The 144,179-nt window shown below is 43.2% G+C and overlaps 4 protein-coding genes, 1 long non-coding RNA gene and 1 other non-coding gene across 7 annotated transcripts; 2 read left to right on the forward strand and 4 right to left on the reverse strand.

Moving 5' to 3' along the window:
• Positions 1-12,021: 12,021 nt before the first annotated feature.
• Positions 12,022-47,081, forward strand: CD244 (CD244 molecule). Its single transcript, XM_007976465.3, has 9 exons — positions 12,022-12,255; positions 35,105-35,422; positions 35,520-35,795; positions 37,886-37,996; positions 38,418-38,485; positions 40,646-40,717; positions 42,816-42,881; positions 44,333-44,389; positions 45,802-47,081. The coding sequence occupies exons 1-9, from the start codon at positions 12,195-12,197 to the stop codon at positions 45,880-45,882; spliced, it is 1,110 nt and encodes a 369-aa protein (XP_007974656.3). The 5' UTR covers positions 12,022-12,194; the 3' UTR covers positions 45,883-47,081.
• LOC119624535 (U6 spliceosomal RNA) lies at positions 32,535-32,641 on the reverse strand. The gene has a single exon (XR_005240701.2). It is a non-coding gene; the product is annotated as a U6 spliceosomal RNA (small nuclear RNA).
• A 103-nt stretch (positions 47,082-47,184) lies between the features above and the next one.
• Positions 47,185-77,934, reverse strand: LY9 (lymphocyte antigen 9). The gene is given in 9 exon segments (XM_037999718.2): positions 47,185-49,295; positions 52,810-52,881; positions 53,268-53,777; positions 57,115-57,455; positions 59,312-59,653; positions 60,161-60,436; positions 73,868-73,998; positions 74,000-74,195; positions 77,638-77,934. Coding segments are annotated over 9 exon segments (2,061 nt in total). The 5' UTR covers positions 77,762-77,934; the 3' UTR covers positions 47,185-49,226.
• Positions 77,935-80,734: 2,800 nt separating this feature from the next.
• LOC140709448 (uncharacterized) lies at positions 80,735-91,909 on the forward strand. The gene is made up of 2 exons (XR_012089907.1): positions 80,735-90,198; positions 90,519-91,909. It is a non-coding gene; the product is annotated as an uncharacterized lncRNA (long non-coding RNA).
• Positions 91,910-111,864: 19,955 nt separating this feature from the next.
• Positions 111,865-128,096, reverse strand: SLAMF7 (SLAM family member 7). Of its 2 annotated transcripts, XM_007976468.3 has the most exons (7): positions 127,819-128,090; positions 119,128-119,448; positions 117,551-117,823; positions 117,217-117,336; positions 116,174-116,277; positions 114,627-114,689; positions 111,865-113,777 (listed from the first exon to the last, which is right to left on the reverse strand). In XM_007976468.3, exons 1-7 carry the CDS (start codon positions 127,871-127,873, stop codon positions 113,706-113,708), a joined length of 1,008 nt encoding a protein of 335 aa, XP_007974659.1. In that variant the 5' UTR covers positions 127,874-128,090; the 3' UTR covers positions 111,865-113,705. The 2 variants fall into 2 exon arrangements, with proteins under 2 accessions (XP_007974659.1, XP_007974661.1); XM_007976470.3 differs by lacking the exon at positions 116,174-116,277 and having other exon boundaries at positions 127,819-128,096.
• A 6,925-nt stretch (positions 128,097-135,021) lies between these two features.
• On the reverse strand, positions 135,022-135,440 carry LOC103223711 (large ribosomal subunit protein eL36-like). Its single transcript, XM_037997547.2, has one exon. It carries the CDS (start codon positions 135,405-135,407, stop codon positions 135,090-135,092), a length of 318 nt encoding a protein of 105 aa, XP_037853475.2. The 5' UTR covers positions 135,408-135,440; the 3' UTR covers positions 135,022-135,089.
• Between the last annotated feature and the right edge of the window lie 8,739 nt (positions 135,441-144,179).

A 144,179-nucleotide genomic window follows, 5' to 3' on the forward strand; every position in this document is an offset into this window, starting at 1 on the left:
TAATCAAAAATCTCTTGATAAAGAAAAGCTCTGGACCTGATGGTTCACTGGTGAATTCTATCAGTGAAGAAACATTTAAAGAAGAACTAACATCAATTCTTCTCAAACGTTTCCAAAAAACTGAGGAGAAGGCTAAACTCCCCAATTCTGTGAGTCCAGCTTTACCCTGATAACAGCCAGGTGAAGGCACTACAAGAAAAGAAAAATACAGATCAGTATCCATTGTGAACACTGATGCAAAAACCTTTGACAAAATACTAGCAAATCAAATTCAGCAACATATATATATGTGTGTGTGTGTATATACGTATATGTACATACATATATGTGTGTGTATACATACATATATACACGAATGTATACACACACGTATATATACGTACATATGTATACATATATACATACATACGTACGTATATATACATATATAAGGAAGTATATATAAAATAGATAAATATATATAAATAGTGATATGTATATATCCATATATACATACATATATATGTGTGTATATATATATATATACACACATATCACTTTTTAAAAAATTTTTTTAATAGAGACAGGGTTTCACCATGTTGGCCAGGCTGGTCTTGAACTCCTGACCTCAAGCAATCTGCCTACCTTGGCCTCCCAAAGTGGTGGGATTAAAGGCATGAGCCATCACGCTCTGCACCTTGTCACATATTAAAATGATTTTACATCATGACCAAGTGGGATTTATTTCTGAAAAGCAAGGATGTTTCAATAAATGAGACTTGATCAACGTAACACATCACATTAACAGAATAAAGGAAAATAGCTGTACGATCATCTCAATGGATGCAGAAAAAGTATTTGACAAAACTCAGCACTCTTTCATGTAAAACACTCAACAAACTAGGAAGAGAAGAAAATAACCGCAATGCAATGAAATAAAAGACATATACAAAAAACCCACAGCAAACATCATACTTAATGGTGAAAGCTTTTCTTTTATGTCAGGAACAAGGCAAGAATACCCACTTTGGCTACTTCTATTCAACATAGTACTGGAAGTTCTAGCCAGAGGAATAAGTCAAGAAAAACAAATAAAAGGCATCTGAATTGAAAAGAATAAGTAAAATTATCTCTGTTAACGGAGGACATGATTTTATATGTAAAAAAACCCTAAAGATTCCACAAAATATTGTTAGAACTAATAAATAAATTCACTAATGTAGCAAAATACAGAGTCTACAAACAAAATCATTTGCATTTCTATACAGCAACAATGAACAATATGAAAAGTAAAATTAATAATTCCAGTTGCAATAGCACCAAAAAGAATAACACACTAGAGAATTAACTTAGTCAAGGAGATGAAAGACTCCTTGCAAAACATTTCTGAAAGACATTAAACAAGACTTAAATAAATGGAAAGACATCTCATGTTTATGGATTGAAAGACTTAATATTGTTAAGATGTCAATACCACCCAAAGTGATTTATAGATTCAATGCAATATCTATGAAAATCTCAATGATATTTATTTGCAGAAATAGAAAAATCCATCTTAAAATTCATATGGAATCTCAAGAGACTCCAAATAGCCAAAACCACCATGAAAAATAACTAAGCTTGAAGACTCACATATCCGGATTTCAAGACTTGCTACAAAGTTACAGTATTCAAAGTAGTGTGCTACTGGCATAATATCGGACATACAAACTAATACAATAGAATAGAGAGCCCAGAAAGAAACCCTAGCATATATGGCCAAATGATTTTTGACACGGTTGCCAAGACCATTCAATGGGGAAAGGGCAGTGTTTTCAAGAAATGATACTCAGAAGCCTGAATATCCACTTGTAAAAAGAATAAAATTTGGGCTGACTGTGGTGGCTCATGCCCGTAATCCCAGCAGTTTGGGAGGCTGAGGTAGGTAGATTATGAGATCAGGAGTTCGAGACCAGTCTGACCAACATGGTGAAACCCTGTCTCTACTAAAAATACAAAAATTAGCCGGGCGTGGTCGTGCATGCCTATAATCCCAGCTACTCGGGAGGCTGAGGCAGGAAAATCACCTGAACCCAGGAGGCAGAGCTTGCAATGACCTGAGATTGTGCCACTGTACTCTAGACTGGGCGACAGAGCGAGACTCTGTATAAAAAAAAAAAAGAAAATTAACTCCAAACAGACCCATGACTTAAATGTAAGACCTAAACTATGAAACTCTCAGATAAAAATGGGACAGAAGCATCACAGCATCGCATTTGGCAATAATTTCTCGACTATGACAACAAAGCATAGGCAGCAAAAGAAAAAAATTAACAAATTGTGCTTTATGAAAATTTAAAAATGTTGTGCACCTAAAGACACTATCAACAAAGCAAAAACCCACAGAATGGGAGAAAATACTTTCAAATCATGTATCTTATAAAGAATTAATATCCAGACTATGCAGAGAACTCCCAAAATTCAACAACAAAATACCAAACAACCCAGTTCAAAAATGGTCAAAGGACTTAAATAGATCTTTCTCAAAACAAGATATACAAATGCCTAATATGCATATGAAAAAATGCTCAGCATCGCGAATCATTAGAGAAATGCAAACCAAAATCCCAATGAGATACCACCTTAAACCCATTAGGATGGCTACTATAAACAAAACAAAACAGAAAATAATAAGTGTTAGTGAGGATGTGGAGAAATGGAAACTCTTATGCACTGACAGTGGGAATGTGTTTTAGTCTGTTCTCACATTGCTATAAAGAAATATTTAAAACCAGTAATTTATAAGGAAAAGAGGTTTAATTGGCTCAACGTTCCACAGGCTTTACAGGAAGCATAGCGGCTTCTGAGAGGCCTCAAAAAACTTACAATCACGGCGGAAGGCGAAGGAGCAGCAGGCACATCTTACATAGTGGGTGCAGGAGGAAGGGAAAGAGAGGGGGGAGGCACTACACACTTTTAAACAATCAGATCTTGTGAGAACTCTATCATGAGAGCAGCACCAAAGGGAGCAATTCATCCCCATGATCCAATCACCTCCCACCAGACCCCACATCCAACATTGGGGATTACAAATGGACATGAGATTTGGGCAGGGACACAGATCCAAACCATATCAGAATGTAAAATGGTATAGCATCTGTGGAAGACAGTATTAGGTTCCTCAAAAGATTAAACATAGGCCGGGCACGGTGCTTCACGTCTATGATCCCAGCACTTTGGGAGGCTGAGGCGGGAGGATCATCTGAGGTTGGGAGTTTGAGACCAGCCTGACCAACATAGTGAAACGCTGTATCTGCTAAAAATACAAAAATTAGCTGGGTGTGGTGGCATATACCTGTAATCCCAGCTACTTGGGAGGCTGAGGCAGGAGAATCACTTGAATCCAGGAGGTGGAGGTTGCAGTGGGCTGAGATCATGCCATTGCACTCCAGCTTGGGGGACAGAGCGAGACTGTCTCAAAAAAAAAAAAAAAGATTAAACATAGAATTACCATATGATTCAGCAAGTCCACTTCTGGGTGTATACCCAAAAGAATTGAAAGCAGGGTCTTGAAGAGATGTTTGTTCATAGCAGCATTATTCACAATAACTAAAATGTGGAAGCAACCCAAGTGCCCACTGACAGACGAAGCAAAAAGTGGTACATATGTACATATATACACATAGATATACAAATATATGTACACACACACATATACACACACACATATATATACACATAGACAGGGATATTATTCAACCTTAAAAAGGAATAAAATTCTGACTGAAGCTACAACATGGATGAATCTTGAGAGCATTATGCTAAGTGAAATAAGCCAGTCAGAAAAAGACAAATCTTGTATGATTTCACTTTATGAGTACCTATAGTCAAATTTATATATAGAGAAAAATGGAATGATTGTTTCCTGGGGCTGTGGGGAAAGGGGTACGGGTCATGATTGTTTAACAGATACAGAGTTTCAGTTTTACAAGAGGAAGAGTTCTGCAGACGGATGATGGTGATGGTTGTACAACAGTATGAACGCACTTAATATTTTCTCTTGACTGAGGTGGACGGAAAGATTTTTATACCGTGCGTGTGCGTGTGTGTGTGTGTGTGTGTGTATGTGTATTTTCTTTTTTTGAGACAGAATCTCACTCTGTTGCCCAGGCTGGAGTGCAGTGGCATGATCACAGCTCACTGAAGCATTGACCTCCCTGACTCAAGAGATCCTCCTACCTCAGCCTCCCAAAGAGCTGAGACCACAGGGACGCCACCATACCTGGCTAATTAATTGTTTTTTTTTTTTGTAGAGTTGTGGTCTCACTACATTGCCTAGGCTTGTCTCGAACTCCTAAACTCAAGCAATCCGCCTGATTCAGCCTCCCAAAGTGCTGGGATTACATGGGTGAGCCTCCACACCCAGCCACATGTATGTATTTGTGTGTGTCTTTATTGAAGATCGTTTATCAATGAAAGCTTTCTTTACCATTTACCTGTTGAAGACACTGAATCAGTTAGTTCTTTCATTCCTGCTTGCAAAACAGACCATCTGATTTTCCTTTGGGCCTCTGTTTTATAATATATTACCAAAGGCAGCTGACACACAGTGTTACATTCTGTTTCCCTGATGTCTTCCCTTAGAGCTCAAGGGCACTAGGTATATGACACACTTCTTGAGTGACCACAGGCAATGCTCTTAACGTTTTCACTTCTTACATAACATGGAGTGCCATCTTTCCAACCTTCAATATTAATTTCTTCATCACCAGTAAGCCCATTACCAAGTCAATGCTGCGTGTTTTAGGTATTAACTGAAGCTGGAGAAAGGAGTATGTTGACTGGTGCCTTGCTTCTCCTAAAGGCTTCAGCCTGAAAGTGATACTTTCTACTTACATTTCTTGGCCAGAGCAAGTCACATGGTCCTGTTTAACTTCGAAGAGAAGTGCAGCCTTCCATGTCCCCACCCTGCCCCAAAAGAGGAGAATTGTATCAGAGTGAACAACACTAATGGTTACCTGAAAGGTTTCATGATGAGGTGGTATTAGTGGTCTGTCTTTGTGGTTATAATAAGCAGCAGAGATGCATGGCAGCTAGGTCAGCTCCCTCTCTCTCTCTCCTTCTACCCCCTGTCCACCTCTCTCCCACCTTCCTTTCTTTCACAATGCAGTGGACACTTATCATGACACAACCCAACAACTAGAATGTTATTAATAATCTACACCTACCTCTGTGTTCCTCTATGTCACGCCATCCCTCCCTTCTTCCTTAGTTGTTGCCATGATCTCAATTTGTGGTTAAGGTCCTATTGCTTAAACTACTTTTTAACAATCATGCACATGCCTAAATAATATGTTGTTTAATTTTTGTTTTTAAACTATATAAAAATACTATTATATTGTATATTGTTTTCTGGTGCTTATTTTTTTCCTATGACTTTATGTAACTACTATTCTCCTATGCTGTCCCCCATTCATTTTCAATGCTATTGAGTTCACATTGTATTAATAGATCACATCTTGTTTTTCCACCCTCCCATTGTCATTTGTTTTGTTTCCAGTTTTTTTCCCAATAAAAAACAGTGCTGCTATGCACATTATCATATGTGTCTCCAGGTATGTATGTGCTAAATTTTCTCTTATATGTAGGTATATAACTAGATGTCATATTGCTGGATCATTAGAGTTTATAAATATTTTACTTTACAAGATAACACCAATTTATTTCCACAAAATTTTACCAATTTACACTCCCATCAACTGTATATAATTGATCCAATTGTTCCCTATGCCCTCAAATACTTGGTGTTACCAGACTTCTTTATTTTTGCCCATTAAATTCTTGAACTCAGCCTCCCCAAATGTTGAGATTACAGGTGTGTCACTGCACCTGGCCAGAGGCAACTTCTTAGCAGGAGAGGGTATGCCAGAAAAACCCAGAGAACTTCACATGAAAATCATGTAGAGGCCGGGCGTGGTGGCTCAAGCCTGTAATCCTAGCACTTTGGGAGGCCGAGACAGGTGGATCACGAGGTCAGGAGATCGAGACCATCCTGGCTAACATGGTGAAACCCCGTCTCTACTGAAAAAAAATACAAAAAACTAGCCGGGCGAGGTGGCAGGCGCCTGTAGTCCTAGCTACTCGGGAGGCTGAGGCAGGAGAATGGCCTAAACCGGAAGGCGGAGCTTGCATAGCTGAGATCCGGCCACTACACTCCAGCCTGGGTGAGAGAGCAAGACTCCATCTCAAAAAAAAAAAAAAAAAATCATGTAGGGAGGTCGGATAGGGTACGGATAGGGGAAGAAGAAGAGGAACTCTTAGAGGAACAGGAAGTCAGTTTTAGGTTCTTCATCTTCTATAATCTCATATGTGAATGTGTGAGCCCATGCAACCTGTGTGGTAGATTCGATGACACATAGAATCAGGGAAACTGTCAGCACTGATAAGGATTCTACATGAGGGATAAAGAGCAAGGTGAAATAGAATAAAACAGCAACATGATGTAGAATAAAATACTCCACAGTAAAGTTTTGTCATTTCAAAACAATTTCATTGTCAATTATGGATATTCAAATTATTAAAATAACAACTTGGTTGTAAGTTGTATTGGTCTGTTTTCACACTGCTGATAAAGACATACCCAAGACTGGGAAGAAAAAGAAGTTTAATTGGACTTCCAGTTCCACATGGCTGGGGAGGCCTCAGAATCATGTTGGGATGTGAAAGGAACTTTTTACGTGGTGGCAGCAAGAGAAAATGAGGAAGAAGCAAAGCGGAAACCCTGATAAACCCATTAGATCTCGTGAGACTTATTCACTATCACGAGAATAGCACAGGAAAGACCCTCCCTTATGATTCAATTACCTCCCCCTGGGTCCCTCCCACAGCACGTGGGAATTCTGGGAGATACAATTCTAGTTGAGATTTTAGTGGGGACACAGCCAATCCATTTCATGAGTTTATCTGATTACACCACTAAACTTTGATCACATTCATTTCTTTTTAGGTGTCAAAGTAGCACAAAAAAATTAAAAGAGAATATTGGTTTGCACAAATGACTTTATCATTATAACCCCAATTTTGATTATCTATATTTGTAATTCACAAACTAGATAAAATTCACAAACTAGATGGCAGGGTACTTAGAAGTCATTATGTTCTTTTTTTTAATTGCAAAACACTTGATCTACTAATATGTCAAACATAAAAATCTCAGAATATAATTTCATACTAAATCAGATTCTGATTTATACAATGTAATAAAAGATAGAAAAGTATAAGACAAATTTATATTTAGTTATCTTTAAATAGGAGACTATTCTATGGTGCATTTCCCTTGCAATTTAGGAAAACCCTTTCGTTCCTTTTTCGTGTAGAAACATTTTGTTTCAACACAGGGAAGTAGAGATTGATTCCATTTCCCCCACCATATTGCTAGTGTCAGAGAGAGATAGCCTGCGGTTCTCTGCATCATCAGAGCTGTTTCTCACACTGAATCTGGAAACGACAAATTTCTTGTTATGTTGAAATTCTGAGAGGAGTTAAGACATGTATTGCACTCTTTAGCCTTTGCTCCTGGGGATGTGGGTTCTCTGGGTTATTTGATGTCCCATAAATTGTTTTGAGAGGCTCTATCTTCCATCTGCTTTGTGAGACTATTGCATCTCTTACCTTTAACCTGAACCTGAAAGTTATCACAACCAATAAATAAACAATAACTGGCTACTTCTCTTCCAACAAGTGAAAGCCCACAGAAGATAAATATACATAGAAGGGAAAGTGATTTTCTAGCCCTTCTGAGAAGAAGAGACAGAAAAAGATAGGTTGTGCTTGTTAAAAGCATCATTATGGTTTAATCCAAATAGGAACACAGAGAATATTCAGATGGTTAGAAATAAAGGCAATGAGTTCTCATTTAGTGTCTGGTGTTACAGAAGTTATTTGTTGAATTCTTGCAAGATTGGTTAACTATACCTATAAGATCAGTTGGCCTCTTTGTGAACGGTTCATCTTTGACAACTTTAACAACCTCTTTCCAGTGGTGCAGTAAAGGATAAACCTTCTCCAAAGAGAGGCCCAACATTTGCTCTTGGCTCCTGGGAGTAATCTCTAAGTTTTGAAATGTCCTGTTTGATAAGAGTATCTTCATTACTGGGGACCTTGTTAGCATTGTCAATGTGATTTATGGTGGGAGCTTTGGCCACATAGCATCAACTCAATTTCTGGAGGGCCCAGAGACTATGGTCAGCCACATGGGTGGTCAGCCATGTCTATGTGACCAAAACCCAATAAAAATTCTGGACATCAAGACTTGGAAGAGCTTCCCTGCTTAACAATACTCTGTGCATATTGTTACACTTAGTTTCTGGGAGAAGTAGGCCCTGTCTGCACAGCTCCACTGGGAGAGGAGACTGGAAGTGCTGTGACTGGTTCCTTTGTTTGGGACTCTCCTGGACCTTGCCTTAGTACCTCTTTCCTTGATTCTTTTTTTTTTTTTGAGACAGAGTCTTGCTCTGTCGCCCAGGCTGGAGTGCAGTGGCCGGATCTCAGCTCACAGCAAGCTCCGCCTCCCGGGTTTACGCCATTCTCCTGCCTCAGCCTCCCGAGTAGCTGGGACTACAGGCGCCCGCCACCTCGCCCGGCTAGTTTTTTGTATTTTTTAGTAGAGATGGGGTTTCACCGTGTTAGCCAGGATGGTCTCGATCTCCTGACCTCGTGATCCGCCCGTCTCGGCCTCCCAAAGTGCTGGGATTACAGGCTTGAGCCACCGCGCCCGGCCCCTTGACTCATTTTCATCTGTATTTTTGGCTTTAATAAACTCTAATATTACAGAAGTTATTTGTTGAATTCTTACAAGATTGGTTGACTATACCTATAAGATCAGTTGGGTTCTTTGTGAAGGCTAGAATAAAACATGAGTAAAACAGCTTCCAGTGAGTTTTGTGAGTCATTCTAGTTAATTATCAAAACTGAAGGTGGTCTTGGGAACCTCAAACTTGCAATTTGTCTCAGAAATGCGTGGTCTTGGGGACCCATGAAATTTGTAATTGGCATCAGAAGTGGGATTTACTGGAATGACCTTGACTCACCGAAACTTGATGAAAGCATGGTTTGGGAAAAGGAAAGATGAAAGGGCAGGGGTTTATGAACCTTTGATGTCCGCTAACCTTTAAATGCACTGTCTGAGTCCTCTGTCCCAGACTTATAGAGACCGGGTCAATATGTATGGGAAATGTAGCTAAGGGAGTCTCTGGTTCATATTGATTTTGTAGGTCTTGGGTCCTCGTGCTAAAGGGGCTGAGTTGCACAGAAGTGTTCTCTGCACAAAAATTCAGCAGGGCAAGATACAAACTCCATGAAGGCAGGGTCTATGGTGACTTAGCTAACCAGTCTATCTCAGGGGAAATAGAAATGTTTTCCTTAGGGAATTCATTCATTCTTTCAGCACTTGACAATCTACTAATCAACTCTGAAGAACCAGGCACTGGGTGAGGCTTGGAAACACTAAGCTAAGGAGAGCATAGACTTTGTGTTGAAGAGCTCAGGGCTGGGGAGGTCAGTGTGTAGAACAAATAGCAGGGTTTTTTGTTGTTGTTGTTATTGTTGTTCATTTGTTTGTTTGTTTTTGCTCTTGTTGCCCAAGCTGGAATGCAATGGCGCGATTTCAGCTCACTGCAACCTCCTCCTCCTGGGTTCAAGTGATTCTCCTGCCTCAGCCTCCCATATAGCTGGGATTACAGGTGTGCACCACCACACCTGGCTCATTTTTTTGTATTTTTAATAGAAACGGGGTTTCACCATGTTAGTCAGGCTGGTCTCAAACTCCTAACCTCAGGTAGTCCACCCACCTTGGCCCCCAAAGTGCTGGGGTTACAGGCATGAGTCACTGCACCCAGCCTTTTTTTTTTTTTTTTTTTTTTTTTTGAGACAGAGTCTTGCTCTGTCTCCCAGGCTGGAGTGCAGAGGCACGATCTCGGCTCACTGTAATCTCTGCCTCCGAGGTTCAAGGGATTCTCCTGCCTCAGCCTCCTGAGTATCTGGGATTGCAGGCATGCACCACCACCACACCCAGCTAATTTTTGTATTTTTAGTAGAGATGAGGTTTCACCATGTTGGCCAGGCTGATATCAAACTCCTGACCTCAAGTGATCTGCCTGCCTTGGCCTCCCAAGGTGCTGGGATTACAGGCATGAGCCACTGCGATCAGCCTACAAATAGCAGACATTGTGTGATAGAATTTGTCGGGGACTACAAGACAGGCACACACTAAGTAGTACAGCTGCTCCGAGTTCAGTTTCCAGGGGATGATAGGTCATCCACATGCCTGGTGGGAAGGATGGAGCTGGTGTTGGGGTCAGGATTAGAGAGGCTGATTCCTAAGTCACATTCATTAGTGGGTTCCAACAGTTGGATCTTGTTTTCTACCTAGCATGTGAGGAAGTTTACCCTTCTTTGTTATATCGTGCCTTGTGAACCACTTCTCAAGGTTAAGGACATGGCCCGATCAACTCTGAGGAAATTCCCCAGGGTTGAGGGATGCGACTTGGGAGGAGACAAAGGAGAGAAGAGATGACAACCACTAGACCAGCTGGAAAAAGCAATTCAGAGCTTCAAAAAATGAAAACAAAACCACAAAAGCCTCATCTATGTACAGTGTTTTTTTTGTATGCATATTCTCGAGTATCATTTTTAATTTGATCCTGAAAACTACCTTGTGAAGGCAGGGAGGATGTATTGATGACCCTACAGGCTCAGACAGCAACATGGCCAGAATCACCATAGGTTGTAAGTTGCTGAATGGGAGCTCAAAGTCCAAGTCTTTGACTCTAAATCCAGGGCTCTGTCCAGAGCACCACTGTTGCCTCTTTTGGCAGCTGAAGCTGTCAGTCTGCTGACCCCTGCCCAGTTCAGACAGGATGGCCAGAAATGGACCAAAGGATGGAAAAAGAGAAGAGTGGACTTGAAGGGAACCGAAAGCATTTATTAAGGGGAAAGCAGAAGGAAGTAAGAAAGAGGCGTTAACCCTGGGGCCTGACCTTGAAGCACAGTGTTCCAGGGGATGGGGGATGCCACTGTCCCCACCCCTCCATGGGGGCCTGAGCAGATCCAAAGCTGCCTGGCCTTCCTGGAGGGTGGCATCCAAGCATGCATGTGAAGGCAGCAAAAGTAGGCCCATGTCACTTCTGGGAGAAGGCAAAAGAGGGAAGAGAGGACTACTATGGAAAAGTAGAAAAAGAGGAAGGGAGGGAATCTAGACATACAGATTGGAAATGTGGAACAAAACACATTCTTTTTTTTTTTTTTTTTTTGAGACAAAGTCTGGCTCTGTCACCTAGGCTGGAGTGCAGTGGCGTGATCTCGGCTTACTGCAACCTCCACCTCCTGGGCTCAAGTGATTCTCCTGCCTCAGTCTCCCAAGTGACTGGAATTACAGGTGCATGCCACCCAGCCTGAATAATTTCTTTATTTTTAGTAGAGACAGGGATCCACCATTTTGGCCAGGCTAGTCTTGATCTCCTGACCTCAAGTGATCTGCCTGCCTCAGCCTCCCAAAGTGTTGGGATTACAGGCGTGAGCCACCGTGCCCCATGTGAAACAAATTCTTATGAAACAAATTTAATTTACATGTGCTTAAACTTTGGTGTCAACTTGCATGGGATCCCCAGGTTTATTAGATTTTTCTAGTGCTTCCAGCCCTTAAGTCTCTTCCTATGTTCTCTCAGCTACTCCTCCTCTCCTTCAACACTGTTAGCCGCTTTATCCAGGGCCCTATTTCTCAGCCCACTCCTTCTCCAGCCCTTCTTCACTCCACTTCCACAAAGTCTGTTGGAAAGGAACAGCCAAGGATACTGGCTGTTTGGCCCCCACGTGGGTCTCTCCACATAGGATTCAGAGAATTGGAACATTTCTTGGGCTGAAGCAGAGAAAGGGATGCAGTTTTGAAACTGGCTTTGTGAGTCACTGTGAACTTCAAGCACCCTCCCATTTGAGGTAAGCTTCACCAGCTTGGCTTGTGGGAACTGTCAGACCAGCTCCAGGCGCTGGGGCTTTCTCAGTGGCCTTGTCAGCTCACAACAGGTGTTAACAGCCTCTAATTGAGGAAACTGTGGCTGGACAGGCTGCAAGGCAGTTCTGCTCTGCATCGTCCTCTTGCTGACTGGAGACTGCTGAGCCAGTGCACGGCACAGCGTCTGGTGGGGGTGGAGGGGCTGGCTTGGCCCCTCTGTTCTGTGGAAATGTTGGGGCTAGTGGTCACCTTCACACTCCTCCTACTCCTCAAGGGGTATCAGGGCAAAGGTAAGGAGGTCCTACCTGGTGTGGGGCGGGGGACTCACATGATGGACTAGGAGCTGTGCCCCTCAGGGAGATCAGAGCCATATCTCCCTGATTGTGCCACATACACATTCATCTGGAACTTGACTCCGAGCAGCTCCTGACAGGTCTGACAGTCGAAATCAGACAGGACAGGCTGGCAGTGCACTGGGGGGTCTGTGAGAGGGGCATCTGGCTCTGCTGCCAGCAATCCAGGAAGCCTTGGGTGAGGAGATTCCTTCCCACTGGCTTCAATTTATCTTTCCATGTCGTGGAGAGAGAAGCCTCCTTCCAGCTGCCTGTAAAGATGAAGAAAATTGCATCCTCCAATTGTGGCGTGAGAGAAGAGAAGCAGTCCCAAGGAAGTGGTTGGTTCTGGAGCTCAGAGACAGAAGGACGGACCCCTGAGGCAGGAAAACTGAGCCCGAGGAGGGGAGGGCAAGGCCAGCAGCCAGGAAGAGCCTGGATGGCATGGCTCTTCATCTCCCTGGCTTCTTCAGCCACCCAGATGCCACAGGAGCCTGGAAATTATTAGGGACATGTTGGGCTGGGGCAGAAGAAGGAAACAATATGAGGAAGCTCCACAGCAAACCTAAAGCTGTCAGCCAGGCATGGAGCCATCTAACATTTACTCCCGGGGATCCCGGTTGAGGGCTGCTCCCCTCTTTCTCCAGTCCTGGGGTCCAGGATGCTCTGAAACCTGGATCCCACGTATAATTTAATTTAATTAATTTATTTCATTTTTTATTTTTATTTATTTATTTATTTTTTGAGACGGAGTTTCCTTCTGTCACCCAGGCTGGAGTGCAGTGGTGTGATCTCAGCTCACTGCAACCTCTGCGTCCTGGGTCCAAGCGATTCTCATGCCTCAGCCTCCCAAATAGCTGAAATTACAGACGCGTGCCACCACACTTGGCTAATTTTTGTATTTTTATTAGAGACCAGGTTTCACCATGTTGGCCAGGCTGGTCTTGAACTTATGACCTCAGGTGACCTGCCCACCTTGGTCTCACCCAACCAAAGTGCTGGGATTACAGGTGTGAACCACTGTGCCTCACCAGGGTTCTGCATTTTAGATCAGTGACTCTGCAGGGGCTTCACAGGGGTGAAGAGCGTGGAGTTAGAGGAGGGTACACTCTGGGCACAAAGAGGGGAAACTGAGGCATAGCGTTGCGTGGGTTCAGGGCCGGGTAGAAGCCCCATATGCAATAAAGTCCCATGCCCAGGTACTCAATTCAGTTACTGAGTCCCTGAGCATTCTTGTGTCCTTCAGGAAGACACAGTCAAAGCTCAGGTGGACTCAACATTTGTAAGGATGCAGGCAGCCTAGGGCAGAGTATGATGAGGAACAGGGAGCAGGGAGGGAGGTGTGGAGCCTGCGGCTCTTGTGGGTGGGTTGGGAGGCCCAGTGACCCAGGATTCTGGTCAGGAGAGCTAGGCTGGAACCTGGTCTAAGGCTCCTTGAAAGCAGCTCAGACAGCTGAAGGAGGACTGATGGGATTGGTGCCTGGCTGTGGGGATGAGAGTAACAGAGAAGCTGAGGTTATGACCCTGAGGTCATGAGCCTGTGTGACAGAGGGTGATGCTCCCTCCACTCCCATTCCCAGGGTTTCAGCGCCATAGCTGGGCTTGGCTATGCTGGCCCTTGCAGGGTGAAGCTGGTGAGTGACTCGTTAGGCACAGGGAGGGATGGACTTGGGTCTTCCTGAGCTGCTTCCTTCTCCAACCTGGGTCTGTGGGGCTGGCCTGGCGTAAGTTGACTGAAGCTGCTCTGTTTATGTAATTTTTAAACTTTTTAGTTTGAAATAATTGTGAAGTTCCAGGGAAGTTGCAAGAATAGTTCAAAGGATTCTTGAATTTCTTTCATCTAGATTCACCAGTTAATATTTTATCATATTTACTTTATTTCTCTTTCTCTAGCTGTATGTATATGTGTGTATAAATGTATAATAATTTTTGCTGAACCACTTGAGAACAAGCTGTGACATTATGTCCCTTTACTCCTAAATATTTTAGCACTTATATCCTATGAACAAAGACATTCTCATGTTAGTACAGCACAATTATCAAATTTAGTAAATTTCACATTAATACCATCAAATATGCTGTCCATATTCACATATTACCAATTGTCCCAAGAATATGCTTTAGTTGTTTATTTTTTGCTGACCCAAGATGCAATCAAGATCATGTATTACATTCAGTTTTTATGTTTCTCATGTTCAGTTTATGACCATACTTTAGCCTTTCTTCATCGTTCATGATATTGCATTCTTGAAGAGGACAAGCCAGTTGTTTTGTGGAGGGTTCCTTAATCTGGGTTTGTCTGATGTTCCCTCATATGATTCAGGTTATCATATGCATTTTTATTTATTTTATATCATCATTATTATTATTTTTTAGAGATGAAATCTCGCTGTGTTGCCCAGGCTGGAGTACAGTGGTCCTCGCTGTATGTATATGTGTGCATAAATGTATAATAATTTTTGCTGAACCACTGCAACCACTCGGCTCACTGCAACTTCTGCCTCCCCAGGTTCAAGTGATTCTCCTGCCTCAGCCTCCTGAGTAGCTGGGACTACAGGTCCATGCCACCATGCCTGGCTAATTTTTGTATTTTTAGTGGAGACAGTGTTTCACCATGTTGGCCAGGCTGGTCTTAAACTCCTGACCTCAAGTGATCTGTCTATCTCCGCCTCTCAAAGTGCTGGGATTCCAGGCGCGTGCCACTGTGTCCAGCCTATTATTTTTTTAAGAGAAGATCTTCTTCTGTCGCCCAGACTGGAATGCAGTGGCATGCTCACGGCTCACTGTAGCCTCGACCTCTCAGGCTCAAGCCATCCTCCCACCTCAGCCTCCCTAGTAGCCGGAACTACAGGTTTGAGCCACCATGCCTGGCTATTTTTTTTTTTTTTTTTTTGTAGAGACAGGGTTTCCCCATGTTGCCCAGGGTGGTCTTGAACCTGATTCTCCCAGCCAACTGCTGCCTGCTGCCTCCTTGAGGCTGGAGCCAACCCCAACCAATCAGACCAGGCAGGGTGCACACCCCTTCATGCTGCTATGGCTGCTGATGTTCGGGAGGTCTGCCAGGTTAGCACACACTGAGGTCCCTACAGGGAATGGGGCGAGCTTACAAGTAAATGTCCATTCCTCAGAATGGACAACTGAAATCTGAATTTAGGGTCCAAAATGAACTTTAGGGCCCAGGCCTATTCTGCCCCTCTTTCAAACAGAGGGGCAGAATCATGGGGTATGTGTACGTAACTCTAGCAGATGCTGTCAAACTGTTTTCCAAAGTGGTTGGACGAAATAGTGCATGAGAGTTCCATGCTGCTTCAGGGCCACTGGCTTTTGGTTCTGAAGGTCTGCAGATGGAAAATGAAATTGCGGGAATGTGGAGCTTGGCAAGAGGCCAAAGGCAAGGGAATTACAGCTCTGTGATTTCTCTGGTATCCTGCGTGAAATTCTGACAATGGAGTCATTTTTAGGAGTTATGTGAGATGCATTGTCGAATTAATTAATTTAAATGAATTCATGAAGCCCTTGCTTGGGTTGTTCATTTTGCCGTTGTGATGTTTGAATTTCTTGCCTATTCTGGATATTAGTTGCCTGTAGGATTCATAGTTTGCAATTTTTTTTTTCTATTCTATAGGTTGCTTTTTCACTCTGTGGATTGTTTCCTTTACTGTACACGATTTTTTTTTTAGTTTGCTATAATACCATTTGATTATTTTGCTTTTGTTACCTGTGCTTTTGAGGTCTTATTCATAAACTCTTTCCCCAGCCCTTATTATGGTCCAAGAACTACGCAAGGTTTTGTGGGGGAAACAAAGATGAAACAGATGTCTATTCTACCCTTAAGAATCTTTCAGACAGAGGAAAATAGGTATGTATAATTACAACTATAAGGGAAGATAGAAATGCTACATGTCATTAACAGGCAAGATACATTTAGAATAAAAAAGGAGCTAAGAAGAAGAAGATTCCTTCTAGGTAGGAACACTGGGGAACTGGCCTTGAAGAATAAATAAGAGTTTAGGAGGTAGGTACAAAGTAGGAGGACAATGGAAGCAGAGGAAAGAGCTCAGAAAAGCCAGGGATGCATGGGGTTTGGATGGGAAAGAGGAAAGGAAGATGCACTTGTTATCATGGAGAAAGAGTATGACATATGAGATGATTTGGTTAACTAATGCAGAGTGGGACTTGGGCTAGGTGAGTTTTGACAGAGGTAAGCAGGTTGTATTACCTGACGAGGGGAGTTAATATGGTCAGTATGAAGCTAAATAGAGAGGAAGAAAGAAATGGGATGTGGGCCCTGTAGGATACTTTATCTATCTTATGATTTTGCCCTGACTAAAGCTGGATTGCCCCAGTACTTTTGGAATCTCACTGGGCTCTATTCGCTCAGTCCCTAGCAGGTACATCTTTTGATGCCTTCACCCCAAGCTTGGTAGCACAAGCCCTAGCTGAGAAAACCTTAACATCTATTTGTTGACTGGTGGAAGTTCCACTTGCTCTGAGACCCTTCCGTGCTCCTTCTCCCAGGTGCTCAGGCCCCACACTTTCCTCCGACTGGCAAGCCCAGGTTGGAGGAAGCTGAGCTGACTCAGAGCTCTGCACATGGGCTCAGGGCTGAACGAGACTCACTGCTGCTGGATCAGATTGTCTCCTTCACCATCCTCCGTACTTCCATCCTTGACCATTCTCTGTTCTTCCTGAGGCTGCAGTGGAGTTAACCATCTGCCCTCTACCCTCCCTTTCAGAGTTACTAGTTCACCTCATCCGTTCTTAACCACCGGAAAGAGGCCCCCAAAGCTGCCGAGCAGTAGCAACAGCAGTGGCAGGGGCCCGGGGCCTTCCTGGACTGTGGCCTCTTTCCTCTAAACAATTTTCACTTGTAGGGTCCTCCTCTATGCCTCACTAAATGTGTGAGAACTTGTGTTGAAGTTATGTTTTCATACTAGCATTTCGTCTCCCCTGTCCGGTGTGTGTACACCCCTGGGACAGAAACTGAGGTCTTTTTGTGTCAGTCACAATACCCTGGACATAGTGACTTGTCTACTTGCCTTTTCACCGTATCTGCTCTGTACCCCTGCTCCGGCACCACCCCTTCCAGGCCGTCCATGGAAACTCATTCCAACCATCTTCCTTCTTCCCACACTGGACTGTTGGGGGCTACAGGAGAAAATTCAGCAACAAAGAGAGGCTACAGATTCATAATCTCCAACCCCCCAGCTGGACTCTCAGTGTCCTGGGAATCCTCATTTCTGGCCCAAAGCTTCTCCTATTCCCCAAAAGGTGGGAGAATTCCACACCTTCGTCATCTCTTCAAGACCCTGTTCCACTATCCCAGCCTCCACAAACCAACAACCTCCTTCTTTAAGAAAACTGAAGCACAAGTTAGGGATTCTGCCAGCCTTGCCAGCAATTCTCCAGTGTCAATGTACTTCATCTACTCCTGTAAATGACCACATTTGCCTGTGCTGAGGGCAAGAGTGCTCTTGCCCTGTCTTTGAACAATACTTTCCTATGTGCTCAGGGCACCAGAGCTTCTTTCAGAAGTCATCTGGGACCTGCTGTCCATGAAGACATCCCTGATCTTTCTTCAGCTGCTCCTTTTCTGCGGGCTTTCTACCTTTAGTACAGTTTCCTTCCAGTTGAAAAATCAAACCAACAAATCAAAACAACACCTCGTGTTCTCTCTAGCTCCTTTTTATTTGCAGACAAACCAGTCTTAAGTGTATAAACTAATGTAATATTACATAAAAATAAAATATAATGGCATAATTTTTTAAAAAACCCCAAAGACAGTATAGCATGAGGACCGTAGATCACATATTTCGTTCTTTAAGTATTTAGAAGTCTATGGCTGGGAGTGGTGGCTCACGCCAGCACTTTGGGAGGCTGAGGAGGGTGGATTACTTGAGGTCAGGAGTTCAACACCAGCCTGGCCAATACAGCAAAACCCTGTCTCTACTTAAAAAAAAAAAAAAAAAAAAAATTAGTTGGGGCTGGTGGCAGGTACCTGTATTACCAGTTACTCATGAAGCTGAGACAGGAGGATCACTTGAACGAGGGAGGCAGAGGTTGCATTGAGCCGAGATTGCACCACTGCACTCCAGTCTGGGTGACAGAGAGAGACTCCGTCTAAAAACAAACAAACAAACAAACAAACAAAAAAGAAGTCTAGGCAATAACGTAACCATTTTCCTGTGTGATTCCTATTCAGTTTTATAATAGCAGAGCACAACCTTCTTCTACGTAGCACTCTACATTCTGACCTACTGGTGGGTTATATAAGAGTTTACGTTATTATTCATTATACAGTACCTTTATATTTAAGTACCTTTTAATATTTGTGCTACCTCTCATAATTTTATAAAAGATAAAAATAAAATAAAACCACCACAAAACACCTAAAAATTAAACTCATGTTCCATCACCCCACTCTCCAAACCTGCTCTGTCTTTACCAGACCCATAAGCCACACATGTGTTGTGTGTTCCCCTAAACATGCTACTGCTGTGTCCACAATAACCCCCTTCCCTGTTCCTTTCTGCATCCAGGCAGGCCTTGGCTTTTTCTTTCAATGGCAGCTCCCACCCACCTCCTCCGGGCAGCCACTCCTAATTCTGCAGGACAGCGGAAAACATGCTTTCCTTATGCTTGCCTTACATCCTGGGCACACATCCATAGCACATTCCATATTGCATTTCAGTTGGCTGTTTTAGGTCTATCTTTCTTTTTCATTTTTTTTTTTTGAAACAGGGTCTTTCTCTGTCACCCAGGCTGGAGTGCAGTGGTGCAGTCATGGCTCACTGCAACCCCTGCCTCCCAGGCTTTTCTGATATTTAGCTAAGAGTTGGGTTTAGCTGAGATGAGTGAGGAAATCTACAAATTCACTTGCTATGGTAATGTTTCCACAATGGCAGGTCATACTTTGCTTTTATCAAAGTACATCTTAGTTTAATGGTCAGAACAGTGCAGTGAGAGGTAGTCATTACTCCTTTTCTGCTTTTTTTAAATCAAGGTATAACTCACAGCTGTGTGCACAAAGTTTAAATCAACAACTTCATGAACTTTTATATGCGTAAGTACATATTCACACTACCCACATCAAGATGTAACACATTTCTAGCACCCAGTTGTTCCTTTTTGCTCCTTCAAGTTGATAACCGCCCTCCCGCAAGGGTAACCACATTCTAACCTCCCTCACCATAGATTAGTTTTTCCTGATTTTAAACTTTACATCAATGAAATAATTCACTATGTACTCTTTGGAGTCTGGCTTCCTTAATACTCATCATTGTGATGAGATCCATCCACATTATTGCCAGGAAAAGTAGCTTTTCTTTTTCATTGCTGTGTAATATTCCATAAGACTATAACATGATTTATTTGCTCATCCAATTGTGATAGACATTTGGGTTTTTTCTCATTTTGAATTATTATGACTGAAGCCATTATTAACACTCTTGTACATATTTTTAATGGATATAAACACCAGATTTTCTTTTCTTTTTTTTTTTTTTGAGACAGAGTTTCATTCTTGTTGCCCAGGCTGGGGTTCCATGGTGTGATCTTGGCTCACTGCAACCTCCACCTCTCAGATTTCAGTGATTCTTCTGCCTCAGCCTCCCAAGTAGCTGGGATTACAGGCGTGCACTGCCATGCCTAGCTAATCTTTTTTTTTTTTTGAGATGGGGTTTCACCATGTTGGCCAGGCTGGCCTCCAACTTCTGGCCTCAAGCGATCCACCCACCTCGGCCTTTCAAAGTGCTGGGATTACAGGCTTGAGCTGCTTTGCCCAACCTTCAGACCTTTAAATGTTAGCTATTTTGGTGGGAATGCGTAATCTCATTGTTCTCTGATAACTAATGATGTTGGGCACCCTTTTGCATGCTTATTGGATATTGGATATTCTCTTTTGTAAAATGTCTGCCCAAGTCTGTTGCTTTTTTTGTGGTTATTGTCATCAGTGTATTATTGATTTGCAGTCTATTATTGATTATTGTCATCAGTCTATTATTGATGGAATTCTTTATATATTCTGGATATGAGCCCTTTTTCAAATCTATGTGTTGCAAACATTTTCTCCCAGTCTGTGGCTTGCTTTTTCACTCTCTCAATGTTGTCTTTCACCAAACAGAAGTTCTAAGTTTTAGTGAAGTCCAATTTATCAATATTCTTTCATGGTTAGTGATTTTTTTTTTGTCCTGTTAAAGAAACATTTGTTGGCTGGCTGCAGTGGCTCATGCCTGTAATCTCGGCTCTTTGAGAGACCAAGGTGGGTGGATCCCTTGAGCCCAGGAGTTCAAGACAAGCCTTGGCAACATGGTGAAACCCCATCTCTACCAAAAATGCAAAAATTAGCCAGTCTCATAATCTGGTCTCAAAATAAACACAAAAATAGATCAAAATGTAAAAATAAAAAAGGAAACATTTGTCTATCTCATGATGTAGAAGATATTCTCTTGTGCTTTTTTCTAGAAGCTTTATAGATTTAGCTTTCATATTTAAATTTATGATTTATTTTAAATTAATTTGTGTATATGATATGAGGGAGATATCAAGGTTTTTTTTTCTTATATATATCAATTTGACCCAGCACCATTTATTGAAAACATCAAATATGTGTTGGTTTGTGTGATATTGTGAAATATATATTTGTTTTTCAACCTCCTTTCCTGACATACAAGTTTTAGAAATTCCGAAGTGATGTGTTTTTGTAGGTTAATGAAGTGACTGATGGCTGGCAGCCTGTAGGTAGCTTCAGGATAGGGGCCCGTCACCAGAAAGACCAAGGCAGGTTTGGAATAGTGGACTCTGAGCCCATCCCCAACCTCTAGGAAAAGGAGAGGGACTGAAGGTTAAGCTGATCACTGATGGCCAGTGGTCAATCATTCTCACTTATTGAGGTCCCCATAAAAACCCAAAGAACGAGGTTCAGAGAGCTAAACATGTGGAGGTTCCTGGAGGGTGGTACGCCCTAGGAGGGCACAGAAACTTTGTATTCCTTCCCCTACACCTTGCCCTATGCATCTCTTCATATGTACCCTTTGTAATAATCCGGTAAATGTAAGTGTTTCCCTGAGTTCTGTGAGCCATCTAGCAAATTAATTGAACCCAAGGAGGGAGTAACGGGAAACCCAGTTTATAACCAGTCGGTCAGAAGCACGGGTAAAACAATTCTGGAGCTTGCAATTGGCATCTGGTAGATATCTACAGGTAAATAGTGTCAGAATTGAACTGAATTAGAGGACATCCAGTTAGTGTCCACTGAAGAACTGATTGCTTGCTTGGTGCATGGGAAAACTCCCCACACATTGGTCACTTCTGTGTTGATTGTTTTGGTGTGAAACCAGAGGAAAAACAGTTAGTGTTTTTTTCCCACATACAGTATGGGTCTATTTCTAGACTATTATATTCCATCAGCTACTTTTCAATCCTTGCAATACGGAATGCTATCTTAATTTCTGAAGTTTTACAATACATCTCGATATTAGGTAATGAAAACCTAGCTTTGTTCTTCTTCAAGATTGCCTTGGCTATTCTATGTCTTTTACATTTTCACATAAGTTTTAGAATCAACTTATTAATTTCTATAAAAATAACCTGCAATAATTTTTATTGGAATTCTATTGAATCTATACATTAATTTAGGAAGAATTGACATCTTAGCAATATTAAGTCTTCCAATAAAAACCATGCTATATTCTTCTGCTTATTTAGCTCTTTAATTTTTTCTCTGAAATCTTTTGTTGCAATAGGTGTATAGGTCTTAAATATTGCTTGTTGAAATTATTTCTATATATTTTAATTTTTTTGTGCTTCTGTAATTAGTATTGTTTTCAAAATTTCATTTTCTGTTTGTACTAACATATAGAAATAAAAATGATTTTTCTATATTGACCTTATACCTAGCAATTTTGCCAAACTGACTTCTACACTCAAATAGTTTTTCATATATTCCTCTGGGTTTCCTATATACACAGGTATATAGTTTGTGAATAATGACAGTTTCACATATTCATTTTTTTCTTTTTTTCATTTTTTTTTTTTTTTTGAGACAGAGTTTGGCTCTTGTTGCCCAGGTTGGAGTGCAATGGTGCCATCTTGGCTCACTGCAACCTCTGCTTCCCAGATTCAAGCAATTCTCCTGCATCAGCCTCCTGAGTAGCTGGGATTTCAGGTGCCTGCCACCCACCTAGTTAATTTTTGTGTTTTTAGTAGAGGCGGAGTTTCACTAAGTTGGCCAGGCTGGTCTCGAACTCCTGACCTCAGGTGAGCCTCCAAAAGTGCTGGGATTACAGGCGTGAACCACTACACCCAGCCTCACATATACATTTCTAATTTTTATTCCCTTTGGCTATTTTCCTTGTTTTGTTGAACTAGCCATGACCTCCAGTACAATGTTGATTAAAAGAGGTAATTATGGAATCCTTTTTTTTGTTCCTGAGTTTGCAGGGACATGGATGAAGCTGGAAGCCATCATTCTCAGCAAACTAACACAGGAACAGAAAACCAAACACCACGTGTTCTTGCTCAAAGTGGGAATTGAACAATGAGAACACATAGGCACAGGGAGGGGAATATCACACATCAGGTCCTGTTAGTGGGTGACGACCAAGGGGAGAGAGAGCATTAGGACAAATACCTAATGCACGTGGGGCTTAAAACCTAGATGACGGGTTGATAGGTGCAGCAAACCACCATGGCACCTGTATACCTATGTAACAAACCTGCATGTTTTGCACATGTATCCCAGAACTTAAAGTAAAATAAAAAAAAAAAGAAATGGGTACAAATGTGAATATTTGTTGTTTTGAACAAGCCTCTCCAACCACATTTTTCCTCTGCTCCCACATCAAAATAACAACAACCATCAACATAGAAGACTTCCGTGACCAAATGCAGGGAGGTAGATTTCTCCTCACAACAAACTGAATAATGGATTCTACAGTGGACACCAGCTGGGTGTTCTCCAATTCAGTTCACACACTAACTGGAGACAGTGTTGGACCACAGAGGTTGGGGGCTCAGTCCCCAACACCGCCCCTCCACCACACCAGTTGTAAGTCTGGGCCTCCAGAACTTCTGACCAACCAGCTTCCACTTGAGGTTCCCATAATCCACTCCTTTGGGTTCAATTAATTTGCTGGTGTGGCTCACATAAACCAGGGAAACATTTATGTTTGCTGATTTATTATAAGAGATATTACAAAGAATACAGATGAAGAGATGACATAGGGCAAGGTATGGGGGAAGGGACACGGAGCTTCCATGCCTTCCCTGGGCATACTGCCTGCCAGGAATCTCCACGTGTTCAGCTATCTGGAGGCTCTCCAAGCCCAGTCCTCTTGGGTTTTTATGGAGACTTCATTTCATAGGCATGACTGACAACCTTGTAGAAATGTGACTGGACAAAAAGGGTATGATTTCATATTAATAAGCTGAGTGGAGAAACTCAGCAAGGCCTGTGTGTTCAGATTCTTCTTGGTCTGTCTGTGCAGCATTTCTTTCTCTAGAATCTGAGACAGGAACTTCTCTGGAATGAGGGTCTTTTGATTCATATCAGATTAGAATTGTCTACACTCAGCAATGGTGATCTTCTTGCTGGCCTTGCCATTCCTGGACCCAAAGGGCTCCATGGTGTCTACAATATTCATGCCCCCTTTCAACTTGCCAAATACCACACTCTTGCCATCCACCCATTCAGTCTCTGCAATGTAGATGAAAAACTGGGAACTATTTGTGTCGGGTCCAGCATTTGTCATGTAGAAGATGCCAAGACCTGTATGCTTCAGGATGAGGTTCTCATCATCAAATTTCACCCCATAGATGAACTTGCCACCAGTGCCATTATGGTGTGTGATGTCAACATCCTGGCACATAAATTCTACAATAATCCTGTGAGAGCAGAAGCTCTTGTAATCAAATCATTTCTCTCCAGTGCTCAGAACACAAACGTTTTCTGCTACCTTTGGAATTTTATCTGCAAACAGCTCCAAGGAGACACAGTCCAAGGGTTCATAGTCAACGGCTATATTAATGAACACGGTGGGGTTAACTATGGCTGATAGCAAGAGACTCTAGGTGGTGTTGGCACCTCCAAAGCACCAGATATGTACATTTTAACACTTTTATTTAATGAACTTACTTTTGACTTTGCTAATTTTCTCTATTGTACATTTGCTTTTTATTTTATTGAGGTTAGCTCTTACCTTTACTTTCTCCTTTCTCCTTTCGTTGGGTTATCATCATCATCATCATCATCATTATTTGAATTACTATTTCTTTTTCTTTTTGGTCTCTTGAGATTGAATCTTGCATTATTGACTTGCAAACATTCCTTTTTTTCTAACATACAAATTTAAAGCTATAAATTTCCCTCTAAACACTGCTTTAGCTATATTGCACATTTGATACTCATTATCACTTAGCTCTAAATTTTTCTCCAAATTCCATTTCATTTATTCTTTGACTCATGGGTTTTTAGAAATATGTTGCTTATGTTTTAAACATTCAGAGATTTTCCGCTTATTTTTCTGTTATTGATTTTTTTTAAAATTCTACTCATAATTCGTATGATTTCAATACTTTGAACTTTGTTGACACTTGTTTTAATGCATAGCATATGATAATACTTTGGTAACTTTGTTCTCATTGGTTTCAAAGAACATCTTTATTTCTGCCTTCATTTTGTTATGTACCCGGAAGTCATTCAGGAGCAGGTTGTTCAGTTTCCATGTAGTTGAGTGGTTATGATTGAGTTTGAAAAAGAGGAAATACTCCCTAACTCATTTTATGAGGCTGACATCATCCTGATACCAAAGTCTGGCAGAAACACAAGAAAAAAAGAGAATTTTCGACCAATATCCCTGATGAACATCAATGCAAAAATCCTCAATAAAATACTGGCAAACCGAATCCAGCAACACATCAAAAAGCTTATCCACCATGATCAAGTGGGCTTCATCCCTGGGATGCAAGGCTGGTTCAACATATGCAAATCAATAAGCATAATCCAGCATATAAACAGAACCAAAGGCAAAAAAACACATGATTATCTCAATAGATGCAGAAAAGGCCTTTGACAAAATTCAACAGCCTTTCATGCTAAAAACTCTCAATAAATTTGGTATTGATGGAACGTATCTCAAAATAATAAGAGCTATTTATGTCAAACCCACAGGCAATATCATACTGAATGGGCAAAAACTGGAAGCATTCCCTTTGAAAACTGGCACAAGACAGGGATGCACTCTGTCACCACTCCTGTTCAACATAGTATTGGAAGTTCTGGCTAGGGCAATCAGGCAAGAGAAAGAAATAAAGGGTATTCAATTAGGAAAAGAGGAAGTCAAATTGTCCCTCTTTACAGATGATGTGATTGTATATTTAGAAAACCCCATTGTCTCAGCCCACAATCTCCTCAAGTTAATAAGCAACTTTAGCAAAGTCTCAGGATACAACATCAATCTGCAAAAATCACAAGCATTCCTGTACACCAATAATAGACAAACAGAGAGCCAAATCCTGAGTGAACTCCCATTCACAATTGCTTCAAAGAGAATAAAATGCCTAGGAATCCAACTTACAAGGGATGTGAAGGACCTCTTCAAGGAGAACTATAAGCCACTGCTCAATGAAATAAAAGAGGACACAAAGAAATGGAAGAACATTCCATGCTCACGGATAGGAAGAATCAATATCGTGAAAATGGCCATACTGCCCAAGGTAATTTATAGATTCCATGTCATCCCCATCAAGCTACCAATGAGTTTCTTCACAGGATTGGAAAAAACTACTTTAAAGTTCATATGGAACCAAAAAAAAAAAGCCCACATTGCCAAGACAATCCTAAGTCAAAAGAACAAAGATGGAGGCATCATGCTACCTGACTTCAAACTATACTACAAGGCTACAGTAACCAAAACAGCATGGTACTGGTACCAAAACAGAGATATAGAGCAATGGAACAGAACAGAGTCCTCAGAAATAATACCACACATCTACAACCGTCTGATCTTTGACAAACCTGACAAAAACAAGAAATGGGGAAAGGATTCCCTATTTAATAAATGGTGCTGGGAAAACTGGCTAGCAATAAGTAGAAAGCTGAAACTGGATCCCTTCCTTACTCCTTATATGAAAATTAATTCAATATGGATTAGAGACTTAAATGTTAGACCTAAAACCATAAAAACCCTAGAAGAAAGCCTAGGCAATACCATTCAGGACATAGGCATGGGCAAGGACTTCATGTCTAAAACACCAAAAGCAATGGCAACAAAAGCCAAAATTGACAAATGGGATCCAATTAAACTAAAGAGCTTCTGCGCAGCAAAAGAAACTACCATCAGAGTGAACAGGCAACCTACAGAATGGGAGAAAACTTTTGCAATCTGCTCATCTGACAAAGGGCTAATTTCCAGAACCTACAAAGAACTCAAACAAATTTACAAGAAAAAAACAACCCCATCAAAAAGTGAGCAAAGGATATGAACAGACACTTCTCAAAAGAAGACATTTATGCAGCCAACAGACACATGAAAAAATGCTCATCATCACTCACCATCAGAGAAATGCAAATCAAAACCACAGTGAGATACCATCTCACACCAGTTAGAATGGCAATCATTAAAAAGTCAGGAAACGGGCTGGAGAGGATGTGGAGAAATAGGAACACTTTTACACCGTTGGTGGGACTGTAAACTAGTTCAACCACTGTGGAAAACAGTGTGGCGATTCCTCAAGGATCTAGAACTAGAAATACCATTTGACCCAGCGATCCCATTACTGGGTATATATCCAAAGGATTATAAATCATGCTGCTATAAAGACACATGCACACGTATGTTTATTGCCACACTATTCACAATAGCAAAGACTTGGAACCAACCCAAATGTCCATCATCCAACAGACTGGATTAAGAAAATGTGGCACATATACACCATGGAATACTATGCAGCCATAAAAAAGGATGAGTTCATGTCCTTTGTAGGGACAAGGATGATGCTGGAAACCATCATTCTCAGCAAACTTTTGCAAGAACAGAAAACCAAACACCGCATGTTCTTACTCATAGGTGGGAATTGAACAATGAGAACACTTGGACACAGGAAGGGGAACATCACACACCGGGGCCTGTTGTGGGTGGGGGGAGTGGGGAGGGATAGCATTAGGAGATATACCTAATGTAAATGACGAGTTAATGGGTGCAGCACACCAACATGGCACATGTTTACATATGTAACAAACCTGCACGTTATGCACATGTACCCTAGAACATAAAGTACAATAATAAAATAAAATAAAGTAAAATTACAAAAATACTTTGGTAAATATTGCATGTGCACTTGAAAAAAATGTGTATTCTGCAATTGTTAGGATAATTTTTTATATATAATTAATATATATATTGGTTTAATGCTCTTCAAATTCTTATAGCCTTATTTATTTTTTTGTTTGCTTCTTATATCAGTTAGAGAGACAATATAATAAAACTCTCCAACTATGATTGTGGATTTACTTCTCCTTTTAGTTCTTTCAAATTTTATTTTATATATTTTAAACTTGTTATATGCATAGAAACTGAAGATGATTGTTTACTCCCACTTAATTGGTCCTTTTCTAATGATGACATTTCCTTCTATATCTGTATATTTTATATACATTTTATGTCTTTTTTATCCCTCATTTTCTCCATTACTGCCTTCTTTTGTATTTAATTGATATTTTGTGCTGCATCATTTTGATTCCCTTCTTATTTCTTCTTCAGTACATTTTGTTATTTTCTCAATGGTTACCACAGGTATTACAATGAATACCTTCAACAATATCTTTTGAATTAATACCAATTCCTTATTAATAGTATAAAAAACTCCTATATAGCTCTATCTCCCAACTTTTATTGTCACAAATTACATCTATTTCTATTGCTCTTCACTTCTTGTGCCCAAGTTTCCATTTTCTTTATATATAAAGAACATCCTTTGGTATTTCCTTTATTGCAAGCCTTTTTGTGACAAATTCTTTCAGTTTTTTATTTTTTCTAAAAATGTCTTTATTTCAGCTTCATTTAAAAATATTATGGTTTTTTGAGACAGAGTCTCACTCTTTCGCCCAGGCAGGAGGGGAGTGGCACAAGTCTTGGCCTTGACTTGTGCCACTCGGTTCAAGTGATTCTCATGACTTGTGCCACTTGGTTCAAGTGATTCTCATGCCTCAGCCTCCTGAGTAGCTAGGATTACAGGCGCGTGCCACCATGCCCTGCTAATTTTTGCATTTTTAGTCAAGATGAGGTTTTGCCATGTTGGCCAGCCTGGTCTCAAACTCCTGACCTCAAGTGGTTCACCTGCTTCAACCTCCCAAAGTGCTGGGATTACAGGCATGAGCCACTGTGTCTGCCTTTGTCTTTGAAGTACTTCTTCACCAGTATAAAATTCTAGATAGGCAGTTATTTTCTTTCAGCATTTTAAATATATCATTCCTTGGAAAACCAAACAACATATGTTCTCACTGATATGTAGGAGTTAAGCTATGAGGATGCAAAGGCATAAGAATGATACAGTGGACTTCGGTGACTTGGGGGGAAAAGTGGGAGGCGGTGAGGGATAAAAGGCTATAAGTAGAGTGTAGTGTATACTGCTCCGGTGATGGGTGCACCAAATCTCACAAATCACTACTAAAGAACTTTCTCTTGTAACCAGACACCACCTGTACCCCAATAACCTATGGAAAAATAAAAAAAAGATACCATTCCATCATCTTCTGCTTTTTATTATTTTTGCTGAAATGTCAGTTAAGTTGTTTATTTTGTAAAGGGAATTTAGTTTTTCCCCACTCTGGCTATTTTACAATTTTTCTATTTATCTTTGGTTTCTATAATTTTTTTTTTTTTTTTTTTTATGTATTGAGAAGTTGTCTTTTGTTCATTGTTTTTTTTTTTTTTTTCTTTTTTTTTTGAGACAGAGTTTCACTCTTGTCGCCCAGGTTGGAGTGCAATGGCACGATCTCGGCTCACTGAAACCTCCACTCCTGGATTCAAGTGATTCTCCTGCCTTAGCCTCCCAAGTAGTTGGGATTACAGGTGTGCACCACCATGCCTTGCTAATTTTTGCATTTTTAGCAGAGATGGGGTTCTGTCATATTGGCCAGGCTGGTCTCAAATTCCTGACCTCAGGTGATCCATCTGCCTGGGCCTCCCAAAGTGCTGGGATTACAGGCGTGAGCCACTGCGCCCAGCTTGTTGGTTTGTTTTGATCTTGCTTGGGGTTTGTAACACATTTTACAAGTCTATCTTGATGGCTTTTGTCAGTTTTGGGAAATTCTTATCTGTTATCTCTTTTGCTCAGTTCCTCTTTCCTCTCACGTCTCCTTGCTTTCCAATTACACTTAGTTTAGGGGTTTTCTTTTTGCTATATCTCAAATATCTCTTACACTCTTTCTTGTGTATTTTTATCCTTTTGTTTTTCTTTACTTCACTCTGGATATTTTATAACAGTTTTCTAATTCTCTTTTCAATGGCATCTAAATGACTTTTTAAACCCTTCAATTGAGTTTGTTTTACAGTTATTTTACACTTTATTTCTGTAATTTTCATTTAATTCTTTAAAAATCCAATTTCAGGTAACTATTGCTGCATAATGACCCACTCCAAAATCCAGTAGTTTGAAACAACTATCTATTTAGTTAGTGATTCTGCTAGTTGGCAATTTGAGCTGGGCTTAGCTAGGTGGTTCTTTTGGTTCCCTCTTGCAGCAGTCATGCATGTGTGGTCAGCTGCCAGACCACAGGTGGCTGATTCATTTATTTATTTTTTATTGTTTTTTGAGATTAAGTCTTGCTCTGTCACGTTGACTAGAGTGCAGTGGCATGATATCTTGGCTCACTGAAACCTCCATCTCCCGGGTTCAAGAGGTTCTCGTGCCTCAGGTTTCCAAGTAGCTGGAGTTACAAGTGTGTGCCACCACGCCTGGCTAATTTTTGTATTGTTAGTAGAGACAAGGTTTTACCATGTTGGCCAGGGTGGTCTCGAACTCCCAACCTCGAGTGATCTGCCCTCCTTGGTCTCCCAAAGTGCTGGAATTATGGGCATGAGCCACCGCACCAGGCCAGGGGTGGCTGATTTAGAATGGCCTTAGCTGTGTTGGTTTATCTCTGTATCATGTGATCTCTTATTCTCCAGCAGGCTATTTTAGGCTTGTTCACATGTCAGCCAGATGAGGTTCCAAGAGAACAAGTAGAAATGTGCAATGCCTTTTCAGATCTAGGCTTAGAACTGGCAGACATAATTTTTGCTGCGTTTCATCATGAAGACCAGCCCAGTTCCAAGAGACAGGGAAATGAACCCCATTTCTTGATGATAGAAGGAGTTGCAAAGTCACATTGCAAGGACATGTTTATTTTTGCATTCGATCACGCTAGTTCTCTGCTGAAATTCTTAAACTTATGTCTTATTTCCTTGAACATATTAGACATGATTACTTTAAAGTTTATGACTGACAACTCTATTATGTAGATGCCCTGTTGGTTGGTTTCTGTTGTCTCTATTCTTGTTTTGGTTTTTGGACATGTTTCCTTTTCTTTTTTTTTTTTTCTTTTATTTATTTATTATTATTATTATACTTTAAGTTCTAGGGTACATGTGCATAACGTGCAGGTTTGTTACAATATGTATACTTGTGCCATGTTGGCGTTCTGCACCCATCAACTCGTCAGCACCCATCAACTCGTCATTTACATCAGGTATAACTCCCAGTGCCATCCCTCCCCCTCCCCCCCTCCCCATGATAGGCCCCGGTGTGTGATGTTCCCCTTCCAGAGTCCAAGTGATCTCATTGTTCAGTTCCCACCTATGAGTGAGAACATGCGGTGTTTGGTTTTCTGTTCTTGTGATAGTTTGCTAAGAATGATGGTTTCCAGCTGCATCCATGTCCCTACAAAGGACACAAACTCATCCTTTTTTATGACTGCATAGTATTCCATGGTGTATATGTGCCACATTTTCTTAATCCAATCTGTCACTGATGGACATTTGGGTTGATTCCAAGTCTTTGCTATTGTGAATAGTGCTGCAATAAACATACGTGTGCATGTGTCTTTATAGCAGCATGATTTATAATCCTTTGGATATATACCCAGTAATGGGATGGCTGGGTCGTATGGTACATCTAGTTCTAGATCCTTGAGGAATCGCCATACAGTTTTCCATAATGGTTGAACTAGTTTACAATCCCACCAACAGTGTAAAAGTGTTCCTATTTCTCCACATCCTCTCCAGCACCTGTTGTTTCCTGACTTTTTAATGATTGCCATTCTAACTGGTGTGAGATGGTATCTCATTGTGGTTTTGATTTGCATTTCTCTGATGGCGAGTGATGATGAGCATTTTTTCATGTGTCTGTTGGCTGTATGAATGTCTTCTTTTGAGAAATGTCTGTTCATATCCTTTGCCCACTTTTTGATGGGGTTGTTTGTTTTTTTCTTGTAAATTTGTTTGAGTTCTTTATAGGTTCTGGAAATTAGCCCTTTGTCAGATGAGTAGATTGCAAAAGTTTTCTCCCATTCTGTAGGTTGCCTGTTCACTCTGATGGTAGTTTCTTTTGCTGTGCAGAAGCTCTTTAGTTTAATGAGATCCCATTTGTCAATTTTGGCTTTTGCTGCCATTGCTTTTGGTGTTTTAGACATGAAGTCTTTGCCCATGCCTATGTCCTGAATGGTACTACCTAGGTTTTCTTCTAGGGTTTTTATGGTATTAGGTCTAACATTTAAGTCTCTAATCCATCTTGAATTAATTTTCGTATAAGGAGTAAGGAAAGGATCCAGTTTCAGCTTTCTACTTATGGCTAGCCAATTTTCCCAGCACCATTTATTAAATAGGGAATCCTTTCCCCATTTCTTGTTTTTGTCAGGTTTGTCAAAGATCAGATGGCTATAGATGTGTGGTATTATTTCTGAGGACTCTGTTCTGTTCCATTGGTCTATATCTTTGTTTTGGTACCAGTACCCTGCTGTTTTGGTTACTGTAGCCTTATAGTATAGTTTGAAGTCAGGTAGCATGATGCCTCCAGCTTTGTTCTTTTGACTTAGGATTGTCTTGGAGATGCGGGCCCTTTTTTGGTTCCATATGAACTTTAAAGTAGTTTTTTCCAATTCTGTGAAGAAACTCATTGGTAGCTTGATGGGGATGGCATTGAATCTATAAATAACCTTGGGTAGTATGGCCATTTTCACGGTATTGATTCTTCCTATCCATAAAAATATGGAACGCTTCACGAATTTGCGTGTCATCCTTGCGCAGGGGCCATGCTAATCTTCTTTGTATCGTTCCAATTTTAGTATATGTGCTGCCGAAGCGAGCACGTTTCCTTTTCTTATACTTTATTTCATTTCGGATATTGTGCACGAAAAATTCTAGAAATAATTTAATGCTCTGGTTGATGTTATTTTCCTCTAGTCATAACTTATGTTTGCTTCTAGTGGGCAACCAGCTTAGGGCTACTAGAAATTCCATATCATTAGTTGAATCCAGGGTTGTGATGATTCAAAACTGAGCTTCAGTTCCTGCGAGGGCTGTTCATTTCTCGTTCACTCTTACTCTTAGTGTATAGCCCTCTGTGGTACCAACTTCAACACCGATGGATTTTAGGTATACCCACTTTCTAACAGGAGGGGCCTGAACTCCATGTTCTCTTAGTTCCTTGAGTTTTATTGTGAGCTCTGCTCAGCTTCTCAGCCTTTTAGCTGCCATTTATGGAATCAGAAGATGCCTCCAGGGAACAACCGTCAGAAATGTTGGTCTCACCTCTCTGAATTTCCTTCTTCCAGATCTTGGCCCCATAATTTTTCACTGCTTTATAAACTCTCTGATAACTTTAACAATGTGCTTTTACATGTTGTTCCTTTTTTTTTCGAGTTATTTTTAGTGGGAGGATTTGTTAGCAAGTCTTAACCTGGATTTTCATTACATAATTAGAATTCCTCAGATGATTCTTTATATCAACAATTAAGGGGATGCTGTAGAATGAAAGTGTTCCATTTCCAGATCACAAACTCTCTGGAGTCAGGAATCACGTCTTATACGTGAAGAGGCCCTGCCTCTTCAGGGGCTGGATTAGAGTGGGATTCAGTAAGGACTGAATGATTGATGAGGACAGTTTATGTCCTTCTTGTAGGTTTAGTAATGATTTTTTCCATTCACCTTTGTTCTCAGGGTCTTTGTGCAATATTTGGTAGGTTGACCTGTTCTCATAAGTAGCGCTAGGACTGTGGGAGACAGAGACACAGAGATACACAGCACAGTCTCTACTTTTGAGAAGCTTTTGGTTTGCTAATGGGCAGAGCCAGTACAAGTCATATAAATACAAATGGGAACCTATGTGTTTTAGTCTTAGGAACATCAAGATCAAAGAAACATATTTCATCAAACAAATAGTATTACAAGTCCTTTAATTATTTACTTAGTCTCTTGAGAAAATGCCAGGGTGAAGCTGTGGCTTGGAGAGAGTGCATTCGTAATGCACTGGACATCTAAAAACCCCTCTCTCTCCATTGCTTACTTCTTAATAGCGTCCATTTTAACAGAGCCACTTGTAAAACTCTCTCCATCTCCTATTCTCTCCTCCAAACCCTCCCTGACCCACTCCAACTCACCCAGAGAGACTTTTTAATTTACTGTTCCTACTGGGCCATGCCACATAGCTTCGTTGCTAAAACTGGCTGTAGAAACTTCCAGTTTTGTACACTGCCTGCACTGAATTGCTCCAGGTTGTCACACCCCCATATTCATTAGGTCTCATCTGGATTCATTGACAGGGAAGTGCTGGGATCTACCTGGGAAGTGTAGTTTTATTTTAAAAATTGTTTTCTAGGGAGAAATGTTTGTGGAGACTTTCTGATCACTGAAAAACGGGCAAACGTCAATGAGTAATGACCAAAATCTAATGTGCCAAGTGCCACGAGAGAGGATTATGTATTCAGCTCTCTGAGAGGACAGTTGAGGGGTCATGAGTTCAGCTTGGAGGGTCATTCTTCCTGGGCCTGACCATTCAGAATTTCTGACAGTCACTACTTTCCATTAGTAGTTGCCTCAGCACTGCTTGGAGGGAGTCACATTAGATGTAGTGTTTATAACATCATGGTTAAGAATTTATCCTCTGAAGTCAAACTGCTGTCTTTACAAAGAGTAAACAAATGAGCTGGGTGCAGTGGCATGCACCTGTAGTCCCAGCTACGAGGGAGGTTGAGGTGGGGGGATCACCTCAAGCCTAGGAGTTCAAGGCTGCAGTGGGCTGTGATTGTGCCACTGCACTTCAGCCTGGGTGACAGAGTGAGACCCTGTCTCTGACAAACAAAACAAAAGAAAACAAAAACAACACCAAACTGACTAGGTTTCAGGCTCATCATTCTCACTATGTAACTTAAGCCAGTTACTTAAGCTCTTTCTAACTCAGTTTCCTCACCTATAAAATGGGGATAAGGGTCGTTGTTAAGTTAAATAGTTAAAATGTATAAAACATTTGTACATTTTCACCATTTTATACCTTTTAACTTAAACGGTTAAAATGTATAAAGTGTGAAACCTGCCTGTCACATAGTAAGTACTCAAGATTTTAGCTATTGGTCTATGGGATCCTTCAGACTAGGGACATAGAGCTTGGGGACAAGGGGAGGCAGATGGGGGGATACACTTTAAGGTGCTCCTAGGCTCTGGGCTTCTCATACCCATCCCCAACCTATTGGCTTAAAGGAAATCACATCCAGCTGCCCACATTGCTCAGGCCTGACACTCTTCCCGCTACTTTCAGCTTGGGTTCTCTTTCCTAGGATGCCAGGGATCAGCTGACCATGTGTTTAGCATCTTGGGAATGCCCCTTCAGTTACAACCAAACAGCATACAGACAAAGATTTACAATGTTCAGTGGAAGATGTGGCTGCCCTCACAAAATACATTTCATCAGATATTGCAGTGGGAGAATGGCTCTTCGCCTTCCAATACCTTCAACAATAGATTCAGTTTTATAATCAAGAACTTGACTCTTCTCATCAAGGCAGCTCAGCAGCAGGACAGTGGCCTCTACTGCCTGGAGGTCACCAATATGATGGGAGAAGTTCAGAGAGCCATGTTCCAGGTTTTTGTACTTGGTAAGTCTCCAGGACTGCTCATACTGCCCTCTCTGATTCCTGTAGGCCTCTAATTTCTGTATTTCCATGCCTTTCTGATCAGAATCTCTGCTTCCAGATAAAGTTGAGAAACCCCGCCTACAGGGGCAGGGCAAGATCCTGGACAGAGGGAGGTGCCAAGTGGCTCTGTCCTGCTTGGTCTCCAGGGATGACAATGTGACCTATGCTTGGTACAGAGGCAGCAAGCTGATCCAGACAGCAGGGAACCTCACCTACCTGGAGGAGGAGGTTGACATTAATGGCACGCACACATATACCTGCAACGTCAGCAATCCTGTTAGCTGGGAAAGCCACACCCTGAATCTCACTCAGGACTGTCAGAATGCCTATCACGGTAAGTGGAACACACTGGGCTATAACAAGGGCTGAAGGTTTGGACCCAGGCTCATGTGTAAGACAGACGTGGTAGGAGATAAAATCCCTTGGCTTCCTCTCCCAGTGCCTTGTAGCCCTTTCCAGGGGAGTCCTGGCCTCCAAGCACATAGTTCCTGTAAAGCTATCCTACTCTGGAAAAAAGTTATCCCTGTTTCCTTCTGGGAGATGCAAGCTTTTCTTCTGCAGAGGGAGGGCCTAGTTTTTTGGTGAGTGACAGTCCTGAAATGGCTCCTGAACATTATTTTCTTCCTGAAAGAGGCTGATGGAGAACTGTTCTCTCCTCTTGAGTGATAACTTTCTCCAGGCCACATAGTTCAAGAGGTAACTATACTGTGCAGCAGTAGCCTGGAGCGGGAGCATGAGGATGATCCCAGGGATACCTAGATGAGTTCTTGGGTTGTTGCGTATGCTCATCCTACGAGTTACCTGAGTTCACTTTCCACAACTTTTTATTATATAAACAGAGACTTCCTATGCCAGCAGCATGGGCACTATAGGAAAAAAAAATACAGTTCTCATTAATAAGGAACTTATAGCCAAGTAAGTGCAACTAAAATAAGTACTTTTGCACAAAAAATAAACAAGACTGAGGCAGGCTGGGAGCAGTGGCTCATGCCTGTAATCCCAGCACTTTGGGAGGCCGAGGAGGGTGGATCACAAGGTCAGGAGTTTGAGACCAGCCTGGCCAACATGGTGAAACCCTGTCTTTATTAAAACTACAAAAAATTAGCTGGGCATGTGGCTGGCACCTGTAATCCCAGCTACTCGGGAGGCTGAGGCAGCAGAATTCCTTGAACCTGGGAGGCGGAGGTTGCAGTGAGCCGAGATCGCGCCACTGAACTGGGACACCAGCTTCATCATTCAGAAGCTCTGTGATCTCTTAGAGGTCAGGTGTGGTGACTCACACCTGTAATCCTAGCACTTTGGGAGGCTGAGGCAGGTGGATCACTTGAGTCCAGGTGTTTGAGACCAGCCTGGACAACATGGTGTAATCCCATCCCTAATTAAAAAAAAAAAAAAAAGCTCTGTGATCGCTGGCAGATTCATTAACCTCTCTGAGTCTCAATTTTTTCCCCCCTTGGGTAAAATGGGGATGATAATAAGTACCTCGGAACACTTAATTCCTTTCCCTTCCTCTCATTGGCTGGATTATGTATCAGGCTACATGTTTGACACAAATGTTTTAAGTAGAAGCTCAAATGAGGAAGAACCATGAAGGCAGGAATAGTGGAAAAGAGAGATGGAAAACTTGCCTGGACAATGAGTATTTTTTGAGTTAAAAACAAATGAATGGATAAATGTAACATTTGTTGTGCTAGATGCTTTACATGTCCCTCAGTATCCATGGGGAATTAGTTCCAGGACCCACGCCATAACCACAGATGCCAAAATCCACGAATATTTAAGTCCTTGGTATAAACAGGTGCAGTATTTGCATATAACCTATGCACATCCTTCTGTATACCTTACTTAAATCATCTCTAGATTAATTATAATGTCTGATACAATGTAAGTGCTATTTAAATTGTTGTTACACTGTATTGTTTAGGGAATAATGACAAAGAAAGAAGTGTCTACATATTCAATATGGATGCAATTTTTTTCCTCTGAATATTCTGGATCCACAATTCATTAAATCTACAGTTGTGGAACTCAAAACTTTGGAGGGCCAACTGTATTAGATCATGTATTAACCCCTATAGGTAGATAACGTTATCCCCTTTTACAGGTGAGAAAATCTGAGAGGCTCTGAGGTATCTTCCAAAAAGAAGATGACTTGAGAGGCCCAGAGAGGTTAAATAAATAGTGCAGAGCTCACAGAGTTAGAATTTGAGCCAGGCCTGTCTGATATTAATATCCATGCTCTTGGCATCACTCAGAGGAGGTTACCCAAATAAGCAAAGAGAAAACCTTGATGGTGAGTTCACAGAGTGTGATCAACCACACACAGAAAAGAGTGGGTTTTGAGGCAGCCCCTGCAGTAGGCAGATGGGAAGGAAGAAGAGAGTGAGCTGGCAGCTCAGACCTCATGCCTTCTGTATTCCTCAGAATTCAGATTTTGGCCGTTTTTGGTGATCATCGTGATTCTAAGCACACTGTTCCTTGGCACCCTTGTCTGCTTCTGTGTGTGGAGGAGAAAGAGGAAGGGGAAGCAATCAGGTGAGTGGAAGGTCCTTGGGGTGATGCTTCTGCCTGAGGCCTCGGATCCTGTGACTTGGTCCTGCCTCCAGTGGGATGTGTCTGGGAGCACAGCATCTCCTTTTCCTCAGCGAGCTTTGGTATATGTGTATGCGTGGTGGCAGGGGGCATGCAGGCCGCCAGGCTCTCTCTCCTCGTTCATGCTTTCTGATCCCCAATGTGCAGATTTCCCTGCAGACAGCTGGTTTGGGAGGAAGCATGAGAGGGGCAGTTTGGTTGCTGCCTCTGTGCTCTTTGGGGTTCCTGGGAAGAGCACTAACCTGCCTCTTTTCTAGAACCTTCTTTAAGGTTTGGCCATTTGGGGTGGAGGTGGGGCCTGTTAGAAGCAAAAGCCTTTCTGAAAGTTTCTGCAGTTCTGCTCTTTGTTTTCTTCCTCCCTCAGAGACCTGTCCCAAGGAATTTTTGACAATTTACGAAGAGGTCAAGGATCTGAAAACCAGGAGAAATAAAGTATGTTGTCCCAGAGGCTGGGGTCGCTCTCAATTGGCTTGGAAAATGCTCTTTCAATGATGGTTATACAGAGAAAAGGGACAAAAAGGACTGAACAACTGTCTTCTTGATGTGACCCTCAGCCCTTCCCCAACTATCTTTTCTCCACTTGCTTCCTAGTTCTGGCAATGGAGGAAAAGAGGAAACAAAAGGAGCAGAGAAGATGAAAGGGAGGCTGAAGGGGCTTCTTGGTGCAATATTGCACCTGCTGAGAAGGGATGGAGCACAACAGAAATCAATGGCAGAGGCAGAGTGCTGCTGTGGTATTTGTTGTCTGACCACAAATTCTTTTTCCTAATGAGTCAGGGCTTGCATTCATGAGTCCCTTAATGGTGACACAGGCTGGGAAGTGTGACCAGCCAAAGCATAACAGTTTTGTAGCTGGCTCAATGGGCTGCATTCACAGCCTTTTGGGAGAAGAGGCCTGAGTGTGGCTGAGGTATTAGAGTAACCAGCCTGGCACAAAGCCCACCAGCCTGAGTGAGTTCCTCCAGGAGCCTCTCGCCTGCTCTCTGTGGCAGGCAGTGGCCAACTCTGCCCGTCATCCAAGAATTAGAAGAGGAGGAATTTGCAGAGGGCCTGCAGATGCCCCTGCTGCTGTGTCCTGCTCAGGGCTAATGTGGTGACAGGCCCAGGGGAAAGCTCTAATGGGGCCTACCAAACTGCTGGCAGGAAGTTGGGGGGTGAAGTGGGGCAGAAATGTCTTCTTTCCACTGCCCCCTGGCGCTTGGCTGTGGAGACCCAGCACCATGTAGCAAGCACATGTGGTGGGGCTCTTCCGCGCTGGCCACATACGTGAGGCCCTGTGCAGCCTCGAAGAGCAGGTAAGCATCCTCTCCTGGGTCTGGTTTCAGAGGCAGTTAGGGCAGTTCCCCACGCCTGTTTTGTTTTGTTTTGGCCCCAGTGGTGGCTATGGGAATGTGAAAAATGAAGCAGTGACTATTGGAATGTGAAAAATAAAAGGGAACTTTGTTTCTCTCACTGCTACCAGACTCTGGTGCAAATTCCTGAGAGCATGTGGATCTACCCACAGCCAATGATGCGCGGGTGCTGCTTGTTACAAATAATCTGTTTTTCCAAAAAGAAGATGACTTGAGTTTAGGAGACCACAGGGGGAAAAACAACTTAGTGCAAAGGAAACATCTTGGGGATTCCGTCCTATTAGCTTACTTCTGACTCAAGAGCTCCTCCCTGTCTGGCCTCAGCCCTCTCTGGCCTCTCCCTATTGTCTCAGGGTTCCAATTTGAAGGCCTAAGTCTCAAGTTTCATGTGGTCTTGCTTTGAGACCCAGCTCTAATCTTTCTAGAAACACTTCAGATGAGTCTGGACAGGAGAGGAAAGCAACAAACTCTTGCAGTATTTTAAAACACAAATGAAGTTATTGACATTGTCAGATGCCCATGACTCTCCAGCCTCTAAGGACAGCTGACAGTTCTCTGCTCCTCTTAGCTTCTTCTTGCTTCCAGGAATTTAGCTTGCACCTCGCCTAATGAAACTTGCTGGCCTCCACTGGCTCCTATTAGAACCCAAACTGGCAATATGCTTTCAGTGGCCAGCAGCATGAAATACCACCACCACCGATTTCCTAAGGGGCAAGAACAAGAAAAGGGAAGCAGGAAGCGCTGCTCCCTGCTTTGGCCCTTGGGTTCAGGGCTGTACCCAGCACTGTAGCTGCCCAGGGGGCTGGCTTGAGGTCACGGGCAAAGTGACACTGAAGATGATCTAGAACGGGCTTACCTGTGTTTGGTCTTTGAAATGTTTAAACTTTCTGAATTCCAGTGCTCTGACATAAGGCTCAGATAACAGCCCTACTCAGAGCTTTGCAAGGAAGAGTTTCTAAGTCAGTAAAGGAAAGAAAGTGACAGCATTCTCTTTGGGCAGGGTTGCTGGAATTCCTCACACCTGGGTGGTTCCTTGCTCCTGATACTAATGGCTTCACTGGAACTGCTCTTCTTTCTGTCTTTCCCCATCCTGGGAGGATCAATGACTCTCCTCAATCCTGCCACCTCCCTCCCAGGCTCCTGAAAGCCCCTCTTCTTTGTGCTGTTTTTCCCTGCTCAGTCTAAATCTGGACTGACCTAGCTGTCTGCTCATGTTACCCCATCCCTATTTCTTGTGCAGGAGCAGGAGCAGGAGCAGGAGCAGACTTTTCCTGGAGGGGGGAGCACCATCTACTCTATGATCCAGTCCCAGGTACCTTTCTAGTTTCTCTAGTCCATTCCATACCTATCTCTGGGGTTTCCTAGTGTCCCCCCGAAACTCACACCCTTGAATGGCAGAATAAGACCTTAGTGCTCTTGGAATCCAGAAGATAGCTTGACTTCAGTTGCATTAACACATTATTTGAAAAGATCCATGTGATTGTGGAGCATCTTAACACAGCTGGGAAGCCTGATGTGGACATTCCTTCTTCCGCGTCTGGCAGAAGGTCTGGCCCAGATAAAGTCTATAGGAGCAGAAACCTGGTTAGGGGACTCAACTTCTGCTTTCTTGCCCTGCTGCTGCCTCTAGCACTTGGGGCTCTTGCACTTTTTATCCCTATTCCCAATTATATTCATTTTCAGGAAAGAATGAATCTACATTGGTCTCTTTTATCTTATTATGACTTAGCAATAATGTCCATTTTCTTTTCTTTTTAAAAATTTTATTGTTTAGAAACAGGGTCTCTTTATCGATTTATTTTTAATTTTCATAGGTTTTTTGGGAACAGGTGGTATTTGGTTTCATGAGTAAGTTCTTTAGTGGTGATTTGTGAGATTTTTGGTACACCCATTATGAGACGGGATCTCATTCTGTCTACCAGGCTGAGTGCAGTGGTAGAATCATAGCTTACTGAAGCCTTGAATTCCCGGCCTCAAGTGATCCTCCCACCTCAGCCTCCTCCTGGGTAGCTAGGACTACAGGTGTGCACCACTGCACCCGGCCATATTTTCTTACTAAGTCTCACATAACAGCCTCATGAAACTAGTTCTAATACTTTAGATGTGGTCTACATTCCATATCACAATGAGGAAACTGAGACTCAGGTCAACTGATAACTCAAGGCTACATAGCTAGGTAGTGGCAGAGCTGAGCCAAAGCGTTTTTGAGTCTCCATCGCACCTCCTCATACTCCACCTCTGATATTCTGGGATTAGAGATATTCACTCATAAACTGGAGAAGCGTCCTTTAATATTGATGGCTAAAATGACATTGATAACCCAGGCTGGGACGTCTCTCCCAAGGAAAACACTGCCTCCTGGTGGCCAGTAATAAAATACTTTCCGATACAAATGGCTTAAAAAAAAAAAATAGAAAAAAAAAAAAAAAAAAAAATTGAGACCTGAAACAGCACCATCTTCAGTTTGGTGGCTGAGTTGTGGGGCAAAGAAAATCTGATTATAAGAGTGCTTGATATCTGCCATTTCTCTAGTTTTAGCCACATTGAACTCCAACAAGAGGAACTTGTATCAGTGCAAGAAAGGGCTCCTCTCAAACTATGGTGTTGGGTGAGAATGAGAATCCTCCTCTGGAGCATCTTAAAAGGAGGATGGTTACCTGAGTTAGAGGACACCTGGTTCAGGTCCAGGGAAGGAAGGCAAGTTGCCAAAGGGAGGCATTGAGATGTTGAGGAAAGAGCCCTGGAGAGTCTTGGGTTTGGATTCTGCTTCTACTGTGTATGCACTGCCTGACTTGGGCTATTTATCCTTTTGGAGCCTCATTTGTGGCATGGGGCAAATTATGATCATTCCTATTTTATAGGAGTGTTAAAAGAGTTAGAGAAGGGGCCAGGCGCGGTGGCTCATGCCTGTAATCCCAGCACTTTGGGAGGCTGAGGCAGGCAGACCACGAGGTCAGGAGTTTGAGACCAGCCTGACCAACATGGTGAAACCCTGTCTCTAAAAATACAAAAATTAGCTGGGCATGATGGCGAGCACCTGTAATCCCAGCTACTCAGGAGGCTGAAGCAGGAGAATTGCTTGAACCCAGAAGGTAGAGGTTGCAGTGAGCTGAGATTGAGCCATTGCACTCCAGCCCAGGCAATAGAATGAAACTCTGTCTCAAAAACAAACAAACAAACAGAGGAGAATACACATTTAAAATAAATGCTCGGCAAATAGTAGCTTTCATTAATGACAGAGCGAGACTAACACTCAGGTTGTCTGACCTCCTGGCTAGTCCAGGGCTCTTTGCACTAACACTTGAAGCTTCCATCTGGGCAGGGTTGAGGTGGAGGGATGGAAGAGATGACCTTCGTAAGGTTGTGCTGGATCTGTGCTTCTGAAATGATTTTATTTCTCTTCTCATTAGACTTCCGCTCCTACGTCACAAGAACCTGCATATACATTATATTCATTAATTCAGCCTTCCAGGAAGGTGAGCTTCTTCCCGTGGTGATGGTGGGGTGTTGTTGATGCAGATGTGTATTTTGCATGTGTTTGCAGAGACAGTATGTGTGCACATCCTAGCAAGTTGTTCTTCATTGTGTGTATCTGAGTAGCTTCTGTTAAATGACTGTATTTAAATGTCAACGGGCCAGTGAGAAATGCCTTTCTGGTTCTGTCTGGAGAAAAATAACAGCTTCTAGACTAAGAGAACAGTAGATTAGATGAGTTTTGGGGAGTTTCTGTGGGAGGTAAAGGACAATCAGAGACAGAAAGGAGGTGCTTTGCACAGAGAGACTACGGGGTACTTAGGCCAGCTGAGGCTATGGTGAGAGATACTGGAGGGGTTTGCAAGGCAGGGCATATTGCCTGGAGCTAGAGGAGTAGACTGGATCTAGAGAGACACAATCTTGACCTTCAGGAACCAGAGAAAGGTCCTGACCAGTCAGTCACCTGCTGGTGGAGGCCTCCAGACTGAGGCAACCCATCGTCATCCACTGAAATCCTTCTCTAAGCTGAGCTCATAGCTCTCTTGTGTACTTGGAAACAGAGTTGGGTATCCTGGTACCCATGGTCATTATTTTTCTCTTGTGTAGAAGGGGATGGGAAGAGTGGTGTTCCCAAGGCTGGAGCCATAGTATGAAGCTGGAAAACCTTAACATGGTAGCATGGGAAGTTGGGAGTCCACATAACTGTGGAAGTCCATGCAAGTCAGGGACCACAGGTTTGAAGGGGTTTAGGACAGATTTTCAGACTTTTCATTCAACCTCCTTCCAATAAGCCATTCAACCTACTTGGATCCCATCATGAGAGAGATTTATTTTTAATTATATGCTACAATATAAGGCCTTATAGATGTTCACAGGCACCACGTTCACATGCTTTGGTATATGAAAACTCTATGTGCTACTGAACGTGCCTCTGAATTCTAGTGTCCTTGGGTTGGCAATTGCTTATATGCCTGAATTGTTTACATTAAGGGTGTATGTACACCATGTGTTGAAGAGTTATATGGTTTGGGGCAGTATTTGCATTAGGATTGCCTTGCGGATATGTGTGTGTGTGTATGTGTATGTGTATGTGCTCTGGGAATGTGTATGTGTGCGTGTGTGTGTGTGCGTGTGTGTGTATATATACACACATACATATATACATACACACACATATATGTATGCGTTTTAGGTGTATGTGGGTACGGAACAGTAAATTCTGATTTTGGTTCAGAAATATCATATTATAGGCAAATACTGTATATATTGTGTCTTCCCTGGAGACCATAAACACCATTGTTTGCTCCTGGGGTGACAGATTCTATTCATTTCCGGCTGAGAGTGCCTCAGAATTTTTCTGGGCCCTGAGTCTCTTTTGGGACCTCTCACATCACTTAGGAGTGGGAGAGCACTTATCTCGAAGTTAAGCATTCTTTACCTTCTGAATTTCTAGCCTGGATCCAGAAAGCGGAACCACAGCCCTTCCTTCAATAGCACTATCTATGAAGTGGTAAGATTCTGGAACTCCTCAATGGGTTTAGTGTCTGTGGCATAGCCCTGAAATCTAGCCATGAAAGGGTACACTTAGGAAAAGGTCATCCACATGGTCTCAGAGTTGTAGGGAATTTAGGGATCTTCTTTTTTTTTTTTTTTTTTTTTTTTGAGGCGAAGTCTCGCTCTGTCACCCAGGCTGGAGTGCAGTGGCCGGATCTCAGCTCACTGCAAGCTCCGCCTCCCGGGTTTACGCCATTCTCCTGCCTCAGCCTCCCGAGCAGCTGGGACTACAGGCGCCCGCCACCACGCCCAACTAGTTTTTTTTTGTATTTTTTAGTAGAGACGGGGTTTCACCGGGTTAGCCAGGATGGTTTCGATCTCCTGACCTCGTGATCCGCCCGCCTCGGCCTCCCAAAGTGCTGGGATTACAGGCTTGAGCCACCGCGCCCGGCCAAATTTAGGGATCTTCTAATGCAAGCCTCTATTTTAGAGATGAAGACACTGAAGGCCAAGGAGAGTGAGGGCCTAACCCAAGATCATGTTGCGTGTTTAGATACGATACTTATTGGGCAGCTTGGGTTCTACATTAGGGGTGTCCCCAAGCTAGTTCCCAGGCTGTGGGCCACAAATTGGACATCTCCCCTTTCCAAGAATGGTTGGGGGAGGGGTCAGAGAGGGAAGATAAAGCACTCTAAATGATTTTCTAAAATTAGCAAGTCTTTGGGAGCCATTGCAGGACATAGGTGATCTTAATCTTCTTCAGGAGTGGACACTATTCAAAGATGACCACTGAGCCTGGTGGCTGAATTCCCATCAGAGCATTTAGAGACTGGAAAGGAGGGACTCCACAATTCTTGGGAGTTTATTATGGATAAGGTAGCCTGCCAGTGTCTTCACATGGATTATTTTATTTAATCTTCACAGAATGCTACAAGATAGGTATAATTATACTTTCCATTTATACTCAGAGAAACTAAGGCATGGAGAGCATCCCTCATCCTCCCCCACGACCCACTAGCCTCACACTACACCTGAGCCTCCCCACCTGTGGTCCAATAAAGATGCTGCCATTGGTCACAAGGGAGGGGGTGGATGGCTGCCTGCCAGTATTCCTGGCACTTCAGCTATCACCCAACATTAAAGCCAACTGGACAACCTAGGGTCATAGAGGGCACTGTGTAGACTCAGATAGCTTGTGAGGTCATGAAAAAGCATATATGGTTAAGGGACCACTGGAATTGGAGCCAGAAGAACTAAATTCAAGTCCCTCCTGCACTTCACCCTAGTCGTGGACCCTGAGTAATTTGTTTTACCACTCTGAGCTTCATTTTTAAAATCTGTAAAATGGGGATGGCAATTCATACCCCACAGGATTGTTATAAGGACCTCCCAGTGGAAGGGCCTGAAGTTTCTCCTTTTCTTTTGCAGATTGAAAAGAGTCAACCAAAAGCCCAGAACCCTGCTCGACTGAGCCGCAAAGAGCTGGAGAACTTTGATGTTTATTCCTAGTTGCTGCAGCAATTTTCAACTTTCTTGCACATCAGCATCTGCTTTGGGAATTGGCACAGTGGATGATGGCACAGGAGTCTCATAGAACAGCTCCTAGTTTGGAGAGGATATGGAAATTTGTTCTTGTTTTATATTTTGTTTTGAAAATGATGTCTAACAGCCATGGTAAGAGCAAGGCTGTTAAATAATATCTTCCAGTTTACAAATCAGACATGAATGGGTGGAGGGGTTAGGTTGTTCACAAAAGGCCACTTTCCAAGTATTTGTAATCTAGGAAGTGTATGTAAGTGATGTTATCAGCATCGAGATTCTGTCCACCTGATTTTCAAGCTGTCCCTTGTCTCCTTTTCTCCTCAATCTGGGTTGACTGCATTTCTAGACTCTCCCTGGGCCCAGGCCCAGGCCCAGGCCCAGGCCCATCTTCCAAAGCAAGAGGAAGGAACAATAATGGTGACTCAGGGGAAGAGGAAGCAGCCCTTCGCTGAGAGCCTGGACTGTCTGGCTGTGATCTGCCTGGCAGGTTCTGCACCAGGAGCCAGGGCCTGGGCTTGACTCAGTTGCAGAGAAAAAACTTTCCTCCTACATCTCACACCTTTACCTCTGGCCAGTTGGCCACCAGGGGGAGTAAGCTGAAGGGAGAGTAGATGGTGCAAAGCAAGCCCTTCTCTGAGTAGAAAAATCACCCTGAGCACATGCCAACCTGATGACTGGGGGTTGAGACCAGCTTTGTCCACGGTATGATGTTTGATTTATGAAGACACACTGTTAGAAATCCATTTTGGCTTCTTCATAGAAGTGGCTTCCCAGAGGAAGAGGCCTCTCAGAAGCCATGTTCTGTTTAAGTTCTGAGTCCTGATGAGTGCTCCCTAGGTGCACTGATGAGGGCTCAGGCAGCTGAGAGCTGAGCACGAGGCAATTGGAATCTAGACACTATGCTGGGTTCCCTGAGTCGTCAGTCCAGACACCAGACATTTCAACAAGGCTGTGGGGAGCAGGGCGGAGACTCTGGCTGAGCCCAGGAAAGGGACAAGGGTGAACTGGGAGAGGACTTACTCAGAGATCCCAACAAGTGATACTGCACAAAGCCTGGTTCTTCAATTGTCCTACCCTGTATCTAATACAGGAGTTTCATATAAAACTGTGATATCATGCAGATGCAGTCTGAATTCCTTACCTGAATTAAATTTATGTATCCTCTCCATACCCTGCATTTTTATTCCCTATAGCAGCCAAAGGACACTTGTGGGCTGTCCATAAACATGTCTGTTTGAATACTGCTGTAGAGGGTCTGACTTCCTGGTGAGCTGGCAGTGTCCTTCAGCCCTGTTCGCACTGGGACAGCACAGAACCAGACACCAGGGGCTATTCCATCTTGTGAAGGAGAGCCAAGGCACGCACTTGCTCACACCCTGCAGGATCCCTCCCGCCTGAGACTGTGCTGCTGTCCAGGCTGGCTTCCTCCTGGAGAGAAGTGTGAACAGATTACATCTTAAAGCAAGTGTGAAGCTTAAAAACCAGGGAAATAGATTCAGAAGGAGTCTGGAACTGGGAGTTGAGTTGCAGAGTCAAGGAGTTCAGTGAGCAGAGGCAGCAGGAAATGACGGGGGTCAGAAACAGTCCAGATGAACACCAAGGACTCTGACCACGAACTGCTGCTGGCCTTTCACGTGTCCTGCATAGATCTTGAACTGGCCAGATTTATTTAAGGAGCAGAAGAGACCCTATGGGGTCAGGGCTTTTGAGGATGCAGTATTATGGAAAGAAAGATGTACAATATCACCATGTTATATATCTGATTGTTGAGCTTCCCTGATAATGTCTCACAAAGATAATTATCCATGCAACAAGCCAGTCAATGAACAAGCAGTAATTAAGCTTCTGCTGTGTAGGAAGCACTGCTTGAACCCCTGGGAGTACCCACTGCAGGTAACAGAAGTCATACTGATTCCAGGCCCATGTGCAGGACAGCATGACAGAGGCAACACACAATTAAAGGACCTAGATGGGCTGCAAGGTGATGGTAACAGAAATGTACACTAGAGTATCATGAATATAAGTCAAGCATAGTGCATCTTACAGGCAGAGGAGAGGGCTGTAGCCACAGTCTTGGGGAGAGATATTGTGGGCATTCTGTATCCAGACTGGACAATAAGGAGGGAAGTTCTTTTAGGTAAATATGGGAAGCTCATTTGAAACAGGCATTTTAAGCACCTTTACAAAATAGCAAAAGAGTAATACACACATACGGTTTAAAAAACTCCAGCAGTGCAAAACATTGTGCAGTAAAAAATATCTCTTTCCCAGCTTGAGATTCCCAGTTCCTTCCCAGAGGCAGCCACTAATGTTTTTTGTATTTCTTTCCAAAGCTTTTCTATGCCTATGTAAGCATGTAGACTTACATTTTTTTCTTTTCTTTCTTTCTTCTTTTTTTCTTGAGATAAAGTTTTGCTCTGTTGCTAAGGGTAGAATGCAGTGGCGCGATCTCTGCTCACTGCAACTTCCACCTCCCAGATTCGAGTGATTCTCCTGCCTCAGCCTCCCAAGTAGCTAGGATTACAGCCATCAGGCCCAGCTAGTTGTTTTTTGTATTTTTATTAGAGACGGGGTTTCACCATGTTGACCAGGTTGGTCTTGAACTTCTGACCTAGAGTGATCTGCCCACCTTGGCCTCCCAAAGTGCTGGGGTTACAGGCATGAGCCACCGTGCCTGACCAACATACAGTTTTTTAAAAATCCAATTGGTAGCATACAATACACATGGTCCTGAACTTTGTTTTTTCCACTCCAAAATGTATCTTAGAGCCCATTCCATATCAGCACCTATTGGTCCTTGCTTGCTTTCCAAGTGGCAGGGTTTGCCATTGCATGGGTATATAATCATATATGTAACTGGATTCTCACCAAATGGACATCTAGGTTATTTCCTGCCTTTTATTTTAAATAACACTGCAGTGAGCATGATTTTACGTACATCTTGTGTCATGTGTGACAATTCTCTTGGGTTCATTTCAGCAGTGTTGAGAAGGTGGTGTAAAGGTCAGCTGGTCCAGGTCCCTCAGCAACATTTGACCAGCGGTGGTAGAATTTCGAGAAGGAAACGCTATGAGTGTGGGAAGTGACAAATGGGGCAAAGACATCTGAAGCCCATAGGCTCCAAGAAGGAGGCTGTGTCTGAACTATTAATGGGCTTGGGAGGCCTTGAGTGTGAGAAGGATGGGGAGGGGCCACACCCAGGCATCTCTGAGGCACTGAGGTGCTTCTGTCTATGAGCCCCAGGCCCCATGAGGTCCAGCTGACTCTCCAACCCCACGGTCCCGGGAGACAGGCAGCAGCTGCTTTTCCTTTCAGGTGAAATTTTCATAGGTAGGACTTTCAGGAATCTCAAGATCATTCTGTTGTGGTGGCGGCACGACCTGTGAGCCAAAAATCCACAAAGAATATGGTTAATAAAGCCCTGGAAGAGTGAGGCTGTTGAAAGAGGAAGACAAGGTTATGACCAGGTTATGACCAGTCCATCTTACAGAAGTAGAATCACATGTGCTGGCCCAGGCATGGCACAATTAACCAGCCTGATGCCAAGCATTTATGGAGGATCCTAATGGGAAAGGCTGTGGGCTGGACACTCTGCAAGGCCAATGCAAGACAGTTTAGTGCAGCAAATCCAGGGGATAAAAAAATAACAGTGAAGGGCCTTGCCCTCAAGAAGCTACTGTCAAATGATTCCTATCTCTGCCCTAGCTGGAGAAACAAAATAAACATTTATATGAAGATAATTTAGATGGCAGAAATTAAATTCCAAAGTAATGGTCCAGACCATTAGTCCCCAAGTTGTTCCAAGGGTTCTTAGACTCCCCTGTCTAAGAGTGTTCAGGGAAGGCTCTAAAGGGCAGATGAGCTCTGCACTGACCCAGAGGAGTGGGAGGCTGGGTACCAGCAACAGCTTGGGGATAGCATAAACCTTTGAGATGTTGTGCAGAGAGGTATATCAGAAATAAGAACTAAAGTAGGTTTGAGAATTTCCGGATCAAGTAGGCAGTAATGGCCTTCAGAGATCCAGAACCAGAATTCCTGGTCCTGACAATTCTGAAGACAAGGGACATATCTGTTAAGATTTTGGTTCAGGAAATGCACTGATTTCCACTTACACTGTAGGAGAGGTGGTTTTAGGGGCCTTAAGTCTCCAAGGTAGTGTGGGTGCCTTACAGTACTGACCAGACATGTGGTGGTCATTCTGAAACTCAGAGCAGGGACTGACATTCATGACTTTAAGTTTGACCAATATTGACCAAAACACAAAGGGCCAGGCCGGAGTAGAAAGCAGCTCTGGGAATGCAGTGAACAGCACATATTTGGCCTCAGGTTCCAAGGCAAAGTCTCTAGCTGGCTAAGCATTAGACTACTGTCTAGAAGTCAGCATGAGATGGATGATGGTTGAATCAAACCACACATCCCAACGAGTGTCTACTGAGCAAATTCTATCCATCTTTTAAGGCCCAACCCAAATTCCTTTTTTAGGAAGTGTTTCCTCTTTACCATAGTGCAGTGATATCTCCCACCTTCAGTGTCTGAAAAACCCTTAGGAACTGAGCATACAATTTGTTAAGTAGTCAAGTAACCTTAACCCATTTATGCAGGAGGTTGCAATTTTTTGAATTTGTGTGTGAGTGAGAAATCAGACCTTGGCGATGATCTTGAGCAGTAGGATATAAATAACTCCTACATGCTTAGCGTTCCAATAATGGAACACTAGGCATAAATGCAACATATGTATGACCTGTGTGGCCACTTATATGTTTTTTCAATAAACATTACACTGAGTGTGCCTGCCTCTCCTGTCTCCCCTTTTACCTCCTCTATCTGTTTTACCTCTACCACTCTTGAGAGAGCAAGACCAATCCTTCCTCTTCCTCCTCAGCCTACTCAATGTGAAGGGTGAGGATGAAGACCTTTACAATGATCCAAATTCCACTTAATGAATAGGAAATGTATTTTATCTTCCTTATAATTTTCTTAATAATTTCTTTTCTCTAGCTTACTTTATTGTAAGAGTACAGTATATAATACACATGACATGCAAAATATGTGTTAATCGAATGTTTATGTTTTTGGTAAGGCTCTGGTCAACAGTAGGCTATTAGAAGTTAAGTTCTGGAGAGTCAAAGTTACATAATGATTTTTGATTGCATGGAGTGGGGTGGGGTTGGCACTCCTAAACCCCTGAATTGTTCAAGGGTCAGCTGCAGTCTTTTCTTTTCTTTTTGAGATAGAGTTTCGCTCTTGTTGCCCAGGCTGGAGTGCAATGGTGCTATCTCGGCCCACTGCAACCTCCACCTCCTGAGTTCAAGCAATTCTCCTGCTTCAATCTCCTGAGTAGCTGGGATTACAGGTGCCTGCCACCACACTCAGATAATTTTTATATTTTTAGTAGAGATGGGGTTTCACCATGTTGGCCAGGCTGGTCTTGAACTCCTGACCTCAGGTGATCCACCTGTCTCAGCCTCCCAAAGTGCTGGGATTACAGGCATGAGCCACCAGGCCTGGTCGAGAGTTTTTTAAAACATATTTTTTTGAATATGTTATAGGGAGGGAATTTGGGGGAGATTTGAAAGCAGAAGTATGAATAGACCAGATGTTTTCAGGAAAGTGAAAATGGAGTGGACAGTCAGATCAAGGTGAATTATTTAAGATTACTCAGGATTATCTTAAAATGCCTCATAGTCTTAATACTGGAACTTCCAACTACTATCTTTGTGACCTTAGGCAAAATTAACTTCCTTGAATCTCAGCTTCTTCGGCTACAAAACGCGGATGACAACACTTTTCTAGAGATATTACAAAGATCAGAGAAGAATGTGTATCAATGTATTGTATCTATAAAACTTCATACAAAAGCAAGTTAGTTATTATTATCATTATGATTATTTAATGATAAATTCTACCTGTAAGGGATTTTTTTTTTTTTTTTGAGACATAATCTCACTCTGTCACCCAGGCTGGAGTTCAGTAGCATGATCTTGGCTCACTGCAGCCTCGAACTCCCTGGCTCAAGCAATCCTCCCACCTCAGTGTCCTAACTAGCCGGGACTACAGGTGTGTACCACCATGGGCCTGGGTAATCTTTTTTGCATTTTTTATAAAGACGGAGTTTCACCATGTTGCCCAGGCTGGGATTTGTGTTTTTTTTTTTTTTTTTTTTTTTTTTGAGATGGAGTCTCGCTCTGTTGCCGAGGCTAGAGTGCAGTGGCGTGATCTTGGCTCACTGCAAGCTCTGCCTCCTGGGTTCACGCCATTCTCCTGCCTCAGCCTCCGAGTAGTTGGGACTACAGGTGTCCGCCCCCAAGCCTGGCTAATTTTTTTGTATTTTTAGTAGAGACGGAGTTTCACCATGTTAGCCAGGATGGTCTCGATCTCCTGACCTCGTGATCCACCCGCCTTGGCCTCCCAAAGTGCTGGGATTACAGGTGTGAGCCACTGCACCCAGCTGGGGTTTTTTTAAACACTAGAATAAAACTAACGTACTGTAGGTAGTGGCATATTTTCCAAAAATTCTTGTTGTTAAATTGTGAGCTAATTTTCAATGATTTTGAGAAGTTGCCATTTAGGTAGATTAGGATTAGGGTTGGAGATAGATTTAGAAAACTATAAAGACCCTACCTTGTTTGAGTTTATAAGCTGTCATTCAGGTCAGTGTTAAAAATAACCAACATAAGATATTATTAAATCAATAGAAATGTTCAGCCTTTGGTCATACAGATATCAGGAATGTTTGTTTACACATTTCTGTTGACCATGGAATGTATCTGAGGGGTGCATAGTAGGTAGAATTTAAGATCCTTAGCCATGGGAATCTAGGATTTTCAGTTCAAAGGGTCTAAGGAATAGTTCCTCACTCTGTGGGCCTTGGGATACAGAGAAAGTTGTTCTCACCGTCTGAGGTTTCTGTATGGAGCAGTAGATTGTGGCCGAGCTCTCTTCCATCTGAGAAACTGGGGTCTTTCCCTGTAACAGACCAACACCAGATGAGCCCTAGTGACCCCACATGAGAGCTTTTCAGTTTTACCCTCAACCCTTGAGGAGAGGGGATACCCCCCAGCTTCCCATCTCACACAGAGGGTGGGAGCTGCCTTAGTGCAGTGGGGACGGTGCCTCTGCTTCTCCAACACCTCCCTTTTTAGTGGCCCAAGAATGAGAGCTGAGGGAGAAGTCCCTCCTTCCACAGGATCCCAAGGTTGGGTAAACATGGACACAGCCATGAGTCCCTGCCCATATGCTCCTAGTCCTGTTTCCAGGCCCCAGCCCCCAGTTTGGAGGAACTAGTCAACCAGGATCTCAGATGCTGCTAGATGTGGGAGGAGGAGGACGGTGTATTGATCAGAAGGGCTCACCCGTAAGTTGAAGAACACTTGTGCATACACGGTGTTCTCTCCAACCACAGACTCAACTTCTGTGACATATGGAGTGACGGGATCATAGTCTGCTTGGCCCTTAGGGGCTGGGTCATGTCCAGCACCCTCCTGAGTGACCTGGTCATACACCTGGTCTCTTCCATTGATGGGCTTGTGCACCTCGGGCCTGTCCGTATCCTCCTCAGTTGTGATGTTGCTGTCAGAGCTGCTGTCTGAGATGGGCCTAGGCCGTTGCCTGGCAGGCCTGAGGGGAGTGTCCAGCTTCTCATACTCTTGAGAGAGCACAGAGTATAGCATGTGGCCTGCTGTGGGTTCTGGAACACCTTGTGCAGGGCTGATAAAAGTATGCCAACCCCACCTCTCTCTTGCTTTGCTGCAAGGCCCCAGCCTGCTCTGACGCTTGCATTGGATGAGGCCTAGAGAACTGATGGAGATTGTTTTTTTCCTGTCTTCCCTCAGGGAGTCCATTCCACTCTCCCTTCCTCTTTCCTTTCAAGCATTCATTTATTCATTCATTTGATAAATATTAAATATGACATGTGATAGACTTTAGCAACTCTCTGGCCCTGTGGGATACACCATGCCAAGTATCATGACAGGTACTCTGGGGGAAACACAAAGGTAAACTGGACCTGGTCCTGGAGGAGCACCCTGTCTAGCTGGGGAGTCACGTGCATGTGTAAACCAGTAATGTAAGGCCAGCTTTGCCAAGTATTCCATGGAACATATGAGGAAAGTGCAGAGTTGAGAGGAGATGACTGGTTAGAGAAGCAGAGAGGAACTCATGAAGGTGGCAGAATTGAGGTGGGTCTTGAATAGGGATTCAATATTTCGATGAGTGGAAGGGTATTCTAGGTGGAGGAGGGAGCAGCATGATTAGAGGCAGGTGTAAATCCTGGAGCAGTCTCCTTTTCCAAAAGGGTGATATTAAAAATACTTAACAATTGCAATGGTCAGGGCTTAGGCAATCAGCATGGGCACCTGTGAACACTGGCATGGTGGACACGCTGTGAGGATTGGTGTGGCCCACTGGGTGGATATGCTGTGAATGCTGTCACGGCACACTGGGTGGATGTCAACCCTGCCTGTGGGGCATGTGAAGTAGCCCATTTTGATGTAGGAGTTAAGAAGAAATTACTTAGGCAGATAGTAAGGGTATGGGAGTCGTTGGTAAGGCTTTTCTTTCTATTGAAAAGCAGCCCCAAATCATTTTCCAACAAAGAGCAGCCTGCAAGCTGGGAGCTTGCATGGGTGAATGCCAGCAGGGACTAAGGTCTAGACATTTTCAAAATGGTGGCTCCATCTTCCCTTCTCTGCCAGCCACTGGTATTGTAAGGAGCATATAAGATACATATAAGATGGTGGCGATCAACTGGAAAATCTATTTGCATAAGAAGATTAGGGTGGGGGAAGCAGCCTTCCCCAGGCACTATGTAAACGTCATACCTTATCAAACCAATCTGTGAGCCCTACATAAATCAGATGCCACCTCCTCAAACTGGACTATAGAACTCGGCACATTCATCAGCAGCCGGTCCCCACCCTGAGACCCCTTCCTCCATAGAGGAAGCTGTTTCTCTTTTTCTTCTCTTCTACTTATTAAACCTCCGCTCCTAAACTCCTCGTGTGTGTCTGTGTCCTAAACTTTCCTGGCACGTGAGGACAAACCCTGGGTTTATATCTCAGACAACATAGCCCCTTCGATTTGACCTGATGCTCATATTTTTTAGTAAGTGTCTACTATGTGCGAGGCACTGTTCTAAATGCTTTTCATGAATAAGTTTATTTAGTCTGCATAAAACCCCATGAAGCATAAACAATAACTATCCATGTTTATTTTTTGCAGATGAGGAAACTCCAGCACATAAAGATTAAGTATTTGCCTGAGTAAGTGGTAGGGCCAGGATTTGAACACAAGTAGTCTTGTCCCTGATACTCTTAACCACTGCTCAATCCTGCCCCCTCCCTGCTGACCCCTCTTTCTCTTTTGCTCAATACTGAGTGAAAATAGGTAGACACCTTCATTTTGGAAGGTAAGAAAACTGAGGCTAAGGGATTCATAAGGAGAAGAGCTAGGGTTTGAGCACAGGATTGTCCTACCTCAGAACCCATACACCTGACCACTTGGTTATATTGCCTTTTGAACAGACAAAGGCCATTAGGAGCTATTGAGGGTTTTAGAGAAGTCAGTTGAGCTTGGCAAAGTGATGAGAAGGAATAGTCTGTAAGGAAACTATTAGCATATTTTAGGAAAGAAGTAACAAGGAATGAGAATGACTGTTAATAAGTACTGGTAAAGTAAATTAGTTAAACAAATGTGTAGAATAGAATAAATGGGAGTCAGTTTTAATCTACAAATGTTAATATTGCTGGGATGTACTGTTAAGATCAAAAAGCAAGGTTTAGAAAAGTGTTATAGATTGCTCCCATGTATGAAGTTAAAGGAACACCCTCCCCACACAAATATGTATGAAACCTGCAAATGAATTAAAAGTTTCTGAAAGGATTCAGGTCTGTGGAAATCTCAGCAGTGGTTGTCTGTTGAGGGAGAGACTTAGAACCTGGAGATTGGAACTTGGAAAGAGAGCTACTTTTAACTGTATGCCATGTGAATATATGTCTTTTTTTTTTTTTTTTTTTGAGACAAAGTTTCACTCTTTTTGCCCAGGTTGGAGTGCAATGGTTTTCAAGCAAGCATTATTCTAGGCAAGAGGTTATAGCAGTACCTGAGGCAGACAGTCCCTGGGTAGAGAGGTTTATGGCTTGCCCAGTGTCACAGAGTTTCAAGTGTCTGACCTGAGGTTCGAGTGCAGATCCTACAGCGCCCTTAATCGCCACGTTACACTGCCCCTCTGTAAATGATATGAGGGGACTTCCAAATTCCTGTTAAGCTGGACTCTAGATCTATCTGCCAGACACAATCTGACCCAACATTGTCAGATCCTGGGTAGACCGTACCTTTTTTCTACTTCCTTCTATGGAAGAGCAGAAGATACAGCTTAGGGTTCAAATCCAGTTTTTATGGTGTGACTTTGGGAAAGTCCCTTATCTTTTCTGAGCCTCAGTTTCTTTATCCATATAATGGGGAAAAATGAGAGTATCTACTCTGTAGGATTGTTGCGAAGATTGTGCAAAAATGCATGAAGGCCTAGAATAGTGCTTGGCATTTAGTAAGGGCCACTGGGGCTCCTTTTCTAGCTCCCACTCACACAGCCTTTGTTCCTGGGTGGTCCACATCCCTTTCCACATCAGCTTCATATCAGATTTTCTCTACAAGCCTCTAACTCTGTGCTGTTCAATATGGTAGCCACAAGCTATGCATAAGCCCTTGAAATGTGGCTAGGATTACTGGGACACCAAACTGCTTCTTTTGTTTAGTTTTAGTTTTAGTTTAAAAATGGCTACTCAATTCCTTCTTGAAAAACTGATAAGTGTGCTTGGAATAACTTGGGTGCATAAATCTATTTTTTCAACTGTAATTTTACAAAGTCTGAATATAGATTAAACACTTTCAGTGAAAATTTAGCATTGGAATAGAGATGTGCTGTAAGTGTAAAATACATACGGGCTCTCAAAGACTTAGTACAAAATAAAATGTAGTGTCTAATGAATTTTTTTTTGTATTGAATACACATTGAAATCATGATATTTTGGATATATTCAGTTAAATGAAATATATTATTAAAATAACTTTATTTCTTCTTGCTTTTTCTAACATGGCTATTAGAACATTAAAATCACATGCTTGGCTCTCATATATCTGTGGAAGCATGCCACTCTAAAAAGCTCTCACCCACAGCCTCCCACTGCACTTCATAAAGAATCAGTCAGGATGCAAACTCTTGGATCTGAGGTCCCAAAGCCCCGTGGCCTGAGTAAATAGAGATGGAGAGAAACCTGAACAGATGCTCTCAGAAAGAAACTGGTGGGAACTGTTGCTGACAGGGTTGCTGGCTGTGCATGTGAGGTTGGGGTGATTTTCACCACTTCTCCATGAGACGTTGAGGTGTGATTCCCCTTGGGACACAACAGCTCCCTTCTGCAGTGGGGTCCATGTGTACATGACAGCGTTTCCCCCATCCTTCATGGAGCAGGTCAGGCTGACTCTGCAGATGCCATCCTTGCTGTGCCGGAGGCACCACGTGATTTTGGGCTTCACCAGCCTCCCTGTGAGGAGAGAGGCAGACTCCATGTGGAATCAGGCCTGCCCCCTGGGCAGTCATCTGTCTTCATTCGTTAAAAATATATTCATGAAGCCAAGTGTTGATACTGCCGGCAGAGTGCCTCCAGGAGCCACAGGAATTTTGGAGTACACCTGGCATTTTCCTCCCTACTTGTGACATCTCAGACACACCTCTTTACCTCTTGATGCTCAGGTGAGAAAAAAGGGAAATGAGGAAAAGTGAAGAAAGAAAGATACAACCTCATTCTATACAGTTAGTTACAGCTGTGAAAGCAAGCAAACCAATCAACACGGATGCGCGCAACACTTCCATGTGCTGTAAAGACCCTTCAAGGCTTGCCTTTGAGGCTAATTTGCTTACTGATGTGAGACAAGGGATGCAGAGAGGCGAGCGCTGTACCTGACAGAGTAAACGCTCAATAAATGTTAGCAACTTTAAAAGAAACAATAAGATTGACTCTATTTGTTTCCTGTTTATTCTTATTTTTACTTAACCTCGTGGGTTTCTTTATATTTGAGGCACTGTGAGCAATAGGCACGGACTTGGCCAACTTACTGCATATTTTAACAAAACCATGATGGTGACTCTTCACAGATACCTAGACACTGACAAACTCAGGCAGGGAGTATGCTGACCGTGTCTGAATGGCACAGGTGAAGGAACAGGTAAACATAAACCATGCAAATTGCCAAGCCAAGCTCCTGTGAGGCCCAAGGCTGAGGAGGTAGAATGCAAATTCTGTTCCACACGTCCAGGGGAGCTGAGTGGCCCACCTTCTTGGAGGCCACAGTGTCTTTGGACATCAAGGGCTTCTCCTCAGTCTTCTCTGATTTCACCCCAGCCAACTCTGGCCTTATTAAAAATGATAATAGTTTATACAAATGCAGGTTGGGGCCAGGTGCCATGACTCATGCCTGTAATCCCAGCACTTTGGGAGACTGAGGCAGGTGGATCACCTGAGGTCAGGAGTTCGAGAATTGCCTGGCCAACATGGCAAAAACCCATCTGTACTAAAAGTACAAAAAGTAGCTGGGTGTGGTGGTGTGTGCCTGTAGTCCCAGCTACTCAGGAGGCTGAGGCAGGAGAATCCCTTGAACCTGGAAGTCAGAGGGTGGAGTGAGCTGAGATCGTGCCACTGTACTCCAGCCTGGGTGACTGACTTTATTTTTGAGATGGAGCATGACTCCATCTCAAAAATAAAAAAATGCAGGTGGGTGAGTTCCCAGTCCCCCCCCAACCTCCTTTTTTTTCCTTTTTAGACAGAGTCTCGATCTTTCTCCCAGGCTGGAGTGAAGTGGCATGATCTCAGCTCACTGCAACCTCCGCCCCTTGGGGTTCGAGTGATTTTCTTGCCTCAGCCTCCGGAGTAGCTGGGATTACAGGTGCCCACCACCGCACCCAGCTAATTTTTGTATTTTTAGTAGAGACGGGGTTTCACCATGTTGGCCAGGCTAATCTCAAATTCCTGACATCAGGTGATCCACTTGCTTCAGCCTCCCAAAGTACAGGTGTGATTACAGGTGTGAGCTACCGCACCTGGCCTCCTAGTCCCTTCTGAGACTCAATGCAGAAGGACCAGGGCAAGCACCTAAAGTTGGGTGGTAGAGGCCTAACTGGCAGCCTAGAACCAGGGGCACTTTGGCAGGTAGATTTGTCCAGCAGCTAGTCATGAGTTTTCCTCCTGTGAATCAACTGGTGTGAACTGAACAGCTGTCCTAGTGGTCTGAGGCATTTCAGTCTGAGGGAAGACCCTTGGAGAAGGGGGAGGTGGAGAAGGCAGCAGAGGAGAAAGCTTTCAGAGAAGGAATCTAATGACGGGTGCCCTGCCCAGAGACTCACGGTAGATAAGCAGGGTGACACGTGTCATGCTGGTGACTCTGGAGGCCTCTGAGCACACGTAGGCACGGTGGGGGCCGGCGTCCTCTATCTCCAGCTGACTGATCTTCAGGGAGCAGTCCTGACTGGAGACCCACACCCTGTTCTTGTAAGGATCCCTGGATTTAATGAGTGGATCTACCGTTGCTGCTTCATCCCTCTCTTTGCTGATGATGGATGTGTTAAACAACCAGACAACCTTCTCTGTGTGCCGGCAGGCTGGGAGTGCCAGTGGCAGGGTGACTGGCTCTCCCAGGACCCCTCCCACAGTCTCCCCTGTTTTTCCTCTTCTGGAGGCTCCTGAATCTGGGGTCAGAGATGAGACATTGCAGCTTCAGTCACTGTCCCTACTCGCTTGGCCTCCAGGCATTCTAAAGGGGACTGAGGGGACTGAAGTCCCTCCTCCCCCTCCTCTTCCTCCTGGCCTCCTCCTCTGAGGGGCATGCCTGCTACTTCCCCATGAGCACCTGTTCCACCGGGCTCTACCCACTGAATACTTGGAATCTCATTCCCCTTCTCTGCCCTTCTGAGGGTACCCGGAAACACCTCCACCCAAGCAAAGACCCATCAGGACTCCTGTATCCATATTGTCTTCTCCTCCCTTGCTCTAACCTTAGAGTATCACAGTGTTCTGGGCTTTCCAAGTCCTGCCAGCCTCTCTCAGGCCCCTGAGAGTAGAGAATAAGGGGTTCTGGGGCCTATCCTCTTGCTTCCCCACCCGCTGTGTGTCCGGCCAGAACCCTAGGGTTTAGACTCCACAGTTGCTCACATTGTTTCTGGATTTCCCTCAAGGGCCAAATTGGAGCCAGGTGCCTGTACAGAACTGCCCAACATGGACAGGGTGGGAGCTGGTCTGGCTGACAAGGTTCTGGGCTATGCAGGTATATGGCAGGTCTGGCTCACAGGGCATTCGGGAGATGGTAAGAATGGAGCCTCCATTGGACTCAGAAGCATGGGGGTCCCTTGGGGTCCAGCTGTACAGAACACTTTTCTCTGCTCCCTTCACGGAGCACATTAGAGTGATGTTACAGGAGAAGTTCTCAGACACCTTCACAGACTTCATGGTGACTTCGGGCTCCTGCAGCTGTTCTGCAGAGACAACAGCATGGGAAGATGCTCAGTTCCCTTTGCCAGCAGAAAAACACTGAAAGAAGAAAGGAGTGATAATAGTGGAGTTGGGGGCAGCAGAGAGAGGCCAGCATTACCAGTCGCAGGGACATCTTCTCTGCAGGCTGGGTTGACGGCCTCTCCTCTGCGCTCCCATAACATCCTCTACAGGTGTTATCACCATGACTCAGCATGACTAATAGTCTGATTACTTCTCTTCCTCCCAGACCAGTATAAGAACTCTTTGACGACAGGGTTGATTTCTGTGTCTGAACATCTAACACGCAATGTTCCTGAAAAATACTCAGGAATGTTCGATGAATAAATAGGTGAACGGCCCAGCCTCAAACACTATGGAGTGGGGAACTGTGCCTCTAGAATTTGAGTTGCCCGTGTCTTTTGGTCTGAATTTAGAATTGTGCTTCTAGCTCTTCTTCCTTGTCTTCTCTTTTCCTTTTGCTCCATCTCCACTGTTCACCATGTATGTGCACATGTGTGAATGTTTCATTAAGCTATATTTCTTTCTTTGTTTTTTTTTTTTTTTTTTTGAGACAGAGTCTCACTCTGTTACCCAGGCTGGAATGCAGTGACGCGATCACTGCTCACTGCAACCTCTGCCTTCCGGGTTCAAGCAATTCTCCTGCCTCAGCCTCCTGAGTAGCTGGGATTACAGGCACACACCACCACACCCGGCTAATTTTTGTATTTTTAGTAGAGACGGAGTTTCACCATGTTGGCCAGGCTAGTCTCAAAGTCCTGGCCTCAGGTGATCTATCTGTCTTGGCCTCCCAAAGTGCTGGGATTACAGGCATAAGCCACTGCACCTGGCCCAATATTTCTTCTTCGAATAGGTAATACATATAAAAAAATTGAGAAAATACAAAAGGTACATAATGAAAAAGTAAGCTTTCTAGCCTCCAGCCATTTATTTACTCTCCCCAAGAATTACTATTCCTGGAGGCAATTACTGTTATGGGTTTCTTATTGATCTTTCCAGAGATATTCTAGATATAGACAGATATATACATACTTTACACACTGTTTTGGACCTTAAAAATTAACAGTATATCTTGGAAATTATTGTATGTCGTATGTCAACACATGTTGATTCATTCTAATTTTATTAACTGCATAGAATTCCATTTCCTTAACAGATACAGAATACCATACAAATCAAGGAAAACGATCAAACTACCTGAGAGAAAGATGGTGTTATGAGCTAAACTGTGTCTCTGCAAAGTTTAGATATTAAAGTCTTAACCCCCAGCACCTCAGAATGTGATTGCATTTGAAGATGGAATTATATTTGGAGATAGAAGTAATTAAGTTAAAATGAGGCCGTTAGGGTGGGCCCTAGTCAAATATGAGTGGTATCCTTTTAAGAAGGGGAGGTTACAGCGTAGACAATACAGACAGAGGGACACCCATGTGAGGACATAGAGAGAAGGTGGCCATCTAGGAGCCAAGGAGAGAGGCCTTAGAAGAAACCAAGCCTGCTGATACCCTCATTGGCCTCCAGAAGTGTGTTCTGGGGAAATGTGGAACACATTTCTGTTGTTTAAGCTAGTCAGTCTGTGGTATTTTGTTATGGAAGCCCTAGTAAACTAATACAGATTTTGATACCAGAAGTGGGATGAAGCTCTAACAATATAAAAATGTGAAATGGCTTTGGAACGGGCTGATGGGTAGAGATTGGAAGAATTTTGAGGTATGTGCTAGAAAAATCCTAGATTATCTTCAAGAGACTCTGGGTAGAAATATGAATGTTAACAAGAATTCGGGTGAGCACTCAGAAGGAAAATAGGAACACTGCAGGGAAAGCTGCTATTTCCTTAGAGATATACATATGATATCATGAGCAGAATGTTGGTAAAAATATAAATATTAAACATATTGCTGGTGAGGTCTCAGACAGAAATTAGAAGTATGTTACTGGAAACTGGAGGAAAGGGTATACTTGTTTTAAAGTGGCAAAGAACTTGGCCACGTTGTATTCTAGTGTTTTGCAGAAAGCAGAATGTTTAAGTGATAAATTTGGGTACTTAGCTGTGGAGATTTCTAATCAAAGAGTTGAAGGCACTGCCTGGTTTCTCCTTGCTGCTTATATAAAATGTGAGAGGAGAGAGAGAGGTTAAATAAGGAATTGTCAAGCAAGATGGAGCCAGAATTTAAAGCTCTGAAAAAATTTCAGCCTATTCATATTGTGAAAAATGAGAAAGTGTGTCTGGAGAGAACACAAAGATTGTGGCTTGGCAATGTTTGCTAAAGAGGTTATGAGATTGGACCACCTCAGCAAAACTGCTGCACGTGTGGACCGTAAAGGACAGAGACAGGACAAATGAAGGAGTGTGTCAGGCTTCTGGGCTTTTATGAAACAAGTCAGTATAGCTCATACAGCTGCAAACATGTATTATCCTTCAAGAAAAGGGAACGGTGAACCCACAGGCAGTTCAGAAGTAGGCAGAGATGCCACTGCCACCATTGGCCTAGAGGGCATAAGCCTTGGGTAGAGTGAGGTGGTTTCCTCCTTGATTCCAGCGGGTAGAATTGCCACCCAGGGCCAAGGAGGTGGGGTTGCTATTCCAGTGGGCCCAGAGGATAGAGCATTGAGCCAAAGAGGATTATGCTTGAGCCTTAACATCTAATAGAATTTACCCTGTTAGGTTTTGGACTTGTTTGGGACCTGTGCCTTTTTTCTTCTTCCCAATGTCTCTCTTTTGGAATGGCAATATCTATTCCATGCCTGTTCTACCATTGAATTTTGGAGGCAGATAACTTGTCTGGTTTCGCAGGTTCACAACTGAAGAAGAATTTTGCCTCAGGATGAATCCTATCGCAAGTCTCACCCATACCCGATTTAAATAATATTTGGATGGATTTTGGACTTAGAGTTGATGCTGGAATGGGTTAACATTTCTGGTGTTGTTGGAATGGGGTGAATGTACTTTGCATGTGAGAAGGACATGAATTTTGAGAGGCCAGAGGGTAGAATGTTAGGGCTGAATTCTGTCCCCCCACAACATTCATATGTAGAAGTTCTAATCCCGAGTACCTCAGAATGTGACTGTATTTGGAGACAGGGTATCTAAAGAGGTAATTAAGTTAAAATGGAATTGTTAGGGTGAACCTTAATACAATATGACTGATGTGCTTATAAGAAGAGATTAGAACATGGATAACACGGACAAAGGAATGACTGGGGGCACAGTGAAAAGGTGGCCAACTATAAGCTCAAGAGAGAGGTTCTAGGAAAAACCAAACCTGCCAACAGCTTGAACTTGTATTTCTAGTCTCCAGAATTGTGAGAAATAAATTTCTGTTGTTTAAGCCATCTATTCTGGGGTATTCTGTTATAGCATCCCTTTCACACTAATACAGATGAGTAAAGAATATTAATAGAAAGTTACAGAGAAGAGAATATAAATGGCTATTTAATACATGAAAAGATGGCCAGACACAGTGGCTCACGCCTATAATCCCAGCACTTTGGGAGGCTGAGGAGAGTGAATTGCTTGAGGCCAGGAGTTCAAGACCAGCCTGGCCAACATGGCAAAACCCTCTCTTTACTAACAATACAAAAATTAGCCAGGCGTGTGGTGCATGCCTGTAATCCCAGCTTCCTGGGGGGCTGAGACATATGAATTGCTTGGACTCAGAAAGTGGAGGTTGCAGTGAACTGAGATTGCACCACTGCACTCCAGCCTGGGCAACAGAGCAAGACTGTCTCAAAACAAACATAAAACATAAAACATGAAGAAATGCTCAGTTTAAAACATGAAGAGATGATTCAATTTAAAATATAAATTTAAACTATGAAATACTATTTTAACTACTCAATTTATCAATAAAGAAATGTTTGACAATACATTGTTATTGAGAATATAAGGAAATATTCTCTCAAACATTGCTAGTGAGAGGGTTACTTGGTAACACGGAGGGAAATCCAGCAGTATCTAGCAACATTAAAAATGTATATACTAAGCTGGGTGCAGTGGTGCCTGTAATACTAGCTTCTTTGGAGTCTGAGGTGGAAGGATTGCTTGAGGCCAGGAGTTTGAAACCAGCCTGGGCAACATAGTGAGAACCAGTCTCTACAAAATAAAATAATAATAAATAAAAATTTAGGATTTTAAAGCCAGGCACATGGCTTTACAGGTGGCACATGTCTGTAGTCCCAGCTACTTGGGAAGTTGAGGGAAGGGGATAGCTTGAGTCCAGCAGTTTGAGACTAGCCTGGACAACAAAATGAGACTATGTCTCTATGAAATACTGGTAATACTAGTGGTGGTAATAATAATAATAATAATAATAATAAATTCAGGATTTAAAAGCTGGGCATGGTGGCAAGTACCTGTAGTCCCAGCTACGTGGGAGACTGAGGCAGGAGGATCACTTGAGCCCAGGAATTGGAGACAAGCCTAAGTGACATAGTGGGACGATGTCTCAAAAAAAAAAAAAATGCATATACCATTTGATTCAGCAACTTGACCCCATGTATATATTCTAGATTTATCCATCAGAATATAACCTAGTCACGTAAGTGTGAAAAGATAGGTGCACAAGAATATTCATTGCAGTATTGTTTATAAGAGAAAATATTATAAACAATATTTCTATAAGCAGAAACAGTATTTCTACAAGTAGGAGACAAGTTACATGAATTATGGCGATTATATAACATGTCAGGAATTTATGGGTGTGTCTTCTAATCTTGACATCTGTGTATACGGAATTAGGTGAAAAATGATCAATATAGTAGTTATATTTATCCTAGAGAGAGAAATTCCTGGAGAAAAAGAATGTCTGTTTTTAAAAATAAAAGATCAAGAGAAGGGGCTTCAAAATGACTGACTAGAAGCATTTAATGCCTACTTCTTCTACTTAGAAGAACCAAAGTAGTATACAAACAGTCATATTTCAAATACATTTTCCAAGGGAGAATGCTGGAATTCAACAGAGATGTGACAGGAAACACTAAAAGCAGGGAAGGAGAAGCAACAGAGACAGCCTCCCTGGCTGGGATCTGCTGGGAGCTGGAGGTGATTTCCCAATAGAGGTGAGTGAAAGACCTCCAGTGGCCCACATCCCACTGCAGAATCATGCAATCCTGGCCGCATGAGACCCCTCTGACCCTCCTGATTCCTGAAGCTACCATAGGGAGCTGCTGGGAGACTGTGGGGCAGAACTGCTCCAGGGAGGGAGCTCCTACAGGGCTCCATACTCTTTCTGAGATCTCTGCAGTTATAGTAAGGGACCATTTTCAAACTTAGCCTTTGGCAGACTGCACGCTGTCCTGGGGCCCAAGAGTGCTGGATCTGAGGTGTTAGGAAAACTAAAACTGTTGCTGCTGAGACTAGAGTATGAACTGGGAGCACTCTGCGGGTAGAACTAAGTAGCAAGAGAGGTGTGGGCTGTGGTTTCTGCTCCTAAGAAGTGAGTGCTGCTGTGATTGAGACTGGGTAAAGTAGTGGGCTGTGAGTCGCTGCTGCAACTTGGTTGCAAGCTGGGCAAAAGCTCCTGCAGCTAGTGCTGAACTGGGGGAAGCCCTCCTAGGACTGAGGCTGAGAGGGATGCATATTCCCCATCTGCCATCCAAGGCTGTGGACACTGAACCTGGCCTCATCTTTTCCAGAGGCAGGGCCTCACTGTGGCTGCTACTGCCCTCACCTGAGCACTCTGCCTGGGGCCTGAGGATGGCCCTGCTCCCATGTACCATAGCTGGTGTCTGCTTTCACCACTGGGGGACCTGAGCGCAAGCCCACTCAGCTTGGCTTCCCCTTTCCCCCTTGGAAAGAGAACACATAGGCCAGCATCTTGGGGATTGCCCACCCCAATCCACCGCCTTGGGCACCATCAACATCAATGCACACTGCTTGGGACCCAGAGAATCATCCCACTACTGTCACATGGTTTCCCAGGGGCCTGAGAACCTGCTCACCACCCTCCAGCCCACTGCTGCCATTATCGGTATCTGAGCAAGCCACTGGAGACTTAAAAATCAGCCTGCTGATAAGCATAAACACAAGTTACAGCATACACTGCCTTGAGGCATAAAGATAGGTATGCTGCCACCCTTGTGGCTTGATGACTGGTCCACTTGACATTTCAATCCCCAGCACAGCTTCACCACAGCCTCTGTTAATAACCACACCCTGACCCACTGAGGAAATCACAGATACCGCTAATGTTATTTACAGCCAGACAAATCATACAGAGACTATACTACTGCATGCACCCAGAATCAAAGCCAGGGTGCCCTACCCCAACAACACAATGGACACATTTTCAGGAAAAAGACTTCCCTATGAAAGTAAATTAAAAAATAAGAAAAAACTCAGTGAGATACAAGAGAATTCTGAAAAACAATACAAATAATTCAGAAAAACAATGCTGGATGTGAATGACAAATTAACCAAAGAGATAGATATTTAAAAAACTGAATCAATAGAATTCTGGAATTGAATAATTCATTGAAGGAAATACAAAATATACTTGAAAGCTTCAACAATAGACTAGATTAGGCAGAAGAAAGAATCTCACAACCTGAAGACAGGTCTTTTGAAATAATCCAGCCAAACAAAAAATAAATAAATAAAAAGAATAAAAAAGAATGAGCCACACCTTTGTTACATTTGGGACAACATAAAGTGATAAAATATTCAAATTATTTCTATCCCTGAGGACAAAGAGACAAAGAACTGATTAGAAAATGTATTTAATGAAATAATAGAAGAAAACTCCCCAAGTCTAGCAAGAGTTTTAGACACCCAGATACACGAGGCTCAGTGATTCTCAGGAAAATACAATGCAAAAAGGTCTCCATGGCACATTACAGTCAAACTGTCCAAAGTCAAAGAGTAAATCATAAAAACAGTAAGAGAAAAACATCTAGCCACCTATAAAGGAAAGCCCATCAGACTAATGGCGGATTCCTCAGCAGAAACTTTGCAGGCCAGAAGAGAATGGAATAACATATTCAAAGTGTCAGCCAAAAATACTATATCTGGGAAAATTATTCATAAAAAAGGAGAAATAGCCTTTCTCAGACAAGCAATGCTGAGAGAATTTGTTACCATTAGATGGGGTCCTACAAGAAATGCTCAATGGTGTCCTAAACCTGTAAGCAAAAGATGAGATTTACCATGATGGAAACACACAGAAGTATAAAACTCATTTGTAAAGCAATCATACAAAGGGTGAAGAGAAAGACTTGAATGATGTCACTACAGACACCCACCAAACCATAATGACAAACAATAAGAGAGAAAAAAACAAAGAATATATGAGAAAACCAGAAAACAACAGTATATAGGAAAAAGCTTCACATATCAATAATAACTTTGAATGTAAATGGATTAAATTATCCATTTAAAAGATGTAGAATCGTTGAATGAATTTAAAAACATGATCCATCTATATGTTAATTACACAAAATTCACCTTAACAGTAAAGATATATAGACTGAAAGTAAAGAAATGGAAAAACAATTCCATGCAAATGGAAATCAAAAACAAGCAGGAGTAGCTAGCTATATTTATATCAGATAAACAGATTTTAAGTCAAAAACAGTGAAAAAAAAAAAAGACAAAGAATGCCATTATATAATGATGAAGGGATCAATCCAGCAAGAGGATATAGCAACTCTAAATGAATATACACCCAACACTGGAGCACCCAGATTCATAAAGCAAATATTACGAGAGAGAGTGAGAGTAAGAGAGAGAGAGAGAGAGAGAGTGTGTGTGTGTGTGTGTGAGGGAGAGAGAGAGAGACTGCAATAGAATAATGGTGGAGGACTTCAGCACTCCACGTTCAGCATTAGACAGAGCTTCTAGACAAAAAATCAACAAAGAAACTTTGGATTTAAATTGGAGTTTAGACCAAATGGACCTAACAGATATTTACAGAATGTTCTATACAACAACTGCAGAATATGCATTCTTTTCATTAGTAGATGAAACATTCTCCAGGATAAACTATTTGTTAGTTCACAATACAAGTCTCAACAAATTTTAAAAAATTGAAATCATATCAAATATCTTTTCAATTCCAATGGAATAAAACTAGAAATCAATATTAACAGGAACTTTGAAATGATACAAATACACGGAAATTAAACAACATGCTCCTGACCATTGGGTCAACAAAGAAATTAAGACAGAAATTTAAAAAAAGTTCTTGAAACAAATGAAAAAGAAAACACAACATACCAAAACCTATGGAGTACAGCAAAAGCAGTGCTGAGGGAAGTTTATAGGAATAAATGCCTACATGAAAAAAGTATAAAGATCACAAATAAATAATGTAACAATGCACTTAAAGGAACTAGAAAAGCAAGAACAAACCAAACCCGAAATTAGCAGAAGAAAAGAAGTAATAAATATCAGAGCAAAATTCAATGAAGTAGGGACTAAAAAAATGCAAAGGATCAATGAAACAAAAAGTTAGCTCTTTGAAAAGACAGACAAAATTAATAAACTGCTAGCTAGGCTAATTAAGAAAAGAAGAGAGAAGACCCAAATAAACAAAATCAGAAAAAGTGGAGACATTACAACTGATATTACAGAAATACAAAAGATGGTCAGAGACTATTATGAACAACTATACTCTGACAAACTGAAAAACCTAGAGAAAACTGATAAATTTCTAGAAACACACAACCTAACAAGACTGAATAAGTAAAAAATAGAAAACCTGAACAGACCCCAATGACAAGTAGTGAAATTAATCTGTAATAAAAAAGTCTACCAACAGAGAAAAGCCCAAGACTGATGGATTCACAGCCAAATTCTACCAAATATACAAAGAATAACTAATATCAATCCTCCTGAAACTATTCTTAAAAATCAAAGTGGGGGGAATTTTCCTTAACTCATTCTGTGAGGCCAGCATCATGCTGATAGCAAAATCAGACAAGGATGCAACAATAACAAAAAGAAAACTACAGGCCAACATCCCCGATGAACATAAAAGAAACAATCATCAACAAAATACTAGCTAACAGAATCCAACAACACATCAAAAAGATAATACATGATCAAGTGGGATTTATCCCAGGGATGTAAGGATGGTTTAGCATAGGTAAATCAATAAATGTGATACATCTCATCAATAGACTGAAGGACAAAAACCATATGATCATCTCAATGGTCATAGAAAGAGCACTTGATACAGTCCAAATCCCTTCACAAAAAAATTTCTCAACACACCAGGCATAGAAGGAATATATCTCAAAATAATAAAGCCCATATATGACAATTCCACAATTAACATTGTACCAAATGGGGAAAAGTTGAAAGCCTTTCTTCTAAGAACTGGAACAAGATAAGGATACCCCATTCACTACTTTTATTCAACACAGTACTGAAAGTTCTAGTCAGAGAAACCAGGCAAAATAAATAAAAAACATTCAAAGTGGAAAAGAGAAAGACAAATTGTTCCTCTTTGCTGATGGTATAATTTTTTTTTTTTTTTTTGACAGGGTCTCATTTTGTCACCCAGGCTGTAGTGCAGTGGTATAGTCATGACTCACTGCAGCCTCAACCTCCTGGGATTCAAGCAATCCTCCCACCTCAGCCTCCAGAGGAGCTGGTACTACAGGCACATGCCACCATGCCCAGCTAATTTTTGTATTTTTTGTAGAGATGGGGTTTTTCCATGTTGTCCAGGCTGGTCTTGAACTTCCGAGCTCAAGCAATCCACCTGCCTTGGTCTCCCAAAGTGCTAGGATTACAGGTGTGAACCACCATGCTCAGCCTGATGATATGATCTTATATCTAGAGAAACCTAAAGACTCCACCAAAAAACTCTTAGATTTGATAAATGAATTCAGTAAAGTTGCAGGACAGAAATCAATGTACAAAAACTAGTAGCATTTCTATACACAAATAATGATTTAATCAAGAAAGAAAGAAAGAAGTCAATCCCATTTACAATAGCTATTAAAAACCCTAGGAATAAATATAACCAAGGAGGTGAAAGATCTCTACAAGGCAAACTACAAAACACTGATGAAAAAAATCATAGATGACACAAACAAATGGAGAAATATCCCATGCTCATGGATCAGAAGAATCCATATTGTTAAAATGACCGTATTGCCCAAAGAATCTACAGATTCAATGCAATCCGTATCAAAATACCAACCTTATTCTTCTCAGATTACAAAAAACAATCCTTCTTTCTAAAAAAAATTTTTTTTAAGACATGGTTTTCACTCTGTCACTCAGGCTGGCATTCAGTGGCGTGATCTTGGCTCACTGCAACCTCTGCTTCCCAGATTAAAGTGATTCTCCTGCCTCAGACTCGCAAGTAGCTGGGATTACAGGTGCCTATCACCACCCCTGGCTAATTTTTGTATTTTTAGTAGAGACGGGGTTTCACCATGCTAACCAGGCTGGTGTCGAACTTCTAACCTCAAGAGATCTGCCTGCCTCAGCCTCCCAAAGTGTTGGGATTACAGGTATGAACCACTGCACCCGGCCAGAAAAAAAAATCCTAAAATATATACAGAACCACAAAAGAGCCTGAATAGTCAAAGCAATGCTAAGCAAAAAGAACAAAGCTAGAGGCATCACATTACTTGACTTCAATATATAGCATAAGGCTATAGTAACCAAAACAGCATGGTATTATAAAAATAGACACATAGACCAATGGAACAGAACAGAGAACACAGAAATGAAGCCACAGATTTACAGCCAATTGATCTTTGACAAATCCAACAAAAACTTACTTTGGGGAGAAAAGACACTTTTTTTTTTTTTTTTTTTTTTTAAGAGACCACGTGCAGTTTAATTGTGGGGAGGCTGAGAAGAGCAGCATTTTTACCAAATTGGTGTAAAAGTGAAACGGGATCCAGACGTGTACACTGACAGCTACAGTAAATTAAAAAATCCAAGCAGCAATTTGAATCATTTCTTGGAAAAAGAAACACTGACAAACACTGAGTTGGTGCCCTGGGCTGTCCGCAGGGCTGGAGGCCAGCTCCGCATCATGGATGCAGCCCGGCACTGTGGGCCTGCATCCCGGGGGTCCCGGCTCCTCAGGACTGGCTGGTGACCTCCCACGCAGTGGGCTGAGCCAGGCCTGGCTGAGAGGGGGCTGCAGCCAGCAGGCCTGGGTGGCCACCCGCGCCTGCAGGCGACATTGGAGAAATGGGTGCAGTGTGCGGGACCCGCATGCTGCCCGAGGAGTCTTTGTAGGGTGGACAGGCCTGGGGGTCTCTACCAGCAATGCAATAAATATGCAAATACAAGCGGAGAAAGACCAAGCGCAAACCCCACAAGCACAAAAGGCCCAGCCCGGTTCCTGCGGGCGTCGCTGGCTCTTCACAGACCAGAAGTCTCCAAGCTGGGCTCTGGTGTCCCCGAGGTGCCATGGGAGGCAGCGGGTGGGTGGAATACCCCTAACGCCTACGTCTAGCAGCCTTGGGGGGCAGCGGCCCTGGGCAGGGCAAGGTTCCATGGGCAGGACTCTTCCAGCCCTCGCTGCGCGGCGGTGAGGTGGGGATGGCGGAGCGGTCTCCAGTGGCAGTTGGGGGCGCAGGCCTAGCCCTTCCGCACGCTCACACGTGTGTGGCTCAGCCAGGGTGCTGATGATGGACTCCAGGCCGCTGCCGTCCAGGAGCGTGCAGTGGTCACCCTCGATGACGTGGACGGACACCTTTTCAATAAATGGTGCTGGGAAAATTGAATAGTCACATGCAGAAGAATGAAGTTGAACCCCTATTTCTCATCATATAAAAAAAACTCCTCAAAATCCGTTAAAGACTTAAATGTAAGACCTGAAGCTATAAAAATACTAGAAGAAAACCTAGGGAAAACTCTCCTGGACATTGGTCTGGACAAATAATTTATGACTAAGACCTCAAAAGCACAGGCAACAAAAACAAAAATAGACAAACGGGATTTAAACTAAAAAGCTTTTGCACAGCAAAAGAAATAATCAACAGAGTGAAGAGACAACCTGTTGAATGGCAGAAATATTTGTAAACTATTCATCTGACAGGGAACTAATATCCAGAATATACAAGGAACTCAAATAACTCAACAAGAAAAAACAAATAATTCCATTAAAAAGTGGGCAAAGGATATAAATAGATATTTCTCAAAAGAAGACATACACATGACCAACAGATGTATTAAAAAATGCTCAATATCACCAATTATCAGAGAAATACAAATCAAAATCACAATGAGATATTATCTCACTCCAGTCAGAATGGCTATTATTTAAACACTAACCACATGTTGGCAGGCTGTGGAGAAAAGGGGAACTGTTAGACACTCTTGGTGGGGATGGAAACTAGTACAGCCACTATGAAAAACAATATGAAGATTTCTCAAAAAACTAAACATTTAATTAGCACTTGATCCAGTAATACCACTACTGGATATCTACCCAAAGGCAAAGAAAAGAAATTGATATATGCAAGGAATACCAGCATTTGTAAGTTTATTGCAGCACTATTCTCAATAGCAAAGATGTAGAATTAATCTGTGTCCCTTATGGAAGAATGGATAAAGAAAATGCAGTATACACATACATACATATATTTATACACATCATGGAATGCTAATCAGCCATAAAAGAATGAAGTCATGTCTTTTGCAGCACCCTGGATGAAACTGGAGGCCATTATCCAGCTAAAATAACTCAGAAACAGAAAGTGAAATACCACATGTTCTCACCTATAAGTGGAAGCAATGGGTACACATGGACATACAGAGTAGGACACATGGACATACAGAGTAGGACTAATGGATAGTGGAGACTACAAAAGGTGGGAGGGTGGGAGAGCAGTGAGGGTTGAAAAATTATCTATTGAGTACAAAGGTCACTCTTTGGGTGATGGGTGCACTAAAAGCCCAGACTTCCTCAGCATGCAATATATGCATGCAATAAATCTACACTTGTACCCTCTAAATATATTTAAACAATTTAAAAATCCATAAAAAAGAATGAATCATGTCTTTTGCAGCAATGTGGCTGAAACTGGAGGTCATTATCTTAAGCGAAATAAGCCAGGCACAAAAAGACACATATCGCCATGTTCTCACTTGTATGTGGGTACTAAAAATTTTGATCATGTGGAGGTAGAGAGTGGAAAGATAGATAGCAGAGACTGAGAAGGGTGAGTGTAGGGAGTGGGTGGTGGGGGGATGATGAAGAGAAGTGGGTTAAAGGGTACAAACATACAGTAAGATAGAAAGAATCAATTCAATTTTTGATAGCAGAGTAGGGTGACTATATTTAACAAGAATGTATTGTACTCAGGCAGTAGACACACTGAAAACCCTGACTTGATCAGTGTGCACTATATACATATAACAAAATTTCACGCATACCCCATAAATTTGCACAAATAAAAAAAAAGAAAAGATCAAAACACAGAAGCTCTCTGGAACTCACCATAGATGAACAGGGTGAATTCCTCCTCAGTGGTGACTTCAAAATTCCTTTGGTTTATCTGGGCTTTGTAGGATCCTGCATCATTCAGAGTCAGATTGCTGATGGACAGGGAGTAACTCCCCCTGGCGATGTAGTCGGCCCCGGTAGCTTTTAGCCATAAAGGTTACATGTTCTTTGGGACGTGCAAAAGCAAGAGCCTTTTTGGGACCAATCCAGATGACATGCTCAATCGCTGTGTCTACTGAGATGTTTAGGGGGAGAGTCACAGAACCCCCTAGGATCCCTGACACCACTGTTGGGGCTGAGTCCTTTCCAGAGGCTCTTAGTCCTGCAGAGATAGAAAAGGGACTTGCAGGAGCAGCTAGACTCCTTGAGCTAGCCTTCTTTCTTTCACTCTGTGAATATACATTGGGCATAAATGTCAGATGCTGAGAAATGAAATGAGATTGTTGTCCTCCTCCTTCTACGTCCATTGCCTAGCAAAGTCATTAATTCCTCCATTCTCCAAACACTGTCTCCCTTAAAAGTAGCCACAACAATCTGTGAAACAGATCTTCTGGGTTTCTGTTCCAGTAGGGGAATTAGCCTTGTGACTTTGGGTACATTTCTGAATTTTTCAGTGAATCAGTTTACTTATCTAAAAGATTTAAATGCTCATACCTGCACCACTTTCTTCAAGGGATATGATAAAAATTAAATGAAAGCAGTTTGCTGCAAATTGTGAAGAGCCAATGAAGTAAAAAGGAGCATATTTTTAAAAATATGGGTGTGTAGAGGGATGGTTAGATGAACAGGTGAATGATAAAGCAAGCAAAGTAAAACATTTGTGTTAGAGCCTAGGTAGTAGGCATATGAAAGTTCAGTGTAAATGCTCCAACTTTTCTGAATGTTTGAGAATTCTCATAGCAGTGTGGGGAACTAAAGGAACTTCTCCTACCTCTACCTCACCCTATCTTTCCCTTCATTGTCCATGGGATCTCAGATTGACTTTGGCTTGGCCAGGTTTGGGGGTGGGAATAGCTGGTGGTACCAATACAGTTCCTGATTTCCTCATCTTAGGCAAGATCATATTCCTGATAAACATTGTTACCAAGGCATCTAGGAAGCTGGTATTTGGCCAAGGCAGCTAATTTTCTTGTAGGGACCCTGTGGGTGTCTTCTGGGTGACCCCAGCTTGGATTCCCAGATTCCAGGGCTTCTGAGGCTCTGGAGAGAACTTTGGAAATTCTAGACCAAATCAAATGGGTTTGGGACCCAGACTCCACCAGGAATTCTGGGTGGGAAAATAAGTAGAAAATGTTAGAGACAAAAAAGGAGCATAAGGATAGCCTGGAGGGGTGGAAGAAAGCTGAAGCAAGCTCTGAAAACCCAGAAGGTACAGAATATGCAGACACAGGAAGGAGAGAGGCTGCTTGGTGCAGGTCATGGGAGTTCTCTGCTTAGACCTCCATCAGTCAAGCACTTGCACCTTGTGGAGAGGCAGCTATGGAGCATGCAGGGCTAGGGATACTGGACATGAGAAGGTCAGGTCAGGTGGATTCTTTAGGCAGATTCAAGCTGAGTTGATGTGAGGCTGGTTTGAGGTTTTCTAAAGGAGAGCCCTTTTCTTCTGGAAGACACTGCTTACGATTGCTATGTGTGCATTAGGTACTTTATGTAAATTATTTCATTTAATTCTCATAACTATACTATAATTAGCCCCTTTTTACAGATGAGGAGCTGATATTTAGAGAATTTAAGCCACTTCCCTGAGATTACAGGGTTGATCAGTCACAGAGTCCAGATCCTATGTCCATGATGCCCCTGGAGTAGGGAGGCCAGGAGTACTGTCCATCTGTATCCTGGAAGCTCAGAAGCTGCTGGGTTTTGGCTGGATGTATATGACTTGTTTTGACTTCAAATTTTCTTACGTCAGACAAAAATCATAAACAAAGCCTCACAGACTGTCAGTGGAGGGGACAGGATGTGGGCCTCACAGGGCAAATCTTGTTGCAGAAAACAGTGCAATGCAGCTCCCAGTACAGTGACAGGTCCCCAGTACCAGCCATTTTATTTGAATTGCACCATAGGATAAATCATAAAAGAGCGTTCAAAGATTGCAATAACTGAATTTGACTCACCTGTTTTTTAATAGTTTCCAAAGAATGCATATAACAGTAATTGGTTATTATAATAACAATCATAGCTTCTGCCAACTATGTGCCACTGTATATATATGTGTGTGTGTGTGTGTGTGTATAGATCTTCAATCTGTAAGAGTGTTGCGTGATGCATTCTACTAACTATTACACTTAAGAAATAGAGGCTCACACCACTAATAAATGATGAAGCAATATTTAATTTTAGATGTTCCTGATACTAAAGTGAGAGGGGTCTTTTCACTCGACTGCCTTTTAAGTTCCTGAAACGACTCTTTGGAGATACAAAAGCATCCTCCTTTCAGATCAAAAGAGTGAGATTTGAGGTCATCCTAATCAGTGGAGCCAGACTGAAGGATATGTCTCTTTGCTCCGATCTGTTTGAAATTCACTGCAATGATCATTTGAGGCTTGGATGACCTTGAATGTAGCTTATTTCAGGTTTGCTCAACACAATCAAGGAATATCCCAAAAGTTGCATGTAGACATAAACAGCCTTGCTGCTTTCTGTGTATTTTTGATGAACCAAGATAAAACTGAAAGTGAAGAGAGGTCAGACTGGACCTCAGCCCTGAGGTCTAGGCTCCTTGTTCACCCATATCCGCATCTAGGAGTGTTTCTAGAGCTCCCCTCAGGCACCAACAGCCAACTCCCACTGCTCTCAGATCTCTAGTGCTACCTGCACCATCATCCCTGAAGCCCTGGACAAAGTGGGACCACAGAAGGACAGTAGCTGCTACAGTCCCAGGTGGCTGAGATCCTTTCTGGGGTACTGGACTGGCTCTATCTGCTGGACAGTGCAGTTCCGGGCCATGCAGCGGAGAGATGTTTCCCAGGAGTTGGGCCTCGATAGGGAGGAATAAGGTTGAGGACAAAAGGATATCCAGATAGACACCACCTTGCCGAGGGTCACCCAGCTGCCTCCAGGTCCCCAGTGAAGCCTCAGTAATAAAGCCAGCATATGTGATAACCAAGGCAGGATATGTAGAAAGAAGTTCCAGAAGTTATCTCCATCCCTAGGAATTGCTAGGTGGCTTCTCATCAGGGGATTTTCCTGGATCCCTCTGTGGGTTTTATCCACACTATACAAGGAACAAACTCATTACATAGTTGGCATTTCTTAGGAAAGTGTGAGGGCGAGAGAAATGTAGTTTGAGCCCAGAGTTATTTGAGACCAGGGCTAGAATGTCACCCCCTTCATGGTACACAAGTATGCACACATGCAGAGTAATTTCTGGCAAGGCGAGGAGTTTCCTGGTTTTACCAACAAGAATTGGGCTCACACCTGTAATCCCAGCACTTTGGGAGGCTGAGGTGGGCGGATCATGAGATCAAGAGATCAAGACCACCCTGGCCAACATAGTGAAACCTCACCTCTACTAAAAATACAAAGATTAGCTGGGCATGGTGGCTCATGCCTGTAATCCCAGCTACTCGGGAGGCTGAGGTAGGAGAATCGCTTGAACCCAGGAGGCGGAGGTTGCAGTGAGCCAAGATTGCGCCACTTCACTCCGGCCTCGCGACAGAGCAAGACTCCATTAAAAAAAAGAAAAAAAGGAAAGAATCTCCCAGGCAGGGAATGCAACCCGCCTCAGAAGAACACCAGAAGTGGTGGCCATAAAGTGGACTTACCCATGAGCAGGAAGAGGAGAGAGGTCCATAGAACAGAAGAGAATATTTGCAGCTGACTCCTCTGTGGCTTACTGGAGAAAGGCCCAGGAGCCCAGTCTTGTGTGTGACTCTTTGGTGCCACCATGATGATCTATTTTCAGATCTGAGACTGAAGGAGGATGCACTTACCACAGCTTCTGCACGTGTATATGTGTGTGTGTGTGTGTGTGTGTGTGTGTGTGCATGTGTATGTGTAAGTGTGTGTGTCTCAGAGGGAGGGTTGTTTATACGAAACACCACAGACTCCTCCCATCTGCACAGGCAGGTGAAGGTCCCAAGTCTATTCAGGGCCTCATTTGTGACTGATGTGGAGCATCACTTGCTTTGACATCAAGGGACTTGGGTTCTAAATTTGGCTCCTTAAGGTGACTGCTAAAGATCTCTACCTCCTAGCATTCATGCCTCTGTGTAATCACCTCTTCTTGAGTGTGGCCTGGATTTAGTGACCTGCTTCAAGTGAATAGAATGTGGCAGAGGTGCTGGGATGTCACTTCTGAGATCAGGTTACAAAAAAGCTGTCACTTCCATCTTAGGTTAGCATGTGTGTGCATATACTCTCTCTCTTTCTCTTGCCCTCTTTCCTTCTCTCTCTTTCCCACTATCTCTGTCTCCCTACCAGGTATTATTTTGTGAAATACTTTAGGGAGAGGGTTCTAAACAAAGAACAGAGGGAGGTCCCTGGCCAACACCCAGCAAGGAGCTGATTCCTCTGGCCAGCAGTCCATTAGGACTGAGGCCAGCCAAGAATCACATGAATGAGACTGGAAGTGGATCCTCCCCAGGAGGGCCTTGAAATGACTGCAACCCTGGCTGACACCGTGATGTTAACTGTGTGAGTACCTTAAGCCAGAGGCACCCAGCTAAGCCATGCCCAGATTCCTTATCCAGAGAAACTGTAAGATAATAAATGCTCGGTTTTAAAAATTTTTTTCAATTTTTTATTTTTCATCAAAAATGCTTATTGCTTTTAGCTGTGAAGTTTGGAGCAATTTGTTACACAGCAACAGGTAACTAATACAGTGACCCAATACATTTTCTATTTTGCTCAAGGCAGTTTGTGCTAACTTTCTGTCACATGCAATGAAGGACTTTTATATGGACAAAGGCATCAGGGAGACTGCAGTGGGGGTGGACATTGTATGTGACAGTGTAGAGGTGACTGAGTTGAAAAGGTAGGTTGGAGAACGGCATGATTCCCTATATCCTGACTTGGGAAACTGTCTTATTCTCCTCCTTCTTCTTGTCAGTAGTGTAATAGCTGGCTATGCTGTAGTTTGTGTTTCGGGCTTCAGGTCATTGGTTTACTTTGGCTGTAACATTAAGGGGACTTGGTAGGAAAACTTGAGGCTGGCAGAGTGTGTAGTTTTAGCTAATATTCGGTGAAAGCTTACAGAATGTTAGGCCGTCTTCTGACACTTTAACATATTCACTCATTTGATCTTACAACACTTTTATGAGATATCGTTTATCATCCCCATTCTATAAATGAGAAAACAGAGGTGGAGAGGGGTTAAATAGCTTACTATAAGTTTTATAGTTATTAAGGACTTGAACTCAGGAAGTCTGTGATCAAAGGAAGAAGGGAGAGAGAGAGGAACCATTAGGATAATAGGCTTCTGTCCATGGAAAGCATCTTTAGAGGCTGGTCACTATCTGATGTTGCACAATCTTGAAAGTGACAGAATCTCAAAAATCTTTAAATTTTGCGCAATAGGAGCCTGTCTTGTTTCACTCTAGTTTTGGTCCTGTGACCAGAACATGGGCTGTCTAGAGGGGACTGCAGGACATACGGTCAGGAGAGGTTACCAGAGGCCAGATAAAGCATCCTGTTAGCAAGCTAAAGGCAACAAGGATACAGCAGGAGTAGGAAGCTTCCTGGAGTTGCAGAGTGGAGGGAAAATGGGTGGAATGGATGAGCCTGGGGATGAGAAGACAGGTGAGGAATCTATTGAAGGAGTCTGGGTACAGAGCATGAAAGCAGGAACAGTCTGCGTGGGAGGGGAGGACAAAGGCAGAAGGGAGTTCAGAGAGACTGGTAATACTAAAAATCATCACTAACATTTATTGGGTAATTACTATGAGTAAGGCTTTGTGTTTAGAACTTTACATATGTTTTCTCCTTTAATTCTAAGATAAACCCTATCTGGATTATACTCTTATTATCCCCATTTTGGAGATGAGGAAACTGAGATTTAGGAAAGTAACATCACTGAAATGACCTCCTTTGAAGTTGTGACCATAGGAGGACACAGTCTTGTGATACACAAAATCCAATTTAAGTATTATCATTTAAGTATAGTAAAACCTAAATTAATATAAATTTTGGTATGATGCATTTGTTAAGTGTGCCCTGTCCTCACATGGGGAGGACTAATATTCTCATCAGGACAGGGAGGCAAAGGCACTAGCATTGGGAATCAGGGAGCAACATCCAGTGATGTTGGCCCCAGCATCTCCAGTGTTTTCCTTCTCAGTATCCTTCAACCAGCCCAGCAAATGGGTGTGACTGACTGGAAAATTTTTGAAATCCCTGCTACTGTCCTGGGAGTCTAGCCAGCTACAGGCCCAGAATCACCCCCATCAACTGGGCATTGCCTCCAGGTAGCATCAAACTCCAGCCTGGGTTGAGATTTGGGTCTGGCAGCCACAACCACAAACTCAGCTGTGTTGCTTCACCACCAGCCCCCAACCAACCCTTCATTCACTGTGCAATTAAGACAACCTTGTATTTTACACAATTGCATTTTTTTGGACTTTATTTTAAATGTTGTATTGACTTGTAGTATATATATGCTACCACGGATTGGAAGAATATGAAAGACTGTAGAATTTTGACAAACTCAAAGCTTTTTACACTTAGATGAGAAGACAAATATATCTTCTCATATATATTTCCTTTTTTCTCTTTTAATAGGAATTGGCTCACATGATTATGGAGGCTGAGTGGTCTCATGACCTGGTGACTGCAAGCTGGAGGACCAGGGAAGCTGATGGTGTAGGTCCCAGCCTGAGTTGGAAGGCCTGAGAACTGGGAGGCTGGTAGTACAAGTGTCCTGACCCATAACCACAGGCCTGATGTTCAACAGCAAGAGGGAATGGATGTCCTAGCACCATCCTAGCCTGGGGCTTTAGGGAGGCCTTTCCCAAGGTGGTGATGACTTGAGATGGGCAATAGGAGGGTGTTAGGGTGAGGTAGGTGAGGTAGATGGCAGACACTAGGGCAATCCAATCAGTAAGACGGCCTGAGGGAGTAGAGCTGCATTTACAAAAATGAGAAATCCTAGGGGGACTGCTTTAGAAGCAGTCTGTGGTGACTGGAGTCCAAGCTGTGAGACTTGGTGACAGAGAGTGCAGCCAGGTAGGTTGGCAAGACACAAGCCAATCATGAAGGGCCTTCTCCACAAGGATTTTGACCCCCAACTTTAGCCTTGTGGGGGTGGTAGACCCCTGAGGGGTTTAAAGCAAGGCTGTGATGTCACCAGCATCGGCTTTTAAGTAGCTCGTTCAGGTGTTTCTCACCCTTCTTTCTTCTGTGTCCCCTCTTCTTCATATCTTGTGACACATAAACTACACGTGATTAAAGTGGTGACACTAAAAACAGGAACTGGTAGTAAGCTGACATTTACGCATGCATAGTTCATCATCTGCTGCCATGTGACAAGTAGTTCTGCAGGTGCACTTTGTGGCCCATTCTCTACCATGGTGCTTGCTCCTCCTTGGTCTTTTCATAGGTAAGTCCACCCCTCCACTGCCTCCCAGCCTCGTCTATTTGCTGTGTACACAGGTTTACTTTAGGAATGTGCAAGTTTCACTGAGGTGCTGCCTCTATGGGAGCCAGGCTCTGTGTGTGTAGGTGTGTGTGCGCATGCGTGCGTGGGTGTGTAAGTCTGTGTGCATGTGCTATAATCTCAGGTCATGCAGGTCTAGACGGTGTCCTTGTGGCCCTCACATCTCTTTGACTAATGTATCACAAGGAGCCTGAGCATTTCCAGAGAGGCTGAATCGTGGAGGCATGAGATGGAGGATCAGCCACAGTCAGTTCCAACATGCATGTAGTGTGCATCGCGCCATTTCAGTCCTGTTTCCAGAGATGTCCAGATTTTTAAGGACCTGTGGGGATGTAGTGCCCTGGGATTTGTGTTTTGTGTCCGGTCCTCTTGCATCTCTTTCCCTTTCCTCCCTCTCCTGCCAGCCCCTGGGAGTCACCCTTCACCTGGAGTTGGGCCTTTCATGTCCCATAAGTGGTTTCAGTGGGGGAGCTCAAGCCTGGCACACAGTGGCAATTCCTGTCCCTGTGGGTTCTCACTGCTCACTTCTAAGGATCTGAGAGACGGCAGGGGGGTGGGCCTGGGGCTTGGAGGCTAGGGGAACACAGATCATGAGATATTCATGGTGAGGGGACAGGTTCTGCTCTTAATCTCTAGAGTTTCAAGCTTTCACTTTTATTCTCCCTCAGGGGAAAACCAGCACGTTCTGTTCTTACAGTTACCTGCCCTCAGGGTTGTTTTCACCCCAGCCTTTAGGGCTCCCCTTTTACACACTGATGAATCCCCTAGATGTGTTTAAACCTTGATAGTTCATCAAGAACTTTAACTTAAATCTTTAAAAATGTGATCCCTGGCCGGGCGCGGTGGCTCACACCTGTAATCCCAGCACTTCGGGAGGCCGAGGCGGGCGATCACCTGAGGTTGGGAGTTCAAGACCTGCCTGATCAACATGGAGAAACCCCATCTCTACTAAAAAATACAAAATTGGTTGGACATGGTGGTGTATGCCTGTAATCCCAACTACTTGGGAGGCTGAGGAAGGAGAATTGCTTGACCCCAGGAGGCAGAGGTTGTGGTGAGCTGAGATCGCGTCATTGCACTCCAGCCTGGGCAACAAGAGCAAAATTCTGTCTCAAAAAATAAAAATAAAGAAAGTGATCCCTATAACAGTCTTGTGATATGGATAAGGCAGGTAGCATTTCACCCATTTTATAGATGATAGACTGAGGCTTAGAGAGATTACGTGGCATCTTCCAGTGATCTGCGAAACTGAAAGTCAGCACAGCCCAACTGTAGAAACGTAGGAGCAACAAGGAATGTCTCAGAGAACCACAGTGTCCCTGATCAAAGACAGAACTTAAACGAAGAAGCTGGATTACTGCAACGTTTCTCACGCCTGCGCTTTTCCTCTTCCCCTGTGGAGCATGTGTATCAGTGTTTTCCTCCCTCCACAACATCTGAGTCAGGCCCTTGGTAGTCACTGAGCACAGGGGCATCTCTTGGGCCCATGGCAAGAGAATGAGTAAGACAAATGTGGCCTTAAAAATGTTCACAGTTCCTCAGTTCAGTTCTAGAAACATCAATTAAGGCCTCTTGTGTGCCAGGTCCTATGTTGGGTGTGGCTGGGGAAAAGCTGGTGTCAGTGTGACACAGGAAAGAATTTGGCATGGGAAGGCCTGCCGCCAGCAGCATGGTGTAGTAAACAGAGCATTGACTCTGGGGACAGACACACCTGGGTTTTAACCTGTACTCTGCTGTTGCTAGCTGGTCACTTTGGGAAAGTTCCTTAAGCCCTTTGAGTCTCACAGTCTTCCATCTATAAAGCGGAGATAAAAGAATACCTACCTTACAAGTTTGTTGGGAGGGTTAAGGAAAGTAATGTGCATAATATGCTTGGCAAAGTGTCTGGCTTTTGGGATTTGTGCCCTGCATCATCTGATCCTTCTCTGTCTCTTTCCCCTCCTCCCTTGAATCCAGAAACAGGATTCACCGGATGCACCCAACTACACCTAACTGAGGCTAAACCGCTGGCCTTACTTTACCTTGTTACTCAGATATTAATTCCTTCCCAACTTCTCCTCTCCGTGGGTTGCTCATGGGCTCTAGGGAAAGATACACAACACAGCTATTTGTATGAGGCAGAATGAAGTAAATGCTTGAAACAAAACAATCCAACAAAAGCACAGGCAGAAGGAAACTAAGGGGAAAGCATGGCTGGACCGGAAGTGTGGAGCTCAGATAAGGCTGTAACAAGGAAGCAGAATGGAAACCGGGCTAGCGAGTTACCACACTAGAGGGTGCAAGCTGGGGACAAAGCTGCTTGTTCCAGGTGGAATACCTCCAGCTTAGATTTCAGGCCTGGGCTGTATCTGAGGAGAGGAATATCTATCTGGTGTCAGCAACACCCTGTGTGGGATGCTTCCTGTTGCCCACTCCAGGCAGAGCCAGAATAGTTAGTTCCATGGAAGAACATAACATTGGGCCAGCCAGTGGAGTCTGTGGTGAGTGCACCAGCACACTGCATGTCCCCTGGCTTGGCTCACACACCCTCACAAGACAGCAACCACGCTCCCACTCCTCGTGACCACAGCTATTGTCACAGGACTCCTCAGTTCAGCTTGGCAAGGAGCCTCATCGCCCAGCCTAAGAAGCAGCTGTGTAGTCAGTGCTTCCAGATTCCAATTTCAAATCAGACCTTAGACCCCATGCTGCCTTTTCTCTCTATACAGCTGTGTATAGAGAGAAAAGTGTGTAGTAGACCTTGGTCAGCTTCAGCGTTTCTGCCTCCTGGGACTGCATGTCTATGCTGCAGAAATACTCTGACAGAGATAGGTCATGCCACCGAGGAGTGGTTTTCAAAATTACTCTACAAGAGTTCTGACTGGTTTTGGTGAGGATGCAAAACAAGGTGCATTCAACAATTTATTCCAGTGATGTAAAGTGTCTTTAATAATACTAATAGTGGATTGAAGTGAATTATAATAAATCACAACACTTACAGTGAATAGTAATGGTGAATAGTATTTACTTGCATTATTTCATTTAACCCTCACAAAATGCTAGAAGATGGCCTTTCCTGTTTCACAGGTAAGAAAACCGAGATTCAGAGTTTTAACAACTGCCCAAGATCACACAGCTGGTATCTGGTAGAGCAAATTTGAACTCGGGCAGTCTGACTGGTGCCCCAGTGCTTACATTCTTCTCTTAAGTATAGGCTGGGATCCCAACGGCTGCCCACTGAGCACCCTTAAACTGGCTTGGCCAGCACACCACAAGTTTTCCTGCTCCAGAAAGGTGTGTTCCCAGGAATCCTGGCTAGGCCTCAGAGGATGTGACATCTGTTTCAGAAGTGGCTGGATAAAGCCTTCTGGGGATGTGGTCTCGAGCAAGTCACCTAAATTCTTTGTCACTGTTTTCCCATCTATGAAGTGGGGATAATAATCCCTTCCCTGACTCCCTCTCAGGCCTGTTGTGACCTTCTGGCGTAGTCAGGCTACGCCCCTGAAGCCTCTGTTCTGTGTCTGCAGGACCAGGGACTTCCAGAGGGACCACAGCACCCCTGGTGGTCACTGGGACCTAGCAGCGTCTGTCATTCTGCCCCTGCAGCTGCTGTGGACAGCAGGTGGAGACCATCTCCTGGATATTGTGTTCGGTCCCCATGGAGATCGCCACAGTAACCATGGGAGAAGCTGGGGGCCCAGACACCTTTTACCAAGTGGAAACCTGGTCCTCGGGTCACTAGAGTGTCATGGGTCCAGGTTTATCCCTGCGTGCAGATCAGCAACCTGAGCCCATGTTAATCTGAGGATTTCCCTCAGCACCCTCACCTGGGAGTACCATCTGCAAGTCTATAGTGAGTGTCTTGGAGATGGCAGCAGTGGGTGAGGCAGTGTCAGCCTCTCAGTCATTTCTACAGCTTTAGTAACATTCGCAATTAGCAAGATTAATTTATGTGCACTGTTTTTCTTTTTCTTTTTCTTTTTCTTTTTTTTTTTTAAGATATGTAAGTTAGAGTTTCCTGAGAGAATCTCTTGAAAAACGTCAAGCCTCAGAACCTACCCCAGACCACCTGAAGCAGAGTTCTTGGGACAGTAGTGGTCAGAGAATGGGATTTCAGGCTCTGAGAACTGAGTTCTTCCACAACCTCCTCTTGTGGCTTGGAGCTTCCTCATTACTAAAATGGGAACAACACGTTCTCGTGAGAATGAAAGGCATAAGAAAGTGCTTTGGAAAGGCCTATGCAGATGCAGAGGGATGCTCTTATCAAATTCCTTAAATAAATTTAAAAAAATTTAGCAGGAGAAACTACAAAGGAAGCAATGGAGTGGGTGTCAAGCACACACAGCACCGAGAAAGGCCTATGAAAGATGCTACGCTGAGCCACTTTGAGATTCAGACAGTAGATTATTCATATAATGAATGGAAGAGTAGCCAAGGGTTCCAGGTCCCTGGGCACTTGTTCCACACCAGAAAAGATGACACTGAAACAAAAGGGGCCGGATGGCTGCAGTGGGAGCAGTGGAATACCCAGACACGGAGGGGCCAATTCTAGCTTCAGCAAAGAGGACTTAGAGAATGCAGTGCTCTGAGGACAGGAAGTCCCATACTGCATCAGAACCCCAGTGGCCAGGGGAAATGGTCTCTTGACAGCCTCCCAGGGGAGATGGCTTCAAGGCTGTGCCTCATAGGCCACCTGAACTCTCGTGTCCTGGGTGGATCACAAGGCATTTTGCCAAGACCCAGTTTAGCAGAGGTTGAAACCTTTGCTTGAGAGAGATGTGCAAGGTGTCGGGGTGCCATGGCAGAGCCGTTCCCCTGCAGTGAGCGAGGGGGACAGGTGATGAGTGAGGATGGACATGGGAAGGCCTGCAGAGAACCTTCACAGACATTTTCCTTGGATTCTGTGATAGGAAATCTTCCTATTAGATGAAGGCACTCTTTTAGTGGAGTTGATGGGGCTGCTCTCTGGTCAGGTCCACATGGCTGGGGAGAAGGCGTGTCTGCCATAAATCAGGCCTGGGCTGACTATGGCCTAATCCTCACAACAGGACCAGGGCACAATGGAAGTGGGCTGCTGGGACTTGCCGTTGGGTTGCTCACTGGGGTAGCATGGGCCCAAAGCTGGTGGGAGGGGCCCTCTGGCCTTGCTGATAATCATTGTGGTAGCACTCACTTAGTGTGGCATGGTGTCAGGTGGATTCTGGGTAGCAGATAGGGTTGTGTCAACCCGTCGGGGTGGAGTCTTCCAGAGAGCCCTTCTCTCTCTGGGCTGACACCCCAATGGCAAGGTGGTGCTAATGGTTAGGCTCCATCCTTCACAGGGTGCTTCCCATCACTGCAGTCTCACAACTGCCCTGCCAGTATGCAGGTCAGGAGTTTCCATTTCTAGGAAGGAAATGGAATTTTAGAGAGGGAAAACAACACACTTATGACATGGAGCTGGAAAGTGGCAGATCTGCGAATAGAACTCAGGTATTCTGATGCTGTACCCTGTGCCTTCGTTCTCTGGGTTTCTGGTATGTCGTCATATTTATTGGATGAGAAAATGGCCAATAGAAGTCAAAAGGCTTGCATTCCAGGGTCTTATCTATAGGAGACACACTGGGGAGAGCCAGCAGCAAAGTATCCACCCATGGGAATGTCCAGGCTGCCTTCTCCTAGGGGACAGTGGTCCTACTTTGCACAGTTGAGCTGCCCCTGGGGCTGCAGTCATGTGGGCCTCAGGGCTGAGGCTGAGTAGCAGAGCAGCTTTGTTCTATGCAATATGACTTTTGAGCCTGTTTCAGGCCTGGTGTCTGCAGCTGCTCTTCTTGCCCCGCCCTCCCCCACAAATCCTCCTGGGTCTGGCCTGGGGAGGCTGGTGGACAAATAATGGCAATGCGGACACCTCAAGCACTTAAGAATATCTGGGTCATGGCCCTGGGGCAAGAGGAGATGGGGAGCAGGTCCAACGGAGGGCAAAGGAGTGAAGAGAAACCTCAAAGGCACACAGCCACCTCCTCTGGGACTCTTGATCAACACCTGGAAGCTCAGTGTATGCTGCAGAGCCCCCTACGGGGAATATATGTAATTACAACACAGCTCCGTGCTTGCACTCCTTTATCTATTCAGGGGAGGGTTGGGAACCTCAGTTTTGGGGTCAAATTCCCTGGATTTGGGTTTTGGCTTTACCACTTAACTAGATGAGACGTTGGGCAGGTTATCTAAGCATTCTGAGCCTGTGAAATGGAGTTGAATAACATCTTCCCTGTCTACTTCATGGAGATGTTCTGGAAATCAACTGAGATATTAAGTGACATGGCCTTACATACCACAAAGTCCTGGAACAGATGTGGGCAGATCCTGCCTCTGCTGTTCCTTCTGTGTATTCAAGGTGATGCAAGGTTTGGGCACCAATGCTGTGCATTTTCGATCCTGTGAAGTGGAGGCCCAGAGCAGTTTCCCAGTCCTTAGTTTGTTCCCTTTTGCACGCACAGAGCAGCTGGCCTGGCCTCACGTCACACTGAGCTCCAGGATTTGTGAGGATGGATGCTGCATCATCATTCTCATATGTCATTGACATGTGTGGCAGAGAGCAGAGGAGACAGTGTGACTTACAGCTGGACACCCCCAGGACCCCAGACTGTTGTGTCCTGTGGAGGGTCTGTCCTCAGAGTCTCCTTGAGGCTTGGGGACAGTGCTCTAACTTTTACCTGTGTGGTCAAGAACCCATTCAGTACAGCAGCTCCCACCCTATCTCAGTGCCTCACTTCTGCATAGGTACCTGGCTCCTCAGTCTGCCCAGGGGCCTGAGCAGCTCTGGGGTTGACAGAGAGGGTGGAAGAAGTAGTCCTGGTTCCCTTCAGACCCTGGGGTAAGGGGGCTAATGCACTTGGGAAGGTGGGAGTCTGGGATGGGTGGGTGATGGTCTGTGTGGTCATGGCAGTGGGAGGAGAAGACCCACTGGAGCTGGTGGGGAGGCTGGAGGGACTAACACAGGAGGAGATGGATGGAGCCTGTGGCTTCCCTCACGGGGTGGGGAGACACTGACACTGAGGTTGTGGGTTCTCTTCTTTCTCTACAGGGTCAGGAACACTGGGAGAGGATACATTGGGGAAGATATCCTTGGGGAGTTGGCCATTTGGCCCCTGGAAGTCCCAGCAGACCAAGAAGTAGGAAGTGTTACATGGAGCTCTCGAGAGCGTGTTGCTGTTTTACAACAAGGACTAACAGGCAAACCAGTTCTGATTCTTGAGACTCAGACACCCTCCAGTAGATAACTGAGCATTCCCCACCACAGCTACTCTCGTCAGATCAGCCCCCTGAGGCCGCAGGACTATAAGCCTATAAGCCTATAAGCCTGGGTAACTGCGTACTTCCTCAATCATTATCACCAGGGATTTCACCCTGCTTGTCTATGGTAAGGAGGGCTGGAGGGCCCCACATATGAAATTGAGCTTTCCTTTACCCTGCTTGGCCAGACCAGAGCCATCTCATAGCTCAAGCTTTCCCTTCTTGGTTCAGAGAGGCTGCAGGAGCCAAACATCTTTGCCAGCTCCCAGATCATGAAGGATGGGACCTGCTTCATCACCCTGGCCTGCTCCCTGGAACAGGCTGGAGAGAATGTGCAGAACAGCTGGGAGCCTCCCAGTCATGGGGCAGTTGCATCCCATGGGGGGACCACTCTCAGTGCCCCCTGGATATCTGGGGAAAGTGAGAGCTACCACTGCAATGCTAGGAACCCCATCAGCCAGAGCTCCAGCTCTGTCCTTACCAGACCCCTTTGCTTAGGTAAAGCTTTTCCTATTCTGACTCTCTTCTTCCTGGCAAGCCTTGGTCTAGTTTCTTAGCATCCCTGCCTCTTCCTCTTGGATCCAGGAGCAATTGAAGAAAGGGAGGAGCCAGATTAGTTGGCAGCAGGAAGTGTCTCTGAGGTGGCATGAGATGAGGGCTCTGGAGCCACCATCCCAGGGCCTGTCCCCGTCCACCTTTTCTCTCTTGGCCTCGTTCCTCTGTGCCTGACCTGCTGCAGACTCAGCAAGGCATTCAGCTCATTCTTGGGACTCCCTGAGGAAAGGTGCTGCCTCACCCACACTCAACCCTGCACAGCCCATTGAGGAGACCTTCAAAACTCCTTGTCTGTGTTCTCAGAGAAACCTTACCACCTCCCCTTGCCTAGAGCTGCTCTGAGAGACACTTGAAGCTGTGCTCTTCTGGCAGGCAAAGGGAAGCCTCTCATGGCATCACTGGGCCCGTTTGGCTTAGTCATAGGTCATGGCTGGAAACTGTCTTAGTCCAAACATATCCTGTCTCTCCTCTTCTCAGTCGCCTTCTGAAACAGTTGTCTTTCCTGACTCCAGATCTTCAATTGTTCGTTCTCTACCCGCTTGCTGCTGGTTTGCCCCTCAGCTACATCCTGATGGATAAATTCAGTGGCCACTTTTAAATTCTGTTATCCTTGGCTTCTCCCAGTACTTGACACATTAACCTGCTCTTCTTTGTCCCCTAGACTGCTCTCTCCTGGAACATCTTCCCTTGGATCAGGATCCTTCTCAGGACTGGTGCCTCAGACCTTTCTCCACTGCCCTAGTTTTCTTTCTGTTGCCCAAGGCAGAAATGCCGGTGTCATTTAGGGCCCCTCCTCTTCCCCACCACATCCTGCCATTGCTCACCCTTTCCCTTTATTCCTTGCCTGGACCACTCCACAGCATCCTAACCACTCCTTCTTTCTTTAATCTCTTCCTTCCCAATCATCTTTCAGATTGTACTGCCAGAGGTCTAATTCTTTTTTTTTTTTTTTTTTTCTTTTGAGACGGAGTCTGGCTCTGTCACCCAGCCTGGAGTGCAGTGGCCGGATCTCTGCTCACCGCAAGCTCCGCCTCCCGGGTTTACGCCATTCTCCTGCCTCAGCCTCCGGAGTAGCTGGGACTACAGGCGCCCGCCACCTCGCCCGGCTAGTTTTTTGTACTTTTTAGTAGAGACGGGGTTTCACCGTGTTAGCCAGGATGGTCTCGATCTCCTGACCTCGTGATCCGCCCGTCTCGGCCTCCCAAAGTGCTGGGATTACAGGCTTGAGCCACCGCGCCCGGCCCAGAGGTCTAATTCTAAGTTAAGAAATGCTTGTGTTACTTTTCAGCTTAAAACCTTATAACATGAGAGGGAATGTGGAAGTGTTGATTAAAGGGTACATAGTTTCAGACAGACAGGAGAAATCGGTTTTGAGATCTATTCCACAGAAGGGTGACCACGGTCAATAATAATGTATTATATAGCTCAAAATAGCTAAGGGAGTATATTTCAAATGTCTCACCATAAAAAATGGTAGGTAAGTGAAGATATGTTAATTAATTTGATTTTATCATGCCACATTGTATACATTATCAAAAATCACATTGCTCACCATAAATGCATGCTACTGTGATTTGTCAATCAAAAATTGTAAATCTTTTAAAAACTAAAAAAAAAAGCCCTATGATGTCTGCCTACTATCTAAGGTATAAGTATTTTAACAACTATTCATTCATTTAAGCCACAGGTATTTACTGAGCATCTTTTATGAACCCTGCACTGTTCTAACCATTGTAGATACAATGAAGAAGAGGTCCAGATAAATTTCTACCCCTCATGTAAATCACTGTTACAATCATCACAACCTGCACCTGACTAGCTTTTTGGCCATTTCGTCTTCCAGTCAGCCCTGGGAAATGACTGTGGGAGAGTTCTGTATTTTGTTGTACAAAGACAACATTGAATGTGTTCTATAATGGGCTTTTTGTGTCTGTGTTCTCCACTGAACTGTGAAAAAAACACATTCTTACTGTTCTCTGCATCTCTAATACACAAGAAGTAATAGGCATAAAAAAATGTGGGTCTGACAAGTATTTAAGAAGCATCTGCACTGGGTGTTATGGGACACATGGAGACATGATCATTGCCTATAGACATTCACAGTCTCCCTCTCTCTCTATGGGGCCTGATGGACATCTCAGCTCCACCCCCACATTCGGCTTCCTGAAGGGGCTTCCAGCCCACCCAGGACTCTGATTTGTCTTCCTTCAAAATCATTTTCCCTGTTTCTCTGTCTTCCTCTCTTCCTTTTCTCCCAATTCCTAACCTATGGTCATTGTTCATTCAGCCTTCTTTCTACCCCGAGGGAAGAATTTCTTCCTTTTTTTTGATTCTGGGAGTTTTAGGGATTGAATAGATTTCACCTTGACATGTGGAGAAGCCAAGAAGAGAAGTGTGAGAGGGCGGCCGTCCTGTGCGACACAGAGTTAAACAAGTTCGCATGTGGAGTGCTGCCTGAGGCCGGCATTTCCTGGTGTGAGAGAGGGACATTGACACTGATTAAGGCATAAACCCTATCTCATTTGCACACTGAGTTCAAAATTATCAGGAAACTGCTACATGTCTTCTGTTTAAAATAATCTGTTTATGTTTTGTTGAAGTGTGTTTTTAAGTGTTCAGAAAGAAAAAGGAGCTTATTTGTTTAAGAAAAATTGAATGGTTTGAAACATAAAAACATTGTTATTGTCATACATAGACACTATTACGTTTTTGTTAATGTTTAAATAACTGGATTCAGCCCAGCTTCAGCTTGAATGTCATCTCCTTGGAGCAGCCTTTGGCCACTACACTTAAGTAGATCTTTCCTCTCATTCATAATCAATGTATGTTTAAAACATAACCGGGAGGCTCTTAAGCTGAGACGGCCCTAGCAATCTGGGATTCTACACAAGCAAACAGAAAACTAACTCAGAGTAACTTAACCAGTTGGAAACCACCAGTTAATCTCTCAATGGAGAATTCCATTTAAGCAATCGAATATTTTCTTTTCTTCTTTTTATTTTGCATAGAGACAGGATCTAACTCTGTTGCCCAGGCTGGTCTCAAACTCCTGGCCTTAAGTGATCCTCTCACCTCGGCCTCCCAAAGTGTGGAGATTACAGACATAGACTACCATGCCTGGCACACTTATTTGTTGTTTTATTTATTTATTGTTTATTTCCCTCACAAAATATTCAGCTCCATGAGGATAAGAACTATTTCTATATATTTTTTTCACAACTAAAAACCCAAAGGGTAATAGCATTTGGCTTATGATAGATACTTCAACATTTATTGAATGAATGACAGAATGAATTGGAGTTGAAAATATTTTTTCTTAAGATTTGAAGACTATTAGGAGGTTTTACAAGGATCTGGGGCCCATGCCATTGTTTGTTTTCTCTTTCTGCTTTTGATGGAAAGAAGAAGGAAATTAAATCTTTATCCTAAAAGTTTGCTAGAATGCTCAACAGTTGGCAAAAGAAAAAGTTAAAATAAAAAAAGTCATTTATGTTTTGTTTTGACAGCAAGCTGCTCTGCAGTGCTAGATAGGTTGATCTAGAATTTGAACCATATGCAAGTAATTGAACCAGAAGCAAAATTTAGGTAGGAGAGAAACTTTGAGCTTCTCTTTCTTTTTTCTTACTCTCAGTTGATTAGCTCATTTCCTTTTTCTTTTCTTTTCTTTTCTTTTTTCTTTATTTTTTTTTTTTTGAGATGGAGTCTCACTCTGTTGCCCAGGCTGGAGTGCAGTGGCATGATCTTGGCTCACTGCAAGCTCCGCCTCCTGGGTTCATGCCATTCTCCTGCCTCAAACTCCCGAGTAGCTGGGACTATAGGCATCCACCACCACGCCTGGCTAATTTTTTTTTTTTTTTTGGTATTTTTAGTAGAAATGGGGTTTCGCCATGTTAGCCAGGATGGTCTCAATCTCCTGACTTCGTGATCCACCCGTCTCGGCCTCCCAAAGTGCTGGGATTACAGGCTTGAGCCACCGTGCCCAGCCTCATTTCCTATTTCATTCACAGAGAGGATTGACAAATCTCACCCATTACATACAAAGCTTCCAATCAAGTAGTTAATGACTTATTTGGAAATATAAGTAGGCAGACAGGATCACAAGGTATTTGGGGAAAGCCTCTAACAAGAAAGACAATCTCCAAACCAAATGAATCAGGGGAGAAAAAAGAAACTTGGAAGAAAAGAGATAATACTGGGAGTAGGAGAAAATTAAATAAAATCCCTCAAACTTAATATTCTTAGAGACATATAAAAAGATTTTCACTTAAAAACAGAAACAGGGTGCCAGAATAAGAAAAACTGAAAACTCAGAGAATAAGAAAGAGCCCTAGTAACAATAAATAAAAAAATAAAAAGCAGAAATCTTCTAAAATTCAATGGAAGTGTTGGAAAATCAAATGGAGAAACTCTCTCAGAAAGTAGAACTAAAGACAAACAGAAGAAAATAAAAGAGAAAAGATAAGGCAATTAAAGAATCAGCCCAGGAACTCCAACCCCTGAATAACACAGTTCCAGAAAGGGACATGTCTTAGTCTATTCTCTGCTGTTATGCCAGAATCCCACAGACTGGGTAATTTATAAATAGTAGGAGTTTATTTATTTCATGGTTCTGGAGACTGGTAAGTCCAAGATCAAGGGGTTGCATCTGGGGAGGACATTTTTGCTGCATCATACCATGGTGGAAGGCATAACATGATGAGAAAGAGTGTGTGTGTGTGTGTGTGTGTGTGTGTGTGTGTGTGTGAGAGAGAGAGAGAGAGGGAGAGAGAGAGAAAGAGAGAGAGAGAGGAGGGGGCTCAACCCATCCTTTGATGGGTTCTCACTCCCACAATTACTAACCCACTACCAAGATAATGACATTAACCTATTCATGAGGGCTCTTAAAGTTCCCACCTCTCAACTCTTTTGTACTGGGAATTAATGCAGCAGCAGGACCAGAGCACCCAGTGAAAGACATCAACTATAAGGAAAACAAAAAATTGTTAGGAAGGAAATTGAATCATTGTACTCTACATGGCTCAAATACGAATAATTATTATTATAAATGTTAACTACAGTTTAGCAAAAAGCTATGTCATACTCTGGCAGGATGGGCAGAAAGGCCTGTGTATTGCTGAGTGGCTAAATAGTGTGGAGGACAGTGGATAAGAGAGTCAAATACCTATCTCCATAGCAAGACGTCAATAACTAATGTCTAAAATCAAGAAAGGGCAGAACAAATATATCATTTCTAAACATCAAGGAAGTATCATGAGAAAAACCAAATAATTGACAGTGGTTGCCAGCACAGCAGTTGCCAGCACAGCAGTTCTGGGTGTAGTGTGGCAGATGTCTGCTGTTTATTTATTTATTTATTATGTCTTATGCTATTAGTTTAATTTTAGAACTATATATATATGTAGTATTTTGAAAAAAATTAAAATATTAGAAAGCATATGCATCAAGAGATGAAGAACAACAACAAAAAAGAGAACTCAAAGGTCTAGGGACTTGACTGATGGAAATGGGAGGATTTCAATGGGTCATGGGGTTCTACAGGAAGAGTGAATGGTTTAAAAAACGAGGCAGAGATTAATTAGTCAAATTTTAGTTGAAACAAAATTAGAGTTGAATATCTTTTCTCCAAATCTAGCTCCAATTGTGCATTCAACAAAATTCAGCATTACTAACTAGTTAATATTTGTGCTTATTTACAGATATAACAAAATTTCATAGCTAGGGAAGCAGTTCTGGGGCTGTCAGTGATCTTGCTTGTTGTTCCAGACAACTGTCATTCAGGGACTCCAGGTAGCATGATCCTGAGAGCAAATGCACCACTGTTAAAGGCATAGACTTGTAAATACAAACCTCTGCCACAGAGCACTATTCACTCTTTGCGTCTGAAGAGAACTAGAACCCCTTAACTCTTGGGCAGCAGCCTGCCATCTGAATGTGAAGGAGAAGGGAGAATTGGTACAATACCTGTTTTTGAGATCTTGAAGTCACCAGCATTTTGTAGGAGTGGAATGCTTCATCTCCTGGTCCCTAACCTTGGGGTGGCAAAAGGAGAAGCTAATGCCTGCTGGAAAACGTCCCAAGATACTGAAAGCTCTGAGATTCCCCTAGAAGAGAAGCTCAAATCCTGCCGCTTACCCACAAAAAGCCAGGGAAGTGGGTGTCTACTGGAAATTGTTTTAGGTGTGAAGTACGAACTGTATGTATCTGAAGGCTTCCTGCCTGCTTGGGTGCTGCCAGATGCCCTTGCTGTGTGACGGGAGGAGGTGAGAACAGGTAGAAAGAGGAGGAAATGACTAATGACCCTCAGGAGCAGATAGATTACCACCCTATGAAAGAGTAAGTTGACAATTCAGACTATGCAAAAACAAGTTGTTGGAAAAGCCCCCTTCATTTTCCTTAGCCGAAAAGTAAACAGATTGCTACATTCTACCATCTTTGTAGTTTTACCCACTGTCTCCACACCCCAAAGTACAGCCATTAAAGCCCCACGGTCACTGCACATGTCTCTGTGCTGTCACCTTGCTTTTCTTTCTCCCCGAGGGGACTCACTGACCTTTCTCCATCTGGCTCAATCTGTGTCAAGCTGCTTCTTGACCCGTTTGTGTTTCCATCAGTTGTGAGCTCTTTGAAGTTAGGGGTCATGCTTTATCCATTCCTGCCATAGCACATAGTTGGTGCTCACTAAATATTTGCTGAGACACTTGTCAACTAAAGAAAAGCCAAGTTTTTAAAGAATTAAAGTTAGTTTTATTTACTCTTACTGAGGATGGCAACCCAGGAGAGTCTTTCAGAGAGTTTCCAAAGCAGTGTTTAAGCCTACAGCTCATACATAAGGTGACAGACATTCTGCCTGTGCTCAAAAGTTATGTAAGAGCAAAATTTCACCAAAGTTTGGGTGCAAGAGTCCATCTAGTTATAGATTACAGAGGCATAATGATTAATCCTGTCAGCCTTTGTCTTATGTAAAGAAAAAAGACAAAGACCAGGATCATTGAATTTATCTTTTCTAAAAATGCAGTGATTTAGGCAAGAGATGTGCAAACCTGGGCTCTATCTTTATCATCTTCAGGGCATCCTTCCGAAGGGCTGTCCTCTGTCACTGAGTCAGGGGCTTTGTGAAATTCTACTGGCAGCTGAATGAGCAAACATGGCCTCTTATGTTTGCTACTTTGTCTTACAGAGCAAGTGAGTGTAAAAACAAACAAACAAACAAACAAACAAACAAACAAAACCGAGTGAACGAATGAAAGTCCCTTTGAGAGAAGCAACCTATCCATTTCTGTTTGCCTATCCCACAGTTCTGGGTTTGGCTACGGAGAGTTCATATCCCTGCTGATGTTTATTTTAAATTTTGAAGCAATAAGGAAATTCAAAAATGGAGACAAAATTCAGGGGTAACTATTTCCTTTCGATTCATACAGCCTTATATTTTGCCTTCTGAGCTATTCTTTTCCTTGTATTCTTTTTAGACTCTCATTCAGATTGTGTTACCTCAATATTCTTCCCTTAGAAGACTTTAAGAAGCAGATTCCATTCAACAGTTTTACTCCAAAGAAATACTGTGTATAAGGCCGGGTGTGGTGACTCACGCCTGTAATACCAGCACTTTGGGAGGCTGAGGCAGGTGGATCACCTGAGGTCAGAAGTTTGAGACCAGCCTGGCCAACATGGTGAAATCCCATTTCTACTAGAAATATAAAATTTAGCTGTGTGTCATGGTGCACACCTGTAATCCCAGCTACTCAGCTACTCGGGAGGTAAGGGAGGAGAATTGCTTGAACCTAGGAGACGGAGGTTGCAGTGAGCGAAGATTGCACCACTGCACTCCTGCCTGGGCAACAGAGTGAGACTCCATTTCAAAAAAGAGGAAGAAGAAGAAGAAGAGGAAATACTATATGTTTTCCTCAGTGTTCATGAAGCTTAATGTGCAGGTATTTTCATAAGGTTCTATATTTTATTGAAAAACAGACAACAAAACAAGAAACAGATGAGTAAAACAGCTGAATTTGTGCATGGTTTTCCAGCTGAGCCATGAGGAGGCAGCAGTGAGCTAACTCAGGGCTTGCTGTGTGGCTTGGAGGATCCTGTTACCACCAGCCTTCATTGGGACCTTGCTTTCACTTTCTCTCTCTGAGGTGAGGGAGTTGGACTACATGATCCTTAGAGTCTCTTCCAGCTCCAAAATTCTGTGTCTAAGCTTTAAATAGACGTTTGGGACTGATTTAGCTCTGGGAAGAGAAAGTGAAAGAAACAGACAAAAATTCCCTACTCTTACGAAGCCTACATTCCCATGGGGCCTTCCAGACCCTACGGTTGTCATAGTGGTGAGGAGGCTGTCCGGATTGGAGGGTATGAGGCTGGGTAAGAAGTCAGACCAGAGCTTGACCAGTAGATATCGGACAGATCCAGGGACCGGGCAAAACAGGTAATGAATGAAATTCACTGGGGCCAAGTGAGATGGGAGCAGGGAACAGGCTCTCGACAGGGCCAGGCAATCAGAGGGATTGTGGTGGGTCCCTAACTGCCCAGGAGGAGACACGGCAGAGTTGCACCCACAGGGCAGTTGGGCCTGCAGCACCTCCAGAACCACAAAGTCCGTTTAGCAGCCTGACTCAGCAGGGCTTGCTTCTGCTCCTGGGGAGATGCACAGGTCCCAGTTTGCAAGTGACTGGGAGGGAACATGGAGAACACAGCGAAGAGGAGGAGCTAGAAAGAGCACCAGAGGAGTGAGGGGAGGAACAGCTTGGAGGCTTATAGCTGACAAGCCTTCTGTAAGGGTGGTGTGAATGAGTGAATGACACAGAAGGCAGTGTTTGCTACTTTGCTTATTCTGTGAGCACTGGTCAGCTGCCTCTTATCACATGCCTCAACTTTATAATGATATGATTAACTGCTATTCTCAGGTCTTCAGTTACTCTTTATACTTAAAGTTCTAGAGGCTCAGTTCTGAATGGAATCTACATAATTAGCCAGTAGTCTCTTTTTTTTTTTTGAGACGCAGTCTCGCGCCGTCACCCAGGTTGGAGTGCAGAGGCACCATCTCAGCTCACTGCAAGCTCCGCCTCCTGGGTTCACGCCAGTGGTCTCTTTATGATGAGGTAACTTCTGTCGAAGGACTATGATGTTATACTCTGCTGAACACTCTTTATGTGTATGATTATCTTTACTTTTAATCTCACTACAACCCTGTGAGGTAGGAAGTATCTTTCACATTTTATAGAAGAGAAAACTGAGGTTCCAAGAAGCTAAGCATTTTGCTCATGGTCATAGGACTAGGAGAAGATATATGATGTTCAGAGTTGCTTTTCTGTTGTCTCTCTCTCTGTGTGTCTCTCTCTCCCTCTCTGTGTCTCTTTCTCTCTCCTCTCCAAGTTTTCAGGGTGGTGAAAGGAATACAGATTAGTGACTAACCACTGTGGGTAGCATGGGCTTTCTCTTATTTTTCCCCTTTTTAATTAAACATCTTTTCATTTTGTTTTCCTGGTGCCCTAAGCCAGCTCACCCCTGGTTTTTTATTCTGCCTTGTTTGAAATGGAGGTGGTATTCATAGAAGAGCAAATCAAAAATTTTAGGTAGCCTCAGCCCTAAAGTGGAGCCATGATCCACACTACCGTCTCCTCTTAACTGCCTCAACCACTCAACCACTTGCCTTGCTGTCTGCCCATCTTTGAAGTTTAGATCTTAGTGGTTAGCCTCCGGGCCTCACCTTCATCTCTCCCTGTCCTCATCTTGTTTGCTTTCTTCCCAGACTAACTCAGCTCCAGGGTTGTCCCTTCTGGGGTTGTCCCAGCCTTGTACAGGATTTACCTTGGCAGAGGGGAAACAACTGTTGGTCCCTGTCATGGTAAATTTTGTGTGTCAACTTGACTGGGCTAAGGGATGCTCAGATACCAGATAAAACATTGTTGCTGGGTGTCTATGAGGGTGTTTTCAGAGGACATTAGCATTGGAACCAGTAGACGGAGTAAAGAAGATTGCCCTCACCAAGGAGGGCAGGCATCATGCATCTATTGAGGACCTGAGTAGAACAAAGAGGTAGAGAGGAGGCATAAGGAAGGACTTGTTAAAGGTTACACAATTATAGCTAGAAAGGAGAAATAAGTCACAGTGTTCTATACCACTCTAGGATGACTATAGTTAACAATAATGTACAGTTTTAGATAATTAGAAGGAGGATATTGAATGTTCCCAACACAAAGAAATGATAAATGTTTGAGATGACAAGTATGTTAATTACCCTTATGTTATCACTACAAATTATATGACTCTAAACATCACTATGTACTCCATGAGTATGTAAACTTATTATATGTCAATTAAACACACACACACACACACACACACACCATGGAATACTATGCAGCTAAAAAAAAGAATGGGATTATGTTTTTTGTGGGAACATGGATGGAGCTGGAGGCCATTATCGTTAGCAAACTAACACAGGAACAGAAAACCAAATACTGCATGTTCTCACTTATAAGTGGAAGCTAAGTGATAACTCACAGACACAAAGAAGGGAACAACAGACACTAGGGCCTACTTGAGCATGGAGGGTGGGAGGAGGGAGAGGAGCAGAAAAAAATAATGATTGAATAGTAGGCTTAGTATCGGGGAGATGAAATAATCTACACAACTAACCCCCATGACAAGAGTTTACCTATATAACAAACCTGCATATATACCCCTGAACCTAAAATAAAAATTAAAAAAGTAAAATAAAAACAGAAAGGTGAAGGATGGAAGGAAATTAGTTTCTTTGCTTGAGCTGAGACATCCATCGTCTCCTCCCCTCAGACATTGACACTCCTGGTTTTTGGACTTTTGGACTGAGACTGAGGCTTATACCACTGGCCTCCTAATTCTAAGGTCTTCAGGCTTAAACGGAATTATATGACTGGCTTTCCTGGTTCTCTGGTTTGTAGACAGTAGATCATGGGACCTCCTTGACTTCCATAACTGTATGAGACAACGCCTATAATAAATCTTTATATACGTATATATCTGCATCCTATTGGTTCTGTTTCTCTGGAGAACCCTGGTTAATATAGAGTTTGGTACTGAGAGTGGTTCTACACGAAACAATTTTAAGAATGATTTTTCTGAATTGGCTCTGGAGTCTCTGGATTTGATTCTCTAATCTGATTAGAAAGATGCTAATGACTCTATTTCTAGTAGTAAGGAAAGCAGTGATAGTCTATGACATACACCATTTATATAGAGATAGGAAAAATATCTGTACTGAATACTTCTAATCAACTTATATCTAATCACTTATATGAAGCAAGGAGCTCATTTACTCCGTACATGATACTTTTAAACATTTTTAGAAAAATGAGAGAATATAATGACATTGGTTCTTTTCTCCTAATATAAATGGACAAAGTGATGAAAGAAAGGGATGAGCTTGGGGATTTAAATTCCCCACTGGAGGCTAGGCCCAGTGGCTCATCCCTGTAATCCCATCACTTTGGGAGGCCGAGGTGGATGGATCACCTGAGGTCAGGAGTTCAAGACCAGCCTGGCCAACATGGTGAAAGCCCATCTCTGCTAAAAATACAAAAATTGGCTGGGCTTGGTGGCAGGCACCTGTAGTCTCAGCTACTTGGGAGGCTGAGACAGGAGAATTGCTTGAACCTGGGAGTTGGAGCTTACAGTGAGCAGAGTTGGTGCCACTGCACTCCAGCCTGGGTGACAGAGCGAGACTCCATCTCAAAAAAAAAAAAAAAAAATATATATATATATATGTATGTATTTCCCAACTAGAGCATGGCATAAATGACCTAAAAGCTTGTAGTGTGCCCTGAAGAAGAGACTTATTTCCTACAGCTGAAAGGCTGAAAACCAAATGCAGAACCTCATCCTGTGATTGGCTGAATTACAATATACGTTGAACTCTCAAATTTGCAGGATGTCTACTGTTAAAGTGATGGCATTCATTGGGACAGAATGATATCCTGTAAGTTGAGAAAGGGACATTGGGAATACCATGATAGAGCTGGGGATATTCAGCCCCTATATGCTTATGAATCTTCTTTGCCAGTGGAAAAGTCTTCCTTCATCCCCAGTGAAAGTAGCCTCCCCACCCACAGCGGTCTTGGCCTTTCCACCTCCTTCTGAGGTGCTGCATTGCCAAAGAAAAGAGTAATGCCTTCCCCTAAGGCAACTGCCATGCAAAACCCTGCTGATTGAGGACCCACTCTCCCCATCCCTCTTTGCTTTGAGAGCTATAACTAAACTCAAGTCCCAGCAGGCCCCTAAAGATGAGGTACAAAGTGGGACCCATGAGGAGGTACACTACACTCCAAAAGGACTACATGAGTTTTCTAACTTATATAAGCAAAAGTCTGGGAAACCTGTGGGAATGGATAATAAGGGTGTGGGGTATTGGTAGAAAGAACATAAAGTTGGGTCTCAGTTTATTTACTAGTTAATATGCTGACTAAGCAGAGATTCTACATTTAGTGTTGCAGCTCATGATGTTTGAAAGGGCCCAAGACATTGTCTGGTCGATTGACTGAAATCATGGACCAAAAAGTTACCTACCATAAGAATTGGAAATGCCTGACCTCCCTTGTTTAGTGTAGAGAAAAGGATCAGAGACTTTGAGAGATTCGAATGTTAGAGTGAATATATTATTTAAGACTTACTCACCCACACCGGGAGTATCCAGAAGACACAACTTTTACAAATTCTGAGAAATAAATTTGTGAGGGGAGCCCCAGCATCGTTGGAGAGCTCCACGATCACTCTTCACTTTGATTAGATCTTACAGTGGGAACCATAGCCACTCAGTTGGAAAACCTAAACACAATGGGAATAATTGGACCTTGGGTGGCAGGAGCCAAGTGTGGTATTGAACCACCAAAGGCAAAGTGGGAGTGGTTACCATAACAGATAGCAGAGTCAAAGCAGCAATCAGAATAGTCTGACTTGTGCAGGCCTGTGGCACTAGTGAGATAATTATGGTGTTCCTAGAAGAAAAACAGATAGGAAGCCTACTAAACTCTTACATGATTTGTATAAGAAAAAAATTGTTAGATGAAGTGAGCAAAAGTTTAACACAGTTCCTAAAAACAGTCACAGTCCCTGAATCAATTCCCTGACTTGAGCCAGTTTACAGATCCAAAGCCTCTTGAATAATGGGGAGGCCAAGTTCTCTGGAGGAAAGACCCTGATATACAACAGAATATTCATACTGTTAATCTTTCTCCTAGCCTTCTCTAAAAGGACCTACAGCCTTTAACCATGGTAACCGTTCATGGAGGAAAAGGAAATAGTCAGATATTTTGAGAACTATTGGACACGGGCTCTGAACTGACACTGATTTCAGGAGACCAAAACATCACTGTGGCCCTTCGGTCAGAGTAGGGGCTTATGGAGGCCACGTGTGTTTTAGCTCAGATCCATTTCCCAGTGGGTCCAGTGGGTCCCGGAGCCGATTCTGTTGTTATTTTCCTAGTTCCTGAATGCATAATTGGAATAGACACACTGAGCAGCTGGCAGAGTCCCCACATTGGTTCCCTGACCTATGGAGTGAGGACTGTTATGGTGGGAAAGACAAAGTAGAAGCCATTAGAAACACCTGTGCCTAGGAAAATAGTAAATCAAAAGCAGTACCACATACCTGGAGGGATTGCAGAGATAGGTGCCATCACTGAGGACTTGGAATATGCAGAGGTAATAATTCCCACTACATCCTTGTTGCTCTCCTATTTGGCCTGTGCAAAAAACAGATGAATCTCGCAGAATGACAGTGGATTATCATAGGTTTAACTAGGTGGTCACTCCAGTTGCAGCTGCCATACCAGATATGGTTTTATTGTTTGAGTAATTAACATACTCCTTGGTATCTAGTATGTAGCTTTCGTTTTTAAATTGACAAGCAAATGCCTTTTTCTTCATTCTTATCCATAAGACCCACCAGAAATCGTATGCTTTTAGCTAACAAGGCTAGCAGTACACCTTCACTATCCTACCTTGGGGGAATATCAACTCTTTGGCCCTGTGTCATAATCAAGTTCAAGGGACTCTTGATCACCTTTGCCTTCTGTTATGCGCGTCCATGTGAAGAGACCACCAAACAGGCTTTGTGTGAGAAATAAAGGTTTTTAGTCACCTGGGTGCAGGTGGGCTGAGTCCGAAAAGAGAGTCAGCGAAGGGAGATAAGGGTGGGGCCGTTTTATAGGATTTGGGTAGGTAAAGGAAAATTACAGTCAAAGGGGGGTTGTTCTCTGGCTGGCAGGAGTAGGGGTCACAAGGTGCTCAGTGGGGGAGCCTTTTGAACCAGGATGAGCCAGGAAAATGAATTTCACAAGATAATATCATCGCTTAAGGCAAGGACCAGCCATTTTCACTTCTTTTACGGTGGAATGTCATCAGTTAAGGTGAGGCAGGGCATTTACACTTCTTTTGTGATTCTTCAGTTACTTCAGGCCATCTGGGCACCTAGGCGCAAGTCACAGGGGATGCGATGGCTTGGCTTGGGCTCAGAGGCCTGACACCTTCCACAAGATATCACACTAATCAGTTACATTCATGACATTATGCTGATTTGACCTAGTGAGTGAGAAGTGGCACCTAGTCTAGACTTATTGGTAAGACCTTTGCATGTCAGAGGGTGGGAGATAAATCTGACTAAAATTCAGGGGCCTTCTACCTCAGTGAAAATTTCTAGGGGTTCAGCAATATGGGGCAGACAGAGCTATCGCTTCTAAGGTGAAAGATAACTTGTTACATCTGGACCCTAATGGAACCAAGAAAGAGGCACAATGCTGAGTGATCCACTTTGGATTTTTGAGATAACATATACCTCATTCTGTCCCATTTACCTAGTGATCAAAAAAGCTTCCAGTTTTGGGCGGGGCCCAGAACAAGAGAAGGCTCTGCAACTGGTCTAGGCTGCTGTGTAAGCTGTTTTACCACTTGGGCCACATGCTCCAGCAGATCCCATGGTGATTGAAGTGTCAGCAGCAGACAGGGGTATTGTTTGGAGTCTTTGTCAGGCCTCTATAGGTGAATCACAGCACAGGCCTTTAGGATTTTGGAGCAAGGCCCTGGAGTCAGCTGCAGACAGCTACTCTCCTTTTGAGAAAGAACACTTGGCCTATTACTGGGCTTTAGTAGAGACTGAATGTTTGACCAAATTACCATATGATCCTGAGCTGCCCATCTTAAACTGGGTATTATCTGATCCCCTAAGCCATAAATTTTGGCATACACAGCAATACTCCATCATCAGATGGAAGAGTTTTATACATAATTAGGCCAGGCAGGCCCTGAAGGTACGAGTAAATTACGTAAAGAAGTAGCCTAAATACGCATGATTCTCATTCCTGCTACACTACTTTCTCTCTCCCTGTCTGAACCTATGGCCTCATGGGTAGTTCCATATGCTCAATTTACAGAGGAGAGAAGATTCAGGCTTGGAATACAGATGGTCCTGCATGACATGCAAGCACCATCTGAAAGTGGACAGCTGTGGCACTACAGCCTTTTTCTGGGATATCCCTGAAGGACAGTGGTGAAGGAAGATCCTCTCTAGTGTGCCAAACTTGAACAGTGCACCTGGCTGTGTACTTTGCTTGGAAGAAGATATGGCCAGATATATGATTATATACTGATTCATGGCAGTAGCCAACACTTTGGCTGAGTGGGCAGGAACTTGGAAGGGTCATGACTGGAAAGTTGGTGACAAAGAAATTTGGGGTATAGGTATCTAGATCTCTCTGAATGTGCAAACGGAGTGAAGATATTTGTGTCTAATGTGAGTACTTACCAAAGAGTGACCTCAGCAGAGGATGATTACAGTAATCAAGTTGATAGGATGACCTATTTTATGGATACCAGTCAGCCTCTTTCCCCAGTCACCCCAACGGGCTCATAAAAAAAGTGACCATGGTGGTGGGGATGGGGTTTTTCATGAGCTCAGCAACATGGGCTCCCACTTACCAAGGCTTACCTGGCAATGGCCACTGGCTGTATTCTCTATCAGTAGCAGAGACCAACACTAGGTCCCCAATATGGCACCATGCTCCAAGGTGATAAGTCAGCTACCTTGTGGTAGATTGAATACATTGGACCACTTCCATCATGGGGCAGTGTCCTTATTTTTTTTTTGTCCTTACTGTAATAGATACTTAATCTAGATATGGATTTGCCTTCCTTGCATGCAATGCTTCTGCCAAAATTACCATCTATGAACTTACAGAATGTCTTATCCACCATTATAATATTCCACACAACATTGCTGCTGATCAAGGAACTCATTACACAGCAAAGGACTGCAGCAATGGGCCCATGTTCTTCGAATTCGCTGGTCTTGCCATGCTTATCATCATTCTGAAGCAGTTGGCCTAATAGAACAGAGGAATGGGCTTTGGAAGACTCAGTTACAGCATGAGCTAGGTGGCAATACTGTTTTAGTTTGTTCTTGATGCTATAACAAAATGTCTTAGACTGAGTAATTTATTAACAACAGAAATTTCTTGCTCATTGTTTTAGAGGCTGGGAAGTCCAAGATCAATATACCAGTAGATTCAGTGTATGATGAGGGCTCTCTGCTTCATAGATGGCCCCTTGTTGCTGTGTTCTTACATGGTGAAAGGGACAAACTGGCCCTCTCAAGCCTCTTTTCTACAGCCACTAATCCCATTCATGAGGCTAGATGCCTGGTGACCTAATCACTTCCTAAAAGTTCTACCACTTAATACTATCATATTGGGCATTAGGTCCCAAGTATGAATTTCGTTGAACTAGAAACCTTTAGACCATCACATACCTTGCAGGACTAGGGCGAGGTTCTCCAGAAGGTTGTGTCTAGGCTTGGAATCAGTGTTCAACATATAGTACTCTTTCTTGCAATCGCCAGTATTCATGGGTTGTGGAATCAAGGAGATGGCAACAAGAGTGGCACCACCCACTATTACCCCCTAGTGACCCACTAGCAAAAACTTTCCTTCCTGTTCTTGCAACTTTGTGTTTTGCCGGCCTCAATGTCTTAGTTGCAGAGGGAGGAATGCTTCCATTAGGAGACACAACAGTGATTCCATTGAACTGGAAGTCAAGACTGCCACCTGAGCACTTTGGCCTCCTCATGCCTCTGAATCAACAGACAAAGAAGGGAATTTTGGTGTTGACTGGGATACTGATCCTGACTGCCAAAGGAGAAATTAGACTAGTATTTCACAAAAGCGGGTAAGGGTTTGGAATACAAAGAGCTCCCTTAGGAACATCTCTTAGTATTATCATGCCCTGTGATTAAAGTCAACTATGACAATCCAATGCAGGCAGAACTGCTAATGGCCCAGGCCCTTCAGGAATGAAGGTTTAGATCACCCTACCAGGTAAAGAAAAGAACCCAGTTGAGGCGCTTGCTGAAGTTAAAGGAAATACAGAATGCGTAGTAGAAAAAGACAATTGTAAATTTCAGCTACAACCATATGACCAGTTACAGAAATAAGGACTGTAATTGTCGTGGATATTTCCTCCTTATTTTGTTACGAATACAATTATGTGTATGTATGTTAGGCAAATATATTTGCTTTCTTTCTTGTCTTATTTTCTTATCATGTAACACAAGATGTATTAAATTTATATCAGTATTTAAGTATTGTTAATTTTACATCATAATATTTAAGTTACAGCTATCAGGAGAAGAGTGAATATTACTCAAAGACTTTATCTCTTCTTCTGGGGAAGAGGCTAGTGTGTTTTCAGTTGTATGCAAGATTGTTGTATCATGCTAGATTGAATTATGGCCTTGTTATTCTCTTTATTTGGAGATTAAGTATGAGTTTTAAGAGATTGCTATGGGTGCAAAATTGACAAGGGGTGGACTTGTGATGATGAATTTCATGTGTCAACTTGACTGGGTTAAGGGATGCTCAGATAATGGGTAAAATGTTATTTCCGGGTGTGTCTGTGATGATGTTTCCAGAAGAGATTTATTTTTGAATCAGTAGACTGAGTAAAGATCCACCCTTACCAATGTGGGTGAGCACCACCCAATCAGTTGAGGGCCTGAACAGAACACAAAAGGCAGAGGAAGGCCAGATGCAGTGGTGCACACTTGTACTCCCAGCCACTTGGGAGGCTGAGGCAGGAGGATCACCTGAGATCAGAAATTTGAGGCCAGCCTGGGCAACATACAACTCTATGTCAAACAAAACAAAACAAAAATGTAAAACAAACAAACAAAAACAACCCTCCCCCCAAAAAAAACAGAGAAAGAGCAAATTTGGTCTCTCTACTTGAGCTGAGACATGCATTTTCTTCTGCCCTTGGGCATTGGTGGTCTCAGTTCTCTGACTTTCTAGGTCATACTGAGAGTTACACCTTTGGCTAGTCTCAGGACTTCCAAGTCATAAACTCAATTACTCCTCAGGCGTTCTCTGTTCTCCAGCCACAGACGGAAGATCATGAGACCTCTTGGCCTTCCTAATGCATGAGCCAATTCCTATAATATGTCTCCTTTTATATATATTTACAAATATCCTATTGGTTCTATTTCTCTGGAGAACCGTGAGTAATACAACCCCCTATATGTCTTATATATGCCTTTATTTTCTTACCTACCATTTTAACTCGTAATGTCTGTTGATATCCCTGTCTCCCACTTGATTGTGAGCTCCTAGAAGTATGGGGAGCACATTGTAGACACATAATAAGTTTTAATTGAAAGAAAAAATATTAGTAAAGACAAGCAGTACCAGTATTTATTTTAAAATGATAAATTTTAAATAAATTAATCAATTAATTAATACTGCCTAGAACAGTAATACATACTAGCCAAACAAAACAAAACAAGCCACAAAACCAAAAGACAGTCTTGGTCTCAACTATCTCTTCTATAAAACGGTTATGTTTGTTATGAAGATTAAATAAAGGTACATATGTCTATACATATACACATATACATATATATTGTTTAGAACAATGACTGGCATATTGTGACTGCTCTAAATATTAAATATTATAAATGGTCATTTTATGGTTTATCAACTCTTCTCTGTTGTTGGCTATATTCTTGACAGATTGCAATAAAGAGTATGCTTAGGACCATAGTCAGATAGAACTCCAAACATCTTTTTTTTTTTTTTTTTTTTTTGGAGATGGAGTCTCGCTCTGTTGCCCAGGCTGGAGTGCAGTGGCTGGATCTCAGCTCACTGCAAGCTCCGCCACCCGGGTTTACTCCATTCTCGTGCCTCAGCCTCCCGAGTAGCTGGGACTACAGGCGCCCGCCACCTCACTGGGCTAGTTTTTTGTATTTTTTTTAGTAGAGATGGGGTTTCACCGTGTTAGCCAGGATGGTCTCGATCTCCTGACCTCGTGATCCACCCATCTCGGCCTCCCAAAGTGCTGGGATTACAGGCTTGAGCCACCGCGCCCGGCCCAAACAACTTTTAAGTCTGTCTACAAGTACATGAACTGAGGAGGTTTGAAGTTCCTCCTTCCATCTTCTTGGGATGAAATGAGAGGGGAGTGGGCCAGGCTGTGTCCTGGGCTGCAGTCTGTGATAGGCTGTCCCCACCAAGAGGGTCTTGCTCATGGGCCTGGATATCCCTGAACATATGATGAACGTTGCTTATGAAAAATTATTTGTAGGAAAAATGTGAGGTTTAAGAATGCTATTTTCTTTTAGTGATGGTCTTTGTTTGCTTCTGTAAGGTACTTGTGGGCACTTGTAAGCTTGGATCTCTTTAATCTAATAGCAGTTTTGAGATTTTCTTGGCTCCATAGATGAATTAAAACTGGTGTACTTCTTGTTTACAAGAAGGATAAGTCTCCTAGGGTAAGTCTTTTCGGGTCCCAGGTCAAAAAGATGAGTGATTTACCAGTTCTCTAATCTTGGCAGCCCCAGACTCCAAACTTTGTCCATCTAGTCCCTAGAGGCTATCAGAAGCAAAGGCCCATCTTCCCACCTCCTTTTCCAGATCAGCACACATTCCCAAGACAGTACTGAAAGCAGAAACCTCCTTATCCCTTAGATATCTCTTGAAAGTATCCTTCCCTCTCTCTCTCCATCCTACCATCCTTGTCCAACCTACCATCACCTCTCTCCTGGATAACTGTAGGAGCCTTCTGACTCAGTTTGCCTACATCCAGTCCTGACCCCCTACAATCTGTTTACCATACTGCAACTAATGAAATTTTAAAAGTGCAACTCTCTCTGCTGGCCACACTGACTTTTGTTCTTTTAGGTCCTCTCACCACAAGGCCTTTGCACCTCTGACTAGAAGGGTTTTATTTTCCCTTTCCACTTCTTGTAAGTAGCTCCTACTCATCTTCCGATCTCAGCTCAGTCTTCATCACTTTGGAGATACTGTCTCTGACCAGAGGAAAATTTGCCATTCTTGGCTCCACACACCTCTCTTTCATAGCAGTCATCATTGCAGGCATGATATTTAAAGGATATTTGAGTGTTGGCCTCTGCCATTAGAATGTAAGCACCCTGAGGGCAGAGACCTCTGTCATGGCCCACTGCTATATTCCCTGAGTTCGGCATAATGCCCAGCACTTAGTGGTGCTCAATAAGTACTGCTGAATGAATAAATGAATGAATGCATTCATGATCAAATGAATGAGTGAAAGCCTTACTGAAATGGTACAGATACCTTCTTTACTTTCCACCAAGGTTTCAATGTTTATGAATTTGTTACTTACACCTCACAAGTTGCAAACCACACAGTTCTGGAGGCTGCATGTAACGGGGCTGTGAGGTGATGTGACTTCTCACCATAAAGAGCTGGTGGTTTCCTTTGCCTGCTGGTTGAGCTCATGAGGGGAAGCTTCTTTCTGCAGCCAGCTTTGGAGCAGAATTTATTGAGTGTCCAGACTCCAGATCTATTGGTCTCCCTAGGTCCTGTTTCAGTCACTGGTTTAAAAAATCCCAAAGTATGATTAACCCTAATTATTTATCATCTGAAAGGGGTCTGAGGAGAGAGGGGAAGGCAGAACAGATGCATCCTCAGGCCCAGCATCCCCCTCTCCACGCCTCTGTCTTCACACACTGTGAATCTCTCCTCAGCCTCCAGCAGCCCTCTCTGAAGGAAAGTCATCTTTTCCTCTGTCATGTGTAGGGCTTCCTCCTTTCTCCCCACCCATTCTCACTCGAGGAGGTCTTTCCATCGTCCCCCACACCCTCACCATGAGGGTCTCAGACTTTCCCCTCAACCCCACGTAGTGGGTAGCACCTCTTTTTTCTCACTGAACATCTATTTAAAACTTCCTCTACTCTATTATGTAATACATACTTTCTCATTAAGGAATATTCAGAAAATGAATAAAAATAGGAAAAAACCAAGCCACCTAAGCTTTCGCCCTCCCTAAACAACTGGTGTTACTATTTTGATGTTTTTTCTTCTAAATTTTTCCGTGTAGAGATTTTTTTTAAAACACAGCTGTAATCATATAGCACATTAAATTTTGCATTCTACTTTTTATATTTGTGATGTCATAACATTTTCTAACTTGAAAACCCATAGTTGTTGTTGCTGTTGTTTTGTGAGACAGAGTCTCACTCTGTTGCCCAGGCTGGAGTGCAGTAGCACGATTATAGCTCACTGCAGCCTCAGCCTACCAGGCTCAAGTGACCCTCCCACCTCAGCTCCTTCTTGAGTAGCTGGGACTACAGGCATGCACCACCATGCCTGGCTAATTCTTGTATTTTTTGTAGAGGTGGGGCTTTGTCAAGTTGCCTAGGCTGGTCTTGAACTCCTGAGCTTAAATGATCCTCCTACTTAAGCCTCCCAAAGTGCTGGGATTACAGACATGAGCCACCTCTCCCGGCCAACCCATAGTTCTTGTTTAAATAATTTTTTTTTTTTTTTTTTTTTTTTTTGAGACAGAATCTCACTCTATCACCCAGGCTGGAGTACAGTGGTGTGATCTCGGCTCACTGCAACCTCCACCTCCTGGGTTCAAGAGATCCTCTTGCCTCAGCCTCCCGAGTAGCTGGGACTATAGGCAAGTGCTAAAAATTTATTATTTTTAATTTTATTTTCGATTCAGAAGCTACATGTGTAGGTTACATGGGTATATTTCATGATGCTGAGTATAACCCATAATTCTTTTTTTGAGATGGAGTCTTGCTGTGTCACTTAGGCTGGAGTGCAGTGGCGTGATCTTGGCTCAATGCAGCCTCCCCGTCCCGGGTTCAAGCAATTCTCCTGCCTCCACCTCTCAAGAAGCTGGGATTACAGGGGCTCACCACCATGCCCGACTAATATTTTTTGTGTTTTTAGTAGAGACAGGGTTTCATCATGTTGGCCAGGCTGTTCTTGAACTCCTGACCTCAAGTAATCCACCTGCCTCGGCCTCCCAAAGTGCTGGGATTACAGGCGTGAGCCACTGTGCCTGGCCTAACCCATAATTCTTAATATCTGTGTGTGAACAGGCCTTCACCTGTGGTGGTCAGGTTCTTAGGCAGTTTCCAGAATTTCACTATTGCAAATAGCAAAATAATGCATCTTTTTGTATGTCAATCTCACAATATCTGTTTTATTAAGATAGTAAAGAAGACTTTTTTACTACAATACGGTTTTGCAGTAAGGGAAAAAGATCTGGCTCAATTCCTTCAAAATGCCTTTTTGAGAGAAGATAATTCTCAATTTCTCAATCCCATTCTTGCCCAACAAGCATTTGTTTTTAAGTTTTTCAACACTTTCAACACTTGGTGCAGAGGTCTCCATTCAAGATATGTGTAAGGGAACATATCAAAAGCAGTCATCCCCCTTTCCCTTTCCCCATGTTTTTTGCTTAAGTATAAGAGATGGTGAGCTCTGTGTTGGCAGGGATGTTCATCTTACATGCCAGACTGAGACTGACTTAGCATAGGTTCCTTTTTTCTTTTTTTTTTTTTGAGATGGAGTTTTGCAAGTCTTGTTGCCTAGGCTGGAGTACAGTGGTGCGATCTCAGCTCACTGCAACCTCCACCTCCCAGGTTCAAGTGATTCTCCTGCCTTGGCCTCCCGAGTAGCTGGGATTACAGGTGCGTGCCACCACGCTCAGAAAATTTTTGTATTTTTGGTGGAGATGGGGTTTCTCCATGTTGGCCAGGCTGGTCTTGAACTGCTGACCTCAGATGATCCAGCTTGGCCTCCCAAAGTGCTGGGATTACAGGTGTGAGCCACCGCATCTGGCCACATAGATTCTTAATAAATATTTATTGAATGAATTAACCATCTTTAAAGGTTTACAAGTACCAACTACCCCATGTGCCCCACCAGTCTCCACTACCTGACTCCAAGTCTCCTATACTGGCTTTACAATGTGACTTCAGACTCGATCTCTTTATTGGGATGGGTTCTGGCACAGCCTTAAGACCTAGGCTTTTCTTTTGCAGCACAAGTGCACAAATGAAGCCTGGCTGGAGGTCCTTGTCCTTGGGCCATGCACACTTCTGCATCTCCATTATAGTATCTGCCAAACATGGTCAGCTACCCTGATTCTTCATCTTTGTGAACTTTGACCTTCAAGTCCTGTGGATCCGCACCTGACCCTCTGGGAATTTGTGGTCAGGCCTACTACAACTGCTCATGAAAGTAGTTCATTCATTTGGAGCCAATTTCATGAGAGCAGAGAGCATGTCTGACCAATTAGTGTAAGCTCAGCATAGTGCCGGGCACATAGTTTATGCAGCCAGTTAATACATCCATTTTTGTAAGGTGCATCTGCTTCTGCTGGACTTTTCTGGGGTCTTCTTGCCCTCCTGGTAATAGGACTCTTGGTATAATCCTGACGTCCAAGCCCTGGGATGGAATGAAACTCCAGACCCTGACCTGGAGCCATCATTAATACAACAGGCTGTCATTAATATGTGTGACCTTCGTTTACTTTTTTTTTTTTTTTTTTTTGGTGAGACAGAGTCTCACTCTGTCGCCCAGGCTGGAGTGCAGTGGGGTGATCTCCGCTCACTGCAAGCTCTGCCACCCGGGTTCACGACATTCTCCTGCCTCAGCCTCCTGAGCAGCTGGGACTACCGGCACCCGCCATCACGCCCGACTAACTTTTTGTATTTTTTTAGTAGAGACGAGGTTTCACCGTGTTAGCCAGGATGGTCTTGATCTCCTAACCTCGTGATCCGCCCGCCTCGGCCTCCCAAAGTGCTGGGATTACAGGTGTGAGCCACCATGCCCGGCCACATTTACATTTTTATAGGAACACTTCTAAGCACTTTTCTTGTGGTTTGCTGACATTCACAATCCCATTTTTGGGATGGGGTAGTTAAACCTTCTGGGTTTGAGGAGATTTCTCAGCAGTTGATGGAATTATGAACTCTTAAATCTAAAGGAATGTCAATGATAGTTTATCCTGGAAAAAAGTCAATGTTCTTCAATCTTCTTTGATGTTTCTAGTCAAATCAGTGAATTCTTTTGATTGTCTTCTTTGGGCCGAGAATTGTTTTTTTTTGAGCAGAGACTTAGGGGAGGGTACTGCTGTCTAGATAACATTCTCATAGGCAAATAGCCTTGGTGTGTCTGGCATCGTGAGCAGTGAGTGGGGATTTTCCATCTGAAGACAGACAAAAAGAAAGCAGAGTGAGGGAGGTGAGCAGGGCTCTGGATCTTCCATGGAGACCCTGACATCCAGGAAACTTTATTTCCAAGGTTACCCAACCCAAATTGGCTGCCATGCTGGCTCCCACTGTTTAATCTTAATCATCCCTAGCTTAGAGAAACTATTCTTTAAGTTTAACCCATATTTATCTTGCTGAATGCTTAATGAACTGAACTTTCCTTGTAATAATTCACTAAACCAACCTTTTCTATAACTAAGCAAACTGCTTTAATGATTCTTATCTTTTTGGATCTGTTTGGGAGAGGAAGAAAAAGGAGACAGAAAGGTACCATTACTGCTGCCAACCGTACCCTGTGAAGGAATAAGCGTTAAAGCTACTGCATTAGTAGTTTAACTGAGGGGAGGATGCAAACCAGATGTAACATAGTTGGACCATGGGAGAAAAGTAGAAATCTCTCCCTCCTACAGTTTCTTGGTTTCTCAGGAGCAAGCTGGAGTCTCCTCCCCAGTTATTCCTCTCTTCATTCCTTGCACAACCTAAGCCATAGTCTTTTTCCTTGTCTGTAACTTCAGTCAGAAGCCTTTTGATTTTTTCTGTTATTCCTATCTAGAACCTCTTTCCTACTCTGTTTGTTCCAGATTACCCAATTTGTCGCCTAAAACACAATTCTCTTCCATCTCCCATGTTCTCATATAACCCTAAGCAAAGGGAATGGGGAACTACTAGGGGACTTTTTAATTCCAGAGAGTATGAGATCCCTGGGTCCAAGAAATTTTGACCTAAACATGAAGCAGGAAAAGAAATGGAACCATTAAGATGAAATTCAGTTCAAAGCTTCTTACCTTTTTTGGTATTTCCACAGTGGAATAAAGTGTGTTTGCTGCATCTTCCATTGGGATAGTTCTCTATTAAAAACAAACAACAAACAAAAGAAATCATCACCCACATCCTGAATCACATAGACAAGGCCAGAGAGACGTTCAGAATCCAGAGAGAGGAAAGCAGAGATGGGAGGAGATGGTGAGAGGAAAAGGAGGGTTCTGGAACAGAGAAGGGCAGTAGGAAGTTCTCTTGTTGGTGACTGCTATTATAATAATTTTTGATAACTTTTTTCAGGAAGCCATTACATTATTCTTAAACTGTATTGTGTTTACATGAATTTCAAAAATACATAAGATCTCTCTTTCTCTCTCTCTCTCTCTCATTAGCTATAAGTCTCCTAAAAGGATTAAAGGATAATTTGAAATAATATTGCTAATGTTGCAAATAAACTTCCCCAACGGTCAAAGGGCCCTTGGAGAAAATCAGTAAGGATGACTTACGGAACAAAATAAAACAAAACAAGAACAACAATAACCAAAACTCCTTCCCAATCAGAGGTAAATATCCTGGGTTGGCTAAGCCTGTTCCTGAACATCCTGGGCAGCCCTGCAGCCCTCTGGGGATATATCTTAAGCAGGGGAAGAAAGAACATAGTGATAAAGTGATAAATTTTGACTTAAACCAATTAAATGGAGCATAAAGCAGCCTCTTTTGTGATAAACGAAAGAGTTCTCACAATACTAATGACTTTGGTAATGTCTCCTCTTTGTAGAGGGTAAACGTAAGTAAATGTAGGTAAATGAGGAAGATGCAACCTGATTGAGAGACATCAAAGTTTTGAGTAAAACTGGGGTTTTGAGGCTTCAAAGTATTTTTATTTCTTCACTAAACAGGCCGTTGTGGTAAAGGGCTCTATGACCTCTAAAGAGCTAGCCCAGCCTGGGCTGCAGGAATTGGCCCTGAGGAGCCTGTTGAAGTTGTCTACTTATTTCATTTCTCCAAATTGTCTTTTGTTATTTGAGTTTCTTTAAACTTCATTATTATGATTTTCTTTTTGGAGACTTTTCTTTGAATTGCATTTGTGTTCATTCACTTCACTCAGTGACCTACACCTGCAATGCCTTGATTCAGGGCCCGGAGTCACTACAGATGCCCTGATCCTTCTGATGGCTCCTTGAGTCATCTCAGAAGAAGAGGCATCTCTAGAGAAGTCTTCTGATACCATGATTCAAACATCCTGTCAAAGTCACACTCTTCTACCCACTCCCTTATGCAAAAGGAATCTGGCCTTTTGTGTGGCCGTTATGAACTGTGGAAGGGAGCAGGTGATTTCATAGACCACAACATGAGCATTACGAGTCAGAACCAGGTGCTCCAGAGACCACCAGCTTCTTCTGCACAGAAGAGAATCCATGAAGACTTGGAGGAGGCACAGGTGCGTTGAGTTTTAAGGCTATATATCCTCACTCCCCTCTTCATTCCCATGTTGCCCAAATCCATGGAAAAACCTCACAAGGAGAGACTCAGAGAGAGGATCGGTCCCCAGGAAAGATTACAAGGGACTCACATCAGTGTAAGGGATTGTGTCGTACTCTGTGTTCTCTCCAGAATAGGGGCATATGTTAGGAGTTTCCCGACAAATGTCTGCTCTCTTCTTCTCTTCAACGGACTCTAAAAACAAGTTGGGAGAGAATCAAAGATACAGCTCCGACCACTCACCACTGCCACTGGCCCACCATTTCTCCTGGATGACCCACGTAGGGTGACCAACCATCCCAGTTTCCTTGTAACGGAAGGGTTTTTTTTCCTTGTAACACTGAATAGGACTTTCAGTGTTAAAACTGGGAAAATCTAAGCAAAACAGGATGAATTGGCCACCCTCATCATTTCACTTCCTGATCTCTCCATCAAGGTGGTTAAAGTGGGAAGCAGAGAAAGTCAAAGACACTTTCAGAGGGGCTTCCAGGAGGGAAGGGAGATTTCAAAGTCTGCAAGACATACCCAACTGATGTTATGTCCCTCCCCATCACCCACATGGACAGTGGGAACTCAGAAGACCAATCAGCAGGGTTTAGGAACACAGGATGGGGTGCAACTGGAGAGAGACAGGGAAAGGCTTCCCCAGGAGCCATGGGTCTAGTGGGCAGTAAAGCTAGGTCTTGGGTTGATCCTGTGGAAAGGGTGGGAGTGGTTTGTGGGCTCTGATAGGGATAGGGATAGGAAAGATTGACTAGAGGATGCTGGTCTGTGGGGACCTCAGAGTTGGAGGCCATCACCTCCCAGGTCAGGGGTGCAGAGTCAGCAGTGTGGGGCCTGTATCAACACAAGAGCCATATCAGTATGTCCCTCTGGGAGAAGGAGAGAAACGGGTCCTGGAAAGGGAACTGAGAGAACTGTGTCCTCAGGAAAGACCTCCAGCACTTTCTCTACTCCAGAACTAAGGAGTACAGGCTGACTGTGTGCTTCCTGAGGGCAGAGACTGTGGCTTCTTCATCTCTGCATCTTCAACACCTCATGCCAAGTCTGGCACACAGCTCTATATGTGCTTGTTGAATCAATGAAGGAGAAAAGCATGAATGTGGGTGAGGACAAAAATAGTACGTGCTCTACCTTCTTGTGTCTCTCTCTTCAGAAACCAAAGAAATAGCCCCAATACAAAGAGACTGAGCAGGAGGGGCACCAACAGGAGACACAGGAGGACCATGGAGGAATCTGAGTCATCAGCAGCACCTTCAAAGAGAGAATGGTTGGAGGCACAGGGAAGGGAGAAAAGTCAGTTCAGGAAAACGACCCAGGTCTTGGAGCACCTGCCACCTTCCTCCCAGCCTGGTGACCACCCAGTGGCTTCCAGTTTCCATAAAGTGCCTGTTCCCATGGGGGCTAGGAGCTGAAGAAGGTGTAGGTCCTGGGCAGAGCCTCCTGTGGAGGGGGGAGAGGCAGTCACCTTCACAGAGCTTCCTGGCAAGGATGGGGCTTGAGAAGTTGCTGCTGACAGGGTTCCTGACAATGCAGATGAAGGTCATATCACTTTCTCCCCATCTCCAGGAGATGGGTAGGATGGACCCATTATGGGACTCATTGACTGCTTGCCCCAGGGCCTTCCAGGTATAAATCACATCCTCTTCCCCATGTTCCATGCGGCATGTCAGATTGGTCACACAGGTGCCATTCTTATTACTCTGTAGACCCATGGTGACTTTAGGCTTTGACAGGTGCTCTGTGAAAGAGGAAGGACAAACAGAGGTGGAAACTCTGCCTATAGCTCTCCATTCTCTAAGTTAACCTTGGATACCTTGGACCTGAATCTCCCTGGGAGCTCCGACTGGAGAGAAAGCAGTAATTCAGAGCAGAATCCTCATTCTTATCTGGAAAAGAGAACTATCTAGGTCTGCTTTACCACAGCTATATAATAACAACAACAATAACAATAGAAATAATAGAAATAATAATAATGCAATAGGAATATAACCGCCATTTACTAAGCATAGCCACATGGCAAGCACTGTGCTAGATGCATGTTAGATGTCTGCTAATATTATCTGTTCTAGAGGTTCCCTAGTCTCTGTCCTCAGGCTTCCCTTTACTCTCTAGGAGAGTTTACTTTACTCTCTAGGAGAAAATTGTATTGGAGTAGCCCTTCTGGCCCCTTTCTCTACCCTGTGCTCACTCACCTGCCTCAGAGAATGAGTAATTGGTTCATTGGTGAGATGGTAAGAGTCTGACATTCATCTTTTACCTTTCTCTACTCATGGGTTTGAGACGTTAAAGATTGCAGTTCAAATGTGGTTTGCCCTTTTCCTTCCTCCTCTGACTAGTTAGCCCGCAGAATACATATCTTCGTTCCCTTCAACCATGTCTATATGGATGACACACCTGGTCAGGTGCAGTGCCTACCTCCTACAAGCAAGTCTGGAGGCCCATCTCCTAACGTCCCTGATATTGTGGCTCAATGAGTGAGGCTATTCTTCTTGTAGATGTTTGAGTCACTGTTTTGTAATTTTAACTTCCTTGGATGAGTGCCAAGGTCCAGAATTGAAAAGAAGCATTTCTCCTGTCTAGATTTACCAGAAATAATGCTGATATTTTTATCCTCTCCTTCTTGCATCTATTTATCAATTGGTTGTGATCTGTAGAGAAAGAGGTGTGATCTATACTTTGCCCAAAAATCTTCCTAAGGTAGGCATTGCTTTCCTCCCCACTACAGATATGAAAACTAAGACTTGAAGAAATTAAATAACTTGGTTAAGGTCATGTGACTAAATTAAGAAGCCAGCATTTGATCTTGATCTATGCTATGGCCACTGCACATATCAGCCATCCACTGCACCACGCTGCTTCTTATAGCATCTCTGAGTATGCAGGGACCTCAGGGGTCAGTTACATCTACTTCATTCATGCAGAAGTCCCCTCTCCCACATTCTTGCCAAGTGTTTATCCAGCCTCTGCTTAAACATCTCTCATGTCAAGGAGCTCACCACCTCACCAAGGCAGCCATCCACCATTGGAACTGATTCTGCTCACCGTAGACACGCAGCACATACTTCCGGGTGAAGGGATCCTGGAGGGATGAGCTGTATATCTCCACATTGTAGATCCCTGAGTCATTCTTCTTCAGTTTGCTGAGCTTCAGGGAGTAGCCTCCATCTGGGAAGTCTACTCTCTCCTTATTACGATTTTGGGTCACTATCATAGCGCCCCCTTCTGGCTGTATGGTGACAAGTGGGGTTGTGTTGAAGGTCCAGACAATAGAGTCAACTTGCTTTACTTCAGACTTCAGGGGGAAAGTCACGGCCCCACCAATGGAACCGACTAGCTCTTTCACGGATCCAGAGGCTGTTGACCCTATAAACACAGAGAACCATAAAATAAGCCTGATTCGCTGTCCTTGTCACCAATTACTCATCCCCTTTAGGTCCTGGAGAGATCTGAGAAACCCACTCAGTCTGACACAACCAGCTCCTGGAAAAGCCTTTGGAACCTCATATGAAGGTCCCTTACATGTTACCCTGTTACGTAAGTGCTCATATGGAAGCATTGATATTAGAAATTTATGTATCACAACAATCTTAGTTCACTCCCAGAAAGTATGACTTACAAAAAGTCATCACTGGGTATGTGGTTGTAGGTGAAAAACAGTTAAGAATGTCTGCTGAAGAAACTTCCAGAAGTGGCCAGTTGAGCACTACTAGTAAACAGGTGTGGGGAGTAAGTCATCTTATTCTTACCTATTAAACTTGAGAGACAGCCTCTGGGAATAGCACAGAGCAGTGAGAGAATTTAGTTTGGGACTAGCAGTTTAAAAGCACAAATTAAAATCTTGATTAACATTTTTTTTTTTTTTTTTTGAGACAGAGTCTGACTCTGTTGCCCAGGCTGGAGTGTAGTGGCACGATCTCAGCTCACTACAACCTCCGCCTCCTGGGTTCAATTGATGATCTTGCCTCAGCCTCCTGAGTAGCTGGGACTCCAGGTGTGCACCATCAGACCTGGTTAATTTTTGTATTTTTAGTAGAGACGAGATTTCACCACGTTGGCCAGGCTGGTCATGAACTCCTGACCTCAAGTGATCTGCCTGCCTCGGCCTCCCAAAGTGCTGGATTGCAGGCATGAGCCACCACACCCAGCCTTGTTTAACTCTTAAAACAACTTTTCGAGGAAACATTCTTTATATCTCTATCTTACAGATCAGGAATGTGAGGCACAGTGTGGGTAAATGACTTACTCAAGCCACATAGTAAGAGGCAGAGTACACACCAAAACCCACTGGGTCGAGACCTTGAAGGGCATATTTTATAGATGAGAAAGCTAAACAGCAGAAATGAAAAGAACTTATTCAAGGCTGATAGAAATACAAAAACTAAGACTAAATCCTTAAAGGTGAGGTAGGGTAGGTAGTCAAGGAAGTAACAGTGTTCGAGGCAGTAACTCTGGTGACCGTACAGTCAATACAATAAGCCTCAACATTCACATGGTAATTGAGCTCATTTAAGCAAAACTATCTTCGGTGAGGACTTTCCTCTGTGGAGAGCATGTGGATTTTGATTTTACTTGTCCTCAAACTGACCTGTTGCTCATTATAATAGTAAAAAACACACCCATGGGTGGAGATTTAAGATGCTAATGAGATACGAGGTTTATGAAGAAGCATGTATAGCTACCGTGCATGTCCACCCAGAGGACCACCAAGAACATGGTTACTAGTAACACTTCTTTCCACCCTTTTACAAAGAATCATGTAAGATTCCCATAAAGGGAGTCTCCCCAGGGCCAGTCTTTGCTGTCTCATCCTTACAAGCAGCCCGCCCTGAATTTTCCCTCTCTCAGGATGTACTGTCTTTTCTGCACTTAACTGTCAAAATATTCTTTTTCTTTTGCGATCAATTACTCTATGCTGCATTTCCTTTGCTGTGTGTCTCTCATATAAATTCTTTTAAACTAAGGAGACAAGAACTTAGGTCTCACATCTGCTGTCAACAAAGGTGTTCTCCTTAAAAGTGCAAAACCCAAAGTTATTTCCTCTTCTGCCTCTTAAGATAAAGTGTCAGGTTGAAATTTTTAAATGGAATTTTTATTAATTCAGCCACGCAAAGCACAAATGAAAGAAGCAAAGCCAACAAAACAGTCAAGCTATAGGATCCTGACAGTTCTAATGATGCTGTTGCAAGACTACATAGTGACTTTTGTGGTTTTTATGTACTTTTGACCTTGTTGGTCCTTCTTCCATAACAAATATTAAAAATCATATTTCATGACTGTGTTGGTATAAAATGAACGTGATCCAGGCTGGATTCATTATATAGTCATTGTTATTGTTATTGCTGTATTCATTTCTCTTCTGATTTTAAAAGAAATTAAAATTAAAACTATTGTGAGCCTTACATACAGTGTCTCCTGTGTCTAATTGGCCCTGTGAGACTGACCAAGCATCCAGGCTCTGTTTCATTTCACAGCCTGCTCTCTTAGACACAGTATTTTCTTCTACTCTAGTACTGATGTAACTCATGTCTTTTCTAGTAAAAAGACAAATTCCTATACGGACATATCCAGATATCAAAAATTGTTTCATTAGAGACATTTCTTTGGTCCCTGTTAAAATCAAATATCTTGGCAAGGGTTTCCAAATAATGAGTTGTCATGTATTAAATGTTTATTCTGCGCCAAACGTTTATTGTAAGGAGCATGCCTAACACTCAAAACAATCCTGCAAATTAGGCATTTTGACCTTTTTACACAAGGATCAGCAACCTATAACCCACAGGCTAAATCTGGTCCACTGCCTGTTTTTGTAAATACAGTTGTACTGGAACACAGCCATACTCTTTCACTTACATATTGTCTATGGATCCTTTTTCACTACAAAGACTGAGTTAAATAATTGTGGCCATGATTTATTGACTGCAAAGCCTAAAATATTTATACTCTAGCCTTTTTCAGAAAAAAATTGCTAACTCCTGACTTCATGAGAAAACTGAGATTCAAACAACAACAACAAACAACAACAGCTAAGTAACTTATCCAAGGGCACAAAGCTAGCAGGTGACGATTTGAGGATTTAACCCAGTGTCTCTCCAGCTCTGGGACCTGTACTCTTTTCCCTGTGGCTCAATTTGAAGGCCACCTGGTGTTTGTACCAGCTCTAGCCTTCTCCCTCACTCCCCTTCTCCATCCCCCTAAGGGGCTCTAGCGTCAAATTCAAAGCCCTTGGGCGCCATTGAACCATAATTTCTCTTCTTGTCCTTTGGTGACCTTCCCTCAAGCATAAACTGCTCTACCAGTGCCCCGGGGGAGGAAATCTGATGCTACCAAAGGGTGACCCACTCCATTGCTTACAGATCTGAAGTCTCTGGCAATGTTTTGCTAAATTTATCTCCAAAAGTACTGATTCCTCTTCTTGGGTAAGAAGAGGAATCAGTATCTTTTAGGAGCTGATTTCTATTTTCAAACATTTTCCCCCCTATAATGTATCAGTCGGTACATATATACTTTGGATTACTCAAGCTTTTATCAAATCATCCCATTAAGTAATCTGATTTTTTAAAAAACTATTCTCTCTGCTTCTTCAATATTAAGGCCGAGATGGTTTTTCGACTGCTATCTCTGTTCATCTTTAGGAGTGTCAAGTCAAATAGTGCCAGGAAATGTTACAGACAAAATCAATTTTATTCTGAAATTTTGATCAGTGAATGTATTTGTTCTTCTACTTCAACAGCAGAGATGAAAGGGGTGAATATTTTGAAGTCAAATAAAGATTGGGTATCACTTGTCCCCAAATGGATACAATTTCTACACTTAGGGCAACCTTCAAGTAATTTGATTTTCACATTTCATTTTGGAGCAATATTTAAGGTGAGGAAGTGCCAAAACTACAAGGATGTGGCTTTAGTTGCTGGCATGTGTGCAATTACTCTTTTCACCCTTCCACACACATAGTGCTGTATTCTCAGGGTAAATGCCAAGGGACATGACTTATGTGGGATATAAGAAAATGCCGCCAAATTAATTGTTTCTTGTTAGAATAAAATTAGAGAGTGACGCAGGACAAATTACCAACATGAGCCTATAGATGGAGTGTATTGTTCTATCTTAAGTGTATCTTCAGGGTGAGACAAGGAGTAATGAAAGAAAACTATAACAGTAGCTCCATGTCATTCTTGGAATGTGGGTTCAGAGGACAGGGGCAGGGTTGGAAAGTCCTGACCAGTTTTGCTTCTACTTCTCAGTTGACTATGAAAAGGGATCCAGAAACAACACACTTCTTTTTTCAGATGTCCAAGGCTGAATTGAAGCTCTTCTTTCTGTGATGGTTTTGCACCTGCAGTGTGTGACCCTATGGAGTTTTGCCATATCTAAGCAGGTCACACTTGTCAGATTCAGTCATTCCTTCTTTTAACAAGAATTTATTTAGTTCCCATTGTTTAGGAGCCGAGGGTATAACTGGGGAGCAAGACAGTCATAAGGTTGTTATGAGTCATAAGGTTGCCTCTTTTACATCAAGTTTACCCCTTCCTCATTCCGTAGAAGCCAAATGGTTTGGGTTACCCAGTTCAGGTGGTAGCCCTTCTCCTGTACCATAATTAGTTCAGGAGTGTCACATGACATGAGTTGATTGTATAAGGCCAGGATGAGAATGTATTGCTGTGGAAAGATACTCAGCTGGGACTACCACTCACATGTGGCCACCACACAGGCATCCCAGCCTCCTCCCTCCCCTGATCCTCAGCTCACTTTCTACCTCACACTCTTGTTTGTGCTTTATCCTCCTTTCTGTTAATCTAAATCTTTTTCAAACCCCGTAAATTCTAGTTTAAAGCTCTTCCCTGAGGAAGCCTCCAACTCTTCCTCACACACATCCCCTGAAAATTTACCACTAATTTCACTTCACTAACACTTTAAATTCTCCGGAAAGAAATATCCTCCCTGGGTGGTTGTTGGACATATCATTTTGCTGTGGATAAGCCAATGATTGGTCCACAGGATTAGAGGCCAGATCACCCAATGATGGTGTCACCAAGTCCTGCCCAGAGAGGGGGTAGAGGTGGCTTCTCCTCCTCCAGCATGTGGCAGAGGGAGAAAGGGCTCTGGCCTAACTGGGAGTTAGGACCTTGGGTCCATTCCAGTGCCTCAGTAATCATAATTTCAGCAGCAAATGCCTGGTGTCACGCTGTGGCTTGTAAGCTAGATCAGTGGGCATCCTCTCTCCTGATCCTTAGAACAGCCCCGTGAGATAGAGCTTAAGCCCTGCTTTATAAATTAGGATACTGGAGTTTTGAGAAGTGGGGTGACTTTCCTAAAGCCCCACTGAAGAAACATTGGAAGAGGGAAGAGGAGTTAGTTCCTCCGCCTCAGAGGTCTGTGTGGTTTCCACTACTGCTTCAACATTTACCACTTCAAGTTTTGGTTTCTGAACCCTCATACGGGAAATAAATAACAACATTTAGTTTCCAGGCATTTGGGGAAGATGAAGTGTGAATACGGATTTGAAAGCATTTTGAGAAGTACAGAGTAGCCTAACAACAAAGTGGGAGGCAGGTGACAAGGTTGGGAAATGGGAGCATAAGAGTCAGGCCTTGAGAAGACTTCCCATCTTTTGGTTTTATTTCTGCACGGATAGGTAAAAATGAGAAACAGAGATATCCCAAAATGCCTTTGGATGGGTTCTCAGCAAAGTGAGCCACTAGAAAGTTAAGATGGCCATGAGCATTCCCCACTACATCCCCTGCCTGCCTTTGGAGGTAGAGGGAGCTGGGGCAGGAGACCCTTTGTCTTTTGCCCCAGCCAAGATTCAGATGTCTTTGCATCAGGGGGAGTCAGCTGTAAGATGTCCTCCGTAACAGAAAGGGATAACAGGTCCTGCCCGTTGCCACCTTCCTTTCCTCTTGGTTGTCATCTCCTCCCCTGTCCTGTCCCCTAGAGTCTCACGAGTTGAGTGGAGGGAAGGAGCCCAATTATGAGGAACATACATTATCAGTGCAGCCAGAACCAAGAGATGGTGATATAGCAGAAAGACTTGGGGGGAGGGGAGAGTAGAAAAGCCTGCCTCCTGCTTGCCAGCCCCGTCCCCAAGCACTTCTCTGAACACTTGGTTCCTCTGTCCAAACGCACCAGTATGTTGTGGCACTCTCCTCATGAAAACCATGGACCAGAGCATCTCAGAGCTGGGAGGAGTATCAGGGATTACTTAGTCTGATCTCATTTCACAGATGAGAAGGCTGATATTCAGAAGATTATGGTGATGTTTCCCAAACCAGAGGAAGGCCAGGATTAACAGCCAAGGCTCCTAAGGCAGGATTTTACAGACTGTGCCCCCTGCCACCTTTGGAGGCTGTGGCAGTGCCTCAGTGTATTTCTTGGGAGATCAGGAGGAGGTTTAAGGGGTGAGCATAGGATAGGAGGCTATGGGACTTGCCTCCGTTAGAGAGACTTCAACTTTATACATTGGAGTCATTTATTTATTTTTTTTTTTTCTGTGTAACATTTCATTTCATAAAAGGAAACCATGGATTAAAAAAACAAAAGCAAAAAACCCCAAAGTAGTTTGAAATCGATTGCACTTTACTCAAGTCCTCCTTAACGAATGAAAAAGCAGTGTAATTCAATGCCGCACAAGGCAGCTACAGACAGAGGCTTGAAAATTTCCCACTTCACCACACACCTTTCCCATCACTCTAGCCCTAGCCTACCACACTCACATTTACATTGCTCACCACTCTGCTCCTCACTCATCACCTGCCCCCTCTTCCTTGTTTATTCTGGTTCTTTTCAACACTCTCCTAATTCCCCTCACTCACTTTTTTGTTTTCTTTTTATTGATTGTCTCCTCAACACTACTGTATCATCGAATCATTGGCAGATTACTGTGCCCATTTTTCAGAGGAGAATACTGAGGCCATGAGAGCTGCTCCTTGGATCCTCTGAGTTTAGCCAGGGTGGCCCCCTGTTGGTACACCCATATCCCAGAAACAGAGCTACCTGTTCTGGGGCCTTTCCAATCTCTACCTCAGATTTATGTACCTGGCGAGGGAAGAAACCCCAACTTGTACTCCCTGAGGAAGATTCAGCTCAAATGCACATGTAGTGAGCATCTCTTTGGTGCCAGGTCCAGTGACCAATGGCCTGTTGTGATTAAAAGAGCACTCGCTTTGAAAACGCAATCCCTGGCTACCTTTTAAACACTGTGTTATCTTGCCGAAGAAACATGATATCTCTGCTAAGCCTAAGTTTCCTCATCTGTACAACAGGGATCATGACATCTGTCTTACAGACTTATGAGGAGGTGGTATGAAAAACAGCTTGGATGTAGTAGCTTAATAAATGGTGATTATTTTAATAATTATTTTGCATTTGGTATGTCATTTAAAATGTCACAATAATTCTGCAACTTAGATTTCATTCTTTGTTACACACCTGAGAAGAGCAAGGCTCAGAGGGGAAAAGTAATTTGCCCACAATAATGCATCTACTAAGTCAAACCCAGGATGTGCTTGTCCAGGGCCAGGACTTGTTCCACTGCCCTGCAGACTGGAAGTTCCAAGACAATCTCTGTCTCCTTTCAGCCTCAGGAGGGGCACTACACAGGCTGCCCACAGCCTCTAGAGCAGGGCAGAGGGGGACCTGCATGGCAGGTTTTCCATATTTGGCTCTTTCACCGACAGGTTTCAAGTGGACACCTGGGGCTTTCAAAATCTCTGTCATTTTCCCCAACCCCTCCACCTTATCTCCCTCAACCTCCATTTTTGCTCATCATTTCCGTTCAGGGAGTGCTTTTTTTAAAGTGAGAACCTATTCCAGAACCACCTGGTTAGACCCAGGTACTTACCAAAAATACAAACTTCTGATGAATTCAAAGCTGGTAAGAGTCTGCTGATGCTGACCACTTAGCAAGGCCAGATGATGCAGGGGAAAGTACTGGGGGTACCAGCCACCTGCGTGGTCTTGGGCAGATCACTTCAAGCAGGCTTAGATACACATAATGAAGCAGTTATGTGAAGTCCTCATAGGGTGGCCTCATGGTAGTACTCCATGAGACTGATGACAGAAGATATATTTCTCACTTATGGGGCTCCTGATCCTTTTTGAGAGCCCTTAGGATAGAAAAATCTTCAAAGACTAGAATGCCAGTGACAGGTGCAGAACCGACCTCTGTCCTCCATGGGCTTAAACATAAAGTGCCTATGGTATGAGATGGTTCTCTAAGTAGAGACTGATTAGATTGCTTGAGTAAGGAAAGAAAATTCAAGTGATTCTTTCCATTTATATTACTGTTATGCATAACCGGTTTTATAAATACATTTATAAGTAAATAAATACATACCTGTACAGTACCATTTTGTTCTTAAAGTTGCCTCAAAAGGAGAGAAGGCTAGAAGATAAAGTTTCTGACGCCCAGGAAAACTTTAACATTCCTTATCTAACTCATGGCAGAACCTGAATTAGAAAAATGGTCTCTGATACCCAGCACCACTACCTTCAGCTCCTTCATCCCTGGGACAGGCAATAGGGGAGTCAGTTCTCAGAGTCATTTTTTGCCCTCCCTCTAGTCTCTTCCTGACCTGAGATTCAGAGATCAGAGGATGGCGAAAAGCAAATGTTAGATGAGAACACAGAGCCTCCTGAGTTGAGCCAGAGGCCCAGAGTGGAACAAGAAACCTGGAACTATTCAGGATGGGGTAGACAGGAGAGCAGGAGAGTGGAAGAGAATCCGGCTGGACTCACCTGTGAGCTGCCAAAGGATATAGATGAGGGTGAAGCATGTTGGGGAACCAGCCATATTGCTCTCTGGAAGTCAGCCACTGAAATGAACCCACTTCCCTCTCAAGTATTACTTAGACCTCCTCCCCAGCTGATTTTTAAAGAGCTGGGAGGGGTCACGCCACAGACGTGTGAGACTGAGTAATTGCTAAATTATTTTCAGAGTGAATAAAGTAAAATCTTTGCCACCAGCAATCTATGAGAGATCCATTTGCTCCCCATCTTTATCAGCATTTGGTTTATTCCTATTTTATATTTTAGCTCTTGTAGTAAGTGTTGCAGTGATACCTCATTGTGGTTTTAACTTGCATTTCCCTAAAGCCTAATAACGTTGAACATTTTTTCATGTGCTTATTTGCCATCTATATATCCACTTCGTCCTTGGTGAAGTGTCTGTTTATGTCTTTTGTCCATTTTGTAATCAGATTATTTATTTATTTTTTTACTGTTGAGTTTTGACAATTCTTTGTATGTTCTAGGTATAGGAGTCATTTGTCAGATATGTGGTTTACAAGTATTTTCTCTTAGTCTGTAGCTTGTCTTTTCATCTTTTTTAAGGGGTCTTTTGCAGAGCAAAAATTTTAATTTTGGTGAAATTCGACTTACCAGTTATTTTTCTACCCACCACTAGGGCCCAAAGGTTTTCTCCTGAAAGTTTTATAGTTTTATGTTTTACATTTAAATGTATCATCCAGTTTTAATGTAAGGTGTGAAGTTTAGATTGAGATTCACCTAAATATATTGTCTATATTCATTGAGAACCATATCAGGTAATATGGTTGACAGTTCTTTTTCTTTCAACACTTGAAACTTTCAGATTGAACACTTTCAGATTGGGCATTTTCTTTTTTTTTATTTTTTTTATTTTTTATTTTTTTTTATTTTTATTTTTTAATTTATTTATTATTATTAAACTTCAAGTTGTAGGGTACATGTGCACAACGTGCAGGTTTGCTACATATGTATACTTGTGCCATGTTGGTGTGCTGCACCCATCAACTCGTCATTTACATCAGGTATAACTCCCAATGCAATGCCTCCCCCCTCCCCCCTCCCCATGATAGGCCCCGGTGTGTGATGTTCCCCTTCCCGAGTCCAAGTGATCTCATTGTTCAGTTCCCACCTACGAGTGAGAACATGCGGTGTTTGGTTTTCTGTTCTTGTGATAGTTTGCTAAGAATGATGGTTTCCAGCTGCATCCATGTCCCTACAAAGGACACAAACTCATCCTTTTTTATGGCTGCATAGTATTCCATGGTGTATATGTGCCACATTTTCTTAATCCCAGATTGGGCATTTTCTATTGTTTATCTTCAAGCACACTGATTCTTTACTTTTTCATCTCCACTTTGAAATTTTTTATTTTTTTATTTTTTCATTTTTTCTGAGACAGAGTCTCGCTGTGTTGCCCAGGCTGGAGTGCAGTGGTGCGATCTCGGGTCACTGCAACCTCTGCCTGCTGGGCTCAGGAGAGTCTCCTGCCTCAGCCTCCTGAGTAGCTGGGATTACTGGCACCCAACACCACATCTGGCTAATTTTTATATTTTGGTGGCTACAGACTTTTGCCATGTTGGTCAGGCTGGTCTTGAACTCTTGACCTTAGGTGATCCACCCACCTTGGCCTCCCCAAGTGCTGGGATTGCAGGTGTGAGCCACTGACACTGGCCTCCATTTTGCTATTAAGCTCATTAAACTCATTCAATTAGTTTTACGTTTCAATCATCGTATTACTCAATTCTAAAATTTCCCTTTGGTTCTTCTTTATATCTTCTATTCTTTTCTTAAAGACTTTCTAGGTTTTTTTGTTTATTTGTTTTAAATGTGTTCATAATCGCTAGTTGAAGTATTTTTACTACGGTTTCTTAAAAATCTTTGTAAAATAATTCTAACATCTGCGTCATCTTGGTTTTGGTGTCTGTTGCTTGCCTTTTGTTCATTCAAGTCGAGATTGTCCTGGTTCTTGTTATGATGAGTAAAATTTGACACCATGATGATAAGGTAGGGGACCACATTACTGCTGAGCAGTGGTAAAAATCCAGACTCTCCATTTGGCCTTTTCTGACACCACCCAAAGGAAGAACTGGGAGGAGTGCCTCATTGCTTCAGGGAGGGAGTGGAGGTTCAGTCTTCCTACTTAGCCTCTTCTGATGTCACCCCAGTGGGGACTGGGGAGTGGGGAGGGATGATTCCTTATTGCCAAGGGGTGGGGTGGGGGGTTGAAATATAGGTTTTCCACTTGGCCTTTGCTGGTAGGGGTGTGTGTCCCGTATTTCCACCTGGTGTTTGGCTAGAATATGGTGATTATTGTTTAAAGGCTTCTATTCCAGCAGTCCCCTTTCCAGTCTTTTGGCAAGAGAGAACAGAAAATCCTTGGGATTGATATTTCTAGATTATATTCTTATCTAGCACACAGCCTAGAATACACAGGGGTCAAAAAGAAAACACAGGTAACTCATTGTCATGTCATTCCTCATGTCTAGAGGTCCCTTGCCACCACTTCGTCTCTCAACTGTTTAGAATTTTCTTGTGTTTGTGTTTTATACATTATGTCCAGGGTTTTATTAAAATCTGTAATTAGTGGCAAGAATAGAGATAAATTCACTCACTCCATCTTGTCTGTAATTTCTCATGTCTGATCACGTGTTTTTATATCCATTCTCTCCACTGACTTCATTGAAATAATGGTGAAATCTTAAAAAATACTTCATGTCAAGTGGCAAAACGAATCCATGTGGACTTGAAAAACACAGTAATGATAGATAAAACATTTTCAAATGTATTAAAATGTATGGCCTTGCTCAAAACTAAGGTGAAAATTTCTGTGAGTGAGAAACATTGTAGAAATCCACAGCACATGAAAAGTGAGGGCATATGTGTCTAAAAGAAGCCTTGATACCCAAATCCTGCAAATACAGGAAAAGAAAATTACACACCAGCATCACTTATGAACATAGTTGCAAAGATCCTAAGTGACACTTTAGCAAATCAAAGCCATTGGCATATAAAAACACACCATGACTAAATAGCATTCATCCCATGAATGTGAGAATGGGCCAATATTTCCAAAATTTATCAGCATAGTCCATCACGTTGATTAAATGTAAAACAACATATGATTGTCTCAGAAGACACAGTAAAAACTTTGATAAAATTAAATATGGATTCATAATTTCAAAAATTTTTAGTAAACTTTAGCAAACATCATACTTAATGCTGAACCTTTAGAAGAAATAGTATCAAAGTCAGGAATAAGACAAGGATTTCTCTAGTCACTGATAGAATTTATTAATTAACTGGTATCTTGGCCAAAGCAACAAGACAAGAAAAATAAAGAAGATGTAACTGTATTAGAAAGAGAGACAAATAATTGTTATTTTCAGACCATATCACTGTGGACATAGAAAATCCAAAGGAATCTGCAAACAATGAGAACTAATAAGAGACTGAGCATAATGTCTGACCATAATTGCAAACAAGACATTTTTCTAACTTGGGTCACATGTTGACAACTTGTTTACTAATATTGACCTTATTTTATTAAGAACCAGAGAGGTATTTTCCCCAAAATTACACAGCATTTTATGATCACAGCCAAGATATCAACTAAAGCATTATGATGACCTCAAACCCAGTAATACCTCCATTATGAGGTATCACCCATTTGTGCACCACACTAGTACAAATGTGGCAATGGCAGAAATAGTAGTTTTAAAGTGCCATGATTATGAATCCTGAAAATCTTGGCAAACAGAATGAGGATGGAGATGAGATATCCTGTATAAATTGACCTAGAAGTGATTTTGGAGCAGATCTTTCATTCTCATTCAAACAATTTTACTCTTGTTTCATGTCTCAGCTTTCCTTATTCCTGAAAATGACAAGATTTCTGGGAAGATATGGAGAGAAACTATTATGAAATGGAAAGAGACCTGAACTGGGTGGAATGAGATCAGTGAAAAGTCCTGGGGGTACCCCACCAAAAAAACATCTAGAGAAGAACTGAAAATGAAAGTAAAGCCTATATTGAATTAGAAAGTAACTGCCTTTGTAAAATAAAATTTAATTAAAAGCATTTGGTAGTTAATCATTCCCTCTTTCTGGAGACATTTTGGCCCATGAGACTCTACTCTCTCTTGGTTCTCTCCTTCCCAAGTGTTATGGCTTGGATATTTGTTCCCTCCAAATCTCACACTGAAACGTGATCCCCAGTGTTGGAGATGGGGCCTAGTGGGAGGTGTTTGGGTCATGAGGGTGGATCCCTCATGAATGGCTTGTTGCCCTCCCCATGGCAATAGTGAGCTTTTGCCCTATTAGTTCATGTGAGACCTGGTTGTTTAAAAGAGCCTGGTACTTTCCCGCCTCTCTCTTTTTCTCCGTCTCTCACCATGTGACATGCCTGCCCCCGCTTCATTTTCTGCCATGATTGTAAACTTCCTGAAGCCCTCACCAGAAGCTGAGCAGATGTAGGTGCCATTCTTGTACAGCTTGCAGAATTATGAGCCAAATAAACCTCTTTTCTTTATGAATTACCCCGTCTTGGGTATTCCTTTGTAGCAATGGAAAATGTCTCTGGGTTCAGTCCCTAGACTTACTCATTTTTTAATCTATCCTGATTCCTTAGGTGATCTCATTCAGTCTCTTGGTTTGAAATACCAAATTGTATTTCCAACTGTAACCTTTTTCTTGAATTCAAGTCTTGTATATCCAGCTACCTACTCAGAATTTCCATTTGGACATTTAACAGGCATCTAAAACTTCACATGTGCCATATCAAACTCTTGTTTGCCTACCCTCTACCTCCTCCTCCATCTGTCTTCTTCAACTCAGTAAACTGCAGCTCCAATCACTCAGGTTTTTAGGACAGAAAATTATAATTATCCATGACTCCCCTTTCTTATCCCCATATCCATCCATTAGAAAGTTCTATTGACTTTGCCTTGGAAAAAAATGCCTAGAACCCGATAACTTCTCATTGCCTTCACCACCTTTGTCACTACCATCTCTCACCTGCGCTATTGCAGCAGCCACCTAACTAGTCTCCTTGCCTCTATCTTTGTCACCTATAATGTATTTTTCACAGGCTACTAAAGTGATGCTTTAAACACATAAGTCAGATCATGTTATTCCTCTGCTTGCCAATTGTCTCCCATAGTTATTTGAATAAAATACAAAGTTCTTCCCAGGGCTCCCAAGACCCTATATGATGGTTCTTGGCTACCTTTTTAATGTCATCTCCCATCACTTTCCCCTGGCCTATTCCACACCTGTCACGCTAACCACCTCAAAGTTCTTGAACACTCCAAAGCTTTTGCACTAGAGGAGGGCCCTTCCCCAGATAGCCATATGGCTATCTCTTTCTTGAGATCTACTCAGTGTCACCTATCAGACAGGGGCTCCTGTGCCCCTATAAAACATCACTCCCTGATCTTTTACTCTCTATCCCCTTACCCTGCCTTATTATTATTTTTTCCTTCTAGGATCCGCTACCCTAAAATCTAAGAAGCATCAGAAGAAAGACTTTGTCTGCTTTGTTCACTGCCCTATCCCCAGTAAGTAGAACAGTGCGTGGTATACAGCAGACCTTCAATAAGTACATCAAATGAGTAAATGGGTAGCAATAAAAATTAAGTAATTAAAAATTATATCCAGCATTTCCTTCTTTGTATTTGGAGAAGAAAATTAGGAGCACAAAACAGTCTGATTTCTCAGGCCCGCATGACTCCATCTTTGTGAGATTGGTATGATGGTAGAGCAGAGTGTGGGCAAAAATTTAGAAACTCCAGAAAGTTGAGAGAAAATTTAGAAAGAATGCTTCTGCTTTTCAAGGGGGGGGAGTTTGTGTCACCTCAAATTGAGAAATTGTTGTTGCTTATTTAAGCCATCCTTAACAGTACTGTCAACAACTAGTGTAGTTTAAAAAATGGCATTTCATGCAAATCAAAACCACAGTGAGATACTATCTCATGCCAGTTAGAATGGCGATCATTAAAAAGTCAGGAAACAACAGATGCTGGAGAGGCTGTGGAGAAATAGGAACACTTTTACACTGTTGGTGGGAGTGTAAATTAGTTCAACCATTGTGGAAGCCAGTGTGGCCATTCCTCAAGGATCTAGAACCAGAAACACCGTTTGACCCAGCAATCTCATTACTGGGTATATACCCAAAGGATTATAAATCATTCTGCTATAAAGACACATGCACATGTTATGTTTATTGCAGCACTGTTCACAATAGCAAAGACTTGGAACCAACCCAAATGCCCATCAATGATAAGACTGGATAAAGAAAACGTGGCACATATGCACCATGGAATACTATGCAGCCATAAAAAAGGATGAGTTCATGTCCTTTGCAGGGACATGGATGAAGCTAGAAACCATAATTCTCAGCAAACTAACACAGGAACAGAAAGTCAACACCTTGTGTTCTCACTAATAAGTGGGAGCTGAACAGTGAGAACACATGGTCACAGGGAGGGGAGCATCCCACAGTAGGGCTTGTCAGGGGTTGGGGGCTAGGGGAGGGATAGCATCAGGAGAAATATCAAATGTAGGTGACAGGTTGATGAGTGCAGTAAACCACCATGCCATGGCAGGTGTATACCTATGTAACAAACCTGCATGTTCTGCACAGGCATCCCAGAAATTAGAGTGTAATAATGAAAAAATAGCATTTCAATAATCACTTGTTTTTCAAGACACCCATAATTAGAGTATGTTATATAGCAAGCATAGCAGTCACCTTCTTTTTATTTTTTAACTTTTTATTTATTTATTTATTTATTTATTTATTTATTATTATTATTATACTTTAAGTTCTAGGATACATGTGCACAACGTGCAGGTTTGTTACATATGTATACTTGTGCCATGTTGGTGTGCAGCACCCATCAACTCGTCATTTACATCAGGCATAACTCCAAAGCCATCCCTATCCCCTCCTCCCTCCCCATAATAGGCCCCGGTGTGTGATGTTCCCCTTTCTGTGTCCAAGTGATCTCATTGTTCAATTCCCACCTCTGAGTGAGAACATGTGGTGTTTGGTTTTCTGTTCTTGTGATAGTTTGCTGAGAATGATGGTTTCCAGCTGCATCCATGTCCCTACAAAGGACACAAACTCATCCTTTTTTATGGCTGCATAGTATTCCATGGTGTATATGTGCCACATTTTCTTTCTTTTTTTTTTTTTTTCTGTCAAGCTGTTCTTTATTTCAGGGAGAAGCCGGGGGAGGGGCTCAGTCTTTCTTGGCAGCAGCTTTCCTCATAGCGGCCAATACGTTGCTCAGCTCCTCCCGCTTCCTCTTGGCGCGGATGTGCGTCCCCACCCTTTTCTTGATAAACTTGAGGACCCGTTTGTCCTTGGAGACCTTCAGTAACTCCATGGCGCGCCGCTCGTATGGGGCAAAGCCAGACACCTCCCGAATAATGTCCCGCATGAACTTGGTTTGTTTCGTCAGACGCCTGCAGCGGCGGCTGTGCCTGGGCTTGCTCACATTCTTGGTCACCTTGTGGCCCTTGTTGAGGCCCACGGCCATAGGGTAGCGTAGAGCCATGGCTGCTGCTCTCCAGTGGCGGCCCTGGCGGAAGGGGTGTCACATTTTCTTAATCCAGTCTGTCACTGATGGACATTTGGGTTGATTCCAAGTCTTTGGTGCTGTGAATAGTGCAGCAATAAACATACTTGTGCATGTATCTTTATAGCAGCACGATTTATAATCCTTTGGGTATATCCCCAGTAATGGGATGGCTGGGTCATATGGTATTTCTAGCTCTAGATCCTTGAGGAATCGCCATACTGTTTTCCACAATGGTTGAACTAGTTTACAATCCCACCAACAGTGTAAAAGTGTTCCTATTTCTCCACATCCTCTCCAGTACCTTTTGTTTCCTGACTTTTTAATGATTGCCATTCTAACTGTTGTGAAGTGGTATCTCATTGTGGTTTTGATTTGCATTTCTCTGATGGCCAGTGATGATGAGCATTTTTTCATGTGTCTGTTGGCTGTATGAATGTCTTTTGAGAAATGTCTGTTCATATCCTTTGCCCACTTTTTGATGGGGTTGTTTGTTTTTTTCTTGTAAATTTGTTTGAGTTCTTTGTAGGTTCTGGATATTAGCCCTTTGTCAGATGAGTAGATTGCAAAAATTTTCTCCCATTCTGTAGGTTGCCTGGTCACTCTGATGGTAATTTCTTTTGCTGTGCAGAAGCTCTTTAGTTTAATTAGATGTCTATTAGGTCTGCTTGGTGCAGAGCTGAGTTGAAGTCCTGGATATCCTTGTTAAATTTCTGTCTTGTGGATCTGTCTAATGTTGACAGTGGGGTGTTGAAGTCTCCTATTATTATTGTATGGGAGTCTAAGTCTCTTTGTAAGTCTCTAAGGACTTGCTTTATGAATCTGGGCGCTCCTGTATTGGGTGCATATATATTTAGGATAATTAGCTCTTCCTGTTGAATTGATCCCTTTACCAATATGTAATGGCCTTCTTTGTCTCTTTTGATCTTTGATGGTTTAAAGTCTGTTTTATCAGAGACTAGGATGCAACCCCTGCTTTTTTTTTTGTTCTCTGTTTGCTTGGTAGATCTTCCTCCATCCCTTTATTTTGAGCCTGTGTGTGTCTCTGAATGTGAGATGGGTCTCCTGAATATAGCAAACTGATGGGTCTTGACTCTTTATCCAATTTGCCAGTCTGTGTCTTTTAATTGGACCATTTAGTCCATTTACATTTAAGGTTAATATTGTTATGTGTGAACTTGATCCTGTTATTGTGATATTAGCTTGTTATTTTGCTCATTAGTTGATGCAGTTTCTTCCTAACATCAATGGTCTTTACATTTTGGCATGTTCTTGCAATGGCTGGTACCGCTTGTTCCTTTCCATTTTTAGTGCTTCCTTCAGGATCTCTTGTAAGGCAGGCCTGGTGGTGACAAAATCTCTAAGCATTTGCTTGTCTGCAAAGGATTTTATTTCTCCTTCACTTAGGAAACTCAGTTTGGCTGGATATGAAATTCTGGGTTGAAATTCTTTTCTTTAAGAATGTTGAATACTGGCCCCTGCTCTCTTCTGGCTTGTAGAGTTTCTGCCAAGAGATCTGCTGTTAGTCTGATGGGCTTCCCTTTGTGGGTAACCCGATCTTTCTCTCTGGCTGCCCTTAACATTTTTTCCTTCATTTCAACTTTGGTGAATCTGATAATTATGTGTCTTGGAGTTGCTCTTCTGGAGGAGTATCTTTGTGGCGTTCTCTGTATTTCCCGAATTTGAATGTTGGCCTGCCTTACTAGGTTGGGGAAGTTCTCCTGGATGATATCCTGAAGAGTGTTTTTCAACTTGGTTCAATTTTCCCCTCACTTTCAGACACCTCAATTAGACGTAGATTTGGTCTTTTTACATAATCCCATACTTCTTGAAGGCTTTGTTCATTTCTTTTTCCTCTTTTTTCTCTAGACTTCTCTTCTTGCTTCATTTCATTCATTTGATCTTCAATCGCTGATACTCTTTCTTCCAGTTGATCAAGTCGGTTACTGAAGCTTGTGCATCTGTCACGTATTTCTCGTGTCATGGTTTTATCTCTGTCAGTTCGTTTATGGCCTTCTCTGCATTGATTATTATAGTTACCCATTCTTCCATTCATTTTTCAAGATTTTTAGTTTCTTTGCGCTGGGTACATAGTTCCTCCTTTATCTCTGAGAAGTTTGATGGACTGAAGCCTTCTTCTATCAACTCGTCAAAGTCATTCGCCATCCAGCTTTGATCCATTGCTGGCAATGAGCTGCATTCCTTTGGAGGGGGAGATGTGCTCTTATTTTTTGAATTTCCAGCTTTTCTGCCCTGCTTTTTCCCCATCTTTGTGGTTTTATCTGCCTCTGGTCTTTGATGATGGTGACGTACTGATGGGGTTTTGGTGTGGGTGTCCTTTCTGTTTGTTAGTTTTCCTTCTAACAGTCAGGACCCTCAGCTGTAGGTCTGTTGGAGATTGCTTGAGGTCCACCCCAGATCCTGTTTGTCTGGGTATCAGCAGCGGAGGCTGCAGAAGATAGAATATTGCTGAACAGTGAGTGTTCCTGTCTGATTCTTGCTTTGGAAGCTTCATCTCAGGGGTGTACCCCACCATGTGAGGTGTGGGGTGTTGGTCTGCACCTAGTGGGGGATGTCTCCCAGTTAGGCTACTCAGGAGTCAGGGACCCACTTGAGCAGGCAGTCTGTCCATTCTCAGATCTCAACCTCCGTGTTGGGAGATCCACTGCTCTCTTCAAAGCTGTCAGACAGGGTCATTTATATCTGCAGAGGTTTCTGCTGCTTTTTGTTTAGCAATGCCCTGTCCCCAGAGGTGGAGTCTACAGAGACAGGCAGGCCTCCTTGAGCCGCTGTGGGCTCCACCCAGGACCCAGTTCGAGCTACCTGGTGGCTTTGTTTACCTACTTAAGCCTCAGCAATGGTGGGCACCCCTCACCCAGCCTCACTGCTGCCTTGCAGTTAGATCTCAGACTGCTGTGCTAGCAATGAGGGAGGCTCCGTGGGCATGGGACCCTCCCGGCCAGGTGTGGGATATAATCTCCTGGTGTGCCGTTTGCTAAGACCCTTGGTAACGTACAGTATTAGGGTGGGAGTTACCCGATTTTCCAGGTGTTGTGTGTCTCAGTTTCCCTTGGCTAGGAAAAGGGATTCCCTTCCCCTTTGCGCTTCCCAAGTGAGGCGATGCCTCACCCTGCTTCAGCTTTCCCTGGTCAGGCTGCAGCAGCTGACCAGCACTGATTGGCTGGCACTCCCCAGTGAGATGAACCCCATACCTCAGTTGAAAATGCAGAAATCACCCATCTTCTGTGTCGCTTGTGCTGGGAGCTGGAGACTGGAGCTGTTCCTATTTGGCCATCTTGCCCTGGGGATTCTATTTTTTAACTTTTAAGTTCAGGGATGCAAATGCAGATTTGTTACATAGGTAAACTTGTGTAATAGCTGCATGTGTAATAGCTGCACATGTAGTATTCTGTGGTGTATGTGTACCACATTTTCTTTACCTATTGATGGGCATTTAGGTTGATTCCATGTCTTTGCTATTGTGAACAGTGTGCAGCCACCTTCTTATGAACGTGATTTTGCACTCAATTATCATCTAAAATTATTCTTTAGGCTAGATGCATCATATCTGTAATCCCAGCACTTTGGAGAGGCTGAGGCAGGAGGATTGCTTGAGGCCAGGAGTTTAAGACCAGCCTGGGCTAATATTTAAATTTTTTTGAGGGGGGGCGGAGCAAGATGGCCGAATAGGAACAGCTCCAGTCTCCAACTCCCAGCGCGAGCGACACAGAAGACCGGTGATTTCTGCATTTTCAACTGAGGTACTGGGTTCATCTCACTAGGTAGTGCCGGACAATCGGTGCTGGTCAGTTGCTGCAGCCCGACCAGCGAGAGCTGAAGCAGGGCGAGGCATCGCCTCACCTGGGAAGCGCAAGGGGGAAGGGAATCCCTTTTCCTAGCCAGGGGAACTGAGACACACAACACCTGGAAAATCGGGTAACTCCCACCCCAATACTGAGCTTTAAGGAAACGGGCACACCAGGAGATTATATCCCACACCTGGCCGGGAGGGTCCCACGCCCACGGAGCCTCCCTCATTGCTAGCACAGCAGTCTGTGATCTACCGGCAAGGCAGCAGCGAGGCTGGGGGAGGGGCACCCGCCATTGCTGAGGCTTAAGTAGGTAAACAAAGCCGCTGGGAAGCTCGAACTGGGTGGAGCTCACAGCAGCTCAAGGAAACCTGCCTGTCTCTGTAGACTCCACCTCTGGGGACAGGGCACAGTAAACAATAACAAATGAAGCAGAAACCTCTGCAGACGCAAATGACTCTGTCTGACAGCTTTGAAGAGAGCAGTGGATCTCCCAACACGGAGGTTGAGATCTGAGAAGGGACAGACTGCCTGCTCAAGTGGGTCCCTGACCCCTGAGTAGCCTAACTGGGAGACATCTCCCACTAGGGGCAGTCTGACACCCCACACCTCACAGGGTGGAGTACCCTCCTGAGAGGAAGCTTCCAAAGCAAGAATCAGACAGGTACACTCACTGTTCAGCAATATTCTATCTTCTGCAGCCTCTGCTGCTGATACCCAGGCAAACAGGGTCTGGAGTGGACCTCAAGCAATCTCCAACAGACCTACAGCTGAGGGTCCTGACTGTTAGAAGGAAAACTATCAAACAGGAAGGACACCTACACCAAAACCCCATCAGTACGTCACCATCATCAAAGACCAGAGGCAGATAAAACCACAAAGATGGGGAAAAAGCAGGGCAGAAAAGCTGGAAATTCAAAAAATAAGAGCACATCTCCCCTGGCAAAGGAGCACAGCTCATCGCCAGCAACGGATCAAAGCTGGACGGAGAATGACTTTGACGAGATGAGAGAAGGCTTCAGTCCATCAAACTTCTCAGAGCTAAAGGAGGAATTACGTACCCAGCGCAAAGAAACTAAAAATCTTGAAAAAAAAGTGGAAGAATTGATGTCTAGAGTAATTAATGCAGAGGTCATAAACGAAATGAAAGAGATGAAAACCATGACACGAGAAATACGTGGCAAATGCACAAGCTTCAGTAACCGACTCGAAGACCAGCCTGGGCAACATAACAAGACCCTGTTTCCATAGAAAAATTTTTAAAAATAGCTCATCATGGTGGTGCACACTTGTAATCTTAGCCACTGAGAAGGGTGGGGCAGAAGGATCACTTAAGCCCAGGAGTTTGAGTCTGTCCTGAGCTATGATTGCACCACCCTACTGCAGCCTGGGTGACACAGAGCAAGACTCTGTCTCAAAACAAACAAACAAAATCCAACAACTATCTCTGTAAAATAACTAAGTTTGACATTAAAACACGAAATAGAGAACTTTAAATTTTAAGCTAGAAAAAAAAGCACAGGAATATTTGAATACCTTACATATATACATACACACACACACACACATATATATATAAAATTACATATACACAATTTTTTTTGAGACAAGGCCTTGCTCTGTCACCCATGCTCTGTCATGAGTGCAGTGGCATGATCATGGTTCAAGGCAGCCTTGACATCCCAGGCTCAGGTGATCCTCCCACCTTAGCCTCGTGGATAGCTGGGACTACAGGTGTGTGCCACTATGCCGGGCTAAGTTTTGTATTTTTTGTAGAGATGAGGGTTTCCCCATGTTGGTCAGGCTGGTTTCAAACTCCTGGGCTCAAGTGATCCACTCACCTTGGCCTCCCAAAGCGCTGAGATTAAAGGTGTGAGCAACCGTGCCTGGCCATTATTATATTTTCATTACTATTTAGCCAACTTTGGACATCTTGAATAGAATACTTCTTCCAATTTTCTGTGAAATATTTATATTGATGTTAAAGCCTTCCTGAGAATGCATGTAACTTTCATAATTTAATACTTGAGACTTCATGGACACCAGCCACAGACCTGACAAACTGTTTTCCTTCTTGGCTGGTGGTCTTGCTGCATCATAGCCACAGTCTATACTCCTGTTGGCAGCAGTGCGCACTGAAACCTTGAGCTTGCTGCCTGAAGCTGGAGCACACTTCTTTCCTCTGGGGGCTTTGGTTCCCCTCCTACTCACTCACAGGGCTAAACTTGAGTGTCATATGCTGTCTAGCTCAGCAGGCTATGAGTCTACTGTGCTTTTCTTAGGTTTCCCCAGTTTCTACAAGTCACTTCTGAGTGGGCAGAGGGTGTAGAACCATTTTAGATCTCACATCTTTATTGTGCATTCCGGTTTTCACGCTCCTTCACTCACACTCTCTGTCTGGTTTCCATCAATCACTCAGCCTGACCTTTGGGAAGGGAGCTCTAGGAAGGGAGGTTACTCTTTGCTTGTAACCTCCCAGTGGCTGGTGTGACATGCTGACCCCAAGCACCTAAAGATCTATCTCAAGTATGGTGGAGGGCCTCGGGTTGAAACCATAGAACACTGTTTTTAGAAACTCATGCAAAATGGTCTGAAGTAGGATACAGCTTCTGCAAGAACTAAGATATAAGGCATGATGTTAGACCAGCACAAAAGGGAGATGATACGCTTACTGGATCATGTGAGGAATTTACCTCATGAAAATATAACAGCATAATCAGAGTTATAAAAAGTTCTTCTCAAATAATGGAAACAGTGGAGGGTAACCAAGAGAACAGTGTAATAACTGAATGCAATATAATCTCTTACAGTACATTGCCACCACTACAGAAAAGTAGAGTTTTAACTTCTTTGTTATGAATCTCCACCTCTGATGATCGAGTGTGCCTGCAATTCTGTAAGATCCAAAAGGGGAGGAGGCGATGGTACCTCTTTCTGTATTCCCTTAACCTCCAGAAAGAATCTTCAAAGTTTAGTCAAATGTGAAATTAGTAGGTATCCCTCAAGAAATCTCTCATTTCTAACATTAATTTGCTAGTTCAGGGATGATATTGTCTGAATGTATGTCCCCTCCAAATGAAATGTGACCCTAGTGTTGGAGATGGGACCTAATGGGAGGTGTTTGGGTCATGGGGTTGGATCCCTCATGAATGATTTGGTGTCCTCCCTGCAGCAATTAGTTCATACAATAGCGAGTTGTTTAAAGAGCCTGTAACCTCCTCCCCTCTCTCTCTTGCTCTTTCTCTTGCATGTGGTATGCCTGTTCCTCCTTCACCTTCTGCCATGATTGGAAGATTCCTGAGGCTCTCACCAGAAGCAGATGCATTTGACCCATTCATCATTTCTTCCACAGAACCTTATGTTATCTGGCTGTCCATGGCACCACTCCTGTTGTCTTTCTCCACTGATTCTATTTCTCATGTTCATTCTTATTACCTCATCAGCCTGGCCTTCACTGTTCATAGTTCTGTCACCTTTTTGGTCATAATCACTTAACAAGTCTCTAAGAAGTTCCAAACTTTCCCTCATCTTCTAGTCTTCTTCTGAGCCCTCCAAACTCTTCCCACCCCTGCCCATTACCAGGTTCCAAAGCCACTTCCACATTTCAGCAATTGCTTTATAGCAATGCCCAACTCCTCAGTTCTATTTTTTTTGTATTAGTTCAATTTGTATTGCTATAAAGTAATACCTGACACTGGTAGAGTCACTGGCTGCTTATGTCCCCAGCCTGTAAAAGCTGCAGGCACTCAACACCATTAACATCTTAATTCCTCAAATTCTTTAATTTCCTTTAAAATGCTCTAATTTCGTCCCTCCCTTCCTCCCTCCCTCCCTCCCTCTCTCTCTCTCTCTTTCTCTTTCTCTCTTTCTCTCTTTCTTTCTTTCTTTTGAATCTTGCTCTGTCTGGAGTACACTGGCATGATCTCGGCTCACTGCAACCTCAGTATCCCAGGTTCAAGCAATTCTCCTGCCTCAACCTCCTGAGTAGCTGGGACTACAGGCACGCGCCAGCACCCCCAGCTAATTTTTGCATTTTTAGAGACTGGGTTTCACCACGTTGGCCAGGATGGTCTTGATCTCTTGACCTCGTGATCCACCCACCTTGGCCTCCCAAAGTGCTGGGACTACAGGCGTGAGCCACTGTGCCTGGCCAAAATGGTCTAATTTTCTTTCTTCTTTTCTAGTAAATCTTTGTCAGTCTCATTTACATATGCCTCATCCTTTGCCATCCCTTAAATGTTGGTATTACCAGGGGATTCCTTCCCCAACTTGCTTTCACTTTACATATTCTTTCTGAGTAAGAATTTGTGGCCATAATTACTTGTGTGCTGGTACACAGCACAGGTCTCTCCCCTGAGCCCCAGATACATATATTCATCTGCCTCTTAGACATTTTAATCTTAATATATTCAAAACTGAACTTATCATCTCTCATGTCCCAACTTGTCCCTTATCCTATCCACTGATGTGACCACCCAGGTCAGGAACCAGACTCTTCCTATTCCCTCTTCCTTTACCTCCATATGCAACCAGGTATCAAGTTCTGCTCATTCTGACCCCTGCCCTTCACACCACCACCTCTGCTTCAGCCAAGTTGAGTAATAATGAAGGCCAAGGTTTTCATCATTGCTTAGCTGGATCCCTCCAATAGCCTTAAAATGTCCCCCTTTGCTTGTGGTCTCATTCTCCTGTTTACCAGAATATTCTTTTTAACTTGTGAACCACAGTATATCACTAATCTGCTCAAAACCCTTTAATTACCTCCCTTCACGAGTCTTCAGGATAAAATTTAAACCCTTCATCATGTACACTAAAACATTAGTGATCTGGACCAGTCTGGAAACTGGATCTGCTTTCTGTATCCAGTCTTTATTTCAGCCACACTAATATCCTCATTTTCCTGAACTGGCAAAGTTCTTTGGGTAGTAAAGGTATAAGAATA

Source organism: Chlorocebus sabaeus, chromosome 20, assembly GCF_047675955.1.
Source record: "Chlorocebus sabaeus isolate Y175 chromosome 20, mChlSab1.0.hap1, whole genome shotgun sequence".
NCBI classification, from domain to species: Eukaryota; Metazoa; Chordata; class Mammalia; order Primates; family Cercopithecidae; genus Chlorocebus; species Chlorocebus sabaeus.

Excerpts from the sequence above, each read along its gene's own strand:
- CD244 (XM_007976465.3), top strand. The coding sequence starts at position 12,195 with ATGTTGGGGCTAGTGGTCACCTTCACACTCCTCCTACTCCTCAAGGGG. Across the intron at positions 35,796-37,885 it reads CTGTCAGAATGCCTATCACG|AATTCAGATTTTGGCCGTTT; the intron begins GTAAGTGGAACA and ends TGTATTCCTCAG. Across the intron at positions 44,390-45,801 it reads ATAGCACTATCTATGAAGTG|ATTGAAAAGAGTCAACCAAA; the intron begins GTAAGATTCTGG and ends TTTCTTTTGCAG.
- LOC103223711 (XM_037997547.2), bottom strand. The coding sequence starts at position 135,407 with ATGGCTCTACGCTACCCTATGGCCGTGGGCCTCAACAAGGGCCACAAG.
- SLAMF7 (XM_007976468.3), bottom strand. The coding sequence starts at position 127,873 with ATGGCTGGTTCCCCAACATGCTTCACCCTCATCTATATCCTTTGGCAG. Across the intron at positions 119,449-127,818 it reads TATCCTTTGGCAGCTCACAG|GGTCAACAGCCTCTGGATCC; the intron begins GTGAGTCCAGCC and ends CTGTGTTTATAG. Across the intron at positions 113,778-114,626 it reads CTGTGGAAATACCAAAAAAG|ATGGAAAATCCCCACTCACT; the intron begins GTAAGAAGCTTT and ends GTCTGTCTTCAG.